Consider the following 144,179-nt stretch of genomic DNA (forward strand, 5'->3'; position numbering starts at 1 on the left):
TTTGAAAACCCTAGAGGTTGTGACAAAGATTTTTTGAGTTTTCCTTATCCGATGTGAGCTCTTGTAATTTTATTTGTAAATGTGGCTTAATTTTTTGGCATTTCTAGCTCCATTCTTTATGCTATTTAAGTTGTGTCATATGGAGATTCTTCTACATTTTTCTCTTTGCTTTCTTTCCTAGGTTGTTGTTGGGTTGATGTCATGACGGGAGTTTGTTTGGGCAATGGCACTTGATCTAGTATTTTTGGAAGTCTCTCTTACCTACAGGCACTACTGGATGCTTTGATATTTCTAGGCCAATGTTGTATGAATCTCACAAAATTTGGGAGATTACTATTGTAATTTACATGTTTTTTTGTTATGGCACTTTTTTGGTGTGAATACGACATCTAAATTACTGATATGGGTTCATAATATGCACATGGTTGGATTTTTTAGCCTTCTTAATGACATTTGTAAGCTTCTTTGACTATCATGATTGGGGATTTTGAAGCAAAACCCGATTTACTCATCTAGGTTTTTCAACGCCATTTGCAGCCTTGTATTCTTACAATTTGTAAGTCATTTTCACTTGGGACTTTATGTTTACCCTTTTTTCTTTATTGGCATAAATGTGATACAAATTCAATCATCTTTTTCTTGCAGGTCTGAAATATACAAATTTGGTTATTATATTCTTTGCTTCAGAAACTACTACTTGTTAGAAATGCTTTAGAATAACTGAGAAGGGGGGTGATTCAGTTATTCAAGGTCCAAATGTCCAATTAATCATCAAGTAAAGTGAGCCTATTAAACTGTTCATTCATCAAAGCTTAAACTTTCCTACTTAGCAAGTTACTGTAAATCAACATGCAAGCATAACATATGAAAGATCAACAAATAACACAGTGATTTATGTGGAAACCCAATTTGGGGAAAACCACCTAGTAACATGCTACTCAATTCTCACTCTTCTGAAGTGATGCCCTGTGAAAGGCCTGCCTTGTTAAAGGCTACAACACACTATTAAATGTGACTTGGTTAAAGGATTTAACCACCCTATTAGAAGTGGGCCTAGTTAGAGGACTTTAGAACATTCACTTGGAATGTCACCCTGTTAAAGGATTTACAAACGGTTGTTAAACCAACCTAAATCCATAGAATTTTACCCTAGCTTGCACAATTGTTAGAGAGTAACAACAAGTGCTTTTGACCTAAAACAACTCACAACTTAACTTGTGGATCTCATATCACAATTCAACTCTTCTCGTTGCCTGGCTTTTACTCTCTACAGCTCTGATAGCTTGTCCTCCTTGCAAGCTTTGTCTTCTCAAGTCTTCATGCTCAATGTACTAGTGGAATATTCTTTCTGACCACTAATCAAAGTAGAGTCTTTGTGCTTTGTTCTTCATTCACCTTCTCCTTAACATCCTTCAACAACTGCTCATTGTGGCACCCCAACTACTCTTGCTTCTTGGCCTGTGACTTCTTAAATAGAAGTCTAGAATTGCTTTTCCTGCTCAATTCTTCCCTTTTTAAATTCCAGTTTGAATGGATTAGGTAGGATTCATTGAATCTAACCCATATCTTGTTCCTTCTAGAAACATCATAAAAAATCCTTTGTACTTTTTATGTCATCAATGTTTCTAGCTCAATCAACATTTGTATAAACTCTCAATTCAAACTTGTCATTTTTCTTGTAGTATAGACCATAGTATTCTATACCTTTCAAGTATCTCATAATCCTTTTAACAACCATTAAGTGATTCTCCTTAGGATTTGCAAAAAATCTTGCAACAATCCCAACAACTAGTGCAATATCAAGTTTGCTATGAACTACATATTGCCATTTTCCAATCATAGATGTAATGCCCCACCTGGAGATCCTTGGAAACAAGGATAAATATAAGTTAAGATAATTTTCTTTTGAATAAATATGAAAGCACATGAAAACCATCATACATGGACTATGAAGATCACATTGGAAGACTAACCAAAAAACCAAACACCAAAGATCTCCAAGCATCACCATTGACCAAAGCATAAACAAGAAAACAACAGAGACCAACCATGGTCTCACATATGTTGAGGATGCAAAGGAAGTACAACTCAACTACTAAACACCAAGCTAAAAGATATTAGTTGACTCTTGAAAATTGGCTAAGTCTAAATTTCTAAAGCCCTAAAATTTTCTAGAATCTTTATCTTAGCTCGTAAAGGTCTGGAACCGATCTCAAAGGACTCATTGCATATATTAAATTATATCTTATACGTCAACATACTTAAATGATATATTTTAAACCCTATAGGAAATCTATTTTGAACTAGGAAGGTGTAAAACATAATAGGGTGTCTGTTAGGACTAAACCATGGACAGAAATAACAATTACATGCAAATATAACCAATAATAGATCACACAGAAAAGAACACAAGGCACCAAGATTTAATGTGGTTCACCCAATCCTTAGGCTACGTCCACCAAACAACAAGTCCAATATTTTTATGATCCAATGATTACAACCTAATTACAATATGTAATCCCTTACAGCTCAATACCGCCGCAAGGACCAATTTCGCATCACACCTTATGAAAAAATCCCTAACCCTAAGCCCTTTTATAGAAGTATTTTAAAGAATTTATGAAGTATGTACAGTACTTTCCTGATCATTCATCACAATCTAACAATCTCCCACTTAGGGATTGATCAGGCTCCACACTAAACAACAATATGTTCGGCATTAACTAAAAATTTTCTCAACTCAAACTAGCTTGCTCGGCACTCACTAATGAACTTAGTTAAGCTTTGTAGACATCCTTGTTGCAACTTATTCTTCTAGTGTTTCTTAGTGTGGCCAACCTCTATATTTTCAAGTATGTTATCAATACATCATTTTACCATTGTCTTAACTAATCCTTGCACTTCATTACAAAACCATAACTCAACCTTTCCCTTAGGTACTCTTGTTACATCTTGTTGATTAAACCCTCTTCATTGATCAACTAAGTGATAGTACTAGGATCTTATAAGCAATTGTCATTCCAGCAAATAGTAGGTTTGAAATCAATGACAAAACAATGATTGAAAACATTATTTATCAACCATCTTCCTTGTTTGGAACAATCTCCCTCTTTGATAGTATTCATTTTTAATAATGATCTTTTCAATCAGATCTCCAATACTACTATTATTTTGATTTAAGAATCTCACGTTCCTTTATTTCTGGGTTTGAAAAATGCATGGATTTGGTTACTATTTAGGAAGATTTTGGAAATAACTTGTAGCCTCTTTGTGTGCTTACTGAATTAACCCTTTTCTTTTATATTTCAGTATCTATGAAGAAAAATCGTAATTTATTTTTGTAGCTTAGTGAACCCCTAATATATCTTTGTAGTCTTCTTTTCTCTCATTGTTTGTTTACAACACCTATATGACTATTTGTGGGTTGTAGCAAGGGTATTTTCCTTACTAACTAAGAAGCATTTATCCAGAAAAATCATGCATTTAGGAAAAAATAAATAACACCCCTCAAATATGTGTCCTCTTTATTCTAACCCTATGCTTTGCTCTTATCCACACATGCTCTTACATTTTTTGTTCATGTTGTAGCTGTAATTTATCATTTCTTTCTCAAATTTCACCTAGAAAACATCAAAATTTATTGAAACCTTTGTCATGTCTTTTAATATTTTGTTTGATTAATTCTACTAAACATTTTGATAGTAATAATAGGCATACACAACATTTTAAAGTTTTTTGGAATAACCACAGAAACCCATATACTTGTTTTCCATTAGAATTTGTCATAAATTCATTACATAATAAATGCTTAACAAAAAACTTATTCTCTATTTTTTTAAATCCTGCAATTTATGATATTTTTACATTCTGGTGTATACAAACTTTGAAAGATATAATGTAATATGTGAGAATTTTACTTGAAGCATCCTTCATGTAACATCTTGCTTGTCTTGTAACTTCTTTTCTTACCATCATACATTTACAATTGTAGCTTTGTATTTGTTCATTCTTTGATTAGTTCTGAAAAACAAAAGGTTTCAAGATAACTAGCTCCTCCCTTTAATGTCTTTCTTTCTTTGATGGTAAATTGTTGTAACATGGTTCTCTTATAAGAGTAAAAGGTTTCATAAATGAATAAGTCACTTTAATACTTCTTATTCAATCATTTTAACATTGTTGTAGTATATCTTTGACTGTGAAATAAAAGATTCCATAACTAAATATGCCCCTTTATAGTTTTGTTGAACTTGTTTTGATCAGCTTCATAGGTCTTATCTCTTATAGGCACATCAGGCTCAATAACCCTCATGGGACCCTAAGGTTATATCCATGTACCTGTTAGAGATAAGACACTACATGGGAAACAAACATGTTAATAGTAAAAACATTTGGGTATGATTGTTTTCCTTTATTGTTGTTGGTATATGTTTTTTGTTTTATGTGAGTGCACAACATGATAGTAGCATAGATATTTTTTGCATGAGGTATGATGCTCTATCATTTCTTAGATTTGTTGGATCATACACTTTCTCTTATGTATATAGGACTTGGAAGAGGTGGGATTGAACAAATACAAAGTGATTATTCATTACAAGAAATGATTAGTTCCCTATGACTCTCTTCACTCTATGCTCTTTCTTTTATGCTATGCATTGTCATAGAGAAAAAATATTTATCAAAAGTTGTGGGGGCCACTCTCATGGTCATTTGTGTGAGAGGATTATTTTTCAGCATTTATTTCTTTTTAGTTTTCTAAATATCAATTGTATCTATCATGATGAATAATACAAGGATATTTTTTCTCTATTCTTTCACTTTGAATGAAATATGATTTAGCAATTATAACATGAGTTGAAAGCAATATAAATATTTATATTTACTTCCACTTGATTATTTTTTAGAATTGAATTGTAACATGTGTTAGAATTAAGTAACATTTGTGGTGACCTTTTTTTGATTTTTTGTGTGCTAGACATTTGACCAGTTGCCTTTGACTTCTAGTGGGCATTAGAGTATGAAAATTATACACTTTTAGGACCTAGGCCTGACACAACACAATTCCAAAAGTTTTTAATTAGGTTTGGAATGCACATGAATGAGCCTAATGAGACCTAAAATGCTTGTTGTACTAATTCATATGCATGACAGACTTAAATAACAACTTTAGGAGTTGAATCCTTTTCATACTTGTGTATATTAGTCATGTATGTATGAATGTGTTTTTTGGGTAAATACATGCAGTTGATAGGCTCATTTATATACATATGGGTGGGGTATACAACAAGCTTACAAATATGAACTTTATGAAACTTGACCCTACCTACATAAACTAGTCATATGTATATGTGTGCATGTGCTAAATAATGCATTTATGTAACAAATGACTTTGTATATATGTATGAATGATGTAGTAAACTATGAAAATGTACTTGACTCGACCTAAACTAGCAACTTAAAACAACAACTAGACCTAAGGAAAACAGGAAACTACACTAGGAAATGAAAAGAAATAGACACATGCCTGGATGGTACTTAGGTAAAAAATTAAACTAATATGTGGAGTATTTATTGAAAGCATGAAACCTAACCTAAAGATAAGATAGGAATAATAGATCATACCTCAAATAATATATTGAGGTGTATCGCACTCACAGGAATAGGTAGAACATCTCCTTCCATTGTTGCAAGTTGGAATGCATTGTGCTCTGTGCATTCAGCTATCAGAAATGGCCCAGCCCACATGTGATCAAAATTTTTATGGTGACCTAGCCTTCTTTTCAACACATCCCACCTTCAAACCAAGTCTCCTTCCCTAAAAAGCTTGGAAGTAGCCTTTTTATCAAATGTTCTTTTGGTTATCATTTGTTGGTATTCCACTTTTTGCAATTTTCTATTTATTTCTTCCTCTAACTCTAGCAACTTGATATATCTTTGCCTTAGAGGGTCATCTTCTTCAAACAAAACTAGTCGATTAGCAAGATCTAGTGATGGAAACTCTATAGAGATAGGAATCCTAACATCTTTCTAATATACTAGAACATAAGGAGAATTGCCCAAAATTTGCTTTGGAGTAATCCTATCAAGCCATATGGCTAATTTTAGCTTGGAATGTCATTCGCGCTTATTCTCTTCTAAAGTCCTCTTGATGATCCTCAAAAAATTCTTATTAGTGCTTTCATCCAAACCATTACCTCGAGGATAATGATTTGGAAAAGTATTTAGGTACACTCCATTTCTCAATGTCCACTCAACTACTCTAGCCCCCACAAATGCCAAAGTGTTATCAAATATTATAGATTCTAGGACCTCAAAATTGGTAGCTAATTCATCATAAAAATTCAAAACAAAATTTTCATTGGCTTCTTTGAGTGTTATAACCTTCGTCTAGTGAGTGAAGTAGTTTGTGGTAGTTAGGATCCATTTGTGACTAGTGTTAGAATTTTGGGTTTATACGACCCACAAAGTCAATGCCCCATCTCATGAAGGGTTGATCAACCAATATAGCTCGCAAGGGTAAGGAATCCAATCTTTCCTTTCCAAAAAACAATCCACTTTGTTTACATTTTCTACCCAAACATGGGCATCCTTGAACAGATTTGGCCAATAGTATTTAGCCCTCATAATCTTAAGGTTGTTGTCTTTGGGGAAAAATGCCCCCCTCCATTATAATACTCTTTGAAGAATTCGCTAACTTTATCATCATGAAAACATCTCAACAACATCCCATTATGATCTTTCGTAATTAGTATATTATTAATAGAATCTAAGGAATAGCCTGTAAGAGAAGATACCTTCACTTGGCTCTATCAAACCTAGAAGGCATTCGCCAATCTGTAAGAAATGGATTAGTTCAAGCAACTAGCTAGTTGGTTGTTCATTTATAGCATCTGCATCACTATTGAATAATGTTGTCTCGTCATCATGTTATGCATCAGATGATGGCTAATCCGCCATTTGTTCACACATCCATTTTCCTCTTACTAATTTGGTGATTTTGATATAAACATCGTACTCCATTAACTTATTAATCCAACCTACACGCTTTTCATTGAGATCTCTACTAAGAAAGAAATCTTTGACACTTAGATGAGAGACCATAAGGTGAACCTTGTTATTAGATAGTAAGTGTCTGAGTTTGTTTAGGCTTTTAATGATAGCAAATTTGTGCTTCTCTACAAAACTATAACACTACTCATAACTTTCAATGCCCCTATTGTAAAAATCAAAGGGTTGTTCATATCCTTCATCATGTTTATGTACTAGAACAATTGAAATATTGTCAATACTCCCATATACATATAAAATGAAATCCTTAGAAAAATCAGGATTAACCAAGGTTGGGGCTGATGATAAGGCTCTTGTAATAGTTGGAAACTTTACTTACCCCCTTGGTCCAAGTAAAAATAACATTCTTTTTAAGCATCACTATGAGAGGTTTGAGTAAAGAAGAAATATTGGGCATAAACCTTCTTAAAAGATTAATTATCCCAATGAAGCTTTGAAGCCCTTTTTTGTGGCTTGGCAAAGGTAGCTCTAATATCACTTCTACCCTTTCTAGATCAACTATTACACCTTGTTTTGACATGATGTATCCTAATCATTTTCCCTAATGTGCTGAAAATATGCATTTCCTTGGATTTAATGAGATTCCAAACTATTTGCATATATCAAAAACTAGCTTTAAATGAGCAAAATGATCATTAGCATTCTTTGAGAACACAGTTATATCATCCAGGTATACCAAGACCATTTTGTACATATAAACCTTGAAATGCATATCCATTGCCCTCTGAACTATGGCACTAGCATTAGATAGACCAAAAGGCATTTTTTAATAGGCCATTGTGCCCAATTTTGTGCTAAAGGTTATCTTGTATTGATCTTCCCTTTTGATATGTAATTGGTTATACCCTAATAAACCATCTGGCGGTGAGAACGTTGTTGAACTAGCAACTACTTGAAGTATTTTTTTCATTGAGGGAAGTGAATAATGATCCTTTAGCGATGCTCTATAATCTCTAAAATCAACACATAATTTGATCTCTCCATTTTTCTTTCTTACTGGATGTTGCTAGAGCACCTAGGGATTGCCTAGGCAATCTAAGGTTTTATTTTATTTTTTTGTGGGTGTGAGCCTTAATGAATTTTGATGTTTTGCACATAAGATCATGTTGACCATAGTAGGAGTACAATGGAAATTTTTTTCATAGGTTCCTAGAGCCTTTCACTAGGTGCAAGTAGGGGCTAGCAAGTTGTAAAGCCCTCTGATTGGCCCAAGGCATGATGATGATGTCATCATGAGGTCACTAGGATCTAGGAAGAGTTAGGGTGATAATTTTACCATAGTTAATGTTTGTGGTTAACTTTGGGTAGATATGAAGGTCATTTGACCAAATTGGAGAAAAGTTGCATTATACAACTTTGCAACTTTTAAAAGTTGCTTGAGAAACTTTTGTCAAAAAGTTAAAAATCATCAAAGATGAGTTCTAAGGGATAAGTAGCTACCCAATCACCCTATATAAGGTGTGGAAAGACCTATGAGTAGGGTTGGGTGCTCATTATATGGAATGAGAGTTTTTGGAATCAGTATTTGAAGCTATTTTGTGAGAAAATCTTTTGTTTTTGATGATAGTAGGTAGTTAGAAGTTCAAGATTCATAATTTCACTTGTGCAACCTTTGCATGATTTTTTTTCTTGACTCTCTATGTTTTTATTTACAATTTTTGATCAGTTTGTTTACCTTTTGTAAAATTAGTTTGTTTGTATACTATCACTAGTTTTGTCCAGGTAGTTGTCGAAGATGGAGCTCTAGTTCACTTTCCCATAGTTTAATCTGTATGACCTCTTAGGAATAGTGACTAGACTCCATGTAAATAATATTTGTAGGATCTATTACCCTCAACTATAGAGAAAGTATTTTTAAGATATTTCCCTAGGCGAGCCTATTGTGGGTTCGGCTAGGGAAGACCATAAAGAAATCAACATTACTTGTAGAGGAGAAAAGGTAGAGTAAAAATTCCTTTTGTACATGGAAGAAGGAAGTATTACCATCACTCAATGAAGTGGAGAGGTTAATACCAATCCTAGAACAATCCCAAAAAAATCTTGATTATGGAAGCAACATGTGAAGCCTAAAAAGCCCAATTTTCGCCTAGTATGGCTTAGGGTAACGAATGGAAGGATATGAACCCAAGATTCCAAAAATCATTAAGGTAATACATAATGGACCAAGAAACCTAAAAAATATTGCAGGGTTCTACATAGGAGAAAAACCCTATCTTCTCACTATAGGAGACCTAATTGGGGCTACTAGCCTATTAGGCCTATTTGTGAAGAAATGAAGAAATTGGATGGGAAGATGGAAATGATGGGACTTCTAAAACACCTAATTGGTTGAGTTTAAGTGCTTGAAAACACCTCCATACCTTTGAAAGGTCTAGTTCAAGATTTGGAGGTTGAGAGCCTTTATGTTGCTTTAAGGGCTAGGATGAATGAAGTGTGAAAGCATCAAGTTTTGACTTGATAGGGTAATCTTTCTTGGTAATTGGGTTGGCTAGAGAGACCAAGGGATCCTTAGGAAGTTAAGGTCCTATAGGTCACAAGTAGTGTGGAAGAGACACCCTAAGATTCTTGTAAGAAGACCAAGAGCATGAATCATTGAGTGACTCATCCAACCTCCCTATCAGAGTGATATTGGAGCCCCAAAAGATTAGACTTGTGGATAGATGTTTCAGACTGAAGAATCAGTAGGAGAAACTATAATGGTGACCAATGTAGAATTGGCCAAGAAGATGAATGATCAAGAGGAAGAAAAAAAATCTCTCAGATAGAGATTATCCCAACTAGAGGATAAGTTGGATCTGATGGAAGAAAAGACTGATGAAGTCAAGGAAAAGGTTGATGGAAAACAACTAGAAGTTGTTGTAGAGGATGAAGTTTCTACACCAAACCCTCTTCACATAGAAGATCCTTTCTTGAAGGCATTGAAGGTTATGAGTGGAAAGGAACTTGAGGGCATTCTATTGTTTAGTAGAAAGATGGAGGCAACTCTAGTCATGATCTGCTCTGACATGGTGGAAATTCATTCAAGCAGAGAAGGAGAAAGAAGGTAAGAAACCTATCTCATCATGGAAAGGGATGGTTCTTAAGGTGAGAGAAGTATATATGCCAAAGGATTATGAAATTAATTACACCAAAAGAGGCAGAATTTGAGGCAAAGGGATCTTGATGTAAGTTCATACACTGAGGATTTTCAAAAGCTTTGTATGAGGTCAAATGTGACAGAGGATAAAAACCTTAAAGTAGCTAGATATCTTAATGGCCTAAAGTGGAACATTCAAGAAGAGATGACTCTTCTCAGTCTTAAAATAGTGCACCAATGCTATCAACTGGCTATGAAGATTGAAGAAAAGAATAAAAGAAAGCATGACCAGTCCTCCAAAAGAAAAGGTAGAGGAAGAGATCAGAGAGGTCATAGAGGTGGTTACCAAGGCAAAGGGACTAAATCAAGGAACCAAGGGAAGTCCAAAGCTGCAGAGCATGGGAGTGAGAACATTCCAAGAGGATTCCATGGAAGAGGTAGAGGATCTCAAGGAGGTTCTAATGGAGGAAGGGGTTCAGGAAGGAGTAACTCTTACTTTTCTAGCATGAAGTGCTATAGTTATGGACAGTTTGGTCATCCTTCTTATAGGTGTCCTGAGAAGGCATCCTCTTCTAATAATGAGAAAAGGACTAGATATGTTCAAATAGACACATCAAGTGTCAAGTCACCTAAGGTCAATTGCATTGAGTTAGAAATGGGGGAGAACCTAATGTTTAGGAGGGTTTTGGTTAGACAACCTGTGAAGGCAGAACCAAACCAAAGGAGGGCCTTATTCTAAAAATAAGGTGCAAAATACTTAGCAAAGTGTGCAAGGTTATTGTGGATTTGTGGTCCACAAATAACATAATCTCTGAAGAGGTGGAAAACAAGCTCAAACTTGAAAAGATACCACATTCCAATCCATACAAGTTGACATGGTTGAACAAAGGAAAAGGTATCCTTGTGAATGAACAAGCATGGGTCGAGTTCTCTATTGGTGGATAGAACGATAAGTTGATTTGTGATATATTTCCTTTGGATTCATGCCATCCCCTATTGTGAAGACCATGGTATTATGATAGAGGTGTCATCTATGATGGGAAGGAGAATACCATTTCTTTTAAGAAAGATGGTAGAACATTCAAAATACAGTTAGTGATGGAGGATGAAGAACCACAATCAAAGACCCCTAGTTTCTTGTTGAGTAGTGGTAGGGAATTTATAAACATCCTATAACAAGGTGGTGAAGGATATGTAATCATGGTACAACCTAATGGAGAAGAGAAGACCATGCCAACACCTATACCAAAGGAGATGTAGAATTTGTTTGATAAGTTCAAAGACATAATTAGTGATGGAACACCTACAACACTGCCTCCTAAAAGTTCTATTAGTCATCAAATTGATTTTGTCCTAGGGGCCTCATTACCTAACAAGGAAGCCTACAATATCACTCCAGAGTAGAACCAAGAAGTGGCTAGACAAGTGTAGGAGTTGCTAGACTAGGGATTGATAAAGAAGAGCATTAGTCCTTGTGTAGTACCAGTGGTATTAGCATCCAATAAAAGTGATAAGTGGAGACTTTGTACAGATTCTAGGGCTATTAATGGGATCACAATCAGATATAGGCTTCCTATACCAAGGTTTGAGGATTTGATGGATTGTATAGGAGGATCTAGGTATTTCACTAAGTTGGACTTAAAAAGTGGCTAGCATCATATTAGGATCCAGGAGGGAGATGAATGGAAAATAGCATTCAAGACCACTGAAAGGTTGTATGAGTGGAGAATTATGTCATTTGGGTTTACAAACTCCCCTAGCACATTCATGAGGTTAATGAATGAAGTCCTTAAAAAATGCATTGGCAAGTTTGTATTTGTGTACCTATATGACATACTAACCTTTAGAAAAACCAAGGAAGAACATATGAAACACTTGTAGATTGTGCTCAAAAGATTGAAAGAAGAGAAGTTGTTTATCAACTTGGAAAAGTGTAACTTCCTCAAGCAAGAACTTCTATACTTAGGGTTTGTTGTATCACAAGGTTCATTGAATATGGACCTAAGAAAGGTGGAAGTTATCCTGAATTGGCCAACTCCATCCATGGGGACAGAGGTAAGGAGTTTCCATGGGTTAGCTCAATTTTATAGAAAGTTTATTAGGAACTTTAGTAGTATTTGTGCACCAGGGTTGGACACCATCAAAGATGGATTGAAGAAAAAATTCAAGTGGACTCTTGAGGCAGGAAGATCCTTTGAAAGGTTGAAATGAGAAGTAGATACCCAACCTATCATATTGTTGCCAAGCTTTGACAAATTGTTCACATTGGAGTGTGATGCAAGTGGAATTGCGATAGGGGGATTATTAAGTCGAGAAGGAAGACCCATAGATTTATTTAATGAGAAGCTTAATGAGGCCAAGAAGAAGTACTCTTCTTATGACTGGGAGTTATATGCTCTAGTGTAGTCATTAAGGAAGTGGAGACATTACCTCCTACCTAAAAAATGTGTGGTGTTTATTGATAACCAGGTACTTAGTTACATTAATAGTTAAGAGAAGTTGAGAAATATTCACTTAAAGTGGATGGAATACCTAAAATATTTCACATTCACTATCAAGCACAAGAAGGGACAACTAAACAAGGTGGCAATTGCACTAAGTAGAAGAATGTTGATAGTACAAGAGGTCTAATTGCAAAGCATTGGCATAGAAATTTTCAAGGACCTCTACAAGGATGATGAAGATTTCTCTGAAGCATATAAGGAATGTGTTGATTTTCAAAATCATTTTCATAGTTAGTTCTCTAAATATACTCTACAAAGTGGTTTGTTGTTTAAGGGGAATCAATTATGTGTTCCTCAAGGTTCAATGAGAGAGAACCTTATTCAAGAGAAGCACAATGGCAGTCTTAGTGTTCCTTTTAGTGTTAATAAAATATTGGAATTGGTTCAGAGGTTGTACTATTCGCCCAAGTTACCAAGAGATGTCAAAAGGTATGTAGAGAAATGTGTGGTGTGCATGAAAGAAAAAGGGGGAACGAGTAATGTAGGTTTGTACCAACCCCTACCTATTCCTAATAGGCCATAGGAATTCATTAGCATGGATTGTGGTGTAGGTTTTCCTAAGACCAAAACATCATTGGATAGTATCTATGTGGTGGTAGATAGTTTCAGCAAGATGAGTCACTTTATCCCTTCTAAAACCACTCATGATGCTAGCTACATTGCTCTCTTTTTTCAAAGAGATTGTAAGAATCCATGGATTACCCTTAAGCATAGTCTCTGACAAAGATGTGAAGTTCATGAGTCATTTTTGGAAGATTCTATGGAGAAGGCTAGGAACTAATCTATCATTTCATCCTTCTTACCATCCTCAAATTGATGGTCAAACTAAGGTCGTCAATAGAGTGCTAGGTAACCTTCTCAAATGCCTAACCAAAAAGTATGGACAGACATGGGACCTGATCATCCATCAAGCTGAATATGCCTACAATAGTAGTGTGAATAGGGCAAAAGAGAGAAGTCCTTTTGAGATTGTGTATGGTATGCACCCAAGAGGAGTTTGTGAACTCAAAGATCTATGAGCTATGGAATATAGAAGTGGCCATGTAGAAGATTTCTCTCAAACCATGAAAGAGATACAAGAGAAGGTGATGAAGACCATAATAGAGGATGCTCACAAATTAAAGACCAAGGTAGACATGTCGAGGAAGGACATACAGTTTGAAGTGGGAGACTATGTTATGGTCTGCCTAAACAAATCTAGACTACAAAAAGGAGTGCCAAAAAAGTTTTAGATGAAGAGAGTGGGACCATGCAAGGTGTTAGCCAAACATGGACAAAATTCCTACAAGGTAAAGATTCCTACAGATATGAACATTTCACTAGTGTTCAATGTGGTTGATTTGATCAAATACAAGGGACAATTGTCGGAGGTAGGTAAAAAGAAAGAATTTTGAAGTTTGGTAAAGTTTTTTTTTTTTAAGAAAAAGTTGTAGTTGAAGGTAGGTAAAAAGAAAGAATTATTTTTAAGATCTTGCCCTAGGCAAGCTTGTGGTGAGTCTGGCTAGGGAAGACCATATAGAATTTAGCACTACTTGCAAAGAAGCAAAGCTAGAGTCAAAATTCCTTTTGTAAATTAAATAAGGAATTTTTACCATCACCCCTTGAAGTGGAGAGATTCATACCAATCCTATAACAAGCCCAAAAGAATCTTGATTGTAGAAGCAGCCTGTGAAGCTTAAAAAGCCCAATTTTCACTTAATTTAGGTTAGGGTAATGAATGGAAGGATATGAACCCAAGACCCCAGAAATACTTAATGGAATTCCTAATAGACCAAGAAACCTAAAAAATATTAGGGTTATTTAGGTAGGGATAGGTTATAAATCCTATTTTCTCACTTTAGGAGACCTAATTAGGGCTACTAGCCTTTTAGGCCTATTTGTGAAGAAATGAAGCAATTGGATGGGAAGATGGAACTGATGGGACTTATAACACACCTAATTGGTTGAGTTGAATTGTTTGAAAACACCCTCATACCTCTGCAAGGTCTAGTTCAATATTTGGAGTTTAATAGCCTTTATGTTACTTTAAGGGCTAGGGTGAATGAAGTGTGAAAGCATCAAGTTTTGACTTGATAGGGTAATATTTCTTGGTAGTTGGGTTGGCTAGAGAGACCAGGGGATCCTTAGGTAGTTAAGGTCCTATAGGTGAAAAGTGGTGTGGAAGAGACACCCTAAGAGTCTTGTAAAAAGACCAAGAGCATGAATCAGTGAGTGATTTATCCAACCTCCCTATCACTGGAACCAAGTTAGAAACCCAACTAGTGCATTTGATCTCACATATGATGTCTCCTTCAATCAACTTAGTCAATTCTTTGGACATCAAAGGTTCTATTTTGGGATTGAGAGGTTGTTTCTTATGTTTCACAGGTTTCGCATTAGGAAGTAATTCTTTAGTATGTTGAGCTATCTCTAGATCAAAACCCTTAGATCTAAATATTCCTAAGCAAAAACATCTAGAAACTCCTTATATAGACCATTAAATTCAATTCTTTATTTTTATGTACAAACTTTACCAACCTTCAAAATTTCACCTTCAACCACTTCAATGCTTTCATAGTGATTTTCTTTGACCTCTATACCAACTTTTTTTCGTAGTTCATCATCTTTGTTGAAAATATACTCCAAAGTGACTAAACCCTGGGGAGCTTATTTCACTTAAGCTAAATAATCTAATTATCATAATATTGCTTCAACTTGTTATGATTTGAAATAGAAAATCACATCTTCTACCAAAAAAGTTAAGAATTTTCTCATCACTATCAAATATTTGCTAGATAGTGTTATTATCAAGAGTATATGGTCTTACTACAACTTTGACATTTGTTGAGTCTTATCCTTGCTAATTTTTGCAAGTATGTTAAATTGAGCACCAAGTGTTACCAGTCTATCAGTTTGGTGTTTTTGACATCTTGGAATAGAAACAATATTGAAAGTAGAAAACTCCTCAATAATGTCCCATATTCAATGTATGTACAACTTCAAAATATCATTCTTTTATGCACTCAAACCTCTTATTGATTCATGATCAATTCGTTGTACCCATATACCTTTATACATTAAATTCCACTTTTCTTTGCCCACTCCAAACCTTGAATCAATCCTTCATACTACAATATTATTAGAGCATGCAAAAGAGAGCTGAAAAGTAGAAAATTACTTTTCACCTTGAGGTGTTACCAACATAGCACCTCCACCAGCGTCATTTCTGCTTTTAGACCCATCAAAAATTATTTACCATAACTGATTATGTTCCTGCTTCAACCTAATTCTTTGTCTTGACTAAGTTTGGTATTACTGCATCTTGCTCATGAATGACATAAATACCCAAACCAACATGCTTGAAATCATAAAAATATTTTTCAACAGCTTGACTTGCTACCAAATCATCAAGTAAAATATCTAGGATATCATCTATGTGGGTCCTACTTCTAAGAGTACTAGAATATTCTTCCTTATCAAAAGAAACTAGATTTTTATTTATGGAACTAGGTACATATGGCTCTATGTGATTGTTTGCAAGTAATTCTAATTTAATGGCTACCTGAGTACCATATCTAGTCCTAAACAAGATAGGAGACCACTCAGGTGATAGATACCCCCCAATCTTATCAGTGAAATCTCTAGATAAGCAAATAGAAAAGTACAGTGGTAAATCTATCATATAAACATCTAGCTGAATGGAAACATTAGGACATGCATGAAGGGTGAGGCTTGCATCCTTAATGAGACCTACAGTTCCAATAGATGTTTCATCCAGTTGGACAACTCCTTTTTCAATAGGATGATATTTTAGTCCTAATTGATCTGTTACCTTTTTGGGCATGACTGAGCTTGTAGCTCCATTATCAACCATATAGTTAAGTACTAACTTATCACCAATAATCAATGAAAGATTAAAATGGGGAGGTTTAACATTCTTACCTACCATTTTTCTGGTTTCTTTTCTATTATCTTACACATCATCATTCTCATCAATATTTGTTAAGAAAAATTTACAAGATTCATTAGCAGCCTCCTTAGGAATCACCTCATCAAATAAAGCTTGTTTTATGAGATTAGTTTTCCCTCAAACTACCAACCTATCTCACATTGATATGGTCACATCTATTTTCTTCATGTTGTCCACTATATTAAATGGGACAACAAGATGTGACATTTGATGTATACAAGTTGCAACATGGTCTACTCGCTTTTGAATGCTACCTTTGATGGTAGGGATAGGATTACTACTTGCAACTTATATAGTAAGTGTTGACTCATCAGTAACAAGTCCTTTACTTTTATTTTTCATTTTCTCCATTTCAAGAGCTCTCTCATTTTCTCTAACGTTGGCTGATACTAGTGAGTCATTATTTACTACACAAAAATCCTCTCTTTGTTAGTTAAGGAATGCAATCTCGGGAGCATGTGTATCATGTAATTTTTCGGGTGCATCAATAGTTGCATTTTGTTGTGTCATTAATACATTTTGATCCATTAAATCCTGATTAATCATACTTGTGCAAGTAGCTTAACTATGTGGTTCATTGCAAGGATAACAACACTCAAAATATTCAGCCAAGTTATTTTTTAGAGGCATGATGTCTTTCACTAGATTCGCAGCATTAAGAGGTGTTCGATTATAAGGCCGAAAATGTCTTTGATTAATATTTTTTATTTAACCAGCCGTATTGCCTTGATGTGGATGCCTATTTTCTTAAAATTGACATTGGTTCTATTGCTGGTAAGGTTGATTTACAACTTAATTCTATTGTTGATAAGGTTTCCTAGCTTGAAATTATTGTCTTTTCAAATTCACCAACTCATTATTGAAGGTTTGCATCAAATTTTCAATCTTGAGTTAACTACTCTTAATCTCCTGCAACTCATGTGAAGGGCTTGCAACTACTATTCCTTGGCTATTCTTGGCTAGGAATAGTGGGTAAAGCATTAAAAGATGGGACTATCAAGGGCATATTTGGCTGAATGTCCAAGAAAATAGGCATTGGAGGCCTAGGGGTTATCTTGCCTTCTTGAATAAGGTTATTCTCAACTCTAATAGTGATACCATATGCTTGAGATAGTGAAATAACTCCTATTGATTGGAATATTACAGAAATATCATTATTTAAGCCTTTCAAAAAATATAGAAATGTATGGTTCAGTTGAAGGTCTTATCGAAACAAGTATCCTGGTCCAAGTCCTTTGGAATCTATTGTTGAAGTCCATCATTTGTTCTTGGGGTGTACGCTTTATGGATGTCGGCTGCTCCACTAGAGACAAATGATTAGATTTATCTTCAAAATGCCTTGTCAACACATCTCCAAGAGCATCCCATGAATCAATAAAGCTAATAGTTAATCTTTTGAACCATTAAAGCGCATTTCCCTTCAATGAAGCTACAAGCAATTTAACAGCAACATCTTCCTCTATGAAATGATGAATGTTGCATATTGTTGCTACGTCCCTTATGTGTTCAAATGTTGTAGTTTGAGTTTCACCAATGAATTCTGGTAAACTTTTCAAGGAAGTCAAGGGAATATCATGATGTTGTGCAAACTTCAAAGAGCTATGTTGATTGAATGGAACAAACATGAAGCTTCTCGCCATTGGTGGCGGTAAATGTGTTTTTTGTTGTTGTACTGGAACTCTGACAAGAGTTGTTTGTGTAGGAAAAACACCTATATTTGTTGCTACAGAATTTGTACTTATTGTTGTCACAAATTAAACAACAGAAATATCATACTCAAAAAATTTTGTTCTACAAGTTGGACTTGTTGAATACCTGATATTTCTTTCACTTGATCAATTTCTTCTTCTGTAAACTCAAATATCAGGTACTAAAAGTTGTCCTTTTTGTTGGCTTCATTTTGGAAAGAGTTCGTCCACGCCTTTTTTGAGTTTCCAACTGCAAATGATCAAAAGAATTGAAATTCTTGGTTTGAACCTTTCTTATAAACTTTGAATAACATTGGTCTTTTGATTATAGAGTCACCAGATACACAAAATAGTCCTTCGACTATTTGACACTTTTTTGTTTATGTATCAGAACAATAAGAAGCCTCTAAAAACTAGCAAGAATGTGTCTTAGCGGACATGCCAAAATTGTTAACTCCAAAATTTTCACCATAACGCCAAACTATTGATACTTTAGTGATTTTGGAGTAACATGGGATCAATAAAAGGTTGTGGGTATCCTATGTTCTGATTGAACCTCTAGGTTCTAGGTTGGTTCGTATGTGATTAACTCTAACAATTTTACCTATCCTAAAGAAAACTATAAAACTTGAATAGAAAAGGTATGAAAAAGAAATTATAATAAAAAGCTTTAAAATGTAGAATCATAAGGTGATACACCAATTAATATGGTTGTAACAAATATCTTTCGAAGCACAATCTGACAACTTGCTGCATTCTAAACGGATACAATTCTTGATTGTGTACTACACACAAGTATTTCAAAGGAAATTCATAACCTAAAAATGTTTTAAAAACTAATTATAATTAATGTCTTCAAAACACTTGATACAACCTTGCCAGTGCAAAAAACTTAAAAATGTAGAAGATTCACAATGAGACATGATTTTAAGGTTTCTAATAAGAAACATAAGAAAATGACATTAATCACTATCAAGGCATACAAGTATAACTCCACAAATAGATCCAAAATAAGTTGTATAAATTGTCACAATCTCTAGAAATACATGCTACAAATCTGATATAGTAGGATGATAAACACAATGCCTTTCCAAAAAAATAAACCCCTTCTCTAAAAGAAAGAGAAGTATATCCACATTAAACTCAATAGTCTTACCCTCAAAATATGGACAAATGGTCGAATAGCAGAAAAAATTCTCTCCAAGAAGGACTCTACAAACTAGAGAAACATGTCACATGGCCTCCACACCATGCCTTTACTAAGTCTCCATGATGACCACTAAATCACAACTCAAAAATATTCAGAATTCTCTCCAAAAAAAACTCAAAAGTCAACCCTAAGATTGAAAGTCTCAAAATGATAACTAGGACACTTGGCAATCATAAAGAGCCAGCACTACCAAGTTTCAAATTCAAATTGTACTACAAGTCCTCAAATTTAAGCATTAAGAACTCCACCTATTCCTTGCAACACTTAGTTAATCAAAAGAATCATTCCTATCAAATTTAAAACTCCCTCTATATCATTGTTTGTTGCATTTTACTTATTATTAAATAATTTATTTATACATTATCAATTACTTAATAATAATTACATTTGAAAATTACAACAAAATGATTATGATAATAATAAATTAATATAATAATAAGCAAATTGAAAGAAAATAAATTACATATTACTATATTAATTTATTAATATGCAATACCATTTCAATATAAAACAAAAATGGGTGGACCTAATATTATTATAAAACTTGACTTAATATTCTATAGAAAAATCAAAGCCAAAACATATTATTCATTTCATTATTTTGTCGATTTATGAGGAGAAGAGTAGGGTTTGAAAACCCTAGTAGTTGTGACAGAGATTTCAAGAGTTTTCCTGATCTGTTGTGAGCTCTTAGAGTTTTATTTGTAAATGTGGCTTAATTTTCTAGCATTTCCAATGCCATTTTTGCTGCTATTGAAGCTATGTCATATGGAGATTCTTTTGCATTTTTCTCTTGGCTTTCTTGCCTAAGTTCTTGTTGGGTTGATGCCATGACTGGAGTTTATTTGAGCAATGACACTTTATCTAGTATTTTTGGAAGTTTCTCTTACCTACAGCCGCTACTGGATGCTTTGATATTTCTAGGCCAATGTTGTATGAATCTCGCTAAATCTAGGAGATTATTGTTGTAAGTTACATGTTTTGTTGTTATGGCACTTTTTTGTTGTGAATACGACATCCAAATTACTGATATGGTTTTATACTATGCACGTGCTTGGATTTTTTGGCCTTCTTAATGATATTTGTAAGCTTCTTTGGTTGTCATGATTGGGGTTTTTGAAGCAAAACCTGATTTACTCTTTTGGGTTTTTCCAACACCAATTGCATCCTTGTATTCTTACAATTTGTAAGTCATTTTACTTGGGACTTTAGATTTTCCCCTTTTCCCTTTATTGGAATAAATGTGATACAAATTCTGTCATATTTTGCTTACAGGTCTCAAATATATGAATCTGGTTATTATACTCTTTGCTTTAGAAACTGCTACTATTATTTTGACTTAAAAATCTCACATTCTTTTATTTTTGGGTTTGAAAAATGCATGGATTTGGCTACTGTTAGGAAGATTTTGGAAATAACTTGTAGCCTCTTTGTGTGCTTGCTATCTTTAACCCTTTTTCTTTTATATTTTAGTCTCCATGAAGAAAAACCCTAATGTATTTTTGTAGCTTAGTGAACCCCTAATATATCTTTGTAATCTTCATTTCTCTACTTGTTTGTTTACAACACTTGTATGACTATTTGCGAGTTGTAGCAAGGGTATTTTCCTTACTAATTAAGAAGCATTTGTCCAGAAAATCATGCATTTAGGAAAAAATAAATAATACCCCTCATATATTTTTCCTCTTTATTATGACCCTATGTTTTACTCTATACCTACCCATGCTCTTACATTTTTTTGTTCATGTTTTACCTGTAATTTATCATTTCTTACTCAAATTTCACATCGAAAACATCAAACTTTGATACCTTTGTCATGTCTTTTAATCATTTGTTTGAGCAATTTTACTGAACATTCTAACAGTAATAATAGGCATACACAACACTTTAATGTTTTTTGGAATAGCCACATAGACCCCTCTACTTGTTTTCCTTTAGAATTTGTCACAAATTTATCTCACAATAAATGCTTAACAAAAGACTTATTATTTGCTTTTGAAAATCTTGCAATTTTTTATATTTGTACACTCTAGTGTATAAAAAATTTGAAAGATATAGTGCAATATTTGAGCATTCTACTTGAAGCATCTTCCTATAACATCTTGCTTTTCTTGTAACTTCTTTTCTGACCAGCATAAGTTTAAAATTGTAGGTTTTTATTTGTTCATTCTTTGTTTAGTTTTGAAAAAATAAAGGTTTTGAGTTAAGTAGTTTGTCCCTTTAATTTCTTCCTTTCCTTTATACTAATTTGTTGTAGCATGCTTCTATTATAAGAGTAAAAGGTTTCATAAATGAATAAAATCCCTTTATACCTCTTATTCAATCGAGTTTAACATTGTTTTAGTATATCTCTGATTGTGAAAGAAGGTGGTTTCATAACTGAATATGTCCCTTTATACTTTTGTTGAGCTTGTTTTGATCAACTTCATAGGTATTATCTTTTATAGGCACACTGGGCTCAATAACCCTCATGGGAGCCTACGGTTATATCCAAGTATCTATTAGAGATAAGACACTACACAAGAAACAAGCATGTTAGTAGTAAAAACATATGGGTTTGATTGTTTGTCTTTATTGTTGTTGGTATATGTTTCTATTTTATGCGAGTGTGCAACATGACAGTAGCATAGATGTTTTTTGCATGAGGTGAGATGCTCTATCATTTCTTAGATCTACTAGATATAACACTTTCTCTAATGTATGCAAGACTTGGAGACTTGGAGCAAATATGGTTTGAGGCAAAAAAGAGGCGGGATTAGAAAAATGCAAAATGACTAGTCATTGCAGGCAATGACTGGTGCCCTATGACCCTCTTTACTCTATGCTCTTTCTTTTATACTATGCATTTTCGTAGCGTAGAAATATATATCAGTAGTTGTAGGGGCCACTCTCATGGTCAATTGTGTGAGAGGATTAACTTTCAACATTTATTTCTTTTTCAATTTTATAAATATCAATTGTATATATCATGATGAATAATACAAGGATGTTTTTTCTCTATTCTTTCACTCTGAATGAAATATGATTTAGTAGTTATAACATGAGTTGAAAGCAATATGAATGTGTACTTGTACTTTCACTTGATCATCTTTTAGAGCTAAATTTTAACATGTGTTAAAATTAAGTAACAACACCTTAACCATAAAACCTTAATTTATTTCCATCATCATAATCATCCAAGTCCATTAATTTTCTTAACACCTAGGTATGTTAAGGTATCTTAGAGAACACATACAATGTTTATGATTTAAACCATAATTTTGAACAACCAAATAACTCATCCTCGTATAGAAGTATAACCTCTTGTACATAATGCCCTAATAACCTTAACACACCATCATGTGCTTTTAATGTTTAATATTTAGTTACCTTAAGGACGCTTCTAGTGAGTTAATATTTATCTTCAAATTTCTAATGATTCTTTAGAGGGTAAGTATTAAATTATATTATCATAACAACCATCAAATTAAGATACTTAAGATAGCATGAATTTATCATAATGTCCTCAACATGGTTTCTAGCAAGAATAACAATTTCTCATATCATCACCTTGTCATGCTCCTATATCCATTGAAATATCCTATATAGGGATTTTAACAGATAATTTCATATTTAAATAAGTACATGTGAGGAGGGGTCCTACAAGATTCTATCACGTTTCCAATTATGCTCACCTAGTCAAACTTAAATCTTTTATTTTATATGTATTTTTTACATATTGTTAGATATTCAAAGATAAAATATATGATTATATCAAAACATTTGAAGAAATTATCAAGAGATAATGTTTTAATAGATTTTTGTGTTCATACATAAACAATAGTAATTCTTTGTAGTCATGGACTCTTCTTCCAACACTCACTATATAACATAAAGCAATATACATGCCACATGTAATCTCTTCTAAAAAAATATTCCCTAAGAAAGTCATTTATATGTGATTCCCACAAGCCTCACTATTGTATCCAATATTATATTAGTTGGCCTTCATTTTATTCTCCCTTTTATATATTTGAGTAACATGAACTATTCATTCAATTTCTATCTCTTATGCTCAATTATAAATATAGTCTAGGGAAGATCTCACTTTGCATAGTTTAACAATCAAACAAAGATATTATGGGTTATATCACCACTAACTCAATCTAAACCCTCACACTAATCATTAATCATACACAAATAAATGTTAATTGGTTTTCAAGAGTTATAGTAGATAAAACATGGCCATAACACCTTGCTCTGAAAATTATTTGTAAGACTTGTGAACCATCCATGCCCTCATACTTTCTCCAATTTATGTTCTCCTAAAAGAAACAATTAACCACTCTAAGCAATAAAGTTGGAACAAAAAAATCTTTACCTAAACTCAAATCACTTTCCTCTTCTAACACATCATCTGTAGTTGAAGAGCATATGTGTGCATCTACAACCTATGGTTTGACAACATTAACAAAAGATAAGCATACAATACCTAGAGTTGTGTTACTTCCCTAGCTACTTTTTCTTGTTCAATCGCTCTACTTTACCATATAACAAATCTATCTCCACTTTTGACAAACACAAAGCCTCTAGCTCCATTAAAGCTCTTGTTGACTATTGTTTTCACATCATGTTGATCTTTTTGACTTGAGAAAAAATTTATCAAGATCTTATACAACATTTGTGGTACCATTTCACAAATTACGATGCTTTGAATAATTATCAATGTTACATTACAAAGAGTCTCATATTCATAATTCTTAAATTGAATATCCATATTTAAGATTAATATAGCTTTAAGTGATCCAAACTTCACATCATACCTCCCCCCAATATGCTTTTGTCCCAAAAACCTTAGAGACTATAAAAGTATGGGAATCTATTTCCCGCTTCTTCTTTGGAAATTCACTTGGCTTCACTAAGAATTTTGTTAAGACTGTAAACCACATGTCTTCTGCTCATCATACCCCTACATTATTTTCAAGAACATCATCATATTTTGGCTCATCTTTCTCCTCATGTACAAAATCGTCCATGGAGTAGCTTCATGAATTTGGACAACTCATGCATAGAAGTGTCATGTCTCACCTTATTTTTTATCTTAAAGGGATCATATATCCAAGGATTAATCTTCCTTGAAGAACCTTTGAACCCTCTATTTTTCAGCTATACCAATACCTTCTCACTAGTATGTAACTTTAGATTCACTATATACCATAACTTTGGCATTTATAAGTAATCTAAGTCTTCTTGGGTTTCTCTTGAATTTGAAGATGTATTTCAATAACATAATCAATAAATTTATTAGGATTTCCCCACCTTTGGATCTCCTTCTTGAGCTATTTTATAAAGAAATTGGATGGCACAAGAGAAATCTATAAGATAAAATAGACATAGATACTTTAATAAGTTACTTCAAGGGGGTAATCTTTCAAAGTCATAAAATATGAATATAACTTGTAGTATTATACTAAATGTACTTCTAATCATGCTTTCATGATGAATTTGATGAGTATGCTCTAAATTCATGGTGGGATTAGCCTTTCTTGTGAGAGAAAAAATAATAACATATGAGATTATTTTACCACTCTCCTCTATTATCCAATGCTATAAAATTGAGGCTTTTCTTTATTTTTTCATTTGTGTTGTCTAGCTAACAATTGCATAGTTGTGAAAATATTTATCAATAGTTTGATTGATGTTTTCTTTTTCTTAGTATTAGATGGATCTCATAATTATTTTATTAATAAATAAATAAGAGTACATTTTGATCTTCATCCACTGCAGACACCGATGTGAAATAATAGAGAAAAGAAAAAATTCGGTCTAGTTGGAGACTTGTGCATTCAAAAAATTATAATTGCATACTTTCATATCCCATCCTACACTAGTGGTATATTATTTAAGTAAAACCAATGAGGTTCTCCTGTACATATCCAATATTTTAACAATTATTTTGATTTTGTTACATATCCTACTACCTTGATTGGTAGGGTTACATAATATTTTAAAAAGTCATGCATCCAACCATATAATCATGGATGACTAGATGTTACATTAAAGAAAAGAAAAAAATCTTAGATGTACTTCAGGATAATCCTTATCACCATCAGGTGAAACCGACTCTATCTATCCATTTGAAGAAATTTAGATCATCATCTAAGAACTTTGTTATCCCTCTCATTTGACAATTTGAAATGACTGTGAGAATATTCTTCCTAGTTTCCTTGCATTATAGTGGTTTCCCTTCGTGCCCCTCAACAAATAATCCTTCTTCTTTAAGCTAAGATCAGATGTTAGATAACCTTAGAGTGTATATGAACAAGAAAGTTGATTGATATCAGCAACCAACATGATCAGGGATTAAAATTGAGTTAGGTGATTTGATTACTATTATTCATATCAAAAATTTTAGTATCATACCCACTTTAGAAGTATTTTGTATTTACTAATTTTACAAAATTTAATATTTTAATATCTAATAAAATTCAAAAGCATCATAATTTATTGTGCAAACTTCTCAACTATCTTATAACATCCTTTGTTAATATGGGGGAGTATAAATACTTCTAGTAATTAGTCAAAAAGAATAAAATTAAACACATTTATTTATTTATGTAGATGTGTGTGTGTGTGTGTGTGTGTGTGTGTGTGTGTGTGTGTGTGTGTGTGTGTGTGTGTGTGTGTGTGTGTGTGTGTGCATGTGCGTGCATGTGTGTGTGTGTGTGTGTGTATTATTCATCATTTCATCTTATTCAAACCATCTTGTCTATCAAATCTAACTATCTTCTAATCCGATCCATTTATTTCCCTTCCATGCTTTTCAATTTCATCTTATTCAATCATATTCTCTCCCAATCTACTCATCCAAATAAATTTAAAAATTTAAAAATCCCTATAATTCGAAAGATTCCAAATCACTAATCCATCCAATCTAATCTTGCAATCTGGAACATTGATATCTAATCAAGCCATCACCTTTAACAAAATTAACTGATTATTAATTGATCAATTTTGAACCCAATCATCATCATGGAATTTATCAGTCTCTATCCTCCAGGCACTACTCTACAAACAATCACTTAATCAATCAATCAACCGATTGGTTTTCAGATTGACTAGGGGCAACATGTTGGTTTTATTTCAGTGTTTTGTGAATGCTTGCTTATTTCTTGTATGTATTAATATTTTTTCATCTATCATGGTCTTTTCATCCTATTATCATCGGGGCATCATGGTCTTCCATATCATAGCATCATAGGGCATTTGGTTCTATTTGACCTTTTTTATCATGTACTTAGCACATGATCATCTTGGTCCCTCATAACTTTGTGCATTATGTCAAGTACTATATCAAAACAAGATATGTTATCCTATATTAAAGCAATGGTAATTTGTATCCTAGATTAATTTTCATTTAGTTACTCATTTCGCATTTTGTATGAAAGCTCCTATTTATTTCTCATCCCTATCATGGATTTTTTCTTCTATTCATTTCAATAGAACACCCATATTATTTGAACCCATGAGTCCTCTCAAGGGGGCATACCTATACATCCTTGTCATCCTTCCATGATTAGAGAATCTCATTTTCTTTTCTTTGATGTATTGTTCATTTTGACACTACATTAAAGAGGGGCAAAATGTAGAAACCTAAAATTATCCTTTGTGTACTAATATTAATTTGTATTAGTATTTGCTCTTAACAATATAGTTGATTTTATTAATGAGCTATATGCTTATGTTTTTATATTTATTTAATTAAATAAGGTCACTCCCTTTGGTATTTAAATTTTATTCAAATACACTACACTATCATTTCACCATATAAAATTTATCTTAATATATGGTTACTCCCTCTCCTTTGTTAAAGTAATAGCTTTGTTTGGATCTGGTATCGGTATATATAAAATAAATCTACACATACATATATGTATGTATATGTATATGTATATGTATATGTATATGTGTGTGTGTGTGTATATTTCATTTTTCAATATATACCATATCTCATGCTATTTGATTATTTATGATCATGCCTAGATCAGGCTTCTCATATTGAGAAAGTAAATAAATTATAAGCTTCTTGAGGCAGATTTATCCTCATAGTCTCACCCTGCGATTAGGTTTGAGAAACTCTCAAATATAATATACAATTTTGTTCGTTGGTTTTTATACTACCATGCTTGGGCATGATACTTGATGTTATTATTACCATTGGCAGATTATATATGCATGATAGTTTGTAATGCATAATGCCTTGTGTTATGGTATTCAAACAAATGATAATCACCATGTAGGGTCATGACCAAATCTATGTAAGGGTCATGTCCCTACGTGCGTTGCAACCTTTCAATGTATATTTATATCTACCGTATGCTATGAAGAAATCATCAATAACATTGGCATGTAAAATACTCTAGCATACAAATACTTCTCTCTGCAATTACTTATAGCATCCAGATCTCTGCATTCACCTATCACCTGTAGTAAGAAATTAACTTCAATACAGTCTATACTCTACTGATTGAAGATTGATATTCTTTGTATAATCTAAGATTACTTTTACATATATCAAATCTGAGACAAAATAAGATGAGCTTATCTAGTTGAATATGAAAATTAAAATCAATCTCTATCTCTGATCTCAATTTCCTTAACATGGTATTAGAACCAAGTTGGTTGATAGAGATTAAAAACATATTGTGAAAGCACTTTCAAAAGTTCCTGAATTATTTCATCTACTCAAAAGAGAAATCATGGTGAACATAGTAAAGCTAGAAGACAAACTTGATGGAGCATCAAACTTCATATCCTAGAAAATATGAACCATAATTGTTCTCAAAGAACTCGAATTAGAGCAATATGTCGAAGAAGACAAATTCATGCTTGTAAATGAGCCTGACAAAACTGAATGGGAAAGACTCAAAAACAAGGCCATGAAGATTATAATTGACTCTGTGAAAGATCACCTTCTTCCATGTATAGCAAAATCTTCACCTACATATGAAATCTTTATGACAATTCAAAACTCATATGAAATCAATAACACCAGTAGATTTCTTACTTTAAAAGATCAACTCCTTCACATCAACATGAACAAAGGAGAAACTATCACATTATACCTCTTAAGGATACCATAATTAAGAGACCATCTTTCTACTCTTAGAAATATTGTAAATGATGTAGAATTTCATTTGATAACTCTTAAATGGTTACCTACTACATGGGAATCCTTCATTCAAGGGGTGAGTGCTTTTCCTACTCTAACTAAATTTGATCAACTCAAGAATATTGTACTCAGGAGGAATCACGATTAATTACAAGAAGAATCATACCAATTAAAGAAGAGGAAGTTCAAGCCTTACATGTGAACTCAAACAATAAAAGGAAGAGACATTTTAAGAAAAGAGGTAAGAAATATCAAAAATTATTTTCAATTATACATTTTTCAAAAGTTCAATGCTTCAAATGTGACAAATTTGGACATACACACAGGTATTGTCCATTAAGAAAGAAAACCCTTGTCAACGTATATGAAGTCAAGCAACCTGAAAACTCATTATTCTTCCTCATCTTTTCAAGTGAGCTAAACGCCAATAAGAGTGTCTGGATAATTGACAATGGAGCATCTAGACACATAATAGGATTTAGAGACCAATTTGAAACCTTCAAAGGACACTCAACCGAATAACTAACAATTGGAGATAACTCCATGTACCCTATGAAAGGTATTGGGACCTACTCAAACCAACTAAGAATTGGAGTTACCTTACATTTAAAAGGTGTCCTATATGTTCCAAGTATCAAGAGAAATCTAGTCTCTATCTCAAGTTTAGCAAATCAAGGGTACCGTATTACCTTCCAAGAAAACAAGGTCCTATCGTGGCCTAAAAATTCAAACATTACAAATACAATCTCTCTCTATTGGATTCAGAGATAGAAGTCTATATAAACTATGTAAAACTCAAAATTTAGCCTTAAATCATGAATTCATAAAGAACAATGAAATCTGGCACAGAAGACTAGCTCACTTGCATTTCTAAGCTCCACCATCCATAGAGAAAATTTTGAAAGATATTCCCACCCTAAAATTTGAACATGAAGGAACATGTAACAACTATGTGTTGGGACTAAAAATTGCATGCTTCATTTTTAGTCACATTTTGAAAAATTTCAGAAATCTAGCCCCATAAATGCTTATTTGATGCAAATGTACCCGGTTGTAATTTTGAGCCCTGTAAGGTGTTTAATGCTTCTAACACCTTCCATTCAGCCCATCCACTTGTTCCCTGATGATAAACTCACGTTTCGAACCATTCTGCGAAGTCTTGTTTTGAGTGCATTTCTAATTTGCATTTTCATCTAAGTGCCAAATAGTGACAGGAGGGCATGTTTGCAATCGAATATCTCGCACCCAAAAATGTTGTGTGACTTTCTGCTTTGGGAGTGTCTAGTGTCCATACCCGGGAACCTATGTTTCAGATTTTGAGTCGTTTCGAGTTCGTTTGATTAGGTTTTGAATCCCTCAAAGTTGATAGTTTATTGTTTTGACACTTGCAATTTGCACACGTTTCTGGGAAGCCTTGTTTGACGAACCATAACTTTAACCCAGTTGACCAAAATGCTGAAATTCTTGTTGTTTTGTATTGTAAACATTAGAGACTTGTTATGTTTCAAGTTTCAGCTTTTGACGAATCCGTTTGATTAGTTTTCAAACGTGATTCCAAATTGAATTTCTATCCTTTTACTTGTGTCTGAATTTGTAGATTTGTTAGTAGCCCTGTTCGTGACATCATATCTCCTGATCTGTGATAGGTGAGATCGAATGGTTTGTTTCCCTGTGTTCTATACTGAAAATACTACAAGTGTGCCAGTTTTCAAATCTTAGTGAAATCGTTTGCACACTTTTCCAGGGTCATTCCATTTGTAAAAATCGTTATCTTGTCATTGTTTCCTGTCCTGCAAATCCAGGTTGCCAACTTCAGACGCTTTTTGAATTCGTCCCATGATTCGTCATGATCCCAATTCACAGATTTATATTATCCTCATGATAGAGAACCAATGCCCCAATTTTTACTTCCTCATGTGCTCATTTGCCCAATTTGCAAGGCCAAATCCAAACCCAATTTGTTGTTTTCTGACTTGTTTACTTGCAGGTAATTCTGAGAAGGCAACTTTGACGGCGAATATCTTTTGATTGGGAATTCGTCATAAGACGAGATCTGACAAGATGAAAGAAGATGGAACAAAGAATTAGTGGGTCAGATTTTAGGGCTTGATCAGTTGATTTGGTTAGTTTTTAAGGCCAGTCAACGGACCTCCTGGCGCAAATTTGAGAAGTTGGTAGAAAGTGATAAAATGAGTTTTAATGGTCAAATTAATGCTCGAAATCAATTTCAATCAGTCTAGGAAGGTGAATGGATCAGTTTTGCATGTTCAATTGTTTGGAAACAAAAAAATTTTTAGTCGGACCCACTTGGGGCCCGACTGATCCCATTAGATTGATGGCAACATTGTGAAGTTTTTATGATGTTCTATAGTGATGATGGTCTTCCTGTTCATTTCCACGCTCAGAATGTTTTATAACTGATATATCTTTTTATATGGGTAAGTTTGATAATTTGCACCAGTGTGATCATAATGAGTCGCTCTAGAATTCTGAGCATGGCATTCTTTATATCAGAGCAATCAGTGTAATAGACATATAGCCATGCAACAGTGTATTGATGGAGGAGGAGTATTACATCTTCTCCATGCATTCAAGTATGTTTTTGGAAAAAATGAGCCAGATTATGTTCCTCCAAGCAAGTGTGACTCCAGAAGCGAGAGATCCAAGGTTTTCCGTTCTAGTGATGAAGATGACAATGTGGACACAGGCTCCAGTAAAAATGAAGTTCTAATAATGAGTCTACTTGTTCTAGCAGAGTATGTTAAAGAAAACATGTGCAAGCAGACAAGCAATCCCTTCCATCAGCTTTAACATGCTTGCACATCATCATTATGCCAAATGACATAGCAACACAATAGTTCCATCATCTTTATTGGAGTTGAAAGTGTTACAGTTGTTTATGCATAAATAAAAGAGATGTTTTAATGATGAAGCCATGCCATTTAGAGTAGAATCGCATGCACATGGAGCAATCAGTGAAAGGCATTAAAAGGACAAAGCGCCAGTGTACAAAGGAACTCCATGTTATGAAATGGGACGCCCATGTTTAAAAGAAGCACCAATCAAATCGAAATCCACGCAAGCAGTCGCCAAAAGAAATTAAAAAAGGGATGCCAACAGCAAGCAGAGCATGCCATCAAGAAGGAAGTTTGCGCCTTGGAATGGAGAGCTGGAGCGATAGGAATAAGCCGCAGTTGAAGAAGCAGCCCGTGCGTCAAAGAAGAAGCCAATAGAAACTGTTGTTCACGCCAGTCAAAGCATTAAAAGAAAAGGGAAGAAGAATCAATGCCAAGCTAAAGATGATAAAGCTCACGCTAGTTTGGACAGGGGTCCCATTAAAAATAATAGTCTCACACGGCATTTTCAAAGGAACAGCTCCACATAAGAAGAATAGAGACCACAGGCAGCAAAAGAGAGCCTCACGCAATTGAGAAAGGGAATCCACATAAGAAATCTGCCATATTAAGAGATATTCACGTGAGCAGAGGTACCTCAAAGGAGAATTTCACAGGGGAGCCGACTAACATGGATAAGAAGGTGCCATTGAAGAATAGTAGCCTTGACCCCATGCTAAAAGAAAAACAGTCAAAGCCACAGTTATAACAAATAGTTCCACACGCCAAGTTGAGAAGAGAAGACGCCATTTCAAAAAATGAAACCCTCCACAGTGCACACAAAGCACAGAGCACAACAAATTAAAAGCAAAAAACTCACAGCAGGAGAGCACAAGTGCATAAAAAGTTAAGGGATCCGCAGTTTCTAGAATCAAGGAGGAGGCAAAACGTTTTAAGAGCTAAAAGGCTGACCTGTGAATGAAAAGAACAAACAGCAGCGATTCACGCTTAGAACAGAGGACGCATGTTAAGGAGAATGAAAGGAACCCACACCTGTAAAAGGTAAGGAAGACAGCGTATTGAAGGAAAGCTATCAAGTTTAAAGCTAGCTCATGTAAGGAGGAGCAATCTGCATGAATACAAGAAGGAACTCCCATATGAAATAGAGGAATATTTGTAAACGTTTTGTCCCACACGGATGCCGAGGCAATATGCTAAAGCGCAAACAATTAGTTGTAACTTAAAAGAAAGAGCCTTTTGAAGGCAAAGCTCACGCTTGAGGGTCCCAGTCGACAGTAATGCCCAGGTGACATCAGCGAGACAAGTGCAAAGTTTTACGCAAAAATCCAAGTATGCTGATGTGGCACCACAAACCCAGACGCATCAAGGGTTTGACACGTGTTGAGATGTGCGGTGCTTGCATTCCCGCAAAACAAAGATGCACGACAGATAAATAATGCAAGAAAGCGAGCACGCAACAAGTGGCAGCGAGGCCGGGATGAAATGACATGGCAGGTCCAACTGTCGAGGAGGCAAGGACGTGCAGGTTCAGGCGGAGGCACAGGATCTTGCCACGTGGCAAGATCAGGCAGTGGGCTCATGCCTGCATTTTAGAGATGCACACCAGTTAAGTAATGCGGGAAAGTGGAAGAGTGACATGTGGCATAGGATCAAGCAGCCAATGTGAGACTGCCACGTGGCAGAGGTGAGCAGATGTTGACTGAGCAATGAGGTGGACCAATCAAGCGCTGCCATGTGGCAATCGGTCAAACATGGGTTGACCTCAGATTTGAAGGGTAGGCAAAAAATTTGAAGATGATAAAAAATATATTTTTATTATTCCTTCAAAGTGGCACGTTGAGAATTCCTTTTAAGTTCAAAGGGCTCTTTTCTAAAGTTTTAACTTTAGATTTTTTATTTTTTTTTTCAAAAAAATTTAAAAAATCATGAGTTGCAGATCTTAGTTTTTCTAGCCAAAGGAGTATTTTTTGAACTAAGATTTAGGGGGTTTCCGGAAGGAAAAATAGGCAATGTTATATATCGCCGAAATCAACAAAAGATGAACTTTCCAATTCTGAAGTTTGTTTCTCCACAGAGTGCCACTGGTTCAAGCTATAGGGGGATTTGTCTCAGGTACCTGAATTGCAATTGTATTCAGACCAGGAAGTTCAAATTTGATTTTTGACATGATATTGATTTGAATATGGTTTAAAAACAATTGAAATGCAGTACCCCGTCGAAATTTGAACAGATTCACTCCGTAAAAACTGAAATTTCATTAGTATTTTCATGGGGCAAATCAGAGATTTTGGTGACTCACAGTTTTCATCATTTAGAAAGGGATATTTTGCAAGTTTGTTATAGAAAATGATGAAACAAGATCAGATCAAGATGGGTAAAGATATGAAAGAGGCTTTCAGTGGCAAAAGATTGAATTCCCAAGGGACAGATGTCGATTGCAGATTCAATCCGGAAATTCATCTTCATCCTATATTATTCTTTCTTTCTTCCATTGTAAGGGTTCCAGCCTTTAGAGAAAAACCAGTCACTACTGAGATACCAGGTATTGGATCCAGTTTTGATGTGTTCCCATACTGTGATACCGTACATTCTTCAGCAAATTTCTCTTATGTGAATAGCAATAGGAAGGATAATACAACAAGTTCTGATATGTTAGGTTTCTCTGTGTTTTCATTTCATGCATATGGTTGTATTTTTCAAAGAAATTAATACAAAGAACAGCAGGATTTCATCAGTTTCATCTTGAATCTTGTCTCCTTTCTTAGTAAGCTTCAATGTTTTACGATCTTTGAACAAAGAGCCTAGGTCGTAGTTACAGTCCCTTAAGGCTATATGATGTTTTATTGTTGCTTATAACTCAAGGGGTTGTGTAAATGCTTCAGTAAATCAATAGGGTTGCAAGTTTTATTAATGGGGATATTAGGTAAGAATGAGGTTCAGATTGAGCACAAATGTCTAGTTACAAGTTAAATAGATAGATCAAATATCTGAATATATGTATAAGTATCAAATATCCATATGTATGTTTTTAATTCATGGATTTGCCCAATGGTTAAGGCACTGATCAGCTACAAGATCATTAAGTCTTACTGTTGCATATCTGAGGGTTTGTTGGAATCAACATTATTAATCAAATGTTCTTTCATTTCATGTTGAAGGACCTAAATAGTATGCCCTCACTTAGCTTGTGAATATTCTAGATTCGCATTTAGCTACTGTAGATCTGTGTCATTTCATGAGTTACTATGAGAAATAAGGGCTTGTATCTGCTTAATAGATTCAGAGATTTTTTTTTGCATTGGTACGATATCATTGGAATCTAAGGTCTACCTGCCTAGGTTTAGCAAAGCCTAAAGTAGATGAAGGGTCATGTCTTATAGTTGGCCTATTGTCGGAAATGGCATGTTAAAAATGGGAGTTAGCTGCCCCTAGATGTGTCACTTTCTCAGTGGGATAATTGAAAACCCTCCAACGTTTTCAAACACCAACAAGGTGGCGACTCTACTGGGGAGTTGCATATAGAAAGAGCTAAAATCTCTGGCATGAAATAGATTGGATACATCAAATATATAGCAAGAGGTGTTTCTTATTTCCTTGTTGAAGTTTCATGCACCCCAGTAAGTTTTTATCCATTTGCAACAGTATTTTTCAAGGTTGAATACCGATTGTGTTGCTAAGAGTGTTCATCTTCATTCATGTCAACCGGTTGTTGTTTTCAAAATATTATTCTAATTCAGAGTCAGAATTGGTGAAAGATGTTTGCTCTCTTTTAAGTGTTTTTAAAGTTTTGCAAAGTTTTACAAAGTTGACAATTCAATTCAGATTTGTAGTGTTATGAATCATGTTTAAAATCTTTCTCACAATAGTGAGTGGTGACTCTATCTAAAAGATCTCTGAATGATTGTAGATTGGTGATGTATAATTATTTTCAAGAGTTTTCAGTTGAACTAGGCAGATCTGAAAGTTGTGGTAAATTTTTAAAACAAGAGAGTATATAAATTTCTGACCAATAAGTTTTAGAGTGTTGTTGATTTGCTGTCATAAAATGTTTTAATGATAAATGTGAATCACCATTGTGATTTCATTTTCTCTCTTCAAGGAGATGGCGACTCTGTAAGGTTATGATCAGCGATTTCATGCAGCAACACTTGAGGTATTTTATGCTTTCATATGATTTCTTTTCAATGAAAGTGAGTTCCACATATGTGTTCTCCGTTAAGTGAAGTCTTAGCACTAAGAAGAGGAGAATGATTTGATAAGTATTATGCACTTCATTAGATCGAGTTTCAATTGGTTATATTTAAAGTTCGTGAAGTATGTTTGAAGTGTTCATTTGGTAGAGGGTTGTGAAGATCTGCTGCAAGTTATGAATTCTGAAAGTGTTTAATGGTGAGTGAGTCTTGAGTTTGAAGAATGTCGAGTTTCATCTCATCTAGTATGCAGCCGATTAGTGAAAGTTCTAGATCCATCTCTACTAGGAGGTATATGCCATTGAATTTTAATGCTATTCATGGTTTCCCAAATACTATGCCTTGTAACCTCAGAAAGTATTTGCCTAAGTTTGGTGGGAACCATGAAAGGTCAGCTAACCATCATGTTCAGTTATTCAATGACTTGGTTGGTGATTTTGAAATTGCTCATGAAGACGTTCAGATGAAGTTGTTTGTTCAGACTTTAGAAGATGATGCTAGGGACTGGTTTTCATTTTTACTAGCATCTACAATTTCATCCTGGGATGAATTACTGTCAACCTTCATGATGCAATTCGGGGAAAGAGTAAGCATCTCTGATTATTTTGATAAGTTTTTGAATATCCAAGTCAGGAATGGTGAGTTCGTTCCTGAATTTAATATCAGATTTGCAAAGGTTTTTAATGAAATTCCTGAAAGTTACAAGCCGGATGATCAAATGTGTTTAGTGGTTTATCTCGGTGCATTTGAGAAGATGAGCTATCTGTTGAGAGATAAAGAACCCAAGACTTTGCATCAAGCATTCATGACAGCAATAGAGATTGAGAATAACATTAAATATGGCTTAACGAGGAGTCACTTCTCTAGAAATATTTTTCGGCAAGATGAGGTGCAAAGAACAAATCAATGTCATATAGAATGTTCAATTTCAGATCAGCAAATAAGTACCCCTGTTGTTGTAAATAGTTTTGTTGAAGATTCAGAAATAAAAACATGTGAACATGAAATCTCTTTGTTGCAAAGAAGAAATGATTCCATTCATGCTGAATTGAATGCACATGTTTATGGTATTACAACAACAAATAATAGAGTTGATTCACTTGATGAGTTATGCATGCAAGATATAAATCCAGTCATTCATTTTCCCATTGATGATTTGCATTGTGTTGAAAACATAATGAATCAAGAAGAGGAAAGGTATTTATCTCAGTATGAAGATGAAGAACCTGGAAGTGATGTATCAAGTGATAAAGATGAAATTGTTGATCTGACATATTGTTAAGAAGCATCATGTGAAGACAATGGCGAGACTTGTTGCTCAAGTCAAGAAGAGGATTGTGATAGTACATATGTGTCTTCATGTGAATCAAATGCAAATTGGGAAGAGGAAAGAAATGACGGAAGTTGTCATTCTTATGTCAGTAATGGTATGAATTCTATTTCTAAATCTGAAAGTGAAGTTTCATTTCAGAGTTATACAAGTCAGCTAGATGTTGGAAGTTGTGAAGAGTTGTCTACACAATACGATGATAAAGAAATTATCTATAAGGATGGATTACCTAATTGTGTAGATGAATGTCTTGAGAATGAATGCAGTGATAATCAGCAACATGCAAATGATTATGAGATTAATGCATCGACGCCTATTGATAAGATAAATAATGATTTGCTTGCAAGACATTTGAATCACCTACATGAAGACAATGAAAATAACTTTGATTTGTATTCTACATGCTTCGTTGAAGGAGTGGATGTTGAGTCTTCATATGATTCTGATTTTTCTTCACATGTTGAATTTCTCCATGAAGATGAAATGGGTAATGGTTTTAAAATATACACTAATGTTTTATATGATGAAAATCCTGATGATGATCAGCCCATGTTTTGTCAAAAGATTCAACAAGGATCACTACATGGAGTTATAAACCCATTGTTTGAAGAGCATGTGGAAGTTTCAGATTTAGAAGAGAATAAGTTTAATGATGATAATTTGTCTTACTGTGGTAAGAGGTCAAACTGTTCTTCTTCCAAATATGACAGTGAATATGATCAGGATGTTGCATCTGATTATGATAACAAGGTGTTTGATGAGACGATTATTGAAAATCTGCTTGTACCTTGCAATGATTTTTATGATGAATATTTTACTGTGATGACTAATCCACTTGTTGATTTCAGAGAATCATTTGAAGGTCTCGGATTAGTTTCAGATGTTGATATTGATGACATGTGTGAGTACAAATCAGATTGTTCGTTTGAATGTCATCTGGTTATACATAAGGATGCATATTTTGAAGGTATGTGTGATCCCTTTCCCCAAGTTGAATATGAAGCCTTCATATTCGAGAATGATAGCATGCATGAGTCATTAAATGAAGAGAGTTTTCAGTTTCAGTCTAATATGTTTAAGCATGCTGATCAGAACTTTCATGATGACCAAATGGTTGAAGATGAAGTAAGTTTCTATATGCATTGTGAAAGTCAGGATGTTGATTTTGTTTTGCCAAGTGATTTGTTATATGATGATAATATGATTGGTGAAACTAATAGGAGAAGAAATTTTAGTTTACCTCATGAAAGTCCAGATGAGAATTATGTTTATGACATAGGTAAACAATTTTGTTGAGGTTTGGTGGCCTGGGGCCATCGTGTGTACATAATATTGGTAGTTGTAGTTGTTTCCCTACTTTCAATAAAGCTGTTCGAGAGAGTTTTTGAAGTGCAGGTGTGTGGTCTACTTCTCCCAGAGATCTGAAATCTTGACATGCCCGCAAGGGGCATGCATCCCCAGACAGAGCCACTATTGGGACTAAAAATTGCATGCTTCATTTTTAGTCACATTTTGAAAATTTTCAGAAATCTAGCCCCATAAATGCTTATTTGATGCAAATGTACCCGGCTGTACTTTTTAGCCCTGTAAGGTGTTTAATGCTTCTAACACCTTCCATTCAGCCCATCCACTTGTTCCCTGATGATAAACTGACAATTCAAACCATTCTGCGAAATCCTGTTTTGAGTGCATTTCTAATTTGCATTTTCATCTAAGTGCCAAAAAGTGACAAGAGGGCATGTTTGCAATCGAATATCTCTCACCCAGAAATGTTGTGTGACTTTTCACTTTGGGAGTGTCTAGTTTCCATACTTGAGAACCTATGTTTCAAATTTTGAGTCGTTTCGAGTTCGTTTGATTAGGTTTTGAATCCCTCAAAGTTGATAGTTTACTGTTTTGACACTTTTGCAATTTGCACATGTTTCTGGGAAGCCCTGTTTGACGAGCCATAACATTGACCCAATAGACCAAAATGCTAAAATTCCTATTGTGTTGTATTGTAAACGTCAAAGACTTGTTATGTTTCAAGTTTCAGCTTTTGACGAATCCGTTTGATTAGTTTTCAAACGTGATTCCAAATCGAATTTCTATCCTTTTACTTGTGTCTGAATTTGTAGATTTGTTAGTAGCCCTGTTCGTGACATCATATCTCCTGATCTGTGATAGGTGAGATCGAATGGTTTGTTTCCCTGTGTTCTATACTGAAAATACTACAAGTGTGCCAGTTTTCAAATCTTAGTGAAATCGTTTGCACACTTTTCCAGGGTCATTCCATTTGTAAAAATCGTTATCTTGTCATTGTTTCCTGTCCTGCAAATCCAGGTAGCCCACTTCAGACGCTTTTTGAATTCGTCTCATGATTCGTCATGATCCCAATTCACAGTTATATTATCCTCATGACAGAGAACCAATGCCCCAGTTTTCACTTCCTCATGTGCTCATTTGCCCAGTCTTCAAGGCCAAATTCGAACCCTGTTTGTTGTTTTCTGACTTGTTTACTTGCAGGTAATTCTGAGAAGGCAACTTTGACAGCAAATATCTTTTGACTAGGAATTTGTCATAAGACGAGATCTGACAGGATGAAAGTATATGGAACAAAGAATCAGTGGGTCTGATTTTAGGGTTTGGTCGATTGATTTGGTCAGTTTTTAAGGCCAGTCAACGAACCTCCTGGCGCAAATTCGAGAAGTTGGCAGAAAGTGATAAAATGAGTTTTAATGGTCAAATTAATGCTCGAAATCAATTTCAATCAGTCTGGGAAGGCGAACGGATCAGTTTTGCATGTTCAGTTGTTTGAAAACGAAATTTTTTTTAGCCGAACCCACTTGGGGCCTGACTGATCCCATTAGATTGATGGCAAAATTGTGAAGTTTTTATGATGTTCTATAGTGATGATGGTCTTACTGTTCATTTCGACGCTCGGAATGTTTTATAATTAATACATCCTTTTATATGGGTAAGTTTGATAATTTGCACCAGTGGGATCATAATGAGTCACTCTAGAATTCTGAGCATGGCACTGTTTATATCAGAGCAATCAATGTAATAGACATATAGCCATGCAACAGTGTATTGATGGAGGAGGAGTATTACATCTTCTCCATGCATTCAAGTATGTTTTTGAAAAAAATGAGCCAGATTATGTTCCTCCAAGCAAGCGTGACTCCAGGAGCGAGAGATCCAAGGTTTTTCGTTCTGGTGATGGAGATGACAATGTGGACACAGGCTCCAGTAAAAATGAAGTTCTAATAATGAGTCTACTTGTTCTAGCAGAGTATGTTAAAGAAAACATGTGCAAGTAGACAAGCAATCCCTTCCATCAGCTTTAACGTGCTTGCGCATCATTATTATGCCAAATGACATAGCAACACAATAGTTCCATCATCTTTATTGGAGTTGAAAGTGTTACAGTGGTTTATACATAAATAAAAGAGATGTTTTAATGATGAAGCCACGCCATTTAGAGTAGAATCGCATGCACATGGAGCAATCAGCGAAAGGCATTAAAAGGACAAAGCGCCAATGTACAAAGGAACTCCATGTTATGAAATGGGACGCCCATGTTTAAAAGAAGCACCAATCAAATTGAAATCCACGCAAGCAGTCGCCAAAAGAAATTTAAAAAGGGACGTCAGCAGCAAGCAAAGCACGCCATCAGGAAGGAAGTTTGCGCCTTGGAATGGAGAGCTAGAGCGACAGGAATAAGCTGCAGTTGAAGAAGCAGCCTGTGCGTCAAAGAAGCCAATAGAAACTGTTGTTCACGACAGTCAAAGCATTAAAAGAAAAGGGAAGAAGAATCAACGCCAAGCTATAGATGATAAAGCTCACACTAGTTTGGATAGGGGTCCCATTAAAAAGAATAGTCTCACATGGCATTTTCAAAGGAACAGCTCCACGTAAGAAGAATAGAGACCACAGGTAGCCAAAGAGAGCCTCACGCAATTGAGAAAGGGAATCCACATAAGAAATCTACCATATTAAGAGATATTTGCGTGAGCAGAGGTACTTCAAAGGAGAATTTCGCAGGGGAGCTGGCTAACATGGATAAGAAGGTACCATCGAAGAATAGTAGCCTTGACCCCATGCTAAAAGAAAAACAGTCAAAGCCGTAGTTATAACAAATAGTTCCACACGCCAAGTTGATAAGAGAAGACGCCATTTCAAAAAATGAAACCCTCCACAATTCATGCAAAGGACAAAGCGCAACAGATTAAAAGCGAAAAACTCACAACAGGAGAGCACAAGTGCATGAAAAGTTAAGGGATCTGCAGTTTCCAGAATCAAGGAGGAGGCAAAACGTTTTAAGAGCTAAAAGGCCGACCTGCGAATGAAAAGAAAAAACAACAGTGATTCACGCTTTGAACAGAGGATGCATGTTAAGGAGAATGAAAGGAACCCACACCTGTAAAAGGTAAAGAAGACAGCGTATTGAAGGAAAGCTATCAAGTTTAAAGCCAGCTCATGTAAGGAGCAATCCGCATGAATACAAGAAGGAACTCCCATATGAAATAGAGGAATATTTGCAAACGTTTTGTCCCACATGGATGCCGAGGAAAGATTTTTAAGTGTTTATATGCTAAAGCGCAAACAATTAGTTGTAACTTAAAAGAAAGAGCCTTTTGAAGGCAAAGCTCACACTTGAGGGTCCCAGTCGACAGTAATGCCTGGGTGATGTCAGCGAGACAAGTGCAAAGTTTTACGCAAAAATCCAAATACGCTGATGTGGCACCACAAACCCAGATGCATCAAGGGTTTGACACGTGTCGAGATGTGTGGTGCCCTCATTCCTGCAAAACAAAGATGCACGACAGATAAATAATGCAAGAAAGCAGGCACGCGACAAGTGGCAGGGGGTCGGGATGATATGACGTGACAGGTCCAACTGTCGAGGAGGCAAGGACGTACAGGGTCAGGCGGAAGCACAGGATCTTGCCATGTGGCAAGATCGGGCAGTGGGTGCATGCCCGCATTTCAGAGATGCACACCCGTTAAGTAATGCGGGAAAGCGAAAGAGTGACATGTGGCGCAGGATCAAGTAGCCAATGTGAGATTGCCACGTGGTAGAGGTGAGCAAATGTTGACTGAGCAATGAGGTGGACCAATCAAATGTTGCCACGTGGCAGTCGGTCAAACATGGGTTGACCTCGAATTTGAAGGGTAGGCAAAAAATTTGAAGATGATAAAAAATATATTTTTATTATTCCTTCAAAGTGGCACATTGAGAATTCCTTTTAAGTTCAAAGGGCTCTTTTCTAAAGTTTTAACTTTAGATTTTTTTTAAAAATTTTCAAAAAATTTAAAAAAATCATTAGTTGCAGATCTTATTTTTTATAGCCAGAGGAGTATTTTTCGAACTAAGATTCAAGGGGTTTCCGGAAGGCAAAATAAGTGATGTTATATATCGCCAAAATCGGCAAAAGACGAACTTTTCGATTCTGACGCTTGTTTCTGCATAGAATGCCACTGGTTCAAGCTATAGGGGGATTTGTCTCAGGTACCTGAATTGCAACTGTATTTAGACTAGGAAGTTCAAATTTGATTTTTGACATGCTATTGATTTGAATATGGTTTAAAAACAGTTGAAATGTAGTACCCCGTCGAAATTTGAACACATTCACTCAAGTAAAAACTGAAATTTCACCAGTATTTTCATGGGGCAAATCAAAGATTTTGGTGACTCACACAGTTTTCATCATTTAGAAAGGGATATTTTGCAAGTTTGTTACAGAAAATGATGAAACAAGATCAGATCAAGATGGGTAAAGAAATGAAAGGGGCTTTCAGTGGCAAAAGATTGAATTCTCAAGGGACAAATGTCGATTGCAAATTCAATCTGGGAATTCATCTTCATCCTATATTATTCTTTCTTTCTTCCATTGTAAGGGTTCCAATCTTTGGAGAAAAACCAGTCACTACTGAGATACCAGGTGTTGGATCCAGTTTTGATGTGTTCCCATACTGTTATACCATACATTCTTCAGCAAATTTCTCTTATGTGAACAGCAATAGGAAGGATAATACAACAAGTTCTGACATGTTAGGTTTCTCTATGTTTTCATTTCATGCATATGGTTGTATTTTTCAAAGAAATTAATACAAAGAACAGCAGGATTTCATCAATTTCATCTTGAATCTTGTCTCCTTTCTTAGTAAACTTCAATGTTTTACGATTTTTGAACAAAGAGCCTAGGTCGTAGTTACAGTCCCTTAAGGCTATATGATGTTTTATTGTTGCTTATAACTCAAGGGGTTGTGTAAATGCTTCAGTCAATCAACAAGGTTGCAAGATTTATTAATGGGGATATCAGGTAAGAATGAAGTTCAGATTGAGCACAGATGTCTATTTACAAGTTAAATAGATAGATCAAATATCTGAATATATGTATAAGTATCAGATATCTATATGTATGTTTTTAATTCATGGATTTGCCCAATGGTTAAGGCACTGATCAGCTACAGGATCATTAAGTCTTACTGCTACATATCTGAGGGTTTGTTGGAATCAACATTATTAATCAAACGTTCTTTCATTTCATGTTGAAGAACCTAAATAGAATGCCCTCACTCAGCTTGTGAATATTCTAGATTCCAATTAGCTACTGCAAATCTGTGTCATTTCATGAGTTACTATGAGAAATAAGGGCTTGTATCTGCTTAATAGATTCAAGGATTTTTTTTTTGCACTAGTACGGTATCATTGGAATCTAAGGTCTACCCGCCTAAGTTTAGCGAAGCCTGAAGTAGAAGAAGGGTCATGCCTTATACTTGGCCTATTTTCAGAAATGGCATGTTGAAAATGGGAGTTAGTTGCCCCTAGATGTGTCACTTTCTCAGTAGGATAATTGAAAACCCTCCAGCATTTTCAAACACCAACACTATGCATTAGGAAAGAACTCCAAAACATATTTCCCTCATAGTGAACATAAATCTAAGATTGTACTCGAACTCATTCATACTGACTTATGTGAACCTATGTAGGTACCTTCTCTAGGAGGATATTTGTATAATATCATTTTTGTTGATGATCATTCTAGGAAAACTTGGATCTACTCCTTGAAACTAAAAGAGTCAAATGAAGTTCTATATAAATTCAAAGAGTTTAAAGCTTTAGTCAAAAATCAAACAAGGAAGAAAATTAAAATCCTAAGATTCGATAATGGAGGATAATACATTTCTGAAAACTTTAAACAATATTGCATACATGTTGGGATTAAGAGGCAGTATATTGTACCTTATAATCCTCAACAGAATGGAGTAGTTGAAAGAAAGAATAGAACCATTATTGAAGTGGCTAAGGCTATGATACATGACCAAAATCTTCATATAACATTTTGGGCTAAAACCTCCAATATTGCAGTATATATTCAAAACAGATGCCCTCATTCATTTCTAGAAAATGTAACACCTGAAGAAGTGTTCTTGGGAATCAAATCTAATCTAAGCCACCTAAGAATTTTTCTATGTACTGCATACATTCATATACCTAAAGAGAAAAGGACTAGACTAGAGCCCTTGGGGAAGAAAGGTATACCTTTTGGCTATAGTGAGTCTTCCAAAGTTTACAGAGTATACAGCCAAGGTCAAGAACAATTGGAATCAGTGGAGATGTTAAGTTTGAAGAAGATGTTGCATATAAACTCTCTAAAAATATTGAAGAATCAAATGATGACCCTATCCCAGATTTAGATGAGAGTTCTATGATTGAGAGGGAGACTATGATTGAGAGGGAGAGTTGTACAAAAGATGATGGGCCCACAAATTCTGACCTGAAGAATGACTCAAATCCTCTTAACAATAAATGGCCATTATGGGCAAGGAAAATGATAGAAGAAAATAATGTAGTTCTTGATAAAATCTTTAGAGAAAATAAGAAAACAAGAAGTCACTTGTGTTATGTCAGTCATATAAATGAGCCCACTCACTTAAAACCTCAGATGTTGGAGAAGCCTTAAATTCTCAAGCTTGGAAAGATGCCATGATTGAGGAATATCAATATGTACCCAAAAATGATGTTTGGGACATTGTACCAAGACCCATAGACAAATCCATTGTTTTCTCAAAATGGATATTTAAAATTAAACAAGCACTTGATGTCAGTATTGAAAAACATAACGCAAGATTTGTGGCCAAATGATTCTCCCAAAAGGTTTGAATTGATTATGAGGAAACTTTTTCTCATGTTGCTTGATATACATGTGTTAGAACCATCATTACATTTGGTGCCTCCAAAGGATGGAAGATACATCAGATGGATGTAAAGATGGCATTTCTAAATGGTGCCATTAAAGAGGAAGTATACCTGGAACAACTAGAAGGGTTTCTTATTTATGGCAAGAACACGCATGTATGTAAACTAAAGAAATTTCTTTATGATCTTAAACAGGCCCCTAGGGCATCATATGAGAGAATTGGCAGTTATCCTATCAAATTGTTGTACTCAAGAAATGAAGTCGACCCTAATATATACTTCAAAGAATCAAAGGGTGATATGATAATACTTGTTCTTTATGTTGATGTCTTCTAATAACAGGTGAAGATCACCTTATAGCAAAGTGTAAACAAGATCTTACATCTAAATTTGAAAGGAAGGATCTAGTTATTCTACACTACTTTTTGGGGTTAGAAGTATGTCAGAAGGAAGACTGCATATTCCTAAGTCAAGGCAAGTATACTATTGATATATTAAACAAAATTGGCATGATGAATTGTAAACCATTGTCCACACTAATCGAAACAAATGTTCTTAAGCTCAAGATTGAACCATCTGAATCTACAGCTACTAATCCTACATACTACAGGCAGATTATTTGATCTCTAATGTACTTGGTGAATACTCGCCCTAATATTTTCTATGCTACAAACACTTTAAGTCAATTTATGTGTGAACCTAAGAAGATTCATCTCATGGAAGCCAAGCACATTTTATGATACTTACGAGGTATTGTTGGACTTGATATAAAATATGACCATGTTGAGCTACATCGTATTGGATATTTAGATTCTGACTACACTGGTAGTTCTACTGATTGGAAGAGTACTACACGATGTTGTTCTAGTCTTGGATCTATGATGGTAGCTTGGTTTAGCAAGAAGCGGTCTGTAATTTCTTAGAGTTTTACTAAAGTCGAGTACATAGAAGCATCTGTGGGAGCTCGAGAAGTAATGTGGTTACAGAAGTTATTAGTCAGACTATATGGGAAACCCCTAAATCCCACAAATAATACATTGTGATAATCACAGTTGCATAAAACTTTCTATAGATCTAGTGTTCTATAATAGGTCCAAGCACATAGAAATTCCCTATCACTACATAAGGGATATGGTGGACAGAAATGTTATCAAGTTGACATATATCAGCACTGAAGAGCAGACTACTGACATATTTACCAAGCCTCTTGTGAAACTAAAAGTGGAATATTTCAGAGGTAAACTTAGTATAAGATAAGATAAGATAAATTTATTAATGTCCAACAAAAGACCACAACGTGGGTCTATGAGACTAGAAGCTTACAACAAGGAAAAAGCAGACAAACGAAGCACCAAACGGTGTCCAAAAAAGAAAGAACAAGCACAACAAAAGAAAAAGAAAGCAAGAAACATCACAGAAAAGATTAGGTCTCCGGCTTCACAAGGAAAAAGTTCAACAATGACTGATATGTGCCGCTACCAGAAGCCCTGTGATGAATCTGAGTGCCACGAGAAGTGTCGCTGGCAAAAAGGTCCCCTATGGGGTCTCACCAATTTGGAATAGCCTGTGTTAGGGAAACTGTACGGTCGCTTCACACCCCGAGCTGGAGTTAAGGGCGAGAAGAAGGTCGTAATAAGTTGTGCCTGGATCTGACCCTAGGAAATGAAAGCTGTAAAGTATGGTCACGAAGCTGTAAGGACTTGCGGAGATAGAGTGCAATGCAACGTTGATCGGTGTACCTGAAAAAATCCGAGAGGGATCTGCAATCTCTAAACAGATAGTGAAATCTCCCTCTAATCTCGTAGTATATGGGGCATTTGAAAAGAAAATGAATCTCAGATTCTGCCTCTGCTAAGGTACAAAGTGTACACACCCGATCCTCTCTAGCAATATGGTGATCGACCTGAATCCGGAGTTTGTGCGAGCCCACCCTAAAGGAGCCAAGGGAGATAAGCAGGGTGTGAGTCCAGTATCTATGTAAGTACTCAGGGCGTACAATAATCCCATCTCGGATAACTAAGAAGTGCTCAACATAGAAAGCCATCCTTGGACGTAGTCCCCCTGGAGGATCCACCCAGGTCCGTGTGATATACTTCCTGTAAATGTCAAGTCTGACATGCCCGTTCAACTCCTGCCGAGAAGGGAGTAGATAAGTCGAGGCATCCAATGAGAACTGGTAGGGAGGAAGATGATCAATGTCGATCCCCACTAAACTCAGTAGGATAGTAGCCTGAGCATACCAACCGTGGGCTCTAATGGTAGGATCGACGTCAGCAATAGCAACTGAGGAGCAATAGGCTAAATAAAGGTATCTGTGTTGGCCTTCCTCCGAGTTAGCAAAGCTACGAAGATGGAGGAGAAACCAGATCAAGTCAAAAATGGTTGCAACTCTGAATGGGTGAGCACCGAACTCAGCCAAAATAATATTGTGGGGGGGTAGAACTGTGGGGAGTATAACTAAGATGTAAATGTGTATCCTAAGATTAAAACTCAGTTTCTATATATATATATATATAGAGAGAGAGAGAGAGAGAGAGAGAGAGAGAGAGAGAGAGAGAGAGAGAGAGAGAGAGAGAGAGAGTTCTGATTAGTCTTGTGCATAATTGTATTGTTTTATGAATGATGACAATATTTCTTTTGGGTGTAAGGTCTGTATAGTAAGGTGATGACCTTCATATTAGATTGACCTATTATCATATGACTTCATTAAGTTGTTGTCATGGATTGTGTCAGTTATTATGATAACAAAAGCATCATGATCAGCTTCATTAATTTTTTGTCCCGAAATGAGGCAGGAATCATGATGCTACTTGTGTTATTTCTTTTGAGTTCTTGATTCATTGTCATGATAGACTACATTGACTTGTTGTCCCGGATAGTGCGAAAACTCATGACACTAAGTTAATCACGATAGACTACTTTAGTCTTGGAGTGAGTCAAAGATCATGATTCTTGTCACTTGAGATCAAGACTATCTATCTGATAGATTATGTTTTGTTTTAGAATGTGTCAGAAATCAAAATAAACTATATTATCACTATGGATAAGTATTTTCGATGTTAATTCAATATGAGTTATTAAGAAATTAATCATCTCCTTCCTTGCTAAGAGGGAGTGTTGAAGTAATAGCTTCGGTTGGATCCGATATCAATATATATATAAAACAAATCTACACATATGTATGTATGTATGTATGTATGTATGTATGTGTATATGTATATATGTATACATATACATACATATATAAACACACACACACACACACACACACACTATATTATCACTATGGATAAGTATTTTCGATGTTAATTCAATATGAGTTATTAAGAAATTAATCATCTCCTTCCTTGCTAAGAGGGAGTGTTGAAGTAATAGCTTCGGTTGGATCCGATATCAACATATATATATATATATATATATATATATATATATATATATAACAAATCTACACATATATGTATGTATGTATGTACGTATATGTATATATGTATACATATACATACATACATAAATACACACACACGTGTGTGTGTGTGTTTATGTCTGTGTCTGTGTCTGTGTGTATTTTCAATATATACCATATCTCAAGCTATCTGATTATTCATGATCATGCCTAGATCAGGCTTCTCACATTGAGAGAGTAAATAAATTATAATCTTATATACTACCATGCTTAGGCACGATACTTGATGTTATTATTACTATCGGTAGATTATATATGCATGTTAGTCTGTAGTGCATAATGCCTAGTGTTACGGTAATCAAACAAATGATAATCACCATGTAGGGTCATGACCCTACATGGCAAAAGCCACATAAGGCTCATGTCCCTATGTGTGTTGCAACCTTTCAATGCATATTTATATCTATTGTATGCTATGAGGAAATCATCAATAACATTGGCATGTAAAATACTCCAGCATACAAATACTTCTCTCTGCAATTACTTATAGCATCCAGATCTCTGAATTTGTCTATCACCCACAATAAGAAATTAACTTCAGTGCAATCTATACTATATTGATCGAAGATTGATATTCTTTGTATAAGCTGTGATTATTGTTACATATATCAAATCTAAGACAAAATAAGAAGAGCTTATCTAGTTGAATTTGAAAATTAAAATCATTACGCTCTCTCTGATCTCAATTTCCTTAACATCCTTTATTTAAATAAATTTTATTTATTTAATTCCCCCTCTTGTCCAATATTCTTCTAAGCCTATTTGGATTATATTTAAATTAAATTCAAACCTTTGTCTCATTCACTAATCATTGTCTACACCTTAATCCTCTTATAATCTTGATTAAATTCCATTTAGTTTTATTTTGTCTCTAATCATGTGCACAATCACCTTTTCCAAGGTGGCCACCTATCCTTCTTTTTTCTCTTCCAATCATTTAGAAGTCTTTTATTTTCTCCATGAAAGTGGAATCCTTGATTTTTGCATGGTTTTGCCTCTTAATCCTAGACACATGTTCTTTTTGTCTCTTCACATTAGACACTTCTCTTTTGCCTCGTCATCCTAGCCACTCATTATTTTTGCCTCTTAATTTGGGTCTCTTCCCTTTTTCCTCTTCATCTTATCCCTTCATTCTTTCACCTCTTAATCGCATCCAATCATTTATTTTCATTTTCTGTAAAAGCTCTCTCCTTCATTTGTAGCCTAATTGGAATTAACAATTGGCATTTTCATACTCGAGCACTTGAGCACCTATTATACTAACATTCAAGCATTAGCATCTTTGTTTTCAAATTCATAGAATAGTTATTGTATCTCCATTCTTAGTTAGAGTTATATTCTTGCATGGTAGCTAAATTCCATTTCTTATCTTAGTTTGAATCTTACAACTTCATTCTTAGTTAGCTTGCATTATATTTCTTATTAAAAATATAAAAGCATCAACTTGCTTGTGCACAATCTTCTTCATAGATCTTGCACTTACATTCATCATTGTGTGAGATATGTAACAATCTCTTCATAGTTGTTCTTAAAACCCTCACTTTGCATCTTTGCAGTTTACGTGTTAGCTTGAATATCATTGTGTTGGGAAGAGAATACCCATAGAAATCTTAAAGAGAAAATCAAACAAGGTTTATTTGATGCCCTTGATGTTTTTAATTGCAACAAATAGGTGGATATTTTTATTGCATGCAACACTTGCTAAGTTTGTTGTCATAAGGATGAACAACCATTTCTCTTAATAATTTCTCGTTTCATGGGAAATGAAATTGTAATAATCATCAAAAACCCCCACTTTCCATGAATTTGGTCATAATTTAAATAGGCTCAAACTTTGATAGACTAATTGAAAATATGATTTAACTACCATGTTAGCAAGTGAGTCTATCACAGTACTTATTTCTCTATACTCATAGGATATGTAAAATAAAATAAAAAAAGAATTTAATGTCTTTCCTTTTCGATAATATGTTTAATGGACCATGAAGGGTAGGGTAGGCCCTTAAGAAATCTAACAATGTCATTGGAATCACTTTCCACCCAAGCCTTTGTGAAACTCATGTTCTTAGTGAGCATGAGAGAATGAAGAGACCTTGTAGCTTTTATGAAGTGTTTTAGTCAAAGGTCTCAAGGAGAGCATTGTCGCAGCAATACATTAGCCAAAGTCATTTCTTATCACTCCCCCACATCCCATCAAAGTTAACATTAATCCATCCCATAGGAGAAGAGTAACATTTGCATCCCTCTCTACCATCCCCCTTGAGAGAAGGGTATGGTTTAAATATTTCGCATGAAGATCCTAGTTGAAGATGAGAAGAGGAACATCATAATTCAAAATTGTCGTTAGAATCACTTTCCACCCAAACCTTTGTGAAATCCATGTTCTTAGTGAGCATGAGAGAATGAAGAGACCTTGTAGATTTTATGAAGTGGTTAGTCAAAGGTCTCAAGGAGAGCGCTGCCGCAGCAATACATTAGTCAAAGTCATCTCTTACAACTTCCCCACACCATTTCGGCCCAAGGTTCCTTTTGGTGATCCCATCAAAGTCAACTTTAATCTGTCCCATAGGAGGAAAGTACCATTTGCATCCCTCTCTACCATCCCCCTTGAGAGAAGGGGATGGTTTAAATATTTCCCATGAAGATCCTAGTTGAAGATGAGAAGAGGGACATCATAATTCAAAATTTTCAAGGATAAGTCTCTTAATTTTACTATAGACCACCTTTGAATGAGCAAATTTATCCCTGAAAATCCTATTATTTCTCTCCTCCTAAATGTCGCATAGAACATGGGGGAGAATAAAAGACCAAAGATTCTTACTATCTTTATTAGAGTAAAGACAAACCCATTCGAAGAAATAATATTGAGAAAAAATCAGTGTGTTTTCGTGAAATTGGTAAAAAAAAAAAGTTTGACTATTTTTTGTCTTTGATGTATTTTGTCTAGAACTTAGCCAATGTCATAGAATGATACATCTGTGGCTTTTGGTAAGTCAAGTTCCTTAAGGGATTGTGATATTGCTATCATGATTTAATTGTGTAGTTTTTGAGTCAAACTCATTGACCCATGTTTCATGAGTAGTGATTCGCATGAATCCATCTCTCGTGATAATAAACGGAACACTTAGCACTCATTGGATCTAGCTGATGCTCACAGAGGTGAAGCACCTGGAATTTCCCGGGAGGTCACCCAAAATAATGCTTTTCTGGAAGGGTTCTAGAGTGCTAAGCAGGTTTTTTATGCAACAACAAAACTTTCTTTTATCTGTTTTGTCATTTTGGTTCCAGGATGTTATATTGGTTAGCGCCAATGGTGCAATTAGTTTGTCACTGAATTTTAAAACCTACATGGCTGATAGAACAAGGTTAAATACAGTAGCAACTGGCGAGAGCGTTTAAATATGTACAATTTTCGTTGTTAAACTAAGTCTGAAATATTAGCATTCAATCCAGAGCTCTGTTGGCTGATATTGCCGATCATGTTACCTATGTCAGCCATTATAATTGTAGAATAATAATAGAAATATTTGCTGCTATCATGCAGTAGTTTGCCAAAATCAGCAGGCAATCCTCTCTCTCAGTAGAAGCGATTTTGGGACCAAAATCAAGTGACGCAGGGATCCAAGTGACCTAGCTATATTGTCAAGTTTTACCTCACAGCTCTTTTGATAATATCTTTCGTAGCAAGAATGCAAGAAAAAGCATCAAGGACTACTTCAATCGAGAATTTTGATTCTAAATTTTAGTTGCCTGTGATGTGTTTGTAAATTTGTAACTTCATTTAATCTGGACTTCCTCGGTGGTAATTTTTTTCTAACAATATTACTTTCCAATTAACATAACTCTATATCCATTTAAGGATATCAAAGTAACTGAGCTTCCTGATGTGACTTGACATTGGTTTTTGTATGTTTGTTGGACTGGAAATTGTCGGTTTGCCTCCGTCAACTTCAGATCAGTCTCACATCATTTATGAAGCTAATGCTTGTGGAGGAAAAGAAGGATAAATAATTCATACATATATTGCTGGATGATACATATATTGCTGGATGAATCAAACACAATTTACATAATATTAATTAGATCTCATTTTTATTTATTCATATAGCTGCATTTCTATAGACGTCAAGTAATGAGAAGATCTATCTATGCAAAAAAAAATTACCGGAAACAAATAACTGCACCTATATAAACAGTCTATAAAGATTCAAAAAGAGAACCGAGAAATCTGCGAAGCATTTCATAAAGTTCAAATTTTAAAAAGCATTGAAAGCTTACAAATAAGATCAAGCAAATTTCCACAATCCATGACATACTCTGTAACTTGTTTCTGGATTAGATGGTATGAATGTTTTTGTATTAATATTTGGGATCACACTCCTTTAACTCTATCATTATCATTCTGATGAAAGACCACGGAGTGTGATCCAAAACATTGATGTGAAAACTTTAGGACACAATTGAATCCAAAAACAGCTTACAGATTAGTTTACAAATATTCATTAATATCTGTAGCAAACTATCAAGAACCGGTTGAATAGTGTAGACTAGAAAATAAGTAGTCAGTAGCAGCAACATGAAAATAACATTGCAGCAAACCTAGAGTGGAAATAAAATCATGCTGTTAAGTTGCCATAGCATACTGGAGAAATTTGCAAACATCTGTGGGTTTGAAGACTAAAAACAATGCTATTACATGGGTAGGTGAACTACGTCATATTGATCTTGAAAAGTTTTAACTGAAAATATCCACATAAGGGGAAATCGGTCGAGAAGGCAGCCAACAATTTTAATGAAATTTGTTTAGTGTAAAAAGTCGGGAATTTCACCTTTTAGAATTAACTGTAAATTTGCCCAATTTATGTTTCTAAGGTAATGCTAGATAGATCGATGATATTTGCTTTCTCCACCATTTTTCAAAGCTGTGCCAATACTTATCCTAACTCCTAGTATCTATATATTTCAGTCCTGCACAACATCAGAGTTTAAATTAAAACAAAAAATTGCCAATTCAATAATTATGTACTTTTATAAAACCAGAATGTTGACTATTGTTAGCATGTAAAAACTTGATTGTGAGTATGATCTTTTCCTTCTCCAATGGTTTTGGTGATGAAAACATGAGAGTTGAGCAGGATTTGCACAAGTTTCATCTAAACTTCTTGCAGACTATGATCCAGCTAATGCAAAACATGTATCCCACTGACCATTTACAACAAATAGAATAAAATAAATCATTCAAGGACAAAGTAAATCTCACAAATGATGTAAGAAAATATTACCTTCAAATTGGATTAAAGAAATATAATATAAATTCTTCAATTTTGCAAGTAAGAGTTGCTACATGCATAGGATTAAGCATGCAGCAAGATAGCAGAATTATGTTCCTGTTTTAAATTACAAATATTCTTGGAAGAAAACTGGTGGGCATTAGGACAGTTCACCCCCAAGGCCGTTATAGGCCATCGTTAAACTATGTCAATGCTTTTTTAATCTTTTATTCTCATTTAAAACATTTAAGGCCAAATCTTAATATAGTTTCCATTGATGCTAATGGTGTCCTATAGACATGAGTACTTATAAGACTCCAGACAATCCAGACTTCTTAATATAAAAGTAATGTTTGTTTTCATTAATTTCTTGGAATATTAATGGAACCACTTTGCAGTCCTGGCACTAATAAAGCTTCCTATAAATTTTCCAATCTCTCTGTATTAGATTATTTAGTTCAAAAAGAACAGTACACAAAAATCACATGTTCAATGTCCTTTCCAAAAGATGGCCTGCAAAAAGAAACAGTAAATATATATTATATACATGTATATTTATCATGAAACATTCAGAGTGGGTATCACAGATGAACACATGTTCATTTTTAATCATTTAATTTTTTTAATTACGAGGACATTTTTTTGTTGATATATTGTTGTTTTGTTTGCAACAAAAGCATTCAATGAATTTGAGTAATAATATTTGAAATGAAAAAATATAAAAAATAAAACAAAGAAAATGTGGAAACATCTCTGAATGCTTCCCTAAAATCAGGGAAATGGAAAAAACATAGGAGACGCCTGGCTGTCTCCAACACAGCTGGGGATGTCTCAGACTTCCCTCAAATCATCATGAGGGTTGCCCGAAAAAGCAACATTCATAATGTTTCAAAAAGAAATTATTTGTAACATCAAAAATGTTAACATGAATTGTTTTTTGCAAATGTACTAATATTGCCAATGTAATTAATATTTTCCAAATGCAGATTTGAAGACTCATAAATATGAGAGGAGACATGTCTCTATAGTTAATCATCATTAGTTAATATATTAATAATATAAAAAAGCATATGTAACATATATATATATATAGGCATGGGCAGAGGCGATTATTGCAGGGTAGGTTAGGCAGGGCATGTTACATAGAGAATCTAAGTAGGGCAGTTTGGTCAACCGAAGAAATAATAGGGGCAGTCATCTGACCAGACACCCTCTATTTGGTAGGCCAATCCCGATCTGGTTCCCCACCATTCTATAGGGGGCCCTACCATTCTATAGGGCCTACTATTCTATCGCGGTTGGCCGAATCAATAATGGGCAGTCATCTGACCAGCAACACTTTGGAGGCAATGTTACGTATGGAATGGATGCCCAAACAGCCGATCGATTATTGGCCGGTGAATGCAGAGTTTATTAACTAATGAAGATTAACTATAGACACATGTCTCCTCATATTTATGAGTCTTCAAATCTGCATTTGGAAAATATCAATTACATTGGCAACATTAGTACATTTGCAGAAAATGATCCAAGTTACTCAACATGGTATTAGAGACAGGTTGCAAATGTAACGAAGCAGCTTGTTTTACAAATTCTTCATTACAATTCAAAGTATCATGCATCTCCTTATACCATAGATGTTTTTTAGGCACAAGCTATGATAGGAAAATTAAATTTATCTTGGGAACTATCGGAGATATTACAGGTTGAAAATATCCTTTCGTTTGTTGTGTTTGCACTGCACAAAAGTGATCAAATATCCGATCAAAAGATTGAGACAGACAAGGAATCACAGGAATCGCTCTCCACTATAATAAAACTCAATGATATTCATAAAATGCTATTTTGAATTTCCACAGACCATAAATAGAAAATCCGCCATATACATCTTACCAAGTGAAGTAGAAAATAATTGTTCTTGGTATCAAAACGCCATAGGCATGAATTGAATCTGAACTTCGGAAAAATGCAATGAGGATGTGGGTTAGAAAAGATAACTACAACCTTAGGAAGAGCAGAAACATCAACATCAATTCTTATGGATCATGTGAGATAAGATAACAAGGTTGGCTCAAAGACTTGACTTGTTGAATTCTTATCGATGATTGTCAAGTGGGAGTTTAAAATTTCTAAATGCTTGGCAAGGAGCTTAGGAAAATACTCAGGAAATTATAGTCTATTGAACTTGTGAGCTGATATTTATATTCCATCCTTGTCATTTCAATTGTGTCAAGCGTTCTTGGTGCAAACATACATCTTTGTGTTGCATGCGGTGTCACATAAGAAAGGAAAATGAGTCTCTTCATGTATAGATGGTGGTTAGAGATGACTTGAAACAATTTCTCTTGGATTACTAGCTACATTGTAGCTGTGCTTTCAGATGAGGATTATTACTTTGATACAACAACAAAATGATCACTTGCTGATGTCTAAACTGTGACCATGGGAGATATTTGTGTAATGTCCCCTTTTTGGGACATTAGGAAATTTAAAGACATATTCACATAATATTAAAATTGACTATGAGAGTGTGAATTAAATTTATAAAAGGTCAATTTAATATTATGGAGTGGGCTAAAAGTGACAAGGAGGGATAAGATGAAAAGATAGGAAGGGAGTCGAAGAGTCACAGCTTTGAGGATTAAAAGGAGAAGAGACTCATTCATTCCGATATGCTTGGTTTATGATTCAGATTTTAGTCTCTCTCTTGAAAGAGTTATTCGGAAAGCTTCAGCTTTCATCCAGCGTGAGGATGTAAACCCTCGTGCTGGTAGACAATGGACACAAACCCATTGTCCATGGAGACTGTCACATCAGGTGTCTCACGTGTGCTTACAGGTTCTTTCCTAGTATTCCAATCTAACTGTAAAACTATGTTTAAGATTTGACTTTTGAATGTTGGTTATTGTATTGCTCATGTATAATGCAATAGCACATTTCAAGGTATTTTATGAGAATCTACGGTTTTATTTTATTGGTTTATGATGTAACTTCATATGTTTATGTTCTGAAAATTATCTTGAGGTAAAAATCAGGTTAATATCTATTGGGGATATTTCAGTGGTATCAAAGCAAGGTTTTCCTGCCAACCTATGAAGCTTTACCAAAATAATTTCGCAGAAGATTTTATCAGGAGGGTTTTGTCAGAAAGAAATTACCGTTCTAGATAAAACATTATCTCATGAGGTTGTGAGAAATGTTAGTAGTATCTCTGGATAACTGCAATAATTGAAGTGGAACACTGGTAATGATTAAGTATGGGTGGTAACATTCAAAGGAGTTGCTTCCTTTGCCTGAAGTTTTCAGATAAATGGAACTTTCTGAAAATGTGAGGTTTTCTCTGAGGTTGTTACAGAAAGGTTTTATTAAAAACAAAGTTAAGAAGTATTTGAAAGAGAATTTTCCAAGGGATATTAAACTTTAGAAGTCTCTATTAAAAACAATTTATAATGGTTTAATGTTTCAAAAATAGTGGTTTTTCAGACTTTGGCTTAAATATACTTGAAGATTAATTCTTGTCAGAGTTTTGAAGGATTGTTTCAAATCCGGTTGGAGAAATACAGTGGATTCAAAGACAAAATATTGCAGATATAAATTACATTGGCTTATCTAGTGAAGAAATACATTGGTTCGAATATTTGAACATTGTAGAGATGAATTATTTAGATTTTTCAAAATTTGTTTTGGCATCTAAAGGTCGAGTATCATTATTTGAATATTGAAGTTTTCTGAAGAAAGAAGTTAATGTGAATGGTCGGGTCTCGATGAGATTATTGTGGGATGCAATCACCGAGGAAACTGAATGTTTCTTGAACTATCGTTATATCGGCTTCAATACAAGAAAGACTATTCATATTCCATATTCCGACTATAAACTTGGAATACCTTTGACAGAGACTAGATTTGCGGTTAGTGAAAATATTTATTTCCAACATTATAATTGGGAGAAGATTTAACTTCAGATGTTTTAACCAGAGGAACAATCGCAGGAGGTATGTTGAGAGTCACGTGTCAAGGGCAGACAAGAACAACAGAATGCTCAGGCAACTGTAGTGCAAGAGTCTTGCATATCCGCAATTGCCATGGGAAGACTAGGCGATTGGTATAGCCGTCTGTTATCATTGCACCTTCCAGCTACCATCGGAGTTATCTAGAACCGTCAAACTTGAGTGTTCAAAAGAACAAATTTGGGATTTGCAGAGATTTTGGGTTCAAGCGGGAATGAAGTTTGACAGTACTCAAGCAATTTAGAGTTGAACTTAATACATGACGACCCCAATTTCTTAGAAGTGGTTTGTTGGGTGCACAAAAGAACTTCAAATTTAATTGTCGTAAAGGAGCTATTTTGGTATAAAAAGAGACTATTTACAAGAGCCAACAAAGAAGAGGAATTGTTTCTGATGAAACACAAAACCGAGTAGGTTGCTAAAGGCGTGAGTCAGAAGCTCAGAAGTTTGCTATGAACCATACTCTATTTGGTCTTGGATGTTACAAGAAACCAAAACTATATGATCATAGTGTGTTGTTCCTTGAGCAAATAATGGGCAAATTGTTGCATTCGGGTTGCACATGTGTTCTTTCTAAAGCAAAAATGTTACAATTCACATCTGGAGGAACGTTACCATGGGAGCCTTTGTCGTGAGGTAAAGACAAATTATCTATGAGTGCTAGTAAGAAGAGTAATAGTCAATTTGATTTATGGAGGCTGGCATATAGAGTCCAAATTAGCATTCAAGTATCAAGACTGGCAATCAGTTAATACAACCAACATTGGATGACACCTAGAAGAAAGATAACGCTCGAGAGGAAGTAACGGCTCTTTAGTGGATGCATTTGAGTCGCATGACACTCTGATAATTGCGTGCGTTACTTTTTGTCGTGTATTGATGAAGAGAAAGTCTTTTGCAGAGAATTAACAGGAATGTGCAGATAGAATGAATTAAGTCGCGTAGCTACTAAGGAAGTAAGGCTATCTTGGTTGTGGTCTTCATCATCACTTCACATGTGTGCGTACAGTCGGGAAAAAAATCAGGCCAAAGGAGTTGCAAAGGGCTGAAAGCCAAATTCTAAAATACAAGCTTGGAATTCATGAAGTTGTGCATCAGCTTGATTTGTAAGGCTCAGAAGGACATATTGTTGATGCTATTGTTGATCTAGAAAGAAGTGTATTTCATGAACATATTTTTGTGCAAAATGCGAAACACAAGATACTTGCCCAAACAATGACATAATATTACGTGATGGAGCTTGCAACCGTGGCTTTCATCAAAAACTGTTTGGATCGACCTTTAGCTACTGAAAATATTCCCCCTGGAGATCAGGGTTGGCTTTGTAAAGTCTACGAGTGTAAGTTGGAGGCACTAGAAGCCATCAATGCTCATTTGGGGACATAGTGTACAGTTGAAGATAGCTGGAAGGAAATTAACATAAAGGTTGTGTGAAGGGAAGAAATTTCCACCATTAAATAAACACTGAAGTCCAAACAAAATCTCAGGTAAAATCACATGTCCAACAGGGTGAAAACTGCACAAGGAATCACTGACTACAGGACTTCACAGTTGTGGCAAGAATTTGTGAACGATTGAACTACCAGCTACAGGAACTCTCTATTGGCCTCTTTGAGCACTTGATCCAAGAAGAATCAATATATATTTATGTTTTGCATTCCAACTTTACTGTCTGATATAACTACTCCAGCTATTTGTGAAAATTAATTCAAAATAGTTTGATTCAAATTTTTGCATTGATCAACATTATTAATAGTATTTCAAGGCAGCAAGCAAGCTTATTTCAGACAAGTTATTACAGTAGCGATCTACAGAGGAAGTGTGCATCAAATTGGGGTAGTTTTTGGTCCTATGAAAACAGAATAATGGAAGATTTGAAAAACAGCATCTTTTCAGAGGAACTTAATAATACATTCAATGGCCCTCAGCTAAGAGACCTGTAGAAAAAGGAAGATTTTGGTCGGCTATACGTACTTGGGTTGCAATTAGAAAAAATGGAATCTTCAAATAATGTTCTCTTCAAATTGGAAGAGATCAAAACATATTTGACCAATGTAGAGCAGGCAAATTGTAGACTCTCAAATTGGGCTTTACAACCTTCGATGGTGACCTTGGTCCACCCAAGTTTATGGAGCATCCAAATAAACGGGTTAACCTTGTGATTGCTTCTTGTCTCAATGAGATTATACCATTAACATCTCCTACAACAGCCTACAATGATCTGGTGTTGAAGAAAGTTTTGCAGCTGATAGTGAAGAACTTGAAGGGTTTACAAGTTAAAGGAATCACTATGAGGCACGAACAGATTTGCTCGACATGTGAGGACACTAGTGCACCCGATCCTGTTTGTGGGAATCGTAATAACGAAGAGGAGGCTAAAGAAATTCAGACTAGCGCAGGGAATAATGTAGATAAGATGATTCCAGCTATGGATAAGGAACATACAAGTTTCTACATTGTTGATTTGGAGGTTAGCTTTGACAAACATGTTGATGAGGCCGGTTGTACTCGAAGTAATATCATGTTGGAGTCTTTGGATGATGAGCCTTTATGTACAAATGATAACATCGCAACACTTTTGCCTTTGCATGCAAATCAAAGGAACAAGGGAATGGAGACCTACGATTTTGAGAGGTGTGATGAACCATATGTTTCTTATACACATGATATAAATTTAGATGAACAATCCAAGATGACACTGCAAGACAATGAGCTGCTTCAACATGACAATAATAAGATGCATGCCTTAAAGAACTAGCTTAAGTTTAGTGAACACATGGTTGTGGCATCCTTGGTACATTATGACAGCACTCACCGAATGGTTGAGGATCTCTATAGGAAGGGGCAAAAGGGAGTTGAAGAAGATTGGCTTGTTGCTGATTTGCAGGTAGTCAAAACAGCCCTTGAATCTATGAAATCAGATTATTTATGTTTGCTTTCCATTAGGGATTATATTCTTAAGGTTGCAGGAATATATGTTGACCAGTTGAATAAAGGCAGGAATGAGATTATTGAGCTCAATGGGGAGCTTAAGTATGCTCATGAGGCATTGGATAATACTCAGATTTCTCTTCAGGAAGCAGAAAATCAGGTTAGGATCACAAATCATTTTCAGAAGCATAAGGGTAAAGAGAGGTAGAGTTTTTCCAAGAAGTAATTGATAAACTTGATAGCATTCAACAGACTTGTGACTTGAATAGTTGTCCCAAAAGACCAAGTACCAAAATTTCAGATCACATTCAGCTTGTAGAGAACCCCATGTTTTAAGTGGATGCTGATTGGACTTTCAATAATCCCCTTCTTGAGATAAACGAGGAAACTCTTTTTGATTGTCATGAAGAGGATGATCTTGACTTAAGAATATTGTATCCAAATACAATTCCTAGCAGTGAATCTTGGTCATAGGATTGGTGTGGTAAATTGACTACAGTTGCTCATCCTTTGACCAGCCCAAATATGGTTCCCAATTTCAACCCATATAGAAGTTGGATGGAATTCACACGTCAGCCATTGAATAGATCTTGGTGGAGTATTGATGAGAGTTATGTTTCAATCATAGAGAATGGTTTTTCAGCTTCATTCTTACTCATAGCATCTATGTACTTAGGGGTTCTCTAGATTGATGACGACAGTATGATATTTGATGTGCCCATGGTGTTGTTTTTAGCTTTTGAGCAGCTTGTTTCTTACATCGACTATTTAGGTTGGGTCGTCACTATCTATTGGGTTATACATAGCTCCTTGATACATTTCTACCTCATCATTTCAGCTGGTCATGACAACAGGGTTTGGGATCCTGGTGTTGACCATATGTATCTATGGCATTTTGAGGATTTTGTTGTAGTTCTACACATTTTGAGACTGGATGCAATTATGATCAGAATTGTACAGCCTAGAGATGCAGCGATACTTCATAGATTAACATGGAACCAAGGATCTGGTTGATGGATGGGTTGCAGTTTGACAGCTTGCTTCGCAATGTGGCAGAATTTGTTTTTAGGTTAGGCTACAGAGCTACTTGCAGATTCACATGGGACCCTAGTACTGATTGCTTGAGGAAAAGCAATCTCGAGGGAAGATTTGTAATGTCCCCTTTTTGGGACATTAGGAAATTTAAAGATATATTCATATAATATTAAAATCGACTATGAGAGTGTGAATTAATTTATAAAATGTCAATTTAATATTATGAAGTGGGCTAAAAGTGAAAAGGAGGGATAAGATGAAAAGACAGGAAGGGAGTCGAAGAGTCACAACTTTGAGGATTAAAAGGAGAAGAGACTCCTTCATTCCGATATGTTTGGTTTATGATTCAAATTGCAGTCTCTCTCTTGAAAGAGTTATTCGGAAAGCTTCAGCTTTCATCCAACTTGAGGACGTAAACCCTCGTGCCAGTAGACAGTGGATGCAAACCAATCGTCCGTGGAGACGTCACATCAGGTGTCTTGCATGTGTTTATAGGTTCTTTCCTAGTATTCCAATCTGCCTCTAAAACTGTGTTTAAAATTAGACTTTTAAATGTTGGTTATTGTATTACTGATGTATAATGCAATAGCACATTTCAAGGTATTTTATAAGAATCTACGGTTTATATTATTGGTTTATGATGTAACTTCGTATGTTTATGTTCTGAAAATTATCTTGAGGTAAAAATCGGGTAAATATCTATTGGAGATATTTCAATTTGAGATTTTTAGGTGGATGCGTGCATTGTTGTGCACACTTGCTTCATTTCTGAAAGGTTAACATACTCAGAGCAAGAACTATTCTGAGATGCAAGAATTTGGGAAAGAATAATGAATGGAAGAAGAATACTACTAGAGATTGAGAGGACAAGCATATATTGAATTCGAATCTACTAATATGAAAGGAATAGGAAATGATTGTGAATCAGGCTTGTTACTAGCTATCATTCATAGGAAATGAAAGGAATAGGAATCAGACTTGTTACTAGCGATCATTCATGGGAGAGGAAACTAGAGATTGGTATCAGCGAGACATGTATGCCCTGTTGCTGTAAATGTCTTCCATCACATATTCATGAGTAACACATAGGTGTTACTTCTGAAATAGATGCCTTGAAATCTTTAAGTCATCAAATTTCTTGTTGATATCTTCTATGTAACAAAGGATTATGCCTAAGCATTGAAATCAATATATCAATCATATTGAGCAACTGTGTTCCCCACTAAATATTCAAACAATGGAGTTGGTGCGACATTGAGATTTTGTGGTGCCGCAAAGGATCTATTGGAGGTTTCATATATGTCCCGAAATGTGGTTAGACAACACCTATTACAATCACATCACCAAAGCTCTGAAGTTGCCTCAAAACTAGAACTGTAGTTGTTTTTTTATATTACTCAAAGATATGTGTACAACTAACAACATTACTCCTAAGACTACCCAACGCATATCATGTCTTGTTCGTAAATGTCTATTTTGGGATGCAATTTAGCTCCTATATGCATCATGTCACACTGGAAACTAAATTATCCTCCACTAGCAGCGAAAGCAACTTTGACATATTTGTTCATATGTATCACAGGTATCACTGTCTGACTTAAGAGGTTCATCAGCATCATTGTGCATTAGGAAACATGAATGAAGCACATAAGTGGAGAAATATCACAGAAGTATGTATTGCAGCAGAAGTCAGAGCTGTAACAAGAGCCATCGGGAGTAATTATAGAAATTTATCAAAATATACAAAGTCCACCTACAGTTCAATATTCTTACAGCAACAACTACACAGTATTTTGAATAAAATCATAACAACATTGTGTATAGCAACATATGGAGCTAAGTATTAAGAGACGGTCCTATATATTAGTGGTCAGGCATCAAACAAATGATGATGATCACATCAATCCTATAAATAGCAGAGAACACATCAACATCAATTGTTGAACACATATTTCACATTACATTGAAGATGTGTCTGAACAAGATGATGGAGTGATTACCATAAGCAGAAAGTTCGTGAATGAGTGCGCAGCATATGCATAGCCAAAAATAAATAGAGTGGACAAATTAGCGAACCACATACAGAACTGCGATAAGAGAAAACAATGAAATGGTCGACTATATCAAAAAGCAGATTCACAAGTAGCAACAAAGTTATACATGAGAAAAAGATAATGAGCTACTATATGTCAGAGATTGTGCGGCCAGTACATGGAGATTTACGGCAGTGATGAACAAGGAGTTTGTATCTGTCTCTTGTTCAAAGATGATGAGGCTATGATTACTATTTGGACAACGAGAAACCTAAGTGTGCTACGTATAAGGCTCAGGAAGAAACAAAGAGATGAAGTCCAAACCTAAGGCACGTCAGACGTCAGAATTTTATTAAAACAACTATATTAATCACTATGGATAGAGCTGCGATTATGTTGGTTAAGAGAGTCGATTGGTTGAGAAAGATTTAAATAATAATAAAAATATGAAAAGGCACGATTAGATGTATTATGAATATATCATTAGCAAGAGAAACAATGTTTCATTTTGAAACATCACACCTCTTTGAAATTGAAGATATAACGAAAAGAAAAAAATATGTCATTTGAATCATACAAGGGAAATGAAGAATTAAGAGTGGTGTGTATGAGCGGTGATAAGGAAAAGTTGGAGTTAAGTGAAGACAAGTAAATAGAGTAAAGAGAAGAGTAAAAATAAAAATAAAAGAACAGAGATGTCAGAAATGAATTAGCAGAAAAAGTATACTAAGAAAGATATATCAGAAATAAGGAAATTTTATATATATATATATATATAGGTGTTATGTATGAAAGAGTAAATGAAGAAAGTTATTTTTCTATTAAATAGAATGTAAGGAAGAACTTTTCTAGATGTGAGTATGGATCTAATACAGATATAAATATTAGATTAAAAGAAGAGAGTTGAAGACTATCGTGGTCTAACATTCCCTGGGAATTTTGATTGAGTTGAAGACTATCGTGGTCTAACATTCCCCTTCAATGATATAAGAGTGGGAATTTTACATTGTGGGGGGAATAATAACCAATGTTTCATTCTCACTCGAACCATCTTTAGAAAGAAGATGTTCCATGACCCTCATGGGCAAATACGTATTCATATCCTTGAGTATTAAATTTATCTACTCTTTGTAGTATCTCTCATATTTGTAGTTCTATACATACTAGAAGAGATATTTGCCTTGATCTTTTCCTTCATGTCTGAGGATGTTTTTGCAGGAAAAGAAGGCTGGTACACATGCTACCAAAATTGTGCAAACTCAATCTTATGACAGTAGCTCTAAAAGAAGTTGTGATCAGGCTGATAAAGTGGGGCTCTTGAAGGAAATATCTTTGATGATTGAGATTATGAGTAACCTTCTACACTAAGAGGGAGTATGACACTTCTTCGAAGGCAATGCAGGAGCTTAGAAGATTGATACCTAAGAGGAGTCTAGAAATACACGTGTGAGTGCATGATTTTGATGGGCCTACTCTTCAATGCATCATGAGGACGTATTGACTTATCACTAGAAAATCGGAAGATTAACATCAGATTTAGAGGGAGTTCGACAGACATCTTTGGGTGAAGAGAGTCTCAAAGGGAGTAACTACAGGACCTGACTTCTCAAGATAATTGTTCAGAGGCAGAATTTTCGACATACAATCCTTTGTGAATGATATCTTCTCTATGAATGATATCTTCTCTATGGGGGAATAATTCTAAGTGAAATTACATTGGCAATATTAGTACATTTGCAGAAAACAATCCATGTTACTCAACAAAAAAAAGTGAGTGAAATATATCATGAGTGCATTATAACAGCACTATAAAGCAACTGCATTATATCAACAGCAATAAATATATTATGACAGCAACATAACAGTAATTAAATTAATCATGAAAGCAGAAGAGGCAACAATGGTAATTTTATTGCAATATGTGTTTGTGTGTGTAACAGATATAATTCAGGTTTCTGATTCCACCATTCCAAAATAAGTCTCAAGCTTCATAAATCTTGATATGGTATTACAGTCAACTATTAATTTCAGTTGCAAAAGACATTAAACGTGTATATGCCATGATCTAGTATAATGTCGTCTCATCCGAGAAATACAAGCATAAAATTTCTTTTAGGAACACAACTGCCATCCAAACTTCTCCAGATATCTCCTCACATCATTATAACATTGGTATGTCATATTAATGATGTTCATTAATCTTCTCTCTCTCTCTCTCTCTCTCTCTCTCTCTCTCTCACATATATATATATATATATGGTAGTATGATAATCCCGCATCTCATGACTATTCAGAACGATTTAAATCAGATGGTATTATTTTTTATTTTTAACTCTTTCATAACTGAACTTTAAAAAAAATAATAATAAGAAAAATAATTTACAATTTATATACTATATTGCATACTATAATAGCCACTGAGTAAGGATTCCTCATGAAGTTAAGGATTAGTTATTCTTTATATCAATTGAATATATTCAATCTTATACATACACAAGGAAGGTAATAAAAAAAAGAGAATCAAATGATTCTGCAAATTTTTTTTATCACTTAGGAGCCGTGCGAGAAGAAAGTCTCATGCACGGTTCTGAATGAGAGAAGGGAGAATTCCTCTTTTCGACTCTAACTCCCCCACTCCAGTCGTTGCTTTTATTTCTGTTATTTCGAAAGTAGCTGCTTCAGCTTTAGTCTCTCTCTCTCTCTCATATATATATATATATATATATGGTAGTATGATAATCCCCCTGCCATCCCCAAAAATAGCCCTCTGGCTGCCAACCCAAAACACCATGGAACATTATTTAATATCCAAATGCACTAGAACAGTATACAATTTCCATGCATATATCTGGAACCCTCTCAAAACAATGCCCTTAATTTAAAGACAAGCTGCACCAAGACATGGGCTTTGTAAATTCCGAACTACTAATTATGAACATTTCACTCTTCAACAATGTTGGAAACAAACCAAAATTGAACTTTCAAAGAAAAGCAATTTACCAGATGATAAAAACATTCCACTAGGATGAGAAATATGTTGTGACATGCATAAGATAAGCCATGACAAAACCCAAGGCTGCACCAGCAGCTACCTGCAAAGTAAGCAATTATGTACCTGATTAAACTTGCAGAACAAGTAAAGACTTGCAATCTCAATTGAAAACACATAAACTTCAAAAGAAATTATGAATCCAAGTATTATCATTTGAGGAAAATTTCTGTCAGGGATTCCATTTCATCTTGCTCATCCACGTTCTTTTAGAGAGACGAGCACTAGACCCAAGGCACATCTACAACAATGACTTTGAAATCCTTTTTGGTCTCATTATCTTACAGCACTGTCACTCAGTATACAAAATAGTAGTAAGAGGGAGAGATGCACGAAAAATGGTCATCATGTATAGAAGATTACACTAATATGCATTTAATAGGCCTCACTTACCCTCATCAAATGCAAAGCTTCTGAAGTCTATACACAGGAAGTGTTACTGATGCAATGTATTCTTCCTTCTCACAACAAACGGCAAGATGCAAATTCATGTTTACTATTTCATATTAGAGTTGTTGCTCCTAGGATGGACAATTGGAACTTCAAGGATTTAATAGATGAAGAAATCCTCAGTTTTCCTAGCTTTTCTTAGGTGGAAATCTGAAGTTTAATATTTTGTCAGTTAACATCAGGGAGCTATGGAAACACTTTCATCAGTCAACTCAGTTGCCCTTCAATTTTGTCATATTCATTGGAACTCGGCAGATAGAACAGTACAACTACGACATGACAAATGATACTACAGCCTCTGACTCTTTTGTGTTTCCCACTATACATCCAATATAGCATGAGATTTGAAATGATTTGAGTAATAAAAACAATAGCATTCAGAGATGTGGATAATTACTTCTTTATAAGCATTTAACAGAAGGGAGCACAACTTCTAGTTATGGTTGATTTAGGATGCTCAAAGAAAGAAAGGTGACATATTATTAATATCCAAGAATAACTAATTTAGGTCAATGGTACTCAGAGCACAATCGATGGAAGAGAGAGATGAACCAAGCATGGGGGGGTTCACCAAATATCATCAAACCTGAAACCATAACACAATGCACATTTATAAAGCCCTAGAAGGGAATAACAGCTTAAACAACTTATGTATTTATAAAGCCCTAGAAGGGAATGAATACTTAAACAAATTCTGTATTTTAGATCCATTTGCCAGAACATATGCCAAGCTACATTATCCAATCATATTTCAGCATCACTGTGCCATTTACAGCCCATCTCTTCCAACATGATGACCACCAGCCCCATTTCCTACCCCTTTTGTTATGACATTGTCAAGATCGAATCTTCCTAAAATCAAATTGTCCCATTTACTATTCCCACATCTTACTCTCAGCATCATATAATTTTCATACTCATAAAAATATGTTAACAATCGCAGAATGAATTTATCTAGGTTGTCAATGAACAAATGCTTTCTATCTGCAATGCACTAGCATACTTATCCTTAGAAACACCTGTGTAAATTATGCCAAGTGATATCATTATTTAAGCACTTATTATTTACTTTTTTAACTAAAGCATTACAAGGCCTTCATAAATAATATCATTGATTTTTCTGAAGATGTGTATGGTAGTTTAGTTTAGAACTATATAAGAATTATTTTATTTTATTTCTATTCACTTAAGAGTTGTATATTTATTTCCAGAACAGCTATTTTATAGTTTCAAATTTTTTTACTAACTTATGTTGCCTATGTTTTAGTTTTTACTATTTTTGTATGTGATAGTTTTTGTTAGCACACTCATGCCCTTACACACCACCCCTTGCTGCCACTACAGTTTCATTTCACAGCATAACAAATAAAATGCTTAAAATGTTGATGGACTATAATGTTCCCTTGCTAGTAGGTATTTAACCTTTTCCATTCCCTAAGACTAGAAAATTGATAAATAATAAGGGAAAGAAAGAATAATTAAAAAGTAGCCCAAAAAGCTGAAGTTATTTCCAATATATCTAATTATTCATTATATTTAATTTTGGTGCCACACTTAAGTTGTGACTTAGAGTTATAACATTATTTCACCTAGTACTGCCGTGGTAGAGATATAATTAATATAAAGTGAGTATTCATTTATGCCTAAGTTCAAAGGACAAAATAAGATGTAAAGTTTTTTAGTTGGAGTAGTTTATGAAAAGATCAATTAGGGTCTGAGGCTCATTCATTATGCTATGATGCTGATTTTTATTTTATCTCTGCAAGTTTCTTTCCCAAGAAACCTTCTTGGGACACAAACCCTGGAGATTCAATGCTTGGATGCAACCCCGAGACTTAGCAAATGTTTTCTCATTTAATCACTGAGTATAGAGGAGGCTGCAGCAGTGTTTGTGACAGATGTAGCTCAATCTTGAGCCAAAATCAGAACATTCATCTTCAGAATATCAAGGTATCATTTAGCAATCAAATTACGAGGGTAAATCCCAGCTTGTATTGAAATCACAGTCTGCTGTTAACAGACTATCAGCAAAGGTATCACAATGCATGCGCCCAGTTTGTCATCACTAAATAATTCATAAAATTATAAAAAACAATGGGATTCATTTTAATAGTGGTGTGATCTGGTATGTAAGAGCTTTTTATTTATGTTCTTTGCAAAAACTCCAGTTGTTGTGCTTAGTAATAGACGGTCAATTTTATTAGAATTTTCAAATTGTTTGATGTAAGTGGGTTGCATTAAAGGAAATTACATAATATTTACAAAAGGTTTGAATTTCCTATAACTTGTGTTTTTTTTGTGATAAATCTTTGAAAATCTTTGCATTACTCATAAGAGCTGCTAATGGACCACATTGATACTACAAAAATATTATATTTTTTCTTTCGAAGACATCTTTGTTGATCTTTAGTTTACTAGGTGATTTCTATTTTCGTCTTTAGTTCACAACTGTTTCTTTTAAAAACATCATCTATGTAAATCTATATGAGTTTTCATCTCCTTTGTTTAATAATAACAACATCAATTTACTATAACACGGTATTAGAGCTGGTTGATGGGATTTCATAAACTTTGGCGAATTTTTCAAAAAAAATAGGAGCCTCTTTTGATCTAGAATTTTTTCAGATATTTATTTTTCAAATGAAAATCATTGAAGGTATTTTATGAAAAGAAATGTGGTCCATCTTCGAAGATTTTTGCTGAAAATCACAAGCATGGTCGAGGGTTTTGATTGCGCGATTTCTTGGCTTGAGCAAAAGCTTCTGATTTTCAATAGTTGCATGTACTTGCACGTTGCTTGCGCATTTTTTATGAGTTGCATGTTCTTGCATGTGTTGTTTTACCATGCGAAGTCCCGTGTTTTGCCACATGAAGGTTTTACATTGGGTTTTAATGATTTTTTCCTCAAAAATTATCTATTGGATTTATAATTTTTTCCTCAAATATTATATGGTGGATTTGTAATTTTTTCCTCAAATTCTCTAGCAGGTTTTTCATTTTTTGTTTTTCCCTTAAAAAAATTATGATGGGCTTTAATTATTATTTCTTCCTCAAAAATTTTATCTTGGGTTTTACCGTTTTTCTTAAAAAAGAAGTTTTGTAATCTATTATTTGTGTCTTGGATTATGTTTGGTTTTGATTGATTTTTCACCTCAAAAATCACATTGGGTTTTGATCAATTTTCCCCTCAAAGATTGTGTTGGATTTTGTTAGTCTTTCCCGTCGAAATGGATACTTTGTAAAGTTCAAACCATAGTATCTTGCACTCTGTTTTGGGGCATCATGCTCATCCGCAAAGTTTGGAGGGTTTGTCATTTTCCTCAAAATTGTGCTAGTTGTTTTCATTGTTTGTCTTTATCTCCAAGGAAGAGCAGCTTCGTAATCCAACATCGGGTTGGGTGTGTTGTGATTTTTGATCAAATGTTTTGTTGATTCTGAGAGGGGGGCACCCTTCTCTAATTCTTTTTTTGGGGATGGTCTCATGATGTACCTTCTAATATGATTTCAAAGAATTTGAATATAATCTAAGGAGGGTCTCAACAGCAATAGAATGTTTCGGAGAATTTGTGATCAAAAGACCACAGTTAGACAATGACCAGAAAGGGAGGGTATTAGAATATTATAATGTTTCTTTAAAGGTCATCTTAGTTAACCTTTAATTTATTAGGTAGTTTCTATTTTCATCTGTAGTTCACAATTGTTTCTTTTCAAAATATCATCTTTGTGAATCTGTATAAAGAGCTTTCATCTCCTCTATTAATAACAATATCAATTTATCATAATAGACACCAATAAAAGATTTAATGGACTTGGGGGATATAATTAGTTAACTTGCTTTTTAGTCATTGTGTAGTGGCCAACACGGATAGTTATCTCTTATCTTGTCTTCAATACAATCTAGAACTTTACAACATTAAACCATGTTCCAAATTCTACAAAACTACACTTCAGGTTTCGTGTGTTTTTTTACTGAAAAAATCAATCCACGTTAAGAACTGGCACTGCCCACAAATCTGGCATAAGGTAGTGTGGTTTCGTACCCAGTTATTGGTCTGATGGTTACATGTACCTAATCAGTGAACACTAAATGAAATTATAAGTGCACTTTGCAACATTTTGGGCCAAGATGAAGCCAAATTTGCTGACTCTATGCAGATTTTGAGGCAATAATCACGGTTTGGCCACAAAAAATGAGATTCATCAGTTTCAAATGACATCTGCTGATCTATAAAGGATGGATATTCCATGCATTTTATCAACACAAATCATTGCAGCCCCAATAAAGCCTTAACAGATCTAGTTAATGGCTTAGAAAATAACTAGCAATAAAAAGTCCCAAGAGTCCTAAAAATGATGTTGCTCACTACAAAACAGCACAACTAAGGATTTTAACAATATAAATAGCAAGAAAAAGGAAAGAAAACACCAAAATTGAACTACAAAAACTCAATATAGGTGAAAATCCAGAAGACAGCTTAGACTTCCTCTAGCCACTATCTCATTTGCTGGATACAAGTTATAATGCCAACTTGAGCCCTCCATGGACACCTTACAAGATGAATGTGATGCCCAAGCACCTACATAACAATTATTGTTACTCCCTAGCCTTTACAACTACACTTCAGCTCCTAAAAGACTGTTACAAAAGGCAATCCATACAGCTGAAGGAACCCATCCTACAAGATTCAAAGTAGCTAATATAGATGAATTGACTGTAAGAGCAGTTCCATAAGTGTTCACACTCACAAAAGCCTAAGAGTTAAGCTAGAATGCCGAATCTCCATCTTGCCCACAGCTATTTCTTACTACCCTTCCAACTACCGCACCATCATGATAAACCCATTATTAAGCAAACTCTACAAAAGTATGGTAAAGCAGAGAATCAGTGGATGGGCGGAAAAAGAAGGGAAAAGAGCTATGGGATAGGCGGGTTTCAGACCAAAACATTCTACCATTGATCACTGCATTACCCTAAGGTTCCTCATAGAAAAAACGTGGGATAAATAGGGGGACGAGGCTTTTTGTTGCTTTGTTGACTTTAAGAAAGCTTTCGACACTGTCCCTAGGGATAAGTTATGGAATAGGATGGAAGAATTAGAGGTCCCAACAGAATATAAAGCTGTTGTTTATAAACTTTACGAATAGGTTAAAGCGAAAATCAGAACCAAAGTGGGCATGTCAGAATGCTTTGGCAATGACATAGGGGTCAAACAGGGATGTCCGTTGTCACCTATCTTGTTTGGCCTCTATATTGACAAGTTAGAGGAGTGGCTAAACAAAACCAATGGAGAGGGAATTCAGCTGGCTGATTATGTGATCAGATTGCTTTTATATGCTGATGACCTCATTCTCATTGCTAAAACAGCACAAGGGCTGAGAGAACATTTGAAGAACTTAAAAACCTTTTGCATGGAGGTAGGGATGGAGGTCAACACTTCTAAGACCAAGATCATGGTCTTCTCCTTGAGGAAGAGAAAACAACAATGCACTTTCATATTTAATGACAAAGCACTAGAAGTTGTAGAAGAATACAAGTATTTGGGGATAGATTTTCATTAGCGGCTCAGTTGAGAAACACGTAGATCAAAAAGGATACAAGGGGGATGGAAGGTATCTTATCTTCTTCAAAACAGGTGTAGGACAGCAGAGTTATAGGACTGGAAGACTAAGAAAACCCTCTTTGGGTCGCTGGTGATACCAGTTATTTTATATGGCAGCGAGGTATGGAGAAGCAGCGTATCAAACCATAAGTGGCAACAAATTGAAAGGATTCAAAAACACTTCATTACAACTAATCTCAAAATCAAATCCACAGTCCCATATGAGATTATTTTAGCGGAGGCGAACATGTTCCCAGTGGAGGCCTCGGCAATTGTCAGATTGTTGAGCTATCTAAAGAAGGTGAGTAAAATGAATGCACATCGCTGGCCTAGTGGGGTGGTTGACGAAGAACTGGCTCGTCAGAAAAAGACATGGAAGAAACAAAACGATAAATGGTTCAATAAGTGGAACATTGACTACCAAGAATGACCAGAAAACAATTCTGAAATAAAAAAGTGGGTGGCAGAAAAATTCAAATCTGTCATGTGGGCAAATCAGTTAGGTAGAAAAAAAGCCTATTATGTCAAAGAATTTAATCCCACATGTGAACATGACGACAAAGAATATTTAGGAGCAAAGATCAAAGGAAAGGCAAGAATCCTAATCGTTCAACTGAGATCCAGTTCCCACCGTTTGAGATGTGAAACCGGTAGATGGAAGGTCCCTAAGGAAGAGTGGGAGGACAGAATTTGTAGATTTTTTAATGAGGGTGTGGTGGAAACAGAGTGGCACTATCTAATGGATTGTACAACATACGAAGACATTCGCAACCAACACAAAGAAACGTTAAAAGTGAACAACATAAATGACCTTTTCGAAGGACCAAGACTCCTCAAAGGGGCCATTTTACTTATGCAGATTCACGACAAAAGAGACAGGGTGGAGAAATCGAATGAAACTGACTAGGAGTTCTATGCGGGTCCCTTAGGCTTATGGCCTCATGGACGTCATTAAAAATCTTTCATTCATTCATTCATTACTTCAGATATGCATGCGTTTGCTGTGGTTAGCATATGTACTATATTCTGTCCCTTTATTGACGGTTTTGGCTGCACTCAAACTTGTCAGATATGGCCTTAATTTAAACTGATTATAAGTCTCTTCTGTGTCTGATTCAGATTGATGTCTTGTGCGCACTTTTTCTGTAAACTGATTATCGATCAAATTCCTCAGGAAATGAATCTTTATTAAAATGAATTCATTACGAAGTATTGAGGGAACTACTTAGTGGGGTTGTCAGTTCTCCAAACCAACATAATTTATCCATTTTCAGATCACCTGGGAAGTGGTTATGACAGTTCAAATCTAACATATTAATTTAACAACACTTACAAACTTGTATTGGTAATTATGATTTACACCTTAAACCAGAAAGTTGCAATGATTTTAGTTGTTTCAACAAACCATCTTAGGCGAGCAATCTTTTGTTGAATAGCAGGCAAAAATGCGAAGCCTTCATTGTGTAAACATTACATAAATTGATGTAATGCAGTGTTCCCCACCAACCAAAGCTATAAGAAGATTTATGAGGTTTTCATTTTTTATCCTTTTGCTATCATGCATCAAAGGACCAATGCATGTATCTCTACATTGAAGATTAATTAGTCATCATAAGATTCTAACATTATACTGCAGAAGCAATAAGAAAATAACACAGAAGAATAGCTTTTTGCTTTGATCAGTGGTTGCTCCTATGCATTTGCAAAAATAAACTTCTTTTACCTGAGGAGGTGTATGCCCAAGAGGCTCACGAAGAGGCCTTGTGTCAGCTAGTGGATGCTCCGCAGGCAGCTCATACACTATTTGATTCAGCACCTTAAAAACGCAATATCTCAATAAATGAATAAGTATGCCAAGATATTAATTGTAGCCGAAACACATCAGTACATGAATCTTATAAAACATTCAACTAGAACATAAACTGGGAATTGCATAAAAGAAAAAGCTTTCATCACTCTTGTATTTAATCTAAGCATCTAGCCTTTTAGGTGACTGATTCTTTCAAGATTGCTTTCCAACCTCTATATTGAATCATCAATTTTTTGGAACAATTGAAAAAGAAGGAAAGGCATATACATCAAAATAAACACTTGTAAGTAATAAGGAGTGTAAATACAACCCATATTAGCAAGAAGAAAATAAATACCCCATTTTTACAAATTTCAATAAGAGAACATATATGGAGTATGTTCCAATCATGATGAGAAGAAAAAAAATCAATGCAAGAATCAAGATACAATGAATTATTTAAATGTATACAAACATTCTTTCTATTGATAAAATAACCCTTAACAAAATGCAACTGTAAACACAAACCAAAAGACTACCCAAATTGTTGATGAGAATCACAAAAAAACTAAACACCTACAGTTTATAACCGTTAGGTTTCAAGTTGCAGTTCCTTGATAGTAATCTAGTTTCCAGATTCTCTTATTAGCTTAGTTTCCTTTCGATGTAATGTTGTGACTTCGAAAAGAATTTTGAAGTATCAAAACTCACTCCTATTCCCACTTAGAAATTCCAAACAATGAACATAAAACTTACATTGAATGCGACTAAATACACATATATAAGTGTAATAAGATTCTTCTTAGGTCCTGGTTGATGTGGGTATTGCTCAACCACGACATACAGAATCGAATATTTAGTATATCAAGTTGAAACACCAAATCTCCAACTCTCTCATGAATAAGGATGCTTGTATGCTAAACAATGTAGATGAATTGTGTGATCAAATGAGACAACCTCAAGGTTCCTTCTTGTTGTGGACTTTCACTGCATTTTATTATGTGATATGTTGGTTAATACAAAGGGATTTACTCTATTCATTCAATGGATATCAACTTGATTTTAACTTCTTCGATTACATTCAACCAAACAACTTGCAAAGAGAAAAGATTTAGAAATTCTATCTAACTCTAAGAATGTAAGATAATGTTGATGATAGGATGAGTCTCTAACTAATCCTTGCTTCGCCAAATCAACTAGCATAGGAGAGTGGTTTTCATATTGTCAATATCCATCCCAATACCTTGTGAAGGTGCAATCTAAATGAACATCTCCAATAGAAAAACACTTACAATTTAGGCCCAGACTAACCTTACATTGTTACTTACAATCAGTGACTAGCAAAAGTCATGGACACTAGCTTTACCATTGATCACCATTCAGCAATATCTTTCACTCATCTACTTCTACTTTACACGAAATATAATCTAATCTACGTGAGGGATCAAATAAACCATGCAACACTTGAAAGCAACATTAAGTAATCCACCATAAAGACCAACAATGAATAATCAATTACTTAAATAGCATTATGGCAACAATTTCACCAAGTCTCCTCTCCTACTCTACTTCTAACACTAGCTAACTTCTCTAAAATCTAACTCTTCTAACTCTTTACAAATAAGAAGTCCTTGGCCTTTTATAGTTGTTCAATTACAATGAAGGGCCAAGATCAATTCAAGGTCAAGGGGCAAGACTTATCCCTACAAACTCGTTATGAGCTTCATTGCTTATGAAACAGAATAATAGGAAAATGAGTTGGTTTGGGTAGTGGGTATTCTTAATATTGAATTCAGCTCTTAGACCACGATATTTAAAAGATGAGACAATAAAGAAAAAAAGTTTAAGGCATCTTGGTATTGGGAGCGCAAATACCTCTAATAGTACTATTCAACGCAAACTAAACCACAAGTAGAGCAATGTCTGTGATGAAATCATAGCAATAACCTCATCAGGGCTATGGACACCTGACTAGCAACAAAGCTCTATCCAGGATGTTTTTGAAATATGGAAGTCTTGTGTAGCTAACTACAAAGGATCATAGGAGATTTTCAATATTCTGGAGGAAGGACTGAACACACTTTCACAACGTGTAATCAAGGATGAAGACTCTTTGCTTAATTTGTGGTTTCTTCGTTTTTTGAGTGCATTTCTTGGTTGTTTGAAAGGTTTAAGAGAATAGATCGAAGGTCCTAAGTCCTTGACAAAATTTATCCTTGAAATCTTTGGGAACATTTATCTAGGTAGGGACTAAATGTTGTGAGGTTTTTACACCATTGCCCCACTACAAATGAAGACCCCCTCTTTTTGCCTTAGCGGCAAGTAGCTTAATAGTTAGTAGTAATTTACAAACTTTCATGTCTAATGTGCCTAGCTCTAGAGTAAATCTCAAGTCTTTTAAGAGGAGTACAATCTGAGTCCACCCTGGCTAGCGAGATGCAAGAAAAGTGGAGTTAAGTGTCGATTTGAAGGGTCAAGCAAGGTAAAATGAAGACCAAAATTTGAGGTGCAATTATCGAAATTGTGCAAGAGCACACTTATAAAAATGATGAGCGAGCAGTTTTTCTTAGAAAAAGCAAACTTGGGCTCCACTCTCACAATATGCATTTTGATCAAAATTGAAGGCATGTGAATTGAATTTTGCATCCAAGTTGATGTGCATAAAGAGATTTTGAGTTCAAATTTTTGGGAATGTTTGTGGAAATTTGAGCATTGCCATCGAATAAAATGAGGAAATTAACTTGCAAAATCAAGTTTTTTAAATTAAAAAACAAGTTATGAATTCCAAAGGCATCATTTGGTTGGGCAACTGAAGGTGAGTGACGGTCAAATTGTCACAACCACTGAGCATTTTGATGTTGCTCTTCAAATGTTAGCTATATCTAGTTGGGTACTCCTATGTTGGATGACCAAGGTGATAGTGGTCTTTCCATTGTAGACATCCATTCACTTCGATAAGTTTTTGAGATAATGGAACATAATTACTTACAATTATTAGCTATAAGAGACTATCTTCTCGAGTGGGGGTGCATTGAAGGGAAAGGAAGATGAAGTAGATTAGCTCACTTATGAGCTTAAGACGACTAGAGAGTTATTGGACAGCACCCAACTGGCTCTTCAGGAGTTGCAATCATGGTTAGATGAGGTTACTATGGATTTGAGTCGAGCACAAACTTCACTAGCTACAAATACAATTTAGCTTCTTACAATGGTAGTTGGTGATGCTTTGATATTCACAACTTGTAGCGACGATGTGGCTACATCCATCACTGATTTTGGTGTACTAGTTTTTGAAGGGATGAGTACATTAGGTGAGAGCACTTGAGAGCCATTTTTGTATTAGGTTCTCGAGAGGTCAAAACTTTGTAAGATAAATAAGGGATGGATTATTGATAGCTCTTATGTATGGTGGATTCTCTAGAGAGTTGTGTGTTAGTTACCGACACTATTTCATTATCTTCAAAGGGGACTTGCACAATATCATCTAGTTATTAGTATGCCTCTCAAGTTGATTTGTTTCCTCTCTTGGAAACAAATTTGTTACTTCATCTCATGCAACTGATGGTGATTGACAGTAGGTAATGTCACAGAATCAGATTAGTCAATTGAAAGTTGCAGAGGAACAGGTTGATCCTACCTCATATTGTTTCTACTGCACAAATACGTTTATTGAGTACCTACTGAAGTTTCAAGGGAGACCCTTTGGTGTCACATGTGCTACTCATCCAAGGTTCTCAAGGCATTAAGCATTTAGTGGGAGCAATTGTAGAAACTTTGACTACAATGCTTCCTCACATAGATTTTGTGATTGCTTTGCAAAGAGGGTTACTAGAGACCCCAACCAATCAATTGTTCGAGGATAGAGATTGGAGTCACCTCTTGATTCTCGAGTTGTTATTGATGAGCCCTTGATTGACATTAGACCCTTTTACCATAACTACATGGTAAGGAGTGCCCATCAATTTTCTTTTGATCTACATGTAGAGGACTTGATTATGTGTCAATGTGGATTGGCTCCACGATTATACTATCCTTTATGAGATGGGTATAACATCTTCAATTGATGTAGTTAGGAGGTGCAAATTGGAGGAGACTACTTGCAGAGTCAATACATCCATGGCAGTTTAGCGGAGGATGTATATCGTAGTTGTGACATAGACACCCTTAGGAGTCATCATCTTCATAGTATAGATCAATTTCACACCGATGAGGAATTGATAAAGTGTAATATTGGTTATAGTGTAGGAGATGATTCCAGATATTCTCATGGATGTGAGTTACGTTTATATTGGGATCCCGATGATCGCGGGGTTAGCACTACTAGATGGATGGGTTTCATCGAGCTACTTCACCATCAGCAACATGGTGACATTGGGATCAAATTAGTGCAGCAGAAGTCTGGGGTTATTCTTCTTGGTAGGCCTCGACTTCAAATTTGGGATCTACGTATATTTGGTTGGACACTCTTTAGTGTGTTGTGGGTAAGAAATGAAGTATTTGGCTTGTTCTAAATTCTGACTTTAAGTTGAATGCATGTCTTTTGATGCAATTTAAGTGAACTTAAGGTAGTAGTGAACACTTTCAAAAAGTTTCATTAGTGAACACTTTATTTTTTTATTTTGGAGCATTAGATTAAGACGTGGAATATGAAGGGCGGAGATTGATTCATGTTTTTAGAAGGTAATATAACCCTAAGAGGCTCATTTAGAGTTCACTTGGGTGATGAAGATTTCTTCTTATTGTTGCTGCAACTTGGCTTGAGGATTGAAGCCCTTAAGTATCTCTGATTTCGGTGAGGCACAAGGGCCCCTAGTCAGAAGAGTGTGTATTGGTGGAAGAACTTTGGTTTGTGGAACCCTAGCACATTGTGAATTCTAGGCTGCAAGTATTGATCAGGTTTGGAGGCCAAATAGCGGACAAAATCAGTGTTGGAGACTCAGATTTGGGACATTAACTGTTGCAGATCATCCCTTTTTTGTTTTTTTGAGACTTGCAAGGAGCAACTTTAACATACTATTTGACAGTCATTTTGGGAGTCTAGTGCTTGCCATTTTAGACAGCTAGGTTTGATCAAGTGCATAAATAAATCTGAGGTATCTTTGTGCCTAATTCTGTCTATTTTGATGTCAGTATCTCCGAAAATTTAGGGAAAATTAGACATATCTGAAAATTCTGGGTTATTTTGTAATCATTTCTGGTCATAATAGCAATCAGAAATTCATGTTTATGGTTTTATGTTTGATCTAAAATCTGAGATGTAATGAGAATCTTTTGATGCAAAGTTCATTTCCAGATTTATGCCCTAGTTGTACACATTTTTGTTAACAGACTTGTGCCCTAGTTTGCATATTTTATTGTTGTTTTTTAGAGTCCCATTTGGGGATATCATAGGCAGAAGCTTAGTTAATGGGGTTCTTGCCTTCTTTAGAATTCAGTATGTTCCCATTAGGTCTTTGTTTAACTCAAATTGGACTTTGTTTAGGCTCATTTTCATGTACTTATTGTTTATAGTAAGTCTAGGATTGGTAGAGAAGGGTCCTTTCTATTGTTAGTATGGTAGTCGTATGGACAGAAGATGCAGTGGTCGACTCCCTAGATCAGACAGCTCATGAAAATAATAATTATTTTATGAGATACTAATATTTTAATGGCCTTTAATGATGTTTAATTATTTTAATTTAAGTTATATTATATCATTATAAATTGACTTTATAGTAATGTGGGGACCTTGTTGAAGGTAATGAGTAAGTAATTCTTAGTGATTTGAAATGTACTTTATTAATGACATATTACGAAGTCAACTCATTATTATAAAAGCATATATCAAAATCATTAAAGAGCCTTGCTAATCAAGATTCATGGGAATCCTTGGAGAGAAATCAAAATCCATTCATGCGCATTTGATTTTTGGTGAATTGTGTTGTTGTTTATATTACAATAATAGATAAGATGTCTATTATTAGTTAATGGTTATCTTGTAAATATCTTTAGCTTTAGTTTGCTTTCGTTTTTTGCTTTCTCTGGAATAGAATGTTTCTATTCTTTACGATCGTTTCCTAAGGAAACATCGTCTCTTCCTTTTGTATAAATTGACCTTTCGGTCTCTGTTATTAATAAGCAAGTATTTACCAATTACCTTGTAATATGGTATCAGAGCTAAATACTTAAATTTTTTCGGAAAAATTTATAATTTCTTCTTGAAATTATTTGTTTAAATTTTTCCAAAATTATTTCAGCTAATTTCTCCAAAACCCACCTAGGGTTTTTCTGCTTGGAGAAATTCCCGAATTACGGGTCTGCAAATCGCATGGAAATCGTGGCCATTTTTTGGAGACTCGCGTTTTTGGGGTGAAAATCTGCATGTTTCCATATCAAATCTTCATGCTCTTAGCCGTCTCAGTCTGTCATCGTGCTCTAGGAACCAGATTCGACCATTTTTCATCAAGAAATCTGAAGTTTTTTCAAGCTTTTTTCAGCTAGGGCCGTTTTTTTTCGAAACCCTAATTTTTGGGGTCGAAAAAAATTTTTGTTTGCAGATTCTTGGTGGGTTTTTCGAGAGCTCAACTGGGTTGTCGTCCGTTTTTTTTGGGTGCCTCGATTTTTGTGCCTCAATTTTTGAGCCAGCGGATTCAAAAAACGACAGCAGATTCCTTCTGGGTTTTTCGAGCTCTCTTTTGGGTCATTCTCTGATTCTTCTGGGTCTTCCGTATTTTTGCCTCGAAGAACGTGCCTTCACAAATTTTCACAGTTTTTCATTGAAAAACGTGCCATGGCATCTCTGACAAATATTCTGCTCGAGCATAATTCCAAATTCAATGGTCGCAATTATGGAACCTGGAAGCAACGCATCATTGCAATCTTCGAATATCGAAACACCGATCAACTTGTTCTGGGTGTTAAGCAGCGTCCGACTTCTCCGGGTCCTGATCAAGATACATGGGATCTGAACAATCGAGAGGCAGTAATGCTTCTCAAACTATCCGTAGCTGATGACCAGCTTTCTCAGATTCCATCCGGCAAGATAGCGGCCGAAATCTGGACACATCTAAAAGGTCTTCATGAGACTTCCGACAAGAGCAGAGCCTTCTTTCTGAAAAACACTTTGTTTTCTATTATCATGGATGAGCGCACCTCGCTCCAGGCACACCTAAATCGGATTCAGGAAATCCGTGATCAGTTACTTGCCATGGGTCGCAAGATGGAGGAAGAGGATATTGTGGTAATCACTCTTCGAAGTTTACCAAATTCCTATGAGCATTTTATCGAGACTCTCAACATCACATCTACTGGTGTTGATCTAAAGTTCACTGATCTCTGCACCCTGCTACTTCAGCAAGATTGGTGGAAACAACAGTTCGGTAGCAGCTCCAATTCCACCTCTGAGCAAGCCTTTGCTACGAAATCCTTTCAGAAGGATAAGGGCAAGTTTCAGCAACCATCTCAGCAGAAGTCTTCTGCTCTAGCATCCGATGGTACCAAAAAGAAGAACATTCAATGCAACTATTGCCACAAGTATGGTCACATGAAGGTTCCATGTCGGAAACGCTTAGCTGCCTAGTCTAAGCAATCAGGTTCGCAACCCAAAGCGAACAGTGTAGAGCACACTGAGCAGGTGGAATCTGCCTTTTATGCCTTCATGGCTAAAAGACCCGCAGATCATGTACAGTCATCTGCCTGGTACATTGATTCAGGTGCCTCTTGACATTTCACTCACCGCAGAGACTGGTTTACTAACTACCAGCCTTATTCAGATTCTGTTATCTTTGGTGGTGGAGAAGAGTACACGGTTGTTGGTAAAGGCAACATTCAAATTCAGTCTATTGGGAGGAAGCTCATATTCCTTGATGTGTACTACGTTCCAGGGATGGAACTAAATCTACTCTCGGTCAGTCAGTTGCTGCGACATTCTCCACACTTGGCAGTCACCTTCAGTTCACATCAATGCACCATCACTGATCAGGCGACTAAGTCTACTATTGCAGTTGGTCTTGAGGATCATGGTCTTTTCAGACTTACTGATTCTGGTGATTCTCAGGACTTAGCTATGGCTGCTCGGCGATCTTCCATCAGCTCACTTTGGCATCAACGATATGGGCACTTAAATGTGCATTATCTCTCACAACTTGCTCGGGATGAGCTTGTTCTTGGTTTGCTAGAGATTCAAACCCAACACCTTGGAGTTTGTGACGCATGTCAGGCTGGGAAGCAACATCGCACACCTTTCCCCAGTGGCGATTCTTGGCGAGCTTCTCAAGTACTTCAGCTTGTTCATGCTGATATCTGCGGCCCTATGGCCACTCCTTCTGTTCTTGGGTACAGGTATTTTCTGTTGTTTGTAGATGATTTCAGTAGAAAAATGTGGGTGTATTTCCTTAAAAAGAAATCCGATGCATTTATTGTATTTCAGAAGTTTAAACCCTTAGTTGAAAAAGAGTCTGGGAAATCTATTATTACTCTTAGATCAGACAATGGGGGGGAATTTTGTTCTAATGTTTTCTCCAGCTTCTTGGATACACATGGCATCCAACGCCAGTTCACCACACCCCACACGCCACAACAAAACAGTGTAGTTGAACGTCGGAACAGGACAATCACCGAGATGGCTCGTTCCATGCTCGAACACAGACATGTTCCGAAGCGTTTTTGGGCAGAAGCAGTTAACACTGCAGTTTATCTGTTGAACCGGTCACCCACAGTGGCGGTCAAAGGTAAAACTCTGGAAGAGGCCTGGTCAGGTCGCAAGCCCAGAATCAGTCACCTGAAGGTTTTTGGCTCTCTTGCTTTTGTTTGGATCCCTGATGCTTCACGCACCAAGTTGGATGCCAAGAGTCAGAAACTGATGCTTGCTGGATATAGCAGTCTTCACAAAGCCTACCGCCTTATTGATGTTGAGACATCTCGTCTCATATACAGCCGCGATGTAGTCTTCGATGAGCAGCGAGGACCATTCATGCCTGTTTCTCCTGTTCCTGATCCAGCAGACCAGCCTATGCAGGTTCATGATTTGGGAGTTTGGCTTCCATTAGGTCCACCTGATGGGAGGGCTCCAATAGCTCCTACAGCTCCAGTCCTGCCAGTGATACCTGTACAGCCACCTCCGGCTTCTCCTGCAGGATCACCTCGTTTTGAAGATGCTTCACCTGAGTTTAATCCAGATTCTTCTGATCAGGATCCTGCTGATCAAGCATCTCCTAGTACTACTGTTGGTCATTCTCCTCTCCGACCTAAGTGGTGGGCTAAGACACTTGCTGATCTTCATGATGATGAGCTCGTTGATGGGAGAACTACTCGGAAAAAGAGCAAAACTATAGATTCTGTTAACTTTGCTCTTATGGCCAACATTCACAGTGTGTTTGAACCTCAAACATATTTCGAGGCTAAAGGAATTCCAGAGTGGGAACAGGCCATGCAATCTGAACACCAGAGCCCGCTGAAGAACAACACTTGGGTCCTTTCTGATCTTCCCCCAGGGAAGAAACCCATTAGCTGCAAATGGGTCTACAAAATCAAATACAAATCAGATGGTACTTTGGATAAGTACAAAGCTCGTTTAGTGGCAAAGGGCTTTTCTCAGCGTCAGGGCATTGATTATGAGGAGACCTTTGCTCCTACTGCAAAGATGAGCACCATCAGATTAGTCCTAGCCATGGCAGCACAGTTTGGCTGGAAGGTCCATCAGATGGACGTAAAGAGTGCTTTCCTGAATGGTGATCTCCATGAAGAGGTCTACATGACGCAGCCTCCTGGTTTCAAGGTTGCTGGTAAAGACCATCAGGTTCTCAGATTGGTAAAAGCTCTCTATGGTTTGAAGTAGGCCCCTCGGGCATGGTACATTGAGATTGATACGTACCTCAGTGATCAAGGCTTCAAGAGGAGTTCTTTAGACTCAAATCTGTACATCAAGACTACTGACAGTGACATCATCCTTCTGATTATCTATGTGGATGATCTGATCATCACTGGCAGTTCGGCATCTTTGATTTAGGGAATCAAACAACACTTATGCCAGTCTTTTGATATGACTGACCTTGGGCTCATGCATTATTGCTTAGGTGTTGAAATTTGGCAACAGTCTTCTGGTATATTCATCTCTCAGTCCAAATATGCCAGAGCCTTGTTAGACAAATTCCGAATGCAGGATTGCAAACCTACATCTACACCTATGGAGAAAGGTCTCAAGTTATCAGCCAAGTCTGATTCTCCTTCCGTTGATGATACTACGTATAGGCAACTAGTAGGCAGCCTCATCTACCTATCTGCTACTAGGCCTGATATCAGCTTCGCAGTCAACTATATTTCACGCTTTATGACAGCTCCTAAGGCTGATCATTGGATGGCAGCAAAGCGTGTGCTTTGTTATGTGAAAGGCACTTCTGATTATGGACTTCTGTATTCTCGGAGTTCTAATCCTAAACTCAGTGGGTTCACAGATTCAGATTGGGCAGGCTCTGTTGATGATAAAAAGTCAACATCTGGATATGTGTTCAGTTTGGGATCTGGTGCAGTCGCATGGACCAGCAAGAAGCAGCAGGCAGTTTCTCTCTCTTCTACAGAGGCTGAATATAGAGGGACTGTTAAGGCAGGATGTGAAGCTGTCTGGCTTCGTCGGATGCTTGGGGATATGCAGATGTCACCAGCAGGACCGACTACTCTGTTTGTTGATAACGAAGGCGTTATCAAGTTAGCACGGAATCCAGTCTTCCATGAACGAACCAAGCATGTGGATGTTCATTGTCATTACATACGACAGCTGGTTGAAGACGGGACTATAGATCTGCAGTATGTTCCTACCTCAGATCAGACTGCAGACATTCTCACCAAGCCTCTTGGTCCTAATAAGTTTGTCAAATTCAGAGGACAGCTTGGTGTGTTAGATTAACCATTAAGGGAGGGTATTACAATAATAGATAAGATGTCTATTATTAGTTAATGGTTATCTTGTAAATATCTTTAGCTTTAGTTTGCTTTCGTTTTTTGCTTTCTCCGGAATAGAATGTTTCTATTCTTTACGATCGTTCCCTAAGGAAACATCGTCTCTTCCTTTTGTATAAATTGACCTTTCGGTCTCTGTTATTAATAAGCAAGTATTTACCAATTACCTTGTAATAGTTTAAGAGCCAAGGGGTTTTCAGATTTCAAATGTCTGAAGGATTGAGAATTCTTTCAGAATTTTTATGCACTTTGAACTGGTGAAACCACGCAGCAAAGTGTGTCAGAGCTTTGGCTTCATCCAGAGGCCAAGATTGATTTAATTGTGTGCAGAGATTCATTATTGCTAGCCTTATTGAATTCCAGAATTATTGCAGAGGACATGGGCATTTGATTGTTGCAGATTGCTATCATATTATGGTCCTGCATTTGAAGTTCTTTGATATCCGTGGGTGAGAATGGAGGAATGACAGTCATCTAGAGGTTGTGTTATAGATACTAGAGGCAGTGTTGGCAAACACTGGGGTATGTTCTTCTGTTTGGTGTCTCCAAACCTTGTCTGCTAGCTGTGTCGTCATCTTTTGGATCATAATCAGTGGGTGGTGAGTCATTATTGGATGATTTTAATTCATGTGATCAGCTACAGGTTTCTTTATCAGTTTCTTAATTAAATTCTTATGCATCGTACTTGCCATCAGAAATTGTTAGAGTTAGATATGAAAAAATAAAAAGTTCACCAAATGTTTGATGTAACGTTCATATCTAAACTGCTCATAATCAGCATGAGTTCTCACGCAAGTGTTTGTGAAAATGTCCATTCGATGTAGATGCACATTTTACATGTAGAAATCATATGTAAGCATTTTGAAAGGTCAATAGGGATTGCATTTGTATTTTAGTTCTTTGCCTAGATATCTTAGTAATCATTTGCACGCATATAAACTTCATTTCAAACCATTCCAAACAAGCAAAAACAATTTGAAAATAAAAGACAGCAAGATAGAGCTTTCATGACAACTGTTTGACGAAATGCACAACACAAAAATTGAAGATTTAAAAGCAAAATTTCAGGGAGCAATATAGTAGTAAAGTTAAATTTGGTTGGGGTTCCTACAGTGTGAAACAAGTATTTACTGCCAAGGACAAAGACAAAGGCCAAGGCAAGTTTGCTTATAGAAAGGACAAAGCAAAGATTCATCAAGGAGCCTAAGGTCTGTCACATGGCATTATTGTAGTAAACTTGATCGTGTCCAAAATTATGTAGAAAGTGTTTGCCTGACCAGAAGTCCCATTAAGGAGGCTCTCAAAAGCATACTCGTGCCCTAGAGCATTCTATTTGAAGGAGGTAACCTTCTATGCATTTATAACCAAAGGACCTGCATATTATGTCAAGTCTTTTGTAGGGTAGTCAGTCGAATGACCATTAAGAGAGGCTATTAAAATATTGTGATGTTTGGCTTATAATGGTCAGTAATGTCATTTAAGTTGTTTAGTTAGTTTACTTAGCAAATCTCTAGTTTGGTGAGCCAATTAGTTTAGTATTTTTTTGTTCTATCTTTAATTCTTGATCATATCCTATATGGGAAGTTCTTGTAATTGCTTATATAAGGAGCATTCCTCTCCTATATTTATAACACAACTATCGATTATCATTTTGCCTTGATAATATCCTTTCTACCCTTCTATAGGTTCTCTCTATTCAGGCAACAAACTTGTGTGGTCGAATTTGCATGTACCTTGATTGTTGACAAAGCTCTCTTGGCACTAATATATCCACATCAGTTGTACCTTGCTGAAATGCTTATTTGAAGAGCTGATCACTCTTTCATTGTAATCAGTTTTATAATTATGATGGTGATTGTAACTATACTTGTATTTCAGTATTTGTAATCAGGATTATAATAGTGATTTTGATTAAACAATGATTTTGCCTCATGGTGATCAATATACCTACCATAAAATATATTTACTTTTTCATTGGCAACTCATCGTATTTATGAGAGACTGAATTAGGTTAGCAATACACTTGTAAACCCTAAAATTGAAAAATGAAACATTTATCAGGAACAATAGCATTTCACCTTGATTGTGTTTTCCGGGAGGACTGATGCTCTTTAGAGTACAAGAATTATGTCAATTGGTCTACAGCATTCTAAGTGAAGTTAAAATGAGCCCGAATGGATTTGATAACCAGAGTAATAAATTAAGCCTTAGGGACTACCTAGACAAGTGCAATAAGGGTTTATACTGACAATGGAGCATGTTACTATCCCCTACCTCACCTTTCTAGGATCCTATACATCTAAAAGTCTCTTAAGGTTCGTCCCTTGCTCATTTGTAGCTCCAAACTGCAGATCTACGTTGAAAAATTGTGATACACCAACTCTTGTCTAGTGATGACTTCTTTTTAAATGGAACCTGTCTTGTTATTAAGCTTCAGTAGTTAACGGGTAAAGTAAATCTTATATATCCATTTGAAGCAAAGAAAGGAGATAATCAACTGAGCTCTTATTAATGATCATAAAGGTTCATGTTTGTAATGCAATTTGGTATTTAAAATTAACATCTTACACTAGTTACATACGCCTTCTAAGCACATCACAAAATCATTGATATGATTTATACCATTATTGTGATTTTTCTTTAGTATCCAGAAACTATTAGGTTTTAGCTATTCTAAATATTCAAAATTTGGTGGAGGGAGGAAACTTAGATAGCCCCACGGTTAGTGTTTGTAATGCCTACAGAATCAATCAGGAAATCAATCCCCATTGGTTCATGAATTCTGAATTGGCTCCCAAACACATTTTGCAAATCTTTTCCAATTCAATGACTGGGGTTATTACAGCACAGTTGGATCTGATTCATGACAAATGACTAAAAAGCTAGTGAAGAGTTTCATGTCCTTACAACCCATGCAACCACAAGAAATATATGAAAAGTGAGGTTTCAACATATTGGTTTGTTGGGAAACAATTAATTTTAATTACATTGACAAGACAATGTATCTAACTAAATGGTCAGAACCTTGACACCTATCTACGAAATATAATACAACTAAAACCACTTTACTTCATAAGAAAACCATTGCAAAGTTCAACATTCCTCTACTCCTAACCAATGGAAGATGGGCACATTCTGTAATTAAAGATATATAAATAATATGGAAGCAACAATGTGATAGACAGGTTAAGAGATTCAAGTTCAACTCAGATTATCTAGTCAATATGTCTGATGAAGATCATTCAATGAACCAAATGAAGTTTAAAACATGATATTTGAATTTCTCATTTTTATATTAATAAATAGTAGATGTTGGCATTTGCATAGTAAAGACATTGCACAAATTTGTATTGAAAAAGAAGTGAACATATCTAAGTTATATCCGTATTTAGATTAATACAAAAAACATGATTCATGCTCAATCAAACTCTTATATATTGACAGGGAAATAAGAATCCTTCCAATCAACACATTTTGTTTGGGTTTTGTAATTCATGCCAAAAATAACAAAAATGATAAAGTGTTTATAAAGAACCAAACAACCTAAGCAGAAAAGTGACACTGCAGTAACAACCTCTTATTTGAGCAGCAATATGCTAGGAATACATTTCATGTAATCAAATTCGTCATATTATCTCTGGATTACTGATATTAAAACATCAAATTTTCACATAATGAAGCCTTTTTGCAACTTCAAAATTATTTATTTAATGATTTGCATGTGACCTATTTGATTGGATGGTAAGAAAAATAAATGATAAAGCAGTTGTGTCTCCATGATAATATTAAAATTCTTGAAATACAGATATAACAATAATTTTCCTTAAAAAGGATCACAAAAAAAAAAATCAAAGTATCTAAATGAAGACCAGCAAGTGAAAGGAAAAAGACTTTTTGTGTTTAGGAGAAATTCATGAGAAATTGAGACTAATACATGATTTACAACAAGTGTATTGTTCAACATAAGATATAATTCAAATATACCTCTGCTTGGCGACCAGCATGTAATCGAACACCAAATGCATCATACATAACCTACACATTTGAAATTTAATTAGTTATTGTTCCCATACATCTCAGCTAAGTTTGAGGAAGAATGTGGTATAGAAATCCATCCAAACTGCAACTAACAGAAAAATAAAACATCTCAACCACTAGAATTTACAACATCTGAAAATGATTCTTTGACAGAAAGAACATATGAATGAAGATCTTTAAAAATAATACATGAGTGTAAATTCAATGATGCTATGGAGACAAGAACTCGAAAAAACATTAAAAGCTGACTACATATTTCCCAGTTGCCTGCTCAAGCATTTAGTCAATTACATCATAACAACATTCAAAATGAGGCAACCTATCAAAGAGAAATTCAGGATAGAGTTACAAAGATGAGATGAAAGCCAAAGTAGCAAATGCCATTGATAATTTTCATCTTCAATTTTTTTCATAAATGTCAAGCATGACCCTTCATATTCCACACTTTATGGTAATGCTCCTAATACTTAAAATGCAGAGGGAATTCCTATGAACATAATCTTCAGCATTCTTAGAGCGCATCTCCTTTCTGTGTGCTCCATTCATTGTGGCCAAACAAAACTCTCTTCATTCTCTATCTCATTTTTCTGGTCATTGAAGTTTGGTACAAGAGAAACAATCACCTTGGATAGGTGCTTGGAAATTTTTGATAAGTTACAAGACAGATTTAATCATTTGCATGGACAACCTTGAACTCTGCCTGCCAACCATCAATCAACTTCTCTGAATGTGTTACAGTCTCACTCACACAAGTTGAGACTAGCTGCGGAGAGTCTCTTACAAGACGAGAAACATGCATAACTCAGTATTGATCTATAAACTTGATGGAAAAGACAAAGGCATGTGGCCTCAAAAGGCCAAGGACAAAAGGAAGATACTTTGAACAATCTGAAGACTATCACATGTAATTGTTGTGGTACAGAAAAAAGAGGCTGGCTGAAGAAGCGCAGAAAAAAGAGGTTGGCTGAACAAAACTTGGTCACATGAAGAAGCACAGAAAAAAGAGGTTAGCTGAAAAAAAAATCCAACCTAGGAGAGCCTCCACCAAAAACTCATATTGCAGAGCATTACAAGCATAGTAAGTCAGCCTTCTACACTTTCAAGACTAAACAACCAACAGATCACTCCAAGTCTTTTGTATGGCATCTATTTTGGATGCATCTAGACATTTTTCACATAGAAAGGATTGGTTCACTTCACTTAGTATTGGTTCACTAAGTACACAGCTTGCTCAGATTCAGTGATCTTCAGTGGTGCTAATTCCGTCAGTATTCAATTGTCAACAAAGACAACATTCAGATCCATGCTGGAGGAAAAATTTATATTCCTCAATACAAATAAAATGTTTCAAGAATGGAACTGAATCTACTATTTCCAAACCAGATTAGGAGCCACTATCCACAGTTGGACATTATTTTCACCACACAAAAGTGTCATCCAAGAAAACCATCACACTTAGCATAGAAGATCATCGTCTGTATTGACATGTTGACACTACAGAAGTTCAAGAGCATGAATTGGTTGCAAAGAGTTCATCTACTATAAGTACTCTTTGGCATCAACTTTATGGGTGTCTCAGCCGCTCTTCTCTCTCAGTTGGCTCCAGAGCATTTATTAGAAGGTTCACCCAAGATTTTATAACCGATCTAGGGTGTTGGTGGAACTTGCCAAGCAGGCAACCAACAACAAAATCCATTTTTCAAAAAGACAAACTTGGAGAGCATAGAAGGTCATTCAATTAGTTCATGCAAGCATATGTGCTTCAATGAATACAGCGCTGATCACTAATACCAAGTAGTTTCTTTTGTTTATAAATGATTAATATAGGAAAATGTGGGTTTTTTACCAAAAAGCAACATCAAAAGTGTTTAAATATTTTCTGGAATTCAAGTCATTAGTAGAAAAACTGTGAGGATGTGCAATCATAGCTTTTAGGTCTAATAGTAGGGGGTTTTGAAATTTTGTTAGTTCAGGGAAAAATCGTACAATTACAGAAATGGACTGAATCATATTATTACTGGAGTGTTCCCATAAAAAATTATGCAGAAGCAGTTTACACTTCAATGTACCTTCTAAATATGTCTTTGACATATGCAGTGAAAGAGAAGACCCAAAAAGGAAGCATGGTCAAGGAGAAAACAAGTGAATCATTTGAATGTTTTTAATTCTATTGTGTATTTTTTGGATTCCAGAAGCAAGAAGAACCCATCCCGACTCCAAGAGTCAAAAGTTCATGCTCAGAAGTTAAAGTGACAATGATAAATTCTACAGGCCAATTGATGTGGACACTGACCATTTGGTGCCCAGTAGAGATCTGGTGATTGATGAAGAAGTTGGGCCTTTTCAACTCTCTTACAACATCAAATTCTAAAGATCAGCCTTTGAAGGCTAAGGATTTAGGTGTCCAGCTTCCATTAGATACAGTTGAAGTGGGGAACTCTCTTGCTTCTAAGCTAGTGGAATATCCAAACAAGTACATGTACCTATACTAGAAGATCTTCTTCAAGATGACTGAGATCACCATCCAGATGATGTAGTACCGGGCAGCAAAAGTCATGATGACCATGTTGATTTAAATGAAAAGGTTTCTACTAAGAGACCTAAGTGGTGGGAAAAACTCATTGGTGATGTTTGGAATGGTGATATGATCAAAGACAGGTCATCTAGAAGCAAGAGAAAGCAAAATACAGTTAATTTTTCTTATGGCTAGCATTCAAACAGTTTATAATCCCCAAGATTTTTATTGGTGAAAGGTAAACCTCAATGGGAACAGGCCATGGAATCAGAACATCAAAGTCTTACAAAGAATGAGAATTGGGTTCATTCTCATCTTCCACCGAGGTAGAAACCCATTGGCTGCAAATGGGTGTATAAAGTCAAGTACAAAGCTGAGGTACACTTGGCAATCACAAAGCACGGTTGTGCCTTAAGGATTCTCAAGAGACAAATTATTTATTATGATGAGAGCTTTGCTCCTATAGCAAAGATGAGCACCATACCCACTTGGTTCTACCCATGGCAGCTCAATTCAGTTGAAAAATCCATTAAATGGATCTGAGGGTGCCTTCCTCAATTGCGACTTAAAAGAAGAAGCATACATGACTCAAACAAAGGGATTTCAAGTTGTAAGAAAGGAGCATCTGGTATGCAAATTGACAATGGCTCTTTATGACATGAAGTAGGCACCCAAGGCATGGTACATATATATTGACAAGTATTTGGATGAATAGGGGTTTCAATGAAGTCCTTCAGATTTTACCTTGTACATTAAAAGCATAGTCAATGACATCATACCTCCACTCATTTTATGTGGATGATATTATCATGATAGGTATCAAGTATCAACAAATTGAAGCTCAATAAGGGATCATCGTGACTCACAATGGTCATAGTAGGTACGAAGAACCTCAAAAGTGTTTTAATAAGGAATCTCCTTGGAAAGGCCTAATTAACTGATATGAGAAATTTTTTCATCTCAATAGAGATGCAATAGATCCAAAAGGAATATAGCAGTAGAGAAATATTGGAGTTCCTAAAAAATGGTATAGGGGTGGTACCAAGTAAGCAGTGGAGTGTTCCACCAAAAATTGTGGCAAACTTAAGGGTTAGCTGAGCCTGCAAGCTAAGTAAAGATTCCTGCACCACAAGCATCTCTAGATGGGTCAACAATGTGACTTGAACAAGTGGTAATAACATTCACTGAGCAATGTCATTGGAGTTTCCAGCTTCAAGAGCACAAATAAGCTTAATGTTCATTGGTTGAATTTTGTCACCAAAGGAACTGGAAAATATTCAGAATTGGGAAACATTTTGAAACCATATTGGAGCTTGGACTTATAAATTACGCTAAAAGAAATGTAAAGTCGATTGCACCATGACCTTGAGGTCTCCCAGAGTTATTAAATGTCCTCAAACCTCAATTAACAAGTTTTTGAAGGGATGAAAAACTATATAGCAGGAACGTGAAAGACCGACTTTGAAGTTTAGGAATCATACTGCTATTTGATTGTGCCTGAGTTGCCATACCTTCTTGAAGATGTTATGTTTTGTTTGTTTACCATTTAGAAATAATTATAATAGAAGCATAACCCTGTCCAAGTCTTTTCTTCAATACCTCAGTTTGTTTCAAATAGCATGTGTTGCCTGAATATTTCAATTTCCGACCTTTTAAAGAAAAATAACCAGTTTCATGTCTTAGAATTATCAATCCCTACAATAGTTTTTTCCATTTACCATCGGGGATCCAAATCTGCTTCAGAAGTGGTTGGTAATAAAGAAAAAAAAAACTTTTATACACTTCATTAATCTGTTGGGCAAAACCAACAGTTCCTATCTGGAAGACAGCTGGGAAAAACTGTTCCATAACAAGAACCCAGAGGGTAATCCTTATGCATAATTTCAGATCAAAACTCAAGTAAGGCTTGGCTATTTTTTTTAAACCAAATTTAAGTTAGGAAAAGAAACAAATATAAACAAAAACCCTAAAACTAATCAATATTATGCTTTTAAGAAACAACCCAAATGCACTTTACGGACCAATATCTCTACTCAAGATCAATACAGATCATATAAGTGATGATGTGTAATATAGTGAAACTTACAACACAGGCCAAAACTAAAGCAATGGCAAAGGATGATGATCCAGGCCCATCATGAAAACCAGTAGCTACCGCTAAAGCAGAGACAGCTGCAGAATGAGATGAGGGCATTCCACCAGATCCAAGAAGTCGTTTAGCATCCCACCGCTTTTCTTTATACCTGCATATCTAGAATTAAAACTGTAAACAATTAGAAAGAAGTTATCTCACCAACAGTACAATTTGAAAATTTTATTCTTCTTGATTATCAACATTCTATTCATAGCCCTTGCAGAAGATTTATCTATAATGTCCACTAATTACAACAAAGTTTAAAAGACAGGTCTTCAGCATATCAGCACTAAAATAATTTGCACTAGAAGTTACAGAAGCAGATGTCAATTTCTGTGTTCAAAATTTGAAGTTTAGGAGTTAACACGTTTGAGAATTATAATTCTACAAATCCAAACCACAGTCACTTATGTTCTCCCTCAATATAAATGATTCCATTGAACTTAACATACTCGCAATTCATGAGACCAAATTCATAAAATCTAATATTTAGGAGAAAGTAATAAACCTGATTAGGTATTGAGCTGCACACTTTGAATCAATATATTGACTCTTATTTTGAAAAAGACTTGAAATTTACCTCTGGTTAAATATCATTTCTCATAAAACTGAAACTAAATTAGGATATCAAGATTAAGATTAATTATTAGTAATATCTATGCAGTACAAATTATTCGAAAGCAAGTGCAAAGTTTACTTCTCTATTGACAGAAGCAAAAAGTTTCAATATTTTTTATTAAGAAAGAAAATATAGTAATGCGGATGCCTATGAATGACCAAATTAGATCAAAGAAACTAGAACATACAAATGGCATGAAAGCAAAGGACTACAGAAAAGGGGACCTTAGTAGACACAAAGGAAAAGTGAAAAAGTGAAAAAAGCCAGAAAAATCTACCCAAATGGGGATTAACCTAAAAAGTTAAAAACAAGTAAGCCCAAAATAGTACAATCATTAATCAGTGAAGGGGGATAGTACAATCATTAATCAGTAAAGGGGGAAGACCCTCCAATGCAGTATAGACAGATGGACACCCAATAGGGACAAAAACCCTGCGCTTCTATGTTCAAGAATGTGTTGGCGGAGCCATCAATATTTTCATCGACCACTCTAGGAATACTAATGCATGATGCACAATCCTAGGAAGCAATTGATTTCATACAGTGTCTCTCCTAACACTCAAAGCCAAAGAAATGCTAATAGTTGGAAAGAAACCGATGAAATAATTTGCTCTTGAGATTTGTGCTATGGAAAAGAGGTGTGCAAGGATCTCCAACATCATGAAAAGAATAAACCATTGTTGGTAAGCGTCCAGTATATCTCTTTGGGATTCGTGACATGATCTAAGAGCTTCCTGTGGGATCCTTAACTGGGATGGTAGTTGTTTCTTGGACAGATGTATCTTTTGGGAGAAACGGCCAGCTCAACTCCCTTCAAGTGGTATCAGAGCAAGGTTGCAGGTTCCAATCCCCTTGGGTTACCCTAAGAGAGAATTGTTGGTGTCCAGCATATCCCCTCGAGATTTGTGACATGGTCTAACAACCTCCTGCGAGATTCTTATCTGGGATGGTAGTTGTTTCCTGGACAAATACATCTTTTGGGAGAAACGGCCAGCTCGACTCCCTTCAACCACAACCATTAGACTGAGAACCAATGTGTGGAGGAGCCCTAACAATAGTCAAACATAGGACGGGAAATGCCTAGCAGATCTGTCTCCATCCATACACAAATCAATATTACCCAAATGGCACTTCATGCCTCTAACCTAGGAAAGGATTGAAAAGCCTTTCATCAAGGTAATGAAAGGTGGATGGAGAACCATCAAAATCTCTATGTAAACAATAGTCTCCTCAAGCTCGACCTCCTAAAGAGAGCAAAGCTAGCAAACTTTTTCACTCATTAAAATATGCTAGTTAATCTCAACAAGAAGCTAAAGGGAGCACACCCACAACTAGCAAAGGGGGATCCTCAAAACCATGAGACCAATGATGTTGAATAAACAAGGGCTAAACAATGGTCCCAACTAAAACCTGTAAGAAATGCTCGACACTGATAGCTAGTTTTTTACTACAAAATACAGAGGAAAATCCAAGTAATGTAGATGTGCAGATGGTAAATGTCCTTAACATAAGGATCGAGTGCCCCATTCCCTAAAAGAAGATGATGAAAGTCACAATAGGAGTATCTGAAGGGAAGAACCTGGTCCAATGAAATTTCAAAAGACTAAAAGAACAAACAGACCTAAAAGAACCAACAACATCTATGTCTGAGCGCGCCCAAGAGGCAACATCCTCTATGGAACCCAATGCCAAAAAACTAAATCTCCCATATGACAAATCAGAATCTCCCATACACCTAAACCTATATAATAAATAGTTATTTTGAAGATTCTCTTTTGAATAAAAGGTTAAGAAAATTCAACTTGGACAATTTATTAAGGATCCATTTACTTCATATGCTGATACATAATCATTTGAATTCTCTAAACTCAAACTCAGCCAGTAGGAGCCAAGTTAGGCCCCCAATTATTTGAACCACACAATATTGTACACTTAGTCATTGCATCTTGGAATTGGATATCTTGTAAATAAACCTAGAAGCACCAATCCTCAAGAACAAAAGGTGAGGCATACTTCTTGTAAAGATGAGACTAGGAGGCAAGCAAAAGGAGAGAACTTATAGCATATACTCCTAGATAGATATGACAGTAATTAACTCCACAAGGCCACTTTGAAGACCCTGACCTTAATTTTAAAATATGGAAAAGCAATCATTTTCGGTGGCCTTCAAAACTGTAACCTTGGGTTTGTTATAGTTAACCACATATCAGTGAAGAATGTTGAACTCCATGTTAAAAAGAAAACATATTATTGTCCACAGAGGACCAAAATAGATCAATGGAATTGGAATGCACAGCAAGTATTTATCAAAGGACTAAGGAAAAAGGAAGCCCTAAAAATGTAAAGACAAATAAGGGCCAACCTAAAAAGAGGGAAACTGCCCAAGTAAAATAAGAAATGACCCCCTAAGATAAGAAATGGAAGAAGACCATCCAAATGAACAACGAAGACCATACCTCCCCTAAATAGAGCTCCTAGATGGCCTGTCAGGTCTAACCAGCTAATATCCCTGATGAAAAATTAATTTAAATAACATGGAGATAATATTTGATGCTAAACAAGATATAGCTGTAGAGCCTCGATTACTGGAATAGAAGAGGCCTATATGGTCCCCGACATAGGAGACTGCATAGAAGATGCAAGACTTAACCTATGAGATTTGCACATAAACAAATGTCATGTTCAGGCTGTATTAGCAGCCTTTATAAACACTTTCCTTGGACATAAATAATTCGGTTTGCTTGGTGCAGTTAAGTGTGATATTATGTCCTGATTTTCAGTCAGGCAGTGGCCCTAACTAATGCTATAACTTGAGTGTTAAACCATGGGGTGTTTTCTATCCTCCTGTCGCAGTGAAAAGGGTGATTGAATTGTTTTCTTCTGACAAGGCAATTGGTTGCCTAAGATAAGATTTGCTTGGGCCAAAAATTAGAATGTTTCCTTGTGTGAAGCCCAGACCACTTTAGAATGAAAGCTGCATGTCTTTTGATAGCTAAGAAAGAATATATGTACAACTCTGATCACGGGAAGGAGAGAATCACATTTTTGGATATCAACTTCTTTTTTTTTTCTGCAAATCGGTTCTGGGCAAGTTCAGGATGCCAATCCCTGAAGCCTGTTTTGGACATTTCTCCAAAACTTCCAGCTATTCAACCTTCATACCTCTAGTGGCTACCAGTATTTTTAGTTCCTGCCAAAGAAACTAATGGAATCATTAGATTCCATATTAGTTACATAAATCTAAAAGTTTGAAGATATACTAATGTTTGCAAAATAATTTGAATTTTTTTTAAATTGAAAAATACAATTTTTTTGAAAATTGTATTGGCCCATGATAAAAAAGGCAATGAAAAAATTCAATTTTCTCAAACAAAAATACAAATATTTTCTAACAACTCTATTAATGAATGCATTAATTACAACTTTATCTTTTCCACATTTGTGACAAGTGGATTAACTTTTTAAAAAAACAATCATTTTTATCTTCTATCTCATAAATAAATGTCTAATCAATTAATTATCCCTATCTATTTTTCTTACCAAGTTCAAATATAGATATTTTAATCAAATATAGAGTTAAATGTTTTTTATTTTTTATTTTAAATATATTTATTATTTAAGATAGTTTATGAAGAAGAAGTCATATGAATTTATAGAGTTAAATGTTTTTTAAGTTGTATAATTTAGATATTTTAATCAAATATAGAGTTAAATGTTTCATATTTCTTAATTTAAATATATTTATTATTAGTTTTACCAATTTCAAATATAGATATTTTAATCAAAAATAGAGTTAAATGTTTCATATTTCTTATTTTAAATACATTTATTATTTAAGATAGTTTATGAAGAAGAAGTCATATGAATTTATAGAGTTAAATGTTTTTTAAGCTGTATAATTTAAATATTTTAATCAAATATAGAGTTAAATGTTTCATATTTCTTATTTTAAATATATCTATTATTAGTTTTACATTGATGTTTATTTTTGTAATTTGTAAAATGTTATTTCTTTGAGTTTACACTGTCGTAGGTAAATATTGTGTAGCCGACAGGATGTATGTCGTCGATAAATATTGTGTAGTTGATGGGTCCCTTCAGGAAGGTTATTGTTATGTAGCCGATGAGTCCCTTCGAGAAGGTTCTTTTTATGTAGCCGACGGACCCTTCCATAATTGTCATGTAGCCGACGAACCCCTTCGGGAAGGTTTTTCAAAAAGTATTTATACACCCTCTTGAGTCATTGTAGATCATGAGAAGCATAATGTAATATCTTTGGCATATGCGTATAATAAAAGGAGTCCTGCTATTATTATCTATTGTTTGTATGCATTAATTTCTTTACCCCTATGGTAAACATTTGGCGTCGTTGCCCAATGGACCTGGAACAAAGGCAGGAATGAAGACTCATGCCAAATCAGCTGAACAAGAATAAGAATAAGCTAAAGGAAAAAGACGAAATACGCACTGCGCAGGAAAACTTAATTTTGGCACAGCAGGTCGAACACAGACGAAGGTTTCAGCAAATTACTGACGGACACCGTAGCACGGAAGAATTGTTGGAGGAGATTCGACAGCGAGTGGAATTGGTGGAAGAAGCAAGGGTGGAGTTTCTAAACCTGCATACGCTGAGGGAAGAGAATCTAGACAGAAGAGGATTGACTCGCACGGCTCAGAGTGTCGAGGGAGCACGAGCGTAGAGTGAACTCTTTGTCCGAGATACACTTCCGGAACGGACAGCTTCAGTTGACAAAAACCCTTCTTCACCAAATAGCACAACTGTAGGGAACAGCGCGGGTGTGCAAAACAGCGCAGATGTGCAAAATAGCACGGGAGTCCAAAACAGCGTAAGTACACAACAAACCCCTCAACCTTGAATAGTAATGGCTGGCCCAAAGGAAAAGTTGCCAAAATTTGATGGTGATGGAGCAACTGATCCAATCCGACATTGTAAAACATGCGAAACGATTTGGAGGGCCAATGACATAACAAATACAAACGAATGGGTCCAAAAGTTTCTAGCCACCCTACGGGGTGTTGCAATTGATTGGTTCGCTATATAGATCCCCAGAAGTTAACCAACTGGGACAACATTAAAAAGGAGTTTATTGCGGAATTTCAACTGTTGCGCGATGACAACAAAATCGTAACGGAGATATACAACACAAAACAAGGGAAGAATGAAACAATCCGAGTCTACACCAAGAAGTTGAAGGACTTGATCAATAAAATAGAGAATAAGCGAGCTAATGGGCTACAGAAAAGATGGTTCATTGAAGGCCTACACCAGAAGTTGCGAATGAAGATCAAGATCGTGCCGCCATCGTCATACACTGAAGCGTACAACTGGGCAATGAACCTAAAAAGTGAGCAGAAAACGAAAAAGAAGAAGAAGAGTACCTCGTCTAAGTCAGATGACGACGCATCTTCAGCAGAGGAAAGCAGTGATGACAAAAAGGGCAACAAGAAGGTCCGCGCCCTCCAAAAGGACATGATTAGAATTCAAGAACATGCAGAAGGAGACCAAGGGAAATGAACTATGGTGCACCGAATGCAAGAAAGAAGGCCATACGAAGGGATCCTGTCCAAAGGACCAATTTTGCGAGATTTGCCAGATCATAGGACATTCGACAAAGGAATGCCCATTCAATCTGAAAACACGAGGTCCTCAGCAAGTGTTCCTGATATAGGAGGCTTCCACATTAGGAGGGAGCGGGAACACTAGTACGGAGGGTGCTACATCGGGAGGATACAGAAATAATTGGCGTGGGCAAAACAACAACAACAATGCAAACAATATCAATAACAATGGCAGCCGAAGTCGAATCCAATACGATGCGAACGGATGGTCGATTGTTCAATGTCGCGCATGCAATTTGTGGGGCCACTTTGCCCGAGACTGTACAACAGCAAGTGGACCAAAATTATTATGCAGATGGTGCGGACCCAACAATCACGAAGATGCCAAGTGCCAGAAGTCGGGAGTAAATTTGATCACCATCAGGATGAACAAAAAGGAGGTTCTAGCCATCACACAGAATGAAGCAAAAGTGTACCCCGACTCGACGGAAGAAAAGAAGAGATTGGAGGAAGAGCGGGCAGATCCAAAAAACAATGCAAGCAAAGAAAGCACACCTGAAGGACACTACTGGTACCTCCACAAGGAATTGCGCGAAACAGAATATCCTACAACAAATATTACAAACCAAAGTACTCGTCAAAATAAACGATCTGCTGCTCACAATGCCTCAACTCCGATTGGCACTCACAAACATCGCTTCAACTAGTAAACTACCAGGAGAACACAGAAGGGAGCAGGAAAGTGGAGCAAGTACAGCGGACAGAAGGGAGAAGGAAAGTGGTGCAAGTGCAGAGGATCCAATGCTACTAGCGATCACATCCAGACGGCATCCGGCGATCGTTGAGATGGGAATTCTCGGGACTGTTTTGACGGACACAATTGTGGACGTAGGGTCCGGTGTCAATGTGTTACCAGAGGATACTTGATAAAGGTTGGGACAGCCGACATTGTGGCCACCTACATTCCAATTGTTAACAGCCGACCAACACAAAATCAAACCATTGAGAGTCCTAATAGCACAACTAGTAACGATTGGAACACAGCCATTCCTGCTTGATTTCGTCGTGATCCCGCTGAAGAGGAAAGGGTATGATGCCATTCTGGGCTAGGGGTGGCTGATACAAGCCAGAGTTAAACATGGCTGGAAGAATAACACTCTATCGCTTGAAAGCAAAGGGCGGAAATACATCATTGATTTACACACCCAAATGGTCGGGGAAGAAGCCCTGTCATCAGATTCTGAAGAAGAAGATGAAGGGAGGCAGCATATGGAACCAAATCAGGAGGGAGTCCTACGGTTGGAAGGAGGATCAACGGACAACGATTTGGATTTTGTCAACGGTCTTTACCATTGGCAGATAGAGGACTACGAACTTTTTCTGAGCCGTAATATGTTAAGGGTGAACGAAGGTGAGAAAGATGAGGAAAATGAATGTCCGAAGGAATACAGAGAAGCGGAAGAAGGAAAGGCGATTACGGCTGAAGCTGAGAGGAAGAACATATAGTACGAACCCAGAAAAAGGAAAGATCCCACCGTATGACTGTGCAGAAAGAAAATGTTACATCGAACCACGAATATAACAGAAAGGTGTCAGCAGCACGGAAGACACATCATACGGTTTGCACAGGAAACAAAGAGGAAGGGTTTAATAAAAGCTACAGTAGTACAAAGTGAAGGTTCTAAAATCAAGAATACAGTTATGGATGGCAAGGAGTGGCAGCCGACGGAATTCATGGTACCAAGTTTCGAGAACAAACTGCACGATATGAAAAACCTAAGGGAGAGATTGTGTAACTTGAATAAACTGGATGAGCGACGATTGCACGCACAATAGGCCACGAAGGTTACACAGAACAGGCATAAGGCATCGCACTACAAGCACTTGAAGTTGAACAGGTTTCAATCGAGACAACGAGTGCTGAAGTATAATGGGCGCAACGAGATCAGACCAAGTAGATTTAAAATAAAGTGGGTCAGACAATATAAAATCCCCGAAGTGGGCGATAACAAAGCAATAAAATTATGGACGCTCAACAAGAAGGCAGTAGCCGATGCAGTAAATGGGTTGAAAGTCTACCATGGAAGAAATAACGCACCTCCGTGGATGAACAACTGAGGAAAGAATGACTGTAAATATTGTATATATGTAAATATTATAGATAAGTAAGGACAAAGTTATTCAAAATTTATAAATTAAAAAAAAAAAAGTCATCACCATGCAGTTGTCGTACTGTGGTCTATGGTGTATTAGAAGGCACCATACGACAATTACAAAGAAACATACAGACCCCGTACGGATTTGAAATTTTGCAGATTAAATCCCTGTTGATGTACGGATTTCTCATTCTGGCGTGTGGATGTTGCATGTTTTGGTGTACGGCTTTTGTATGATATTGCATATGGATTTGCCGTACGGATTTGGGTACGAACTTTGGAGGTTAATTCCATCGTACATATTTTTTGAGTTTGTCACTGTACAAATTTTTTGAATAGAATTTGTTGTACGGGTTTCCAATATATGTGTTGCCGTGCGAAATTCCAGTATACAACTAGGCGTACGGATTTGCCTTCCAGATTTGGCGTACAAGTGTACAGATTTTAAAGTTTTCATTATGTGCCATACACATTTCATGAATATAAATTGCGGTACGGGTCTGAGATTGTTTTTGACAATAACCTTCAGCATACGATTTTGTATTGGCTTTAGCTTCCAGTTGATGTACAGATTTGCATAATAAAGTTGGCATACGCAATTAAGGAAGAAAGTTTGGCATTCAAATTTGAAGGATAAGCTACCTGATCACCGTTATACAAACTCTCAAGCAGGGTCGCAATTTATCTCCAAGCGCAAACATAGGAAGGAGGCAAGATTGAAAATCCGTACGAAATTAGGAGCCAATTGCAAAGTATTCAGGGAGAAGCCGTATGGCCTGCCAAATGAAATAGTTGAACAAAATTCAGAAGGGTGACAGGAGGTTTTCTTAAAAAAAAGACGACAAATTGAAACAGTTTAGAATGAGTAACGCATGATGCCAAAGGGAAGGGAAAGACAGAAACAACTAGTAAAACATCAGCGGTTGCCAGAAAGAGTGGAATTAGAAGAAAATCACAAAAATAGTGTGTTCCATGCAATTTTGTGTGGGTTTCAGAGTGCTAATTTGGTCTTGGCGGAGACAACAAATTGAAGCAGTTTAGAATGAGTAATGCATGATGCCAAAGGGAAGGGAAAGACATAAACAAGTAGTAAAACATCAGCGGTTGCCAGAAAGAGTGGAATCAGAAGAAAATCACAAAAATAGTGTGTTCCATGCAGCTTTGTGTGGGTTTCGGAGTGCTAATTTGGTCTTGGTGGGGGTCGTGATAGGGAGCGCGCTCGGACCCCGCGGGGGCGCTACCCCTCGACCCCGCTAGGGGCGATGCCCCCTAGACCTCCAATCGTTGCGGTTATCAGTCGTGGGAAGTGTGACCAATTGATGAGACCTGGAGCTGCTGCAGGCATGGAGTGCCTGTGTACCAGAGGCACTTGGAGTAGGTGTTGGACGTGAGGCTGTCTTGGTGAATGCATAGAAAGCTCAGAAGGAGTTGATCATCCAGTTGGAGGTAGTACAACAACACTTGGCTCAGGGTACCCAAAGTTGGAAGCAGAGAAAGCGGCACAGGTGGCTATCAAGGTCAACTAAGGAGACAGTATTGTGTTAGCAGAGGCTGCAGATGCAACATGGTTTGGAGACCAATTTGGTGCAGGCACGAGACAAATGTGAAAGTGATGTGATGGAAGCAGATTTATCTTGTTGTAGTTAGTCAATTAATGTATTTTGTTTGTTAACTATCTCAGAGATTTTGTAATTGTCGTCCGGAGAAGACTTTTTCTTTTGGGGGGGATGATGTCGTAGGTAAATATTATGTAGCCGACAGAATGTATGTCATCGGTATATATTGTGTAGCTGATGGGTCCCTTCGGGAAAGTTCTTGTTATGTAGCCGACGGATCCCTTTGAGAAGGTTTTTTTTATGTAGCCGATAGGCCCTTCAGTAATTGTCATGTAGCCGATGGACCCCTTCGGGAAGGTTCTTCAGAAAGTATTTATACACCCTCTTGGGTCATTGTAAATCATGAGAAGCATAATGTAATATCTTTGGCATATGCATATAATAAAAGGAGTTCTGCTATTATTATCTATTGTCTATATGCATTAATTTCTTTACCCCAGTACCGTAAACATACACTATATTTTACTAGCTATCTTACCAAGTTCAAATATACGGTTAAATGATTTTAATTTCTTATTTTATATATATTTCTTATTGGTTTTACATTGATGTTTATTTTTGACAATTGTAAAATGTTATTTTTTTAAAGTTTACACTATGTTTTACTAGCTACTATTTTACAATTTTGCTCAATTTTTTTTTATACCATTAATAATACCCCTCAAACTTACTACATATTTTGGTACTTTGATTTAAGTAATCAACAATTTATTTATTTTATTTAAGTAGCTGAAAAAGTTTATCGTCAACAAGTTTTTGCTAATAATTGTACCTAATTTAATTTCCACTTCTGCAATACTACTTCAGTCAACCATAAAAACACGAAGGCAGGAACTTTGGCGCATGCGCCCCTTGTTCTAATACTCTTACACCAGGAGTCTGATAATCTGCAACCACATAGACAGCAGATCTGGACTTCTCCCTTCTACAACGACAACAGCAAACAGCAGCCATGAATTGTTTCCTAATGAGGGAGATGTCAATCTAGGGAGTAAGGCAACAGAAGATAAGTTTTTCTAGTTGAAGTAAAAACTCAGATTGAAGAATCGATTATGATATGAGATATCCTGGTATGTGCATAAATTCTGTACATGTTTCTTTTGGCATAAACAAGCATATTTGTGATTTTCTCCTTCAATACAAAATGCAGATTCTGTTGCAATTGGAGGCATGTATATGTTTTCTAAATGTATGCTTCTTATAACCCTTCATTAGACAATTCTTCAAAGTTGAAATTCAATTAATACAAGAAGAGACGATATTTCAATAAACTGTACTAGAAATTGAAACACAATCTGCTGTCCTGTGGAAGCACTCTCAGCTACCAGCATTGTTGTATCAAGTTCTAAAGAAAATGACAGCCTGCCATATTGATGATGCAAAATCATTTTTAAATCTTACCTAGTACAATCGACATATAATTTTATTTGTTCAAACAAAGACATTTAGAAAAGTGGAAATCTGATGGGACGCTATTTCAAGGTAATCCTGATGGAAGCCACTGAGAAAATTGAGGAAATTTGAGTCCAAATTTCCAAAATGATGTGAACATAGATTTGGAATATGTACAGAGTAATTACACCTCAAATAACAAGAGACCTGGAAGAAATTTCACCACATAAATAGATCCTTTTTAAGTAGCATCAACTGTTTTGAACAGACTTTTCTTCTGTAAAACAAAAAACTCAAGGTCACTGGGAGACAGGAAGACTTGGAAGTCTCCTGTACTGGTACTGGTACAGCTATTTTTCAAGACAGGGTACTTGGAGACAGCAGTTATTCTTTTAGCCTTTAAAGAGTCTAATACTAAATACAAAATAGTAAAACTGTAAAACTAAAAGACTAAAGCAAATACTAAAAGTAATATTATTTTAATATAGAATCAAATAGTTCAAAACTTACATTACATATCTCATAGTCATATCTGATTTCTGAATATTTCATATGATCATCGTCATATCAGATTAATAATTGCTGAGATTATCATTGCATATTCAAATTTTGAATTCAAAAATTTTTAGTTTGATGCTAAATCACTAATATGCAAACAAAAAACTTAGAACTGTAAACAAAAATCAGAAATCTATCTAGTATCTAGTATGATGATGATACTATCATCTATTCCACAGGATGTGATCCACAAATTTCAAGTTTCAACAAATGTCCGTCATTGCTGGTAGGGTTGGGAATAAAAATAAAAAGAGAATGACATTTTTAAAATAAAATATTTCTAATGTCCTTTATGTTATTAAAATAAAATATTTTTAATTATTGCTAGTTGGGTTGGATTGTGGAATTATGGAATAAAAATGAAAACTGTTTGTAATGTTTTAAAAGTTATTAAATAAAATATTAAAATGACTTAAATGATTAAATCATTTAAATTGCAATTAGTTTTGCATTAAAAAACATTACAATGAGGGCCAAGATATATTAAATAATTTAGTATTATATTTTAAATTTATTTTTTACTAAGGAGACTCTAGGGAGACTTCACTTTTTAGATTTGGAGACTTGGAGTCTTCAAGAGACTTTGTCATGAAGTCTCCAAACTTTTTTGAGGTCTCCGGAGATGCGTAAAATCTTCGAGACTGCGCCTCCAAGGGGAGACACGTCTCCCTGTAACACTGGAAAAACTGAATGGGAGTGATTTTTATATATTAACTTTTCAGTTGGACATTACACAAGGTTTATCTGCCAAATGCGTCCTCTTGAATATAATTCTATGCGGTTTAGATGCATGAAATTTGGCAGCAAAACAGAAAAAGGTGACATAGTGGAGTAAGGACCACCGAGAAAGATATTTAATTGACTCAAAGTTTCAGCTAGCCAAGGTAGATCTTCAAAAAAACTAAAATTATCTAGGAAGATACTTTGAGACAAAACTCTCTTAGAAGAGAGATGTGTGACATTCCAAATTCCATCAAACAAGATTACTAGGTAGCAGAATGCAATGTCCCTTTCAATGATGTTGCTGATTTTTGCTTTAAGACAATTATCCTTACTCATAATGATAATACCTTTGTCAAAGATTAAGAATTGATTATAACATTCAATTGAATAAATCAGTGTGATTCCCTACATCGATCTTATCTTGAGCTCTTTGAAAATGCTTTAAAATCTGCAGAACTAGAGGCTGCTGTCCCTGTTTCAAGAATTGTAATATCAAGAGTTTTCGTCTTTAACTCACCAAGAGCATTTAATGGTTTCCGTCCTTTAAACTCCTGGTCTTCCTTGGAGAGGTTTTGTCCTCCTTGACCAAAATTTGGATTTCTATCCAAACTCAGAATGAGCAATAATCTTAAATTGTTGTAGACTTGGAAGAAATTTCATCCTTCCCATTTGCAAGATACTTTCTCAATTTAAAAACTGATTGCTTGATTCATTTGCTAGACTATTGCTGATTGCTTTGGGTAGTTGATATTTCTCGATGGATTGATGAGTAAATTCCTGATACCTGAATGATACTGATAGATTTTATGCTCCCATGGATTTCTTGGAATATATATATCTGTGTGTGTGAAAAAGTCACTTTCACACACTATCACTACTCTAAAATTTATTATTAATTTTCTTGCAAAGTCACGTAAAATTCTATTCCCAATTGATTCGCTCAGTGATGTCCTCTCCAAAATGGAATGATCTCCCTTCAATAACTCATGTTTGAGGATATCGCAACTCTTCTAGACTATTGTTTTTGCAAAAGTCACAGTCCTCCATCACTGCACTTAGTGAATAATAATTTAATTCTAAATGAAGTCACTATGCTGCTGTCTATTTTTAGCACCCTTTGTTACTGGATTGGTTGCACTGGAGATGAGCAGTAAATTTAAATTGCCTAGTTGCTGGGAATAATCTCCGATCATGTCATTTTATAAATGCTGTGATCTGTTTGCCTCTTTGGAAAGGGCATCATGATCCATCCTTCCCAAGATTGTTTGTACTTGAGCAATCACAAGTTAAAATGCAATTAAAGTTACCAAGATCCCAAACCAATCTTGGAAATATAATGTTTTCCATTAACTGTTTTCATTAATTAAATGAATTTACACTTTCATGAATTTCTTGGAATATGTGTATGTGTGTGTGAAAAAGTAGCACCCTTTCAAACACTATCGCTAATCTTAAATATTTTATTAATTTTCTTGAAATTTGCATTAAATTCTATTCCAAATTGATTCGCTCAGTAATGTCTTCTCCAAAATGGAATGATATTTGAGAGAGTCGCAACTCTTCCACAAGACTATTGTCTTTGCAAAAGTTGCAACCCTTCTTTGCTGCACTTTGTGAATAATGATTTAATTTTAAACAAAGTTAATATGCTGCTGTCTATTGTTAGTGCCCTTTGTTATTATATTAGTTGCACTGGAGATGAGCGGTAACTTTAAATTGCCTAATTGCTGGGAATAATATCCAATCATATCATTTTTATAAATGCTATGATCTGTTCACCTCTTTAGCAGGGGGCATCATAATCCATCTTTCCCAAGATTGCTTGGCCTTGAGCAATCACAAGTTAGAATGCAATTTAGAATGCAATTAAAGTTACCAAGATGCCAAATCAATCTCAGACATATAATGTTTTTCATCAACTGTCTATTTGTTGCTGGGTCTGGTGGATTTGGCTCTTTGACAACCATGTCTCTCTTGTTTTCCAATTACTTTTCTTAGCTATCCATATTGTCTTGCAAAATTCTGTGGATTATACCTAACTATTCTAACAACCTGGTCTTTGTAACTTGTAACTTTAGTGGGATTATTTCTATAAAGATCTATTTCATAATTCAACCACCGCTGTGCTAGACCACTATTGCAAACTTGGAACGGATTTTAATTTTCAGTGACCCTCAACAACATAACCAAGTTGGAGATTTGCATGGTCCATAATATGAGTTTTCTCTCATCCATCAAGAGAAGAAATCAAATCAAATGACATCTGGAAATAAAGGAGCTTGAAATCAGGTAAGGAAAGCAAAAATCCAAAAAACAGTTTCTTATTTTTTGACAACAACTATATCTGCAATGAACCACTTTGGTTGGCCCAACCCTGGAACAGTTTTATGGATATCACTTTGATTCTAAGAGGGAAAGTGAGCTTCCCATATCTTAAGATGAGAACAAGAAGTACGACACACATCTCTGACCTTAGATGTGATGTTCTTTTCTGAAAAAGGTTTATATATTTTTGGTCAACTTTCAATATTCTCAGAATTTGTAATTAGTCAAATCAGAGAGCATATACGTAATATGATATATCCTAAAGTTTCTCTCTCCTTTCATTTGGATCCATGAAGTGGCTATCAAAAAGGTCACTGCTTGTTCTAATAATCTCATTTGTAGTATTATCCAATCTTCAATAATGCTCTTCAAAACGATTGCTGTGAGTTTCAAGACTAGAACCATTATTTTTACCACTAGAATATGGATAAACTACTATGGGTAGTCCACATTAGTACAAAATTATAAATATTGTTTTGTATGAGAAACTTTTTAACTACTTTACCTAAATTCTTTTGGTGTTTTCAGGCATTCCATTTTAGCCTTATGGCATGGGGCTGAATGTGGTTAGATTGTTGTGTGGTGTAGCTTTTCTTTAATTTCTTATCAGCCCAAACAGCCTTGTAGGTGATTTCTGATCAGTCATTGATTGACTCCTTGGCATAGGAACAAATGTGATGTTTACTACTAATTTGTGTCTTCCTTACCCTTTATCCAAAATACAAATTATAAAGGGATTAAAGTTACACTTCCATAATATAGATGATACTATCTGCCTTGGAGTTGTGGTGAAATAAAATCTTATTCTATCCTAGAAAGATCTTTATTCTACGATAGAGTCCATTCATAAATATACAGTAGGAATACATGTCTTCTTATAATCTAATAAATTGATATCTCTCTTGTGTCCTCTGCTTCTTTCAGCTTCATGTTCTTCCCTCCTCATTCATTGCTTCTATGTGGCATGATTGTCCCTCATAGACATGAAAATTCCATAGTCCAAACTGATTAGAGAGCTTGATTTCTGGATTCCATTGTTTGAAATTTTATACATCAACGATTCGGATCACATTCCATAATCCATTGTCAGAACGAGAAAATTGTAGGAGAAAAATGAGGATTGCCAACCAAGGTAATCTTAAAAAAGGAGAAGAGGAAGGAGGTCAACACAGAGTTCAAACAAGGAGGACCATCTAAGACTTCCCAAACACCTACGGTTTGGCTGCCATTTTCTGCTATTTTGCACTTCTCAAGTGTTCCTTGAGTTATATCTGTAAATTCATGACTGCTGAGGTCTCGAAAATAAGTTTTCTCCTCCTCAATTGACCTCTCTAGTGTTGCCTTGAAGACGATACTTTTTTTTTGTGTCAAAAGAATTCCAACCTTTCAAAGTTTTCTTCTCCGTAATATTGATCCTTGCCATCTAGCCATTTTTTCTGGGTCAAAGACACTAAGTTTTCCTCCCACCCTCCTTTTCTGGGCAAGAAAACCTTAAGTAACTAGATTATCGTCAGATTTTAAATCCCAAATATGCTCATCAACCATTACTTCCTCTATCCTTTCAATCAATCTCTGCAAGCAGATTGAATATTCAAAGACACTTTCTCCATTGCGAGTATTACATGTAAAATTTCCGAACTTCTTTTGTATATCCAAATCATTGTAACTAATTAAGTCAAAGGCACCACAAAAGTTAGGGTGTCCTTCACAAAATGATTACTATCTTTGTTGCTTTCTAAACATCTTGACTATTGGTGATTTCTTTCTTTCATCAGTGAAATAGGATTCCAATCCTCTTTGCAACATATGCTAGCTTTTTCATCTGCTGTGCTGGTATTGGAATCTCCCACTAGGAAAACTTCTCCCTGCTAAAAACGTGTTCTGATGTTTAAAACTTGCGGAACAAAACAACATGCTGCAATTCTAATGTGATTTTTACTTTTGAAATTATGATCCAAATATAATACTTATTTATTTATCTTCACTTTCCAACTGAATGACAAGCCCTTCTTTCTATTTAATAATCATACCCTAATAAAGATCTCTCTCCCTCCGGCCTCCATTTCTATCTCGTGGCTATTACGAAATTTCAAAGTGCAGAAAATTATACAGAAGATCATAAAAAAATTACACTCATAATATACAAGGAAAATTTTGGTAAAATTATATAGGGACAAAAAACCTATGACCAAATGTCTTTTATATTGATTTTTTCAGGAATTTTCACAGTTACAACAAACTTCAATATGTATATCAAATCACGACTTCAAGTTGCATATAACAACAGAATTGCAGAGTCCTAATTGCAGATAGCTAATTAAATTCAGTGAGTATGACTTGTATAACTACATGTTCAACATATATTGAAATTACTCTTTATAGTAAGTCACCAAACCAACTTACTATTTATGGATATACATGACGACTCAACCACAACTAGTGGCAATTCATGTTTTCACATTCCAAAAGTCACCGCATGTGGCTTTTATGGACTTGGTGCTTATGTGAACAAGGTTTTTGAAGAGAGGGATCCAGAAAAGATGATTGAGGAAGAGGACACACTACAGAAAAGGCGACGTTACCTGCTAAAATCAGTAGAGTATATAGTTTATCTCCTGCCTAGACTGATAGTCAAGATGCAAAAGAGGAAACAATCGGCTCTCCTGTCATTAGCCAAAATATGCACAGTCCTTGAAATTGATAGAGAATGCTTCTGGAATAAACTGTCTGCTAATTGTTTATCAACATTTCAGATCATATTTTGTGATCTCCATCAGGCAAGAGAATACTGAAATCAAAACAAATCTAATGAGACTTTTAAGACCATAAATGTTGGCAACCAGTCCACTTTGGATTCATATCAAAGATCATAAAAGTTGGCAACCGTTCCACCTTGAATTCATATCAAAGATCAAGGATGTTGGCAACCAGTCCACCTTGGATATGGACCAGCAGCACTTCAGCCTTACAGTGGAAACAAATCGAGAGGATCTAAAAGCGTTGGATCATAAACAAGTTTAAAATCAAAAATACCGTTTCATATGATATTATGTTAAGTTAAGTTGGGGCTGCACCTATCGAGGTAATTGCTATGGTTTGCCTCTTTAGTTATCTAAAAAGAGCTAAAAAAATGTGTGAAGGTAGATGGCCTAAAGTGGTCTATAATGATATATTGTGCAAACATAAAAAGACATGGATGCAACAAAACATCAAGTGGATGAACAAATGGAATATTCATTTCAGTATGTGTCCCACAAATAATAAAGAAATAAAGATCTTAATTATGGAGAAATTCTATAAGAGAAATTGGGGAAACGGACTTGGAAGGAAAAAATCCTGAAGCGAGTTCAACTCCACATGTGATCAACTCCAAAAGGCATACATAAGGGCCAACATTTCTTGGAGAGCTAAAAGTCTTATTACACAACTCAAAACCAATTCTTATCAATTGCGATGTGAAATTGGGCAATGGAAGAGGCCAAAAGAGTCTTGGGAAGAAAGAGTTTGCACGCTTTGCAACTCTGGAAAGGTGAAAACCAAGCAACACTTTATGTTACAATGTGAAGCGTACAAGGATATCAAGTTCAAATTTGCAGATATTATATCTGGCAGCTCTTGGCACAACTTATTCAACGAGGAGAACATTGAAAAGTTAGGTGGCTCATCATCAGCTTGCAGAAAAAAACAAGATTATTAATGTTGGCTTAGTTTGAAGGCTATCTCATAGACTATGTTTAGCCTGGTGGACGTTAAAAATCATCTATCTATCTATCCATCCATCCACCTTGGATTCATATCAAATGGAAAAAGAAACATTGAAAACAATTCTAATCAAATTAGAGGACTTCTGATGCACAAATTATTTCCCGATATGGCCCTCTCTTTATTCACCTGTGTTTCTGAAACCTAATCTTTCTGGGATGTATTCTCTGGAATTCCAGCACTTCGGATCAATAGATCACTTGTATTTATTAACAATGACAGTAAACATGATTTTATGAGCAAAAACCTTAAAACAAGGAAACATTTCAGGATATGAAAGTTCGAATCTCAAGCATTAAGCAGTGAACATTTCAACGCAAAGAAGCCGATACAACAGCATTCAAGATTCATTGTCATAACGATAACTTGTAAACGAAGCTACGAATAAACTTCACAGAAACATAATTAATTAGATTTGCTTCTTCTTTAATCTTATTCCTCCAGAAATGTTATTTAATGTGAAAACCCAGAAGGCTAAGAAAGTAAAAGAAAAATACCAGGTCGTAAGGACTTTAAGAGTTTGAGCGAGGGCGAATGAAAGAAATGCAGCCATCAAAGGATAATTGACGAAAAGCGAATGCGCCAGCTGCTGAGATCCGCCTGTCAACGCTCGTCCATCGCTCGCAACTGCAACTTCCTCCATTGTTTTCTCGCCTGCTTCTTCGAAATTGGATTCAATATTTTTGAATCCAGGAGATCAGATTATGTTTTGTATTACGCGTTAGCTGTAAGCTTGTGCCTCGGTTTGCCTGGAGTCGTCCAAAGCAGCTAAGCGAATATTCGAAGCTTGTTTGTACTGTGAGAGACGGGTAGGAGGGCCGGACGTAACGAGGTGAGAATGAGTCCTCTGGGTTTCTTCTTTCTTCCCCTCCCTCCCCTCCACCACGACACGACTTTCCTCCCCCTTCGCTCCCGGGAAATCTCTTTTGTGGAAAATGGGTTGTTTTTTGGCAGTGGGAAAACAACCAGTCCTGGCATATGCATTTTAGATTCAAGCGAAAGAGTTGGAAAGGTTAACAATATCAGATTTGAAAAGGTTTAGAGCTATTAAAACTAGCACTTCCATTAAAAAAAGTGTCATAGTTATGTTTATTGGCATCATATTAGATTATAGGGAAATAATATGCAATGAAGATTTTAACTTTTTTTTTGTCTAAGTATTTCAAATTCTAAAAAATATAATTAAATGTAAAACCATGAATATTTGAAGGAGATAAATGTCTTAAGCTTGTTAATCTTGATTTGTTATTAAGAATTGTTGCAATTGACTTCTTTTTCCTTGAAATTGTGTATGGACTATTTTGTATCTTGGAGTATCTTTTGAGGGAGAACATCAGGTAAAGATTGTTTAGGGAACTGACTCTAAACATGGTTGTGAAAGTCAAGCTCTGTCTCTATATTTTACTAATGTTGTGTTGTTTTTTATAATGGGAGTCCTTGAGATTTGTGTATGATTATAGTCCATGTCATATGATTGTTGGGATCATGATGCTTTGACTTTTGCAAAGAAGAACCTTTTTCTCACATTGTTCATTACCACCTACATTTATTGTTGTACTCTTGGTGCTTGTTGCAGTTCTTATTACAATTGGATAGCTCAACAATTTCAACATCTTTCTATTGCATTGAATGTGTAGTTGATGTAGGAATATTGAATGCAATCAGAAGTTAGTGTGAGGAGCTCGCTTTATTGTTCTAGTATCTTACTATTGAGTACATTTCATTTGCAAGTGATCAAGTAGGAATTGTGTATACCCATTGTACCTTCTATGGTTGTGCATAATGGTCTAGCAAAGGGACATATGTTGTGCCTTGGTTTGCTTCATTTAATTAACACATCACCACCTAAGAACTCAACACCACCTCTCGAAAATTTTGGTTTGGAAAATATTTCAAACTGTCAGTCAATGAAAAGTTGAGATGTATGATGATTCAGCTAAGTAAATGCCCCTTTTGCCATCACAATGAGTGTCTGAAACATATTTTTTAGGATTACAGATGGTCGAAGAAAAAATGGAACACGGTTATTAGGTATATTCCTTATTTGTTGCCATGTCTTCTATTGGAAAGAAGTTGTCTTAGATCTCAATCTTAAAGATAATATAGTGGTTGATTCTATGAGGCAATTTATTTTACTCAATATATGGAAAAGTAGATGTTTGGTTGTCTTTTCTAACCATGAGGTTTATCAAGAAGGGGAAATTCAAAAGTCTTACTTTGAAATCATCTTTTAGACTTTTTTTTTGTGTACACAATTGTAGAGTGGTCTAAAAGATCTAGTGAAGACCATTAATCAGCTTGAATGAATTAAATTGCAATTTTTGCAAATTTATAAACATGATGTATTTTGTTCTTAGAAACTCTAGTGAATGTTAAAGTTTAAATTGTGGCATTTCGGGATTAATTACTACAAATTGGGCCTCTAAAGAGCAATCGAAAGAATAACTAGTTTGTATATGATTAAGTTTTATGATTTATGTCCAGCTGCATAAAACTATATTGTTAATAAAAATGTGTCTTAGTTGTATATTTTGCTTTTCACATGGTTTTGGACAGTAAGATAGTGTTGTTGTCACTTGCTAACTGAGATTTTCCTATTGACATCTTGTGTTGCCCTCTTTTGTATTTAATTGTATTCTTGCACTTTTCCAATACGTGAAAACATGGATATTCCTTTTATTTTTCTTATAATTGTGTACTAGTTGGTTTTTTTATAAGTAACTATGGGTGAGATCCTCCTTGTTGGTCTTTCTTCATACTTTATACTTTGATTTCTGTATAAAATTAACATGAAAATACACAAAGAGGAAATTACAAGATTATTAATGAAATTGGTACTTTAAGCTAAATTTTAGTTAAATATATTATTTGAAGATATTTTTTATTATTCTTATTGTAAATTTATTTTTATTTACTTTGATCTATATTGTTTTAACTTGGTCATTCAAAGTAGAATATCTATGAAGAATTATATATTGTCCATTTAGATTTTTTTTTAAATTATATTATTCAATTATCCCAACAATATCTTATGAGAATGAAAAAGTTTAATTATAATTTATAAACACTTTTTTTGTATAATGTGTTGTTATTATGTTGCATTTTAACTCTTTTAAATATTTACTAAGTTGAAAACTCATATTTGGTAGATTTTAAGTATATAAGTAAAAGTAATTTTATTATTTGTCAATAAAATAAAATTTTAATAAAGTTAATTTTTTTTTATAGATAAATGGCCTAAGCCTTGATGCATCATAAAGTACATAGATACATTTGGATAATCAGCTTATAGTCTCAAGTTATATTTTTTCACCTTCCTTCTTGGTCATTCCTCATTCTCTTCTTCTTCTTCCTTTGATCAGGATCTGTGTATAATCTAAGCATTAGATCTTTCACTTGTGTTAAGGATAAAGCTCTAAAAAGCCACGAAACATAAATACAAAAAGAGAATAGAAACAAAATATTAAAAAATAGAATATACACCTAAATCATCAAAAGTTGCATCTAATATCTACCAAAGTAGTCATTCCTCAACTCAAAAAATATATCTTAAGCAACATGAATATCAATTTGTTGCATCGAAGTGTGTTTTGCCAGCTTAGTTACAAAATAATACAATAGTAATAAACCTATGTTACTCTACTGGCATAAAATGGGGAGAAAAAGGCTCCCCGTCATTCTAAATGTCCATCAAGTCCAAAATGGATGATTTTGTAACCTCCAAATTCACCTCATACTCATTTCCCTAGGCTCTAACACCATCGTCCACAACAAATATATTTATCTAATCAGATGTTCTTGAGATGCGAGATGTAGGGAGTAGGTAAAAGCTAAAGAAATACCCCTAAATCTTCCCTAGAATAATGAGATGTAAACGATGGTTGAAATTCTAACAAAATTAAACCATCCCTAATCAGATGGAGTGCTTACATTGAAATTTTGACTTCTTATGCCTGACCTTCTTCTATACCTATATTAGCTAATTCATCCACTTTTTCACTATCCTCCTGGTATATATGATTGAGTGTGATATTTTCAAAGGTTCGACATAGTGAGAGGGCTCTAGATAAATTCGAGTCTTATCTCTAGTCAATGAGAGATACTTTCCTGATATCATTTATTATAATTACAAAATCTCATTCAATCTCTACATTCTTCCAACCAAGAGTTTTACACAATTCTATTCCTTCAACTAAAGTCGTTAATTCTACCCAATTATTAGTTTATATTCCTACATATCTTGCTAACTTTGATATCTCCATGCCTCTAGAGTTATGCATACAAAAACCAATACCTAATATGCCTGGATTTCCTCTTGAAGCTTTACTGAAATAGAGTTTAAACCATCCCTCCTTGGGTGGTTTCTATTGGTACATCTCTCATTTATTTTTTTGAAGTTTCCCCTTGCTCCAATAAAAGGGGGTAATCTAAGACCTATCCACTTGCCTCTCATTTTTCATCCCAATGAGACATTATAGCCTACTTATTTTGTTTACTCAAAATGTGATTATTAGTAAGTTTAGTGATAGATCTCTCAAATTTAACTACGAATTTTTTTACATTCATCTTCTTATCCTAAAAAATTCTTTGGTTGTGTTCCTTCTATTATTCTCATACAACTATGGAAGTTGTAGATATTCATAAAGAGTTGTAAATACTATCATTTTTAAGGAGGGGGAAAGCATGTAGCATATCCTTGATAGCTCTTGGAAAAGATGACACCCACCCCAATTTTGAATAAAATCATTTCCAGCATTGACATGAATAAGGGCAATGCAAAAAAAGGTGGTTAATGGATTCTTCCTCATATTTACACAAAGGACAACTACTTGGGCCTTGGTATTCCATTTTCTTAAATATTTATGAGGAAAGGACCTTCCTGTTTAAAACTAACTAGGTGAAAAATCCTTCCTTTGGCAAACAAGCTTTATTCCAACATAAAGTTATAGGGAGGGCATCTTTTGTGCTCATCTGCATAGACCTGGGGAATTTGTACCACTCCTTCAAGTTGTATTTTCTGCTCTTTCTTTCATTCCACATTAATTTATCCTTGCCAAAATTGAAAGTTACTTTTTGTTAGCATGAATGTTGATGGTCTTCCTTTTAGGGAGTATTCTAAGCATTAGATAGATAGAAAGCATGATTGAAATGTTGCATTCATGCTTGTGTTTGTTATTGATGTCGACATAGCATTACTTTTGTGAAGATTAACAGAGTATCAAACAAAGAATGAGGTCGTACAAGCTATGTATTGATAATCAGGTCAAGAGCAATTGAGAATGTATTCTACATTGTGTCCTAATGAAGTTGACAAGTGCGCATACAAAGAATCGAAGACATGCAGAAGATATTCATGAATTAGAAAAGACATAAAGTAGACAGAGTACCTGATAAGTAGTTTCTAATGATTGATTTGTATCTCTTAACTGGGATAGAATAATGATGAGTGCAGTTCAACTTTGATAGCAGACAACCTGATGATAATGTCAATAAGTACACAAGGTTAACAATTGCAAATGTGACCAAACCCCTTGGTAACCCAGGATAACCCCAAGAAAAGAAAATTGGACCAAACCCCAACCCATGATCATCTCAGCGATAACGTTGATTTGCCCCCCAGCCCTACTGCGCCCACCTCCCCCCTGGAGGTCCCCATTTTGCCCCCAGAAGAGATGATATAAATTATGGTTGAAAAGGGAGGGGAGGCCATCAGGAAAAATAAGAGAAGAGCCTGGCGAAATTTTAATATGGATAGTGTCAGTATGGGCATTGTTAGAGAACCTGCTAAAATCCAGGTGTTGGGGGATCTCGACAGTAGCATCCACTATGACAAGCTCCTTGACCTGACTCTTCTGGTTCTCTCTGACAATGTCCGTGAAATGGATTTCAACTTCCTCAACAATGCCAAGAACAGCCTAATTGACAATTTTCGCTCCATTAAGTGGCTTTTTCAGGAAATTGAGACTCTGAAGGACAGGTCCAACCAGACCAACAACAAGGGGGAAGTCAAGGATCATGAGGCCAGAGGTAGTAAAGACCAAGTGGGCAGCCAGGAAAAAGACTGAAGCCAGGACCCCAGTGACAATCAGGAGGACAGAATCACCCGGCTCGAGCAGAAGGTCCAAAAGCTGGATTTCGTCCACCAGGTTGTGACTAAACAGATTGTGGATACCCTCCATACCTTGAACGAAAACATTGTTAATCTGGGGGACTATCTGACCAATGTCGGTCTTGTGGGGAACGTGGAGCAGAGTACAGAGCACGGAACCAGCCGAGAGGATCCTTAGAAAGAGACTAGAATCTAGGAAAGTCAGGGGGACCAGATGCATTTCCCCCCCATGATCCAGGAGGAAGAAGCCATCCAAAAGGAAAGTGACGCTGCAAAAATCCTACAGGCAATGGAGAAGAAGGGACACTAGTCTGCCCGCCAGGCTCTGTTCCTGGCCTTTGTTTCCCAAGCTTCGGGCCTTTTTGTTTTTGGCCTTTTGAGGTAGTTTTTTATTTTTTTTGTCTATTATGTTATAAGTTGTTTAATGCTATAAAATTTTGGGTTTCAGGATCCCTGTAAAACCTATTTTCCAAATAAAAAACAATTGCAAATGTGAGACGTTGTAAAGACTGTGAGCCGTCGGTGACTTGTAATTACAAAAAGATGTAACATTTTGTAATATCTTAATGATGTCCTATTATAATTAATTGGGAAAGCCTCAAGGTCAACTCAAGGATTTATTTTGAGGATATGGTATAAAGGAAGGTTATTTTCCTTGCGGAGAAGTAAGTAAGGGCTAAGCAAGTGTGTGAATTGTACAAGTGATATGCAAAGTTAGTAAATGTGTGTAAGTGATCCAAGGGATTATTTGGATGCAAAGTTGGTGATATAGTATTGAGATCAAAAGAGGATAGGTCTGATCAAGAGGACAAAGTAGCAGATACAAATCTAAGGAGAATACAAGAATTGAAGAAGGAATTGCCCTTCTTGTGAGAAGAGACCCAGATGATAATAGAATTTTTAAATGTTAGACTTGCAATAAATTTGGTTATTATGCTTCTAAGTGACCTAAAAGAGATAAAAGGCATAAGAAGAATTTCAGCCCAGAGTTTGAAGAAAGAGTTCAGAGCGAAAATGATAATGAATTAGGATTTGTAGCTATAAAAGGCAAAAATTCTGAAAAAGAAGTTAGAGAAGAAAAAGCCCTAGTTTCACAAGTTGAAAAGAAATCTAAATAGATTATAGATAGTGGATGTTTACATCATATGATTGGAGATATGAATAAGTTCATTAAGTTTAATAATCATGATGGAGGAATTGTCAGAGTTGTTAACAATGCGCCTTGTCATATAAAGGGAATAGGATCTATTCGTCTTGATGGAAAGACTAACATTGATGACATTTTATTTTGTTGATGGATTAAAGCATAACCTATTGAGTGTTGGATAGTTGGTTGATAAAGGTTATCAGTTGTAATTCACAGAGAAGACATGCATTGTCAAGGATAAAGATGGTAAGTTAATTGGTTATGATACAAGATCCATACGTAATGTGTTTCAATTGAACCCTACTGAGATGACTTGTTTGGTTGCAAAGGTGGATAATAGTTGGTTATGGCATAGAATATTCTGTCACATGAACTTTGATAACATTGCGAAGGCTAGTGGTAAATTTTTTTGTCATAGATCTACCTAGAATTGTGAAGCCTACTAATGTTGTGTGCAAAGAATGTATTATGGCTAAGCAGAAGAAAGTTTCTTTTCCTAGCAAGAAGTTTGCTGCCACAATGAAATTGGAGATTGTTCATACATATTTGAGTGGTCCTACCAGAACAAGAGGATTCTACAGTGGAAGCTACTTTATGTTTTAGTTGATCATTTCACTAGAATGATGTGGGTAGCATTTCTCAAAGAAAAGTCTGAGGCATTTGAAATGTTTAAGTTGTTCAAGAATAGAGTTGAGAATGAATATGGATTAAAGATTAATTGTTTAAGATCAAATAGAGGTGGGGAGTTTGCTTTGAATGAGTTTAACACCTTTTTTGAAGTGAATGACATTAAGAGACAGTTATTATAAGACTCTTGAGAAAAATGGGGTTGTTGAAAGAAGAAATAGGTTTGTAATAAAAGGAGCAAGTGCCATGATGTTTGAGAATAATGTATCCAAGACATTTTGGAGAGAAGTAATCAATTTAACATTATACACCATGAACAAAGTGCAAATTTAAAAAGGTACAAACAAGACTCCATATGAATTATGGTTTGGACATGCACTTTCAATAAAATATTTCAAATTTTTTTGAAGTAAGTGTTAAATAAAGAAAGATGATGGTATTGGTAAGTTTGATGCAAGAAGAAATGAAGATGTGTTCCTTGGTTATTCATTGAAAAGTAAAGCTTATAGATCCTTTAATCAAAGAAATAAGACTATTTTTGAGTGCGCAAATGTGAAAGTGGATGAAAAGTTTGGATTTAAAGAAAGAATGTTGGATTATAATTTTGATGAAGATGAAGATAATCCTAAACCTATTAGAGAGAATATTGAGATTTTCTTTAATATTTACAATGATTTGCAGAATGATTTTCAAATTGTTGAACAAAGAGAAGAAGAAAGATCTAAACCTAAAGAAGAAGTAAGACTTGTAATAATAACACCTACACCAAACAAGAATCTAACAAAGAATCACCTTGCTGATCAGATTATTGGAAGCAAAGACAAAAGGAGTTATGACAAGAAATATAGTACTTGAAGAACTGTGTTTGATTTCTCAAGTTGAACCAAAGAGTAAAAATGAGGCATGTAAGGATGATTAATGGATTCAAGCAATGAATGAAGAACTATATCATATTGTGAAGAATGAGACATGGGAATTGGTTCCTAGACCTAAAGACAAGAATGTTATAGGAACTAAATGGGTTTTTAGAAAAAAGATGAATGAACAAGGTGAGGTTGTAAGGGATAAAGGAAGATTGGTATGCAAAGGATATTCATAGTAAGAAGGCATAGATTATGAAGAAATATTTTCCCTTGTTGCCAAACTTGAAGCAATAAGAATGTTCTTTTTATGCAACAAGTAAGAAGTCTAAAGTGTATCAGATGGATGTAAAGTCAACATTTATGAATGGAGAACTTGAAGAAGAAGTCTACATTGAACAACTTGAAGGATTCCCTTTTATAAAAGAAAAGGACATGGTATGCATATTAAAGAAAGTATTATATGGTCTAAAGCAAGCACCTAGAACCTAGTATGTGAGGTTGGACAAGTACTTGACAAAGTTGGGATTTACTAAAGATTGGATAGGCAATATGGATTACAAAAAGAGCACCAACAATGGAGCATTTTCCTTGGAGGAAGATTGGTTTCTTGGTTATGCCATAAACAAGATTGTATTTCACAGAGTACAACAGAAGCAAAAAATATATAGCAACAATAAACAATTGTAATCAAATCATGTGGATGAAGCAGATGTTGAAGGATATTGGGATAGAGTTCTCAAAACCTACTATCATACATTGTGATAACACAAGTACAATGAGTATGTCTAAGAATAATGTGTTGCATTCTAAGACTAAGTATATATCTATTAAGTATCGTGTTTTGAGAGAAAAAGTTTCAGAGAAAGATATTAAATTAGAGTATATGAGTACAAAAGAGAAAATTTGTAGATATCTTTATTAAACCCTTTCCTAAAGATACATTTGAGTATTTGCAAGGTATGCTTAGGGTTATGCCCCTGCCTACTTTTGAGTAAATGATGCAGAGAATGCATCAGTTCTGTAGTACAAAGCATTATTATTTATTTGGACTAAATGTTGATGTTTCCTATGTGGGGGGTATCTATGATGAGAAGATTCATCAAGAACTCTCGGTAGTTAGTGTTGAGTAGTTTCTTTGGACACTTGAGTTGGTCAAAGACTTCGAGTAGATGATTGGCATAATGAAGCCTTTGTCATTGATATTAATTGGGGAGAGATTACATGAAAATAATCTCCTATGTATGGGGGAGAAGTGTTGTAGATGATAATCTAACATAATGGGAAGAGAGATTGTAACAATGGGGGAGAAATACTATTGAAAGTAATTGATATCAATGGGGAGAAACATTGAGTTATATATATGGGGAAGAATTGTTCCTAGAAAGATTGAACGAAGTTGTAAATAATTGATTTCCATCCATGTAAGGATGAAGAATTGTTCTTGTGAACTTGAAGTGTGAACAACTGATGTCGATCCTAAGAATGAGAAAGCACGAACATAGCAATGTTCCAGTGAGTTTGAGATTTGATTGATGAAGAGGATTTGAAAAGAAGAGAACAAAAATAGAGTTTTATTTAGTATTCTTGGAACTTAGATGTTTTTCATCTATGTTGCCATCGATGCCAAAGGGGGAGATTGTTAGCATGAATGTTGATGGCATTCCTTTGGGGGAGTATCCTAAGAATTGGATAGATGGATATCATGATTGACATGTTGCATTCATGACTATGTTTTTCATTAATGTTAAGGTAGCATTGTTTCTATGAAGACTTGCAAAGTAACAGACAAAGAATCAGGTTGTACAAATTGTGTATTGATAATTAGGTCAAGTGCAGTTGAGAATGTATTATACATTATGTCCTAATGAAGTGGACAAGTGTGCATATAGAGAATCGAAGACATGTGGAAGATATTCATGAGTTATAGAAGAGAGTAAGTAGACAACTTGATAATAATGTCAGTAAGTGTGCAAGGTCAATAGTCGCACATGTGAGAAGTTGTAAAGATTGTGAGCTAACAGTGAGTTGTAATTATGAAAAGATGTAATATTTTGTAATATCTTAATAAGATCCTATTATAATTAATTGGGAAAGCCTCAAGGCTAACTCAAGGAATTATTTTGAGGATATGGTATAAAGGAATATTATTTTCCTTGTGGAGAAGTAAGAGGTAAGCAAGTGTGCAAATTGTATAAGTGATATGCAAAGTTGGTAAATGTGTGTAAGCGATTGAAGGGATTATTTGGACGCAAAGTTGGTGATCTGTTATTAATATTATAAGAGGGTACATCTGGTCAAGAGGATAGAGCAGTTTGAGATTAATTATTTTCTATTATTCTACAAGGAATAATATAGAGGTTAGTTGAACAGTGAGTTCAGTGATCTTGCCCCTAAAATTATTTGGACAGCGTGTCCTTCTACCTTGTACAACTCCTAATAGGGTTACAATCTCCTATCAAGGATTCAAAGTCTCCTAATAGGGATTGATATGTACTGAATGTATTTCATTGTCTCCTAATAGAGTTCATCCTCTTACAAGGAACTTTTATATTAGTACATCATTTTGTGGGTACCATCCCCACCATGATTTCCCCTATGATCAAGGGTTTCCCTAGTCAAAATATCTAGTTTTATTGTGTATGTATATCTTCTTATGGTTTTTGATTATATGGTTCATCTAGTTAGGGATTAATAAGGTTGATAAATGTTTTAATAGTTGGATAATTAATTCACCCCCCACTCTTAGTTATCTTGGTGGACTTTGCTTTCTAACACTTTCATATTTGATAAGTTTCTTTTCAAATATTTATTTTCCTTGGGTGGGATGTTCATGTCCTTAAAATTCTTCCATTTCCAACCTTTTCTTCCATCCTTAAAGGTCACATAATGCATAACTCTTTTTCCCCATCTAGCTTCAAGCGACAACCTTAATTGGGCTAGTTTACTGTCCTTTTCCAAAGCATCATATCTTCCTCAAGAGTCTTTCCATGAGAGAGCTTCATCTCCCATCCCTAGGTTCCATCTTAGTCTATCCTAGATGGAGGATCTACAATCCATCATGAAGTTTCAAATTTGTGATCCCCTAAGTGGTGATTTCATCCTAAATATGTTGGTCAAATTAGAATTTCAAAAATATTTCTTTACTAGAATCTTTTCCTACTTGAGGTATGGATTCCTAAACATTCTCTATACTAGTTTAGCTCCCAAAGCTTTACCATATATTTTGGCATCCCTAATTTGTACACCTCCCTCATCTTTTGGTCTACATGCCTTGTCCCAAGCTAATATGAATTTTATTTTATTTTCCCTTGTTCCTAGCCAATAGAAAGTCCTAAAAGTCAATTGATTTCGTCCTTATTTTTTCTAGGGAGATCAATAAAAGATAATTAATAAATAGGTTGTGCTAAAAGGATAGATTGTATCATCGTTGGTCTACCTGTAGAAGAGATCCATTTTCCTTCCCAAGAATCCATTTTTTGTTGATCTTTTCTATTATTTGATCCCATAATTTTTTCAGATGAGCTTGTTTGTCTAAAGGGAGGCCCAAATATTTACAAGGAAAACTCCTTTTGAAATTTGAAATTTGGTAAATCTATTGCTCCATATTAGGATGGGTATTAAAGAAGAAGATTTATGACTTCTTAGGGTTAATCTCTTGACCTGGTGCACCAATGTATTGACTTAATATTTTTTTATATGCATTTCCCTCCTCTATGGTACTTTATTCATAAAGCATAGTGTCATCAACAAATATTTGGTGGGTTGTCAGATCTAGGCCACAAGTAATCCTTCTTCCTTTAATAGTCTTCTCATACCCAACATTGTTTATTGATCTTCCTAATGCTTTTGTCTTTAAGATGCAAATAAAAGGGGTTATCAAATCCCCCTATCTAAGTCCCCTACTAATTCCAAAATAGTCTTTGGGTGATCCATTTACCAGTATTGTTAACTTAGGGGAGGATATTCATTCAAAGATCAAATTCACCGATTATTTTGTGAACCCAAAGGCTTCAAGGCATTTCCTCAAAAATCCCCAATCCACTCTATCGTGTTCCTTACTTAATATCTAGCTTGATTAACATACTAGACTTTGTTGTTTTGAATGGTATGTATGGCCTCTTGGGAAATAATTACTCCATCAAAGATAGATTTTCCCTATACAAACCATGTTTGATCCTTGCTAATCAGGTTTGGGAGAAGTTTTTGGATTCTCATTGTCACATTCTTAGTAAATAATTTATAGAGAGTATCACAAAGAGCTATGGGATGATAATCATTAAAAGTCTTTGATTTCTCATTTTTGGGGACAAAGGCGATAAAGGTATTATTCACCTTCCTAAGGAGTTTTCCCAAATTTTGTACTCCTTATAAAGCCTCAGTTACCTCCATCCCTATGAAGACCCAACATTTTTTAAAGAAACATATTAAAACACCACTCAACCCTAGAGATTTATCTAGATTCATTTGCTTGAGGGCCACACTTCCTTCCTCAAAGGTAAATTTTCTCAACAATGCTTTATTTTGTTCTTTGGATATAATTTGGGATGTTAATGATGCTTTCTTGTGCACCTAGGTTATGGTTACCATTATTATTGAAGATTTATTCAAATTACTTTGTTTCCTCTTTTGCAATGTCATTTGGGTCTTCCAGCTTTACTCCATCCATATTTTGAATGAAAGTGATTATATTAGCTATCTACATTGTTTTGTACTATTGTGAAATAATTGTGTTTCTATCCCTTGCATCTAGCCATGTTTCTCTTGATTTTTGTCTTCAAAATAGTTCCTCTTTGGTTAAGATGTCTTCATAATCCTTCGTTACACACTTCTCTATTTCATGGAAGGATAGATCCATTCCTTTCTTGATAATCTCCTTGTTTATATTTTCAAATTCTTCTTCCGATTCTTCCTTGTTTTCAAAGATATTCCCAAAGTGTTCATAATTTTGTACCTTAAACCTTTGCTTAATAATTTTAATTTTTTAACTGCTTGATAAAGTTTAGATCTAGATAGCACAATTTCATTCCACCATTTTTCTATCAACTTATTCACAAACAATTCCTTTATGTTTGGTAGGGGGTGTGTTAAGGAAGATAAAGAAATAAAGGACACATTAGATGATTACTATGGATCTTTAGGTCAAAAGTTGAGCCCCACTAAATCAAACATTTTCTTCTTTAACTTGAGTAGGGAAGCTAGGGTGGCAATTCAACAGGTTTTCAACTATGAGTGGTTTGATAACCCTTGTAAATACTTACGTATCCCCTTTATCAACGAGAGAATAGATCAACACACTGGTCTGAAATTATTCCTTTAGTAGTCATGTGGGTTTTATGGTGGGAGAGAAATAAAAGGATTTTCATAAAGGAAACAATGTTAGTTGCTAAGGTTTGCAAGTAGATTGAAATCTCAATATTAGAAACCATCAATGTGTATACCATAAGAACTAAATCTCTTTCTTCAACATTGAACCGCCTCACAATAGGTGTTCCATAGTCATGCGCTAGGCCTGGCTTAGGAATAATCTATTCAAGCTAAGGAATACTTTTCCCCTACCATGAGGTGCATTTAGATTGTCAACCCAAGGATGTATACTTGAAATGGTCGGCACAGTATGTGCACTAGGTACCTTGATGAGTCATTATGCTTGTGATGCAGGAAAGTAAAAATGCAAAGGAAGGAAACTACACTACTGCTGTGGAAAGGAAAATACTAAATCTATGAATGTTGAAAACACAATGATAAGATAACAGAGATTCCATCTTGACTCATCCACTAGACTGTTCTTGCAGATGTTGCAGGAACGTTCATGAAGTGTGATGCTACAGGAAGGAATTAACTAGCTATGTCTTACTTAAAATATTGCTAATGCTAGTAAAATGAATCTATTCTATCCTAATCTAATCCACCTTCCAAGTGGGCCCCCTTGGTTGGCTTCTCTAATCTACCAATGCGGGATAGAAGCTAAAGAGAACTAATTCATTTCATTAATCAGTCATTACATGATTCAGAATTGTAAAACACAACTGCAACAGATTGTGAATCGGTGTTCTCTCTTACTCGATAAAACTTATTAAAAACCAAAACTTCACACACAAGATTCGATCCCGACATATATAGGGAATCTACTCTTTATTACATAACAAAAAAGTAATTGTCCTAAGTTAAGTCTGCAGGAGAGAATATAGGAGAACAACTGAAAGCGGAAAGGAAGGATAACAGAATTGAGGAGGGAGCAATGAAGTCTCAGCATCCGCTTGTTACAATGTAAATGCAGAGAAGGCAATGGCTCGTAAAAGCTCCTCCTTATTCACTGCCATGTTTCCTGGAGTGGTTATAACTTCCTTTTGGTGGTTGTTCCTTGATACTCGTTTCTCCTTGAATGTTGTCGGCAACCAACTTCTGGATTCTTCTGCTCATCCTTTAATCCTTATCATCAGGTTAGTTATGATATAAGACATATTTGCAAATAAACATCCATCAAACTAAATTCAAGCATAAGAATGCACATTTGGATATTTATATAAAATACTGCATATTAGATATAATTTAGGCAAAAGATGACATAGTTTTTGTACCCCATAAATCATCAAAGGTTTATCAAAAATAGGCTTATAAGTGTTAAAACAAGGATAAACAGAGTATCACAAAGTATCTTAAACATAACAAAATAAAGGCATTTTTTAGACTTATCATCTGCCCCCTGCTAAACTAATGCTTGTCCTCAAGCATTACACTTCTTTGTCAAAGATCTGAGCTCCCCAACTTCTGTCTTTCCCTTTCTGCTTCTCTTGAAGGTATAATAGAATCCTCTAGTCCTTTCCCATACTTCTCGCCTATGGTCTTCCTGCAACTTATCAAGTTTGTCAGCATCAATATCATACAGGGGCCATAAAAGCATTGGAGGTTGCATGGTCAAAGGACACTGTAGCTCTGGCCTTAGTTGCTTTCCCAGTTCTAAATATTTTGGAACTCTATATAGCGCTGCTTCTAAATTAATAGGACTATGCAGCTTTGATTTCTTGAGAGAATCAGGTAACCGTGCCCATCTACTTCTTACTCCGATCATAGCTCTCTGGAATGCAAAGTAGGGCAAGTTTTCATATTCGGCATACACTTTGGCTCTAGCAGCAAATACCTTCTTTCTAACTTCTGGATTACTCTTCCCATAGGTTAATGTAAACTAGTCTCGAAGCATTTCTTCTGGTTGTTTACTTTCTGCCCTCAAGGGTAAAGGTTTTTTTCTTTCCTCATCTCTATAATTAACCAGTTGTCTGTCATAATTCGCCTCATTAGACATCCATGACATAAAAGCTTTCAAATGCACATCTCCTATATAGAGTAAAGGATTCCACTCAGTTTCTGTAGGAATGACAAAATTATGAATATACAACTCACACAATAGATTTTTCTGCCATGGTGGTAAGGTTTGATACAACCCATAAAACTCTTGTGCGGTTTTGAATTCTGCATTTACATTTCTGAGGGTTAACATCAACTGAAACAAAAGATATTGTTCTTTCAAACAAAAAGCATATACTCGAGGAGGTGGTCTGCAAGCAAGAGCTTGATCAGCTAATTTAAGTGCATGTTCCATGTGTTGTTTGTGTCTTTCTAGCTGTTCTTTCAATTCTTCAATCTCCTCATTTTGTGATGTTATGACCTTGCTCATTCTTTTCTTCTCCTCTTTCCATAGCGCTTCAGCAAATAAATGTTGTCCATATAATTGGAAAAGGAGTTTTTGCAAGGTGACGGCACTGTTATCCTCTTCATAATCCTTTTTCTTTTTCTGTTCCCGCCATAGATGTTCCGCCAAACTATTGATCCATGTTGACTTATATGGGACTAAGGCAGTATTCGAATCATGACATTCAAGAACTACTTCATTCTCATGGCTTGAAACACCTGGTAAATCCATTAAGGTTTCGTTAATTTCTTGCTCACATGCTGTAGGAGGATTACCAGAAGCTTCTGTCATCTCAGTGTGAAGGGGAGAATGGTCAGAAATTATCTGCACAGGAGACTCTGGAGCAGGTGCTTCAAACAATATAGGATCTTTAAAAATCTGCCCTCTCATTCTAGGGCTTCTCCGCAAAGGAGTCTCTTCTTGTACTACTGTCTTTTGCCTACTTTTTTGTTTTGGTGTCACTGCTGCAGGAACCTTCTTTGTTTTCTTCTGTTGCTTAATTGCAGGACTAGGTTTTTGTTGAGCAGCGATTTCTTCTGGTGACTTCCGTTTCCTTTTAGCTTTACTAGTAGTGGGTTTAGGGATGTCCTGTTCAGGTGGAGGCACATTCTCTTGAATGGAAGCAAATTCTGGTTCAATCCCTTGTGTGTTTTCTGTTTCAGCTCCCTCAATATTTTGTTCTGCAAGCTCACCACTGGGAACTATGTTTTCCTCACCCTGCCGTTCCATAAGGTCAACTTGGGGTTGTAGGGTTTTAAATTTCACAAAGTCATCCCATGTCAAAGGGGATACATCCCTAAGAGACCTTTCTATTAACAACTTAATCAAGGCATGGTGAGTGACAAAATTATCTTTCCCTTTTTGAGTCTCTTCCGCACTAATACAGAGCATATTTTACAGAAAATTTGGAAGATTCACAGCAATATTGTGCCTTATACAACTAATCAACTTAAAATGGTGTGCATGTAAGTGAGAAAATCTGCCTTCACAAGTAAAATACCTAATGACATGCATTGCTAGCTCAGGGTATGGAGGCGGAAAAGACAATCTCTTGCACCCCTGCTTTGTAACATCCAATTGAGGGTCATGTGGGGTAGTGAACTGGGCCCTTGCTGACCTAGCGTCATGCAAGCTCGGATAATGCTCTCCAACAGAAGGTAACCCTATTACTTCTGCAATTCGTTCTTCTATTGCAATTACTATCAAACCCCACACAAAAGCTTCCCCTTCATCAAATGTCCTGGTGAATTCTACAATTGCTTCTTCATCATATGCTATTAAATTCAAACAATAACCTAACCACCCGCATGCATTGAATCTTCTTACTACTTCTATGTCAGAGAGCAACAAAATGTGCTCAACCGACTCTCTTCTCTGTAAACCTCCTCCCATTTCTTGATACTTCTTCTGCTACTCCGTTTCTCTCTCCCTTTCTGAATGCAAACTTCAAGACTGCGTTATTTCTCAGACGCTTCACCACTTCTTTTTGGGAACATTAATTGCCATAACCAATTGTTATGTGCCATAATTAAACTTTAGGTAAAAGTAAATCATGAATTTGCATGGAAATTGCTTGGAAACATGGTTCAAATGCCAAAATTTTAAAAATGGGTCACATCATGGCTTAGTATGAAAAATTTGGCACAAACAAGGGAAAAAAAATTCATTCAGAAAGGGGGAGTACAACACTTGACATGGCATACTTATGGCAAAAAGTTCTCATTAATAAGGGGTAATGCCAAGATTTTAGAAAATCATCACAGTTAATCAGGCATGTCATTGGATAGTACGACACTCCCCTGCCCCCTGCTAATTTTACGACAAGTGTCCTCACTTGCCAGACTAGTATGGGTGAGGGACTAGAATATGCCGTAATTATAGAGACTATGCAATATTATATCTAATTAACAAAATCTGCAAACTTATAAATGAATAATAGTTTGAAAATGTTTTTACCTGCCAAGTGGATTGTCACATGCTCCAAAAAGAGGTGGTGGAAATAATGTAAACGACAACATCCATCAGCATGTGCAGATTTGATTGAAAACACAAAAACTTAATTATGTAGAAAGTGAGTGGATGGAAGATTAAGAAATGGAGTGGGGTGGGTGGATGGAAGATTAAGATATGAATGGAAAGAAATATCATGAAAAGAAAATGGACTTTATGCGAACATAAAGTTATTATTATGGACATGCAAATTATAATTAATGTTGAAGAGGAGCAGGTGGAAGGTTTTCACCTTCTGCTGCAGGAAGAGATACTTGAGTTGTTGTTGGATCCGGTTGTTCGAACTGTTGCATGAATTCAACTTTTGTTTGAGGTTGTTTGTAAAGCTTAAGTCAATGACTGTTGATCAGCATTTTGAAAGGCACATCATCAATTGTGGTTAGTTGAATTGTTCCATTGTCAAAGACATGGATGATTTGATATGGTCCTAACCATCGCGTCTGCAGCTTCCCTGGCATATCCTTAAAGCAGGAATCATACAATAATGCCCAGTCACCAGCTTTGAACTGTTTGTTGAGGATATAAGAATCATGCCAGTGTTTTCTCTGTTTTTGCACTAGTTCAGTGTGTTCTAAAGCGGTCTTGCGCATATCATCCAAAGAATTAAGATGCAGGAGGCGTTCTCTTTATGCTACAGGAAGATTGATATCTAAGTTCAAGGTTGTTCTTAAAGTCTTGTGTTCAAATTCAATTGGAAGCATTGCCACTTTCCCATACAAAAGCTCAAATGGTGTGAATCCAGTAGTGGTTTTCCAAGTTGTTCTATAAGCCCAAACAGCTTCTTGTAATTGTCTGGTCCAATCCCGATGATGCAAATGGACTATTTTAGTCAGAATATTTTCCAGCTCACAGTTGGTAACTTTTTCTTGTCCATTGGCTTGTGGATGATAAGGACTAGATCTACGATGCCTGATGTTATACTGTTTCATCAACTCTGAAATCAGGTTGGAAGTAAACTGTGTGCCTTGATCAGTAACCAATTCTTTAGGAACTCCATAGTGTGTAAAAATCTCTTCATACAGGAATTCGACAACTTTTTCATCACGGGCATGCTTCATAGCCTTAACCTCAACCCATTTGGTTAGGTAGTCAGTACAAACCAGAATTTAAGACTTCCCATTGGATGGAGGATCAATAGGACCAATGAAGTCCATTCCCCATTTGTCAAATGGTGTTAACACCACTTGAGGATTCAGAGGCATTTCATCTATTTTGGTTGGGCGACCCATTCTTTGGCATTGGCCACACTTCCTTGTATAATTGATTGCATCTTTATGAAGGGTAGGCCAATAGTAACCAGTGGCTAAGATTTTGAAAGCTGTTCTTTTGGCTACAAAATGTCCTCCGCAGGGCTCATTATGACATGCATGAAAAATATCATATGTCTCATCTTCTCTTACACATCTATGCATAACTTGATCAGGTCCAGTATAGAACAGAAAATTGTCTATCCATAAGAAATGGAAGCTTTTCTGTATGAGCAGCTTTCTCTCCTTATAATAAAAATGCGCTGGTGTCTTATTAGCTGCAATGTAGTTAGCAATATCTACATACCATGGAACTTTAACAGCAATATGAAACAAATGTTCATCTGGAAATGCATCATCTACCAAAGTAGTATCAGTATCATGATGATTGATTCTTGACAAATAATCAGCTACGAAATTTGTTTTTCTAGGCTTATCCACTATGGTTATGTCAAATTCTTGTAGCAATAGTAACCATCTTGCTAACCTACCAGTTATAGCAGGTTTGTTCATGAGATATTTGATTGCTACATGATCAGTATGAACATAGATAGGATAACCTGTAATGTAATGCCGAAATTTATTTAGAGCATAGACTACTGCTAACAATTCTTTTTCAGTCACTGTGTAATTCAGTTCTGGGCCATGAAGACTCTTACTGATATAATAAATGGCATTTTCAAGATTTGAGTGTTTTTGTGCTAAAACTGCACCTATGGCATAATCAGAAGCATCTGTATATATGTGAAAAGGTAGGTTCCAATCAGGGCCTTGTAAAATTGGGACTGTGGTCAAAAGTTGCTTAAGCTGCAGGAAAGCTTTATCACACTCAAGTGTCCAATCGAATTCAACTTCTTTGGTGAGCAACTTGTACAAGGGACTGGCTATTTTACTAAAGTCTTTTATAAAACGCCTGTAATATCCAGCATGTCCCAGAAAATATCTGATATCTTTTAATTTAGTGGGTATGGGTAATGTTTGAATTACCTCAATTTTAGCTGGGTCTACTTGTATACCTGTAGTAGATATGAAATGACCGAGTACCACACCCTCTTGCATGAGCATGAAACACTTTTCACTATTTAGTGCCAAATTATGTTCTTGACATCTTACCAAAACTTTTTCAAGATTTATCATTGCTTCTTCAAAAGTAACTCCAAATGTTGTAAATTCATCCATATAGATTTCCATACAATCATGTGATATATCAGCAAAAATACTAATTACAGCCCGTTGAAATGTTGCAGGAGCGTTACAAAGACCAAATGGTAAAACAAAGTATGCAAAAGTACCCCATGGACAGGTAAATGTAGTTTTGTCTTTGTCTTCAGGAGCAATATTGATTTGATTATAGCCACTGTATCCATCTAAAAAGGAGAAGTACTTCTTTCCAACTAGTGTATCCAAAGCTTGATCTATGAAGGGTAAAGGAAAATGATCCTTTTTAGTAGCCTTATTCAACTCCCTATAATCTACACAATTTCTCCATTTTCCTCCTTTCTTAAGTACTATAACCATCGGTGATACCCATTTACTATCTAATATAGGATAGATAAAGCCAACATCAAGCAATTTCTGCAATTCTGTTTTGACTATTTCTTTGAGGCTTGGATTTATCCTCCTCTGAGGTTGACGAAGTGGTAGACAACCTTCATTAATGTATATCCTATGGGTACATAGTGTAGGGCTTAATCCTTTCATATCACCATAATCCCAAGCAAAAGTCTTCTCATGCTTCTGAAGCAATTCTTTTAATTGTTCCATCTGTACAGATGTCAATTTGGGGTTAACATGTAGTTTATGGCCTTTACTCAGTTCAACAGAAATAGTGGATTCTACCATAGCAATTTCAGAGATTGGGCTTCCTTCTAATTCACATAGAAGTAGTAAACAAAGATTTTCAAGTTCCTTAAGTAAAGTACAACTTGTATCACACTCCTCATATGTAATCAATTCTAATACAGAGCTTTCAGACACATCTTTTCCTACCACACAAGTGTTGGTAAGGATGCTCTGGATTACTGAATCTTCTTCTTGCAACTTTAGAAAAGATTGCCTATGTAACATCATAAGTTGTACTATGGAATTTATCTCTTCTTCTTCATCTCCTAAATCTGGCTAAAACGATGTACTCAAATCTGGTAATGGTTGTGCAGGAGGATATAGATCAAATTGCTTGGTTGCTTGGCCATTTGATATGGTCATATTCCCTGATCTGCAATTTATGTTTGCATCAGCTGTGGCCAACCATGGTCTACCTAGAATGACAGGATACCCAGATAGGTTTACTTTAGGGGACAAAATCATGAAGTCCATAGGATATTCTAGGGAATCTAAGGTCACAACAATATTTTCTATCATTCCATCAGGAATGACAGTGGAACTGTCTGCAAGCTGTAAAATAGTTGGTGTGGGCCTTAATCCTTCTATTTGTAACTTCTTCATGGTTTCTTTAGTCATCACATTTATAGCAGCTCCCAAATCTATTAATGCATTTTTTACAAATTGACCATTTATGCTGACACGTACTACTGGACTCCCTGGGTTAGAATATTTTGGTGAAATCACTCTTCCTAACATGATATTAGCTAAGTGTCCAACAACATGAACTATGGTAGGATCCTTCTTCTTCCTTCCAGGTTTCTTTAGACAAGCTTCCCTTATAGCTTTTCCATAAGCAAGAATGTCCTTAATAGCTTGAAACAAAGGTATTTGGACATGCATATTCTTCAACTGATTAACAATGTCAAAGGGTTGTTCCTTGCTTTGTTTAGGTTCCTTTTGTATTAGTTGGTCTAGAAAAGGAGACTCTATTGCTGGTTGAACTGGTATTGGTATGGTAACATTAGTTGGGTCAACAGGTTCATCAACCAAAGGTTCTGATGCTACAGGAGAGTCTGATACTTCAGTTATAAGAGGTGGCTTTGGTGCTGGTAAGGTCGTTCCAGATCTCAAATGTATATCTGCAACATCTAGGGCATAAGCAGAGTATTGTTGGGTATCAACACTATACATGGGCTGTTGTGGTTGACTATTTGGATTTGGCTGAGGCTGTGCAGCTAGTTGTGTTTGCTTTTGAGGTCCACTATTTGCAGGTGGTGGCATTAAAGCAAGTTGTTGAGCTAGAGGGGGTAATTGTGGAGCACTAGTATTTTGGTTAGGCCATTGTTGAGATCCCTTCTATTGCTTTGGAGATTGCCAATTCCCTTGGGGTGGTTGCCATTGGTTCTGCTAGTTCTGGGGCCATTGGTTATTCTGCTGGTTAGGCCAAGGTTGTTGGGAATTTTGAGACCATTGAGACTGTTGTGGGTTATTTTACCCAGCATTATTCCAATTGGGTTGGTTTTGTGGAGGACCTTGGGTATTGCAGTTTTGCCATTGATTACCATATGAATTTGAATTTTGCAAGGGGTCTTGAGGCATACCTTGATGTTGAGCCCATGATCGGCATTGAGCAACAAAGAATACTTGCTCATCATCCCCATCTATCTTTACATATCCAGTTGGAAGATGCTGGTTCTCCATGCTTGCAACCAATTTACAGTGGCAATCCTTCTTTTGCTTTTGGCAATGAGGACAGTACTCAGCTAGTTGTAACTCAGCCTCTGCTTGCTTCTTCTTTGCAGTCATTGTATCCAACTGTGTAGCGACATCATTAATGATGTCTTGTTTGAAATCTGACAACAAATTGGATATTTCAAGTTTTGAAATGCCTTGACTAATTCCTTTTGTAACCGTAGAATGGGGTCCTCGACCTTTCTTCATGGTTGACCTTGAGTAGTTCTGACATATCTTTTTGAGGTCATCCCATTGAGCTTGATATACATCTCCACCAGCCATCAGGTCCAATGCTTCCAAACAGTCTTCATTCACTCCTCTTAGAAAGACTAGTTTTTGGAAATCTTCAAACAATGTGTGCTGAGGATTCTTTTGTAGTGTATATAAAAATCGAGAAACATAGTCTTCTAATGTCTCTTCCTCCTTCTATGATATCCTAAAGATATCATCTCCTCTTGTGCCAGATGCTTTGCAATATTCTTTATATTTTTCCAAAAACAAGGCTTGCATTTCATCCCAATTCGTAGCTGCATTAGCTCCTAAGCCCATGAACCATCGTAAAGTTAATTCTTTCAATGTGGCTGGAAATAATTTAAGCTTATGGGCATCAGTGTTGTAGTCGAAACTACGACAAAGGATGTCGAACTCAAACAAGAAGGTATCAGGGTCTTCAGTTGCAAGGCCATAGAACTTCGAAAGAGTAGTGGGAGGTATATTCTTGAGATTGACATTGGTTATGAGACTTGGAAGTGGAAATGGAAAAGTGGGTTATGCCATGACTGGTGGGATTGGATTATGAGGTTGCTGCTGAAAAGGAATGTTAGGCACTGGATGATTAACAATTGGTGGATTTGAGGTAGTGTTATCAAGAAGATTGGTCAATATTTCAATGAAAAGTTGGAGACCAGATATATCTAAGGATTCAGCTCTTGATGATGATACTGTGGGGAAAATAGGACTTGCGTCCTCAAAGGACAACTCAACTTCTTCATTCAAATTAACAGATCCTTGTGGAAGAAATCCACCATATTCATCTCGTTGTCTTCCTCTTCAATGCATGAAACTAAAATTTTCACATTGGTAAAAATAACTTAATCTAAAAACTATGACTCAAAAATGCTCCTAGCTTGACACCATCCTTGGCAACGACGCCAAAAATGAACCGCCTCACAATAGATGTTCCATAGTCATGAGCTAGGCCTGGCTTAGGAATAATCTATTTAAGCTAAGGACTACTTTTCCCCTACCATGAGGTGCATTTAGATTGTCAACCCAAGGACGTATACTTGAAATGGTCGACACAGTATGTGCACTAGGTACCTTGATGAGTCATTATGCTTGTGTTGTAGGAAAGTAAAAATGCAAAGGAAGGAAACTACACTACTGCTATGGAAAGGAAAATACTGAATCTATGAATGTTGAAAACACAATGACAAGATAACAAAGATTCCATCTTGACTCATCCACTAGACTGTTCTCGCAGATGCTGCAGGAACGTTCATGAAGTGTGATGCTACAGGAAGGAATTAACTAGCTACGTCTTACTTAAAATACTGCTAATGCTAGTAAAATGAATCTATTCTATCCTAATCTAATCCACCTTCCAAGTGGGCCCCCTTGGTTGGCTTCTCTAATCTACCAACATAGGATAGAAGCTAAAGAGAACTAATTCATTTCATTAATCAGTCATTACATGATTCAGAATTATAAAACACAACTGCAACAGACTGTGAATCAGTGTTCTCTCTTACTCGATAAAACTTATTAAAAACCAAAACTTCACACACAGGAGTCGATCCCGACATATATAAGGAATCTAATCTTTATTACATAATAGAAAAGTAACTGTCCTAAGTTAAGTCTACAAGAGAGAATATAGGAGAACGACTGAAAGCGGAAAGGAAGGATAACAGAATTGAGGAGGGAGCAATGAAGTCTCAGCATCCGCTTGTTACAACGTAAATGCAGAGAAGGAAATGGCTCGTAAAAGCTCCTCTTTATTCGTTGCCATGTTTCCTGGAGTGGTTATAACTTACTTTTGGTGGTTGTTCCTTGATGCTTGTTTCTCCTTGAATGCTGTCGGCAACCAACTTCTGGATTCTTCCGCTCATCCTTTAATCCCTATCATCAGGTTAGTTATGATATAAGACATATTTGCAAATAAACATCCATCAAACTAAATTCAAGCATAAGAATGCACATTTGGATATTTATATGAAATACTGCATATTAGATATAATTTAGGCAAAAGATGACATAGTTTTTCTAACCCATAAATCATCAAAGGTTTATCAAACATAGGCTTATAAGTGTTAAAACAAGGATAAACAGAGTATCACAAAGTATCTTAAACATAACAAAATAAAGGCATTTTTTAGACTCATCAAACATACTCTTCAACGAACAACTTCATCTCAAATTCTTGGAAACAGGTAAAGATACCTCTTATGGGTATCTTAGTGGGAGAAAGTTGACAAAATAAATTAGGAATTTCGGTAAGTGGGAATTTTGTTTGTATCCTTTTGTTAAACTAAACTTTGATGGGGTTTCCAAGGGTAATTTGGGAAGGTCTTAAATTGGTGAAGTGGTGACGGATCATAGGGGTCGAATTCTAAAAGCACTTTATGCAAGAGTCACAGATGGCTCAAATAACATGACAAAGGCTAGAGATTTAATTGAAGACATGGAATTATTTCTATCTATGGAAATTTTTACATTGGTTATAGAAGGTGACTTCAAAATTATTACATTAGTTATGGTATCAAAGAAGATTGTCGGCTAGGAGCCGTATGATAGGGAGGTTGGATGAACCAGTCATAGGTTCATGCTACCAGTCTTCTTGAAAGACTGAACTATGTTGGAAATACAATCAGATAGATGTATTGATAGTTGTAATTTATGGCAACATGTATTCAACATTTCATTTATGCATTCAGAGATAGAAAATTGTTTCTGTTAGACAATTTGCAACAACATAGAGAATAGATGTGATGTGTATGGATGACTCATTAAGAGTTAGCTCATGCACAATTAAGGAAAGCTCTATGACACTGTCATGATAATGTGCACCATTGTGTAGGTGTGTATGGAAAATATGACTCAAGATATGGTTAAAGTACCAATATCAACAAAATAATTACTAAGTCATGATGAGGTGACTATGTGGATATCATTCCATAAGTAATTTTATATTATGTCAAGCATGTGAAGACATGAAGGTGGATTGAGTAAAGAATTATGAAGATGCAAGTTATAAGTAAAGATATTATCTTGTGAAGATGAGTGTGTTATGCAAGTGTGAAAGATATGTGCTCTTGTCAATACCTCTTCCTTTGTTAGAACCCCCTTGAATTCCTTTACGTCTTCCATGGCCTCCTCTAGGAGTGGTCTCATTACCATTCTCTACAAATTTAGAGTCTCCTTGATTTCTTGATTCTATCCCTCTACCTTGGTACCCACCTCTATTTCCTCTTTGGTCTCTTCCTCTTCCTCTTCCCTTGGAAGTTTTATCATGTTTCCTTCTACTATTGTCTTCAATCTTGACAGCCAGTTGATAACATTGAAGTACTATTTTGGGACTGAGAAGAGTCATCTCTTCTTGTATACATATTTCAAACCATTTAGGTATCTAGCAACCTTAAGGCTTTCATCTTCAAATACATTTGACCTCATGCAAAGCTTTTGAAATTCCTCAGTATAGGAGTTCACATCAAGATCCCTCTATACAAGACTTTGCCTTTTTTGATGCAATTGAGTTTCATAATCGTTTGGCATGTATACCTCTCTCACTTTAAGAACCATTCCATTCCAAGTAGAAATTTTTTTCTTACCTCCTTTTTCCCTCTTTGCCTAGATGAACTACCGACATGTTAATACACAAACTCTCAGCCTTGACTTTGCTACCCTAACACATTCAAAATGGTTTTTCATTCCTTCAATCTAGTCCATGACTAGATCTGCCTACATCTTCCCATTGAATAGTGGTATTCTTTCAAGTGCCTTCCCACTCATGGCTTTCAATGCCTTTAAGATAAGGACATGATCAGGTGTAGGTTCTTCATCCTCTATAGCCACCTCATTTTTCTTTCCTTCAACCTTACCCTTGACTTCCCCTGTCTTTTCTTCCACTTGATCCAACTTTTCCTCTAGTTGGGCTAATCTATTTCTGGGCAATCTATTTTCTTCCTCTTGCTTATTCACCTTCTTTTCTAACTCCACATTTGTCATCATTATAGTTTCTCCTACTAATTTCTCTATCTAAAACATTTATCCACAAGCCTAGTCTTTTGAGGCTCTGATACCAATCTGATAGGGAGGTTAGATGATCCAATCATAGGTCCATGCTACTAGTCTTATTGAAAGACTTATAGGGTGTCTTCACCACACCACTTAACATTTATAGGATATTTATTGTCTATGGACCCCCTTATCTCTCTATCCAACCCAACTACCAAGAAATATTTGCCAATCAAGCAAATAATTGATGCATTCTTGCTTTTATTGGCCATAGCCCTTAAGCCACCTTAAAGGCTTGTAACTTCCATATGTTGGAATTAACCTTAAAGACATGTTTAGGTGTCTTTAAATACTTCAATACAACCAAATATGGGTATTAGGAGTCCCACCTACTTTAACTCTTCATTCGATTTCACCAACTCTTCATAAAATAGGCCTAAAAGGCTATTGCCCCAATTAGGTCTCCTATTTCGAGAAAATAAGGATTTTATCCTAATCATTCCAAGGAAGCCCTATATATATTTTTTGGATTCTAAAATCATATTCAAACCCCTCAAGGATTTTTGGGGTCTTGGGGTCACCACCTTCTATACAATACCCTAACTCAAATTGAGTGAAATTAAGGGTTTTGGGGCTCTTAATGGCTCCTCTGCAATTTGGAAAGTTTTAGGTTAGAAAATGAATCGGTGTGACTACTCCCTCTTCAAAAAATCTTGGAAAGAATCCTATATTCAAATTCCTAAAGTAATTTTGGTCCTCGCTATGCACCTCTGCAAGTTATGTTGTCTACAACTTAGCCTTCCCTAGTTGAGCTCACCATAGGCTCGCCTAGGGAAAGACATTAAAAATAGCTCTTTTGTATTTTAGGACCCAACATTATGCACCATATATGTAAATGGAGTCTACTTACTATTCCCAAGGGGCCATTTATAATGGATAGTGGGAAAGTGAGTTAGAACTCAACCTTTGCAAACTGCCTGGATAGAACTAGTAACAATGCAAAAACAAGAATATTTACAAAAAGAACACAAAACTGAACCAAAAACCTAATCAATGGAAGAAAAAATCAAGACTACATCTACTCTACACCATGCACAAGTTTTAGTGCCAAATTAAATCCTCTAACTACTTACCATCATGAAAAAATAAGAAAATGCACACAAAACAACACAACAATGTTGATTGCTCAAAACTTCTATCTGTACAATGGGTGTCCAACATTGCACTTGGGTTAGAGCATGTCTTATGTAGGGTGGTTAAGTATATATTTACCCCTTAGGGCTCTTTTTTAGTAAGTTCCAACCTCTAGACAATGTTGTTTGAGTAACATTTCAAGTTGTAAAGTTGCAAAATGCAACTTTTACATCTTTTTGACAATTTCTTGCAAAACTAACTAAACAAGTTCCAATGCTCATCAAACCTTACCATGTACCTTAACCATGGTTGAAACATAGTTCTAATGCATCCTAGAACTTGCTAACATCATCACCAACTTTGTGCAAATCAGGAGGCTTTACAACTTGCTAATCCCTAATTGCACCTACAAGTGTCCTAAGACTCTTCAAACAAAAACCCTATTGCACTCCTACCATGGTCCACATGACCTTTAAAAAAAATACTTTCAAATTTCCATAAAGGCACATACATACAACAAAAACAAAACTTTAATTGATTAAGCAACCCTTACGTGCTCTTGCACCATTGTATTATGTACTAGGGGAGATCTATAAGTTGCTACCATGGTTTGTAGAATTCTTAAATGCTCATTGCTACAAGGAAGAAAACTTAGCTTCTGATTGCTTATCAAATATGAGAGTAATGTTTGATTAGTGTTCCATTTTCTTGGATAAAAATAATTTAATAGGTCTTGGATTACAATAGTCTATCATGAGGTCTTTGTCTTGGGAGATTGGTATACAAACTCCCTAGTGAAATATATCTCAAATCTTTTTATATCTTGTAGGTGTTGATATTTGGAGCACATAAAAGGGAGGGCATTGCTCTTAGCACTATTAGCAACTCTCTTTGTCAACAATAAGTCTCAAGTGTGATCCACCTCAAACAAGAGTAAGGCTAAAATTGGTATCGATATCAAGTTTCTTGAATCTTATAGGATTTATTGCTTTTCTTGGAATGTTGGTGTTTCTTGTGAGAGATGAAAAATGGAGTATAAAGTTCTTAATCTATGAGTGTGTGCTTGGTTGGAGGAAATTAAGATTCTTTTTAATGCGCAAATATCCAATGCAAACTTTGGTACAATCTTCAAAGATGATTGTGAGGAATGTATCAAACATGTTCACAACTTAAATAAGGAGGAATTTATTGTGGTTATGCCCCATTTCATCATACTCCCATGTCAATTTCTCTCTATAATTGTCTAGAATGCCATGGACCTGACCTACTCTATTGCTTCTATTTACACTCAAGTCTCTTAGTGTATTCAGAATGAGATTCTACTTTAATATAAGCTATTTAGAATTATGCAAGGCTACAATCTTCATGTGGGAGATGAGTATATGAATATGTGCATGGACTTCTTGTTAGATAATTGAGAGGGGCGACTAGTGGGGGGGAAAGGGAGGGAGGGGTGAATCAGTTAAGTCTAATTATCTCATAGTCCCTTCAAACTTTTGAACACCATCAAAACATTATAAACATTATCCTTAATACATTAAATCACTCGGTATAGTCTTTGATCAACTTGTTAAACACTTTAATCCAATTTTTTATTATCAAACTATTCCTTGCATTACCAACTATTAGTAAAATTCTGGTAATTACCCAGTGATATCTTAGTTATTACTGAGTTGTAGTAAACCGTTAAATCTTGTAAAATAACTTGCAACACAAATAACATTCACACAATTTTGACACCAATATATAACGCAAAAACTATGTTAAGGGAAAAACCACCTAGGATCTGCAACCCAAAAATTATACTCTTCTAAATTGATATCTACTAGTATACAACCTCGTTATAGGTTACATACACTTTATTAAAGTGATCTTGTTAAAGGATTTCACCAAAAGATCATCTAGACCTTATTTCTCCATGTCTAGGACTAAAAAGTGTGGCCTAATTTAAAGGACTTAAACACACCACTAATTGACGCTACCAAATATGATTTCATAGACTTGTTAGGTCAACTCATTACTTATGATATTTTCTACTACAATGGTTAAATAGTAACAATATAAAATGATCTACTAAGGATAACAACTATGTTTGCTTGTTCAAATTTATATTCTTACTCTTCCTCTATCTTTTTCTCACTCAATTGATTTTGTCTCTGGAAAATTATTCTTCTTTGTCTTCTCAAGCTTTGTTTAGTTCACCTGGCTCAACAACCTCCCTTTTCTTTCTTCACCTTTACACTTTTATCTTCTCTTTGCAATATACTAAGCAACAACATCAACAACTTTGAATGAGCAATATCATATCAATAGCTCAAAACTATCTCCAACATCTCCTTAAATAGTTTTCTCAAACCTTCTAGACCCTTCCATTTTAT

At 35.6% G+C, this 144,179-nt stretch overlaps 1 protein-coding gene across 4 annotated transcripts; it reads right to left on the reverse strand.

The window, feature by feature from the left end:
- Window positions 1–52,982: 52,982 nt before the first annotated feature.
- On the reverse strand, window positions 52,983–114,084 carry LOC149552343 (uncharacterized). 4 transcript variants are annotated; one of them, XM_089787876.1, is made up of 6 exons: window positions 113,681–114,084; window positions 94,405–94,561; window positions 89,750–89,800; window positions 74,768–74,860; window positions 66,946–67,037; window positions 52,983–53,637 (listed from the first exon to the last, which is right to left on the reverse strand). In XM_089787876.1, exons 1-5 carry the CDS (start codon window positions 113,824–113,826, stop codon window positions 66,966–66,968), a joined length of 519 nt encoding a protein of 172 aa, XP_089644002.1. In that variant the 5' UTR covers window positions 113,827–114,084; the 3' UTR covers window positions 52,983–53,637; window positions 66,946–66,965. The 4 variants fall into 4 exon arrangements, with proteins under 4 accessions (XP_089644002.1, XP_089644005.1, XP_089644003.1 ...); XM_089787877.1 differs by lacking the exon at window positions 52,983–53,637 and adding an exon at window positions 53,938–54,452; XM_089787878.1 differs by lacking the exon at window positions 52,983–53,637 and adding an exon at window positions 66,381–66,716.
- Window positions 114,085–144,179: the final 30,095 nt, after the last annotated feature.

Source organism: Cupressus sempervirens, chromosome 6, assembly GCF_028749045.1.
Source record: "Cupressus sempervirens isolate cs-2001-9-10 chromosome 6, ASM2874904v1, whole genome shotgun sequence".
NCBI lineage: Eukaryota > Viridiplantae > Streptophyta > Pinopsida > Cupressales > Cupressaceae > Cupressus > Cupressus sempervirens.

Excerpts from the sequence above, each read along its gene's own strand:
- LOC149552343 (XM_089787876.1), bottom strand. The coding sequence starts at position 113,826 with ATGGAGGAAGTTGCAGTTGCGAGCGATGGACGAGCGTTGACAGGCGGA. Across the intron at positions 94,562-113,680 it reads CTTAAAGTCCTTACGACCTG|GTATAAAGAAAAGCGGTGGG; the intron begins GTATTTTTCTTT and ends CTAGATATGCAG. Across the intron at positions 74,861-89,749 it reads ATGCTGGTCGCCAAGCAGAG|GTGCTGAATCAAATAGTGTA; the intron begins GTATATTTGAAT and ends TGCGTTTTTAAG.